Below are 144,179 nucleotides of genomic sequence, written 5' to 3'. Positions count from 1 at the left end.
CACCTAGTGCCTGTCCACAGAGGGACCCAAGTAGGAAAATCTACCCATCTCTCACTTTTGGTCAGATTATAAGTTTTACATTCGTGAACATAGTGGAATTTATTTTTTATAACACACATTGAAAACAATTATGGCAAAAACTGGAATTCCTCCAGGTCTACAGTGTAATAGTTTTAGGTAAATCAAATTTTCGTCTATATTAACTTTAATGACATCATATCACAATACCTCTAGCCAATGATTATTGCAGCAAAGTGGGGGAAGGTGAGCTGGTGAAGCCTCTGAGATCTCAGCCCTGGAAGGGAGCTTAGCAGAAACCTGGTAACAAGGACGAATGGGATGGAGGCTGTATTAGGTGCTCTGTGCTGAGAACTCTATCCATTAACTCAATCCCCATCACAGCTCCATGAGCCAGATACTGTTATTATTCACAATAATAAGTAAGGCACAGATTATTTCACCTGCCCAAGGTCACAGCAAGAAAGTACCCAATTCCAGAGTCAAAACAGGTGGGTGTGGCTCCAGAAGCTGCCCTTTTTTTTCCTTCCTGTAAGGACTTACTTTCTTTTTAAGTAAAGTGCACAAATCTTTCTGTAAAGTCTGATGAATATTACATGTCTATACACCTGTATATTCACCATCCAGATCCTGATATAGACCATTTGCATTGTGTAAAAATGTTCCTCTTCCATTTCCTAACCAATTACTATCTCTACAGGTAAACATTATTCTGGCTTCAATTAGCATAGATTAGCTTTGTTTATTCTTGATCTTTATATAGTTGGAATACAGTATTACTACTTTGTGTCTGGCTTCTTTCATTCATATGTTTTTGTGATTCATGCATGTTGGTGCTTGAGTCCATAGTTTACTCTTTTATGTCACAGAGTATCTTTTCATTCTCCTATTGGTTGACATTTGGGTTGTTCTCAGTTTGGGGCTATTATAAACAAAGTTGCCACTAGCATTCTTGTATCTGTCTCTTGGTGGATACAAACATTCATTTTTGTTGAGTGAAATCGACCAGAGAAATTGCCAGGTTATGGGACAAGAATGTGCTTAATGCTAGTGGATGCTGTCAACCAGTTTTCCAAATTTTTACCGACTTATACTCTCGCCTGCAATGTGAGACTTCCAGTGGTTCCACGTGCTTGCCCTCACTTTGTACTGCCAGTTTCTTTAAGATGTAGCCACTCTGATTGGAATGTGGTGATCACATCATGAAGGTTTTAATTTGCTGTTCTGTACTGATTAATGATGTGCTGCTTCATTTTTTTTAAGTTGTATTGTTTTGATTTTAGTATTGGTTTGTAGAATTGCTTAATATTTCTAAATAGGTGCCCTCTGTCACATAGATGGATTTTGAATATGTTTTCTCAGTCTGTAGTTTGCCATTTAGGTTTGTTTTGCTTTTTGTTTTTTGTTTTTGTTTTTTTGATACGGAGTCTCACTCTGTCACCCAGGCTGGAGTGCAGTGGCATGATCTCAGCTCACTGCAACCTCTGCCTCCCAGGTTCAAGCAATTCTACTGCCTCAGCCTCCCAAGTAGCTGGAATTACAGGTGCCCTCCACCACACCCAGCTAATTTTTGTATTTTTAGTAGAGATGAGGTTTCGCCATATTGGCCAGGCTGGTCTTGAACTCTTGACCTCGTGATCCACCTGCCTTGGCCTGCCAAAGTGTTGGGATTACAGGCGTGAGCCCCTGCGCCCGGATGACCATTTAATTTTGTAATGATGTCAGTTTTTGTCTTTGTTTTTTGATGACAGAGTTCTTAGTTTTAATGAAATCTAATCACTTTTATAGTTAGTATGTGTGTGTTTTCTTTAAGAAATATCTGAAGAAATGAAGAATATGAAAATACATTTATTTGCTTTCTTCTAGAAGCAGCGTTATTTTCATTTTCAGATTTAAGTTTATGATGCATCCTGAATTAATTTCTATGTAGGCTGAAAGGTGCATTTTTTTCCAAATGCTTTCTTAGTGTCTCCAGCACTAGGGATTGTAAATGCCCTCCTGTCTTCATTGCACTGGTTCTTTGATGTAACCAATGGCCATATATGGGAAGAAGGTAAATCTCTCAACCATCTGTTCTTCTCCACTGCTCTGTTTATCTCTCCTTGTACCAACACCACACCATCTTAATTACGGTAGTTTTTAACTAAGTCTTGAAATATGATACTGTAAGTTCTCCAATTTTCTTCAAGGTTCTGTTGGCTGTTCTGGATGTTATTTCTGTATAAATTTTAGACTCACCTTGTCAATTGTCTTCAAAAAAGGGAGTGGGAGAGAAAGAAGAAAACAAGCACACTGGGGTTTTGACTATGCCATATGCATAGATTAATTTGAGGAGAAATGATATCTTAACACATTAAATGTCCTGATCGATAAATGTAGAATAGCTCCCCATTTATTTGTCTTTTAAAATTTATCTCTGCAGTGTTTTGTTTTGTTTTGTTTTGTTTTGTTTTGTTTTGTTGAGACAGGGTCACACTCCTGTCGCCCAGGCTGGAGTACAGCAATCACGGCTCACTGCAGCCTCAACCTCCTGGGCCCAGGTGATCCTCCCACCTCAGCCTCCCAAGTAGCTGGGACTACAGATGTGCATCACACCCGGCTAATTTTTTGTACTTTCAGTAGAGACCGGGTTTTGCCATGTTGCCCAGGCTGGTCTCAAACTCCTGAGCTCAAGTGATCTGCCCACCTTGGCCTCCCAAAGTGCTGGGATTATAGGTGTGAGCCACCAGGCCCAGCTCTCTGCAGTTTTTTAAAGTTTTCAGGGTTGAGTTATTGTTCATCTTGAGTTATATTTATTCTTAAGTATTTAATATTTTTCATTTTATTGTAAATGATATATTTTAGTCTTGCCATCTAAATGTTTGGCGTTAGTCTATAAAAAATGGTATCGACCTTTGTATATTGACTTTATAACCTGCAACCTTGCTAAGATCACTGGTTTCTGCTCTAATCTTTATTTCCTTCTTTCTGCTTGCTTTGGGTTTAGCTTGCTCTCCTTTTTCTAGGTTCTCAGGAGGAAGTTTAGGTTATTTATCTGAGATTTCTTTTTAAATACAGGCATTAGGAACCATAGATTTGCCTCTCAGCGCTGCTTTTGCTACATCCCGGACCTTTTGGTATGTGGTGTTTCTATTTATTTTCATTCATTTTAAAGTATTTTCCAATTTCCTTTGTGATTTCTTCTTTGAACTATTGTTTATTTAAGAGAATACTGTTTAATTTTCACATTTTAGTGAATTTTCTAAGATTATTTATTAACAATAACAGTTGATAGATTTGTTTAGAGATAGTTCGACTATGTTGTGCCTGAGTATAATCCTTTAAAAACTTATTCATCTGGCTTGGATCTAATTTCTTGACTCTGTGGGTTTCTGTCTTTCATAAGATTTAGAAAATATGTATCTATTATTTCTTCAAATCTTGCATCTCTCTGTCTCTCTCCCTCCCTCTCCCTCCCCACTCTCCCCCTTTCTCTAGGACTCCAGTCACACCTGTGTTAGCATTGACTATATCAACATAATGTTCTGTTTTTACCATTGTTTTCTCTCCATGATTTGCTTTGGATATTTTCTATTGATCCGTCTTGAAGCATATTAATCTTGTGTTCTGCTAAATGTAGCTTGCCGTTAAAGCCATCTGCAATACCCTCATGTCAAATATTTATTTGTGCTTCTGGAATGTTCATTGGTGACTTTTGCAGATTCCAGTTCTCCACTGGGATGGTCTCTCTTTGCACCCCTCATGTCCATCTTTTCCTGTTTTTGGCATATTTACAAGCATTACTTTCCAGTCTTTGGCTGCTCACTTCCTTCTCTGGAGTATGGTCCCTGAACACACAGCCGTTTCCAGAGGGGAGGAGGTGAGGCTGGCCTCCCACAGCTGCGCTGCCTCTGACCCACAGCCTGCTGCTGGGGTCAGCTTTGTCTTCCCACGTGTGCATCATTTCTTAGAGTCCCCAGCATGCCATTTCCAGGAACCAGGCCAGGAGCTGAATGTTGCAACCCGTCTATAATAACAGCAATGCAATCACCCAAACTGTGGTGAGGTCACCAGCCTGTGACTGACAGTCAGGGGGTGTCTTTCTTTTTCCACAAACGACTTGGGAACCTGTCTCGGGCAAATCAGGTCTACACATAAAAATTGTTTTCATCATTTTCTTGAATCAGCCCATCCACATCCAGCAGGACACGCCCTTCAGCCACTGCTCTCTGGCCACCTACCTCTGGGTGCACTTGGATTTCTCAGCTCCCCCCATAAGAAGTTGTGACTCCCCCACCCCCAGCTCTCCTGAGAGGCCTGAGCCCCTCAGAGGAGAGCAGGACCCACTTCTGAGACAGCACCTTTCCTGTAGCCTGAGATCAGTGCGGCTCCCTTAGCTGTTGGCATTGTCTGCAGGCATCTCCATGAAGCCCATCATCTGTGTCGTCCGCCCATGCTCCTGCAGCGCCTGCCCTTGGCTGGCTCCTGTGGCTTCTCCAGCCAGGGCAGCTGAGGGTGCCAGCACCTCTAACGAGCGCCTCAGGTGGGAAAGGCCTGAGTGTGGGGCTGCCCGGGGGTGAGCAGTGCCTCCAGTCACGTTAACTCGCTTTAGGTGTGCTTGATTCACTCCTGAGAGGTGGAGGGTCAAACACTGAGGGTCTCTGTTCTCTGTTCAAGCCACTGTCTTTTCGTGTGCGGCAGCCGAGTGTGATGATGGGGCATTCCCAGCACCTGTGAGCCCAGCCACAGCATCACAGACATGGGGAGCGGAGGGATGTCCTTCCTTCCCTTTGCTCCATTGCCTCAGGCATTGGGATGATGGCACATGCTTCTCCAGCCCCGGGTATGCAGTGTCTTTCTTCTCAAATCCACCTCCTGTCCCCCTGCAGGGACCTGGCCCAGGGGGTCTCCAGCTCCCGGAATCCCTCCCCACAGCCCTTTCCCGATGATCTACCTCCATGTCCCACCTCCTGCCTATGGTAAGGCTCACAGCCTGGGATCCCTCAGAGATTCTGATGGGGTGAGACTGGGCATCTTCCCAGGCGATTCAAGTCTACCTCCCAGGCAGAGAACGCCTGAAACTGAATGTGTGCAAGAATTGTCCAGAGCTTGCCCAACGCACTGCCCACATTCTGACTCAATAGGTCTGAGACTGCACATTTTGTTATTTATTTATTTATTTATTTATTTATTTATTTATTGAGATGGAGCGTCGCTCTGTCGCCCAGGCTGGAGTGCAGTGGTGTGATCTCGGCTCACTGCAACCTCCGCCTCCTGGGTTCAAGCAATTCTTCTGCCTCAGCCTCCCCAGTAGCTGGGACTACAGATGCCCACCACCACGCCCGGCTAATTTTTTGTATTTTTAGTACAGACAGGATTTCACCATGTTAACCAGGATGGTCTCGATCTCCTGACCTCATGATCCACCTGCCTCAGCCTCCCAAAGTGCTGGGATTACAGGCATGAGCCACTGCCCCTGGCCGAGGCTGCACATTTTGAACTAGCTCCTTGGGTCTAAGTGCCCACAGCACTTCTGTATTCCTTCTTGAAAATGGTATCATCGTAACGTCAGCCCTGGCAGAGCGTGCCAACTCCTTCCCTGTCTGTCATGAACACCTAACCCTCCAGCCCCACCCAGACTGGCCAGGCCTCCCTGCCTCTTGCACAGTGACTGAGTGTGATGCCATCACAGTTCTGAAGCCAGGCTGCCCTGTAGAATCACCTGGGGAGTGACTGTCACCCCTGACCCATAAGGCAGGAGCTTGGGGTGTGGGGTCCAGGAACAGGGGACTCCAGTGAGTGACCAGAGTTGAGAGCCATGCCTCGGGTCAGTCCTGAGCCACTGGAGGTGGCGACGCTGATGGTCAGTGTCCTCCGTCTCTTTCACAATGCTTTGCCAGTCCCCTTGCACACATACCTCAGGGGCTTCACACCCCTGCTGCAAGTGGCCATCTGCTTTCCTAACCTGGTCTGTTGGTCTAAGCCCGTCAGGCTGCCCTCACTGCTGGCCTCACCTGCTGGTGCAGTCTGAGGTCATTGCAGGCAGGATCTGTGTATGAGCTCAGGCCACGAGGACATGAGGATGAGGGTTTTGCTTTGTTTTTTCCTGATGAACCACAGGATAAGAAATGATTCACTCTTTGAAAAATATGGCGCAGACTATTCTTGTTCTGCTGAAAGCTCAACAGGTCTGAGAAGAACCACAAAACAGCAAGGAGACTGTGGCGTGGAGACTGTGGCGTGGTGGCTGGGATGATGACAGGCAAGGGAGCGGCTTGCCTGTGGGGGCTTCACCCTGCTGGAGCACTCTGGGCCATGCTGGGAAGGGCAGGGACTGTGTCTCTGAGGGCCGCCCTGGAGCCTCCTGCAGGGACCTCCTCTGGTCACCACCCCTCTGCATCTTTGGTGTCCTTGAGCTCGGTCATCCTCTCCTTACCTTTCAGAACCTGCTCTTGGCATCTGAGACCAGCTGTTTGGCCCTCACTCCTCTCAGGGGCATTTGCATTCAAGCTGTGCTGCGTGTTGTGGAACTGTGTTCTGCCATTTAAAGCCATTCTGGCAGCAGTGGAGGAAGCTGTCTAATAGGGGGTGGGGTGGTGTCAGGTACAAGTCCTGGAGCAAACATGGTCCTTTCCATGTAAAGAACTTGATGAATAAAGAATAATGAAGACAATGAAGTTAATGACAATTAGCGTTTTTAGCATTAAAAACATGTCATTCTCCAAGGCAGTCTTTTTCAAACCACTGAGTTGTTTTTTCTAGTCCTCCTGGAGTCTATATTCTAGAATATTCTGGGTAGGAGCCAGGGAGAAAGCCCAGGAGAGAGCAGGGTAACTGCAAATGCCTTCAGTGGGCAGGGCAGGCCAAAGCTGGGAAAGGGACAGCTTGAGATGTGGGGGATTTTTCTTCTTAATAAAAATAAGGAGAGGTTTGAAGAAGGACCCTGTGGGGAGTCTAGCAAATCTGCACCGGCTTGACGCACCTGTCCTTTTCAATTCACAGAAAGAGCTGCCCTGATCGCTGACTCTGGCCCACTTCCAAAAAGAGAAACTGGAAAGGTGTTAAAAAAAAAAAAAAAAAAAAGGGAGAAGGGTTTGGGAATAGGAACACGAAGAAGGAAGCCGGGGAATTGGACCTGACTGCACGGAGGCAGAGGGGGTGGTGTGGGAACAGGGAAGGCAGGTCACAAATTGTCACACATGGTGGTTTCTGTACAATAGGTGTGGGGAGAGGGTGAGTAAGTGAGGGAAGAAGGGGACAGCCAGGTCCAAAGACAGAGAACACAGGGCCCAGTGGCTTCACTGCTTTGCCCTGAGGCCGGCTGCACTGCCCCTCCATATTCTGATCTTCGGAGAACCTGCCCAGGCAGTGTGATTTAGTGAGCGGGCGTGGCTATGAACCACAGTGACATGTGAAGGCATGCCTGGAATGTATGCCCCTCTGTTTTACTGGACAGTGCGGGCGAATTTGTCTGCAAGAACAATGACCCATTTTAGATATAGCCCCTAGTGGGAACCCCCCTCCCGGGAGCTTAGACTTGGAGAGAACTGGGCCCCTTCATGATTTCATTTGTAAGCCTGGGAGGGCTCGAGGCGAGTTCAGATCGGCCGCACCTGCTTCCTCAAAGATTTTCACTTTCTGCACTGCCGTTGGCCTTGTCATGTTAACAAATGTCTCGGGCTCCAGTGGCCGATGAGTTCTGGGATGTACGCTGCTGTTGGCAGTGGGATGTTTATTGTGTGTTTTCTACAGAGAAGCAGCTGCTAGGATGAGGCCTGTTCACAGCAGGCCAGGTAAGCATGAGCTGGGACAGAAAATGAAATAGTGCCGTCAAAACTAACATAGGAAGTCACATTGGGGCAGAGCATTTTGCTCTGCAACACGGGAAGAGGTCTCCTAAGAGGTTCCCAACTGTCAGCGGCAGAATCTTACAGCCGCAACACCTATTAAATAATTGCAGGATGTGGAAAAACCACATAAAAATATCTCATGTGGCTGGGGTTGAAAGGCATATGTGTGTAGTAGGCTGCCATTTGATATAAGTCACAGACTGTTGTTGACCAAATCTCAAATCTGCTCACCAAGACAGTCCAGGTGCTGCCCACATGGCTGGGACAGTCCCAGCGGCCGCAGGAAAACCAAAAGGCCATTTGTGCATCATGGGAGCCGAGAGGACAGAAAAGCAAACCTAGTCAGTGCCTCCCCAGGGTCCAGAGGATTCTAAAGGCAGAAAGTTGGACAGCTCGGGGTCTAGATGAATGCTCCTCCTCAGTGTGCTGTGAACCTCCCACGGTCACCGCTGGATGTGGACAGCTGTTCCCTACCTTCAGGTCTCCAGCTGATGGCAGGGGGTCTGGGGATGGAAAGCGGAGCTGAGTGGAGTGGGTTGAACAAGGTAGCATGGAACACCTGGTATATGGGGCCACAGAAAGCTCACCTGCTACCTGGAAGCCATGAGATCCTGAGCTACTCAGGGCAGTGGGCAGGGCCCTTCCAGCAGAGCAGAGCCAGAGGCGGCCAGGGACTAACAGTGCAATTCCGTTTCAGCCTTCCGGGCTCCTGGCTGCGCTCTTTAAAAGTCAGACTGGGGGCCCTGTGTACAAATGTGCCCTGATAACAAAGGTTTTGTCTTTAGAAACCATCAAAATCTTAACTTAAAAACTTTGAATATTCGGATCTCTTTATAAAACCTGATGGAGCACTGGAGACACGATCTTTAAAGTTGCTGGGGCTAAAAGCCCGCCTCCTCCTCAGCCCCAGCTCTGCAGCGGGTGCCCCAGCAGCTTGTGGCAGGCGCTACTGTCCACTTCTCTGGTCTGTGGGCAGCGCAGACCATCCTGTGTTGGCAGTCCCAGGCGAGCCAGTGTTTTCGTGGGCTTATTGTTCAGAAGTTAGAATGCATTTTCCCATCTGTGCAAGGGTGAGGTTCCCAGGCCAGTCCATAAAAGCCTGTTTTTGTTTCATTTGTAAATAGACTGCCTCACTGTAATTTCTCATGGTACCAAACTGTAGGACTCAGTATAGAGAGCTCTGCAACACTGTGGGTGTTGGAAAAATATTCCAAATTTGGCCCCTGGCCTCCAGGGCTATAGGCTTGGTCTTCCCTTCACACAAGATCTCTGGCAGCCCACACGCCACAGCCACGCAGGTGCTGAGGAGTCCACTGGGATCCAGGGGGGGTTTTGTGCAGGGGCAAGTATGGCCCAGCATCACCTACAGGGTGGTTCTTGGCCAGGGGGGCAACCCCAGGGCCGAGGAGGTGAGATGGAGATGACAGGATATTGGTTAACACAGTCATTTCTGAGGGTTGAGACTTGAGAGCTCTGGTGGCTTCTAAACTGTGCGGCAAGGGTTGATGAAGCAAACGCCAACAGAGCTCCTGTCAGCACAAAGGATCTCACCTGAGGAGGAGGCCGTTCGGATTCATCTTACATGCCCAGTCCGATCTGCCGGTAAGGCTGTCACTGCCTTAATTCCTGTGGAGCCAAGCCCATACTCAGCAGGGCCTGAGGCTCCGATTGATTAGTGATGTCTGCCATGGAATGGGGCAGGGACACTGTGGTGGGAATTTGCCAACCCTGGCCACATCTTCACTGGGAAAGTCAGTACCTACCATACTTTTAGAATTCCCCATGGAAAAATGTGCTCTTAAATGCAAGCTGAATTCACCATGGAAAAATGTGCTCTTAAATGCAAGCTGACACTTGGGTCATTTTCAGAAGTCCATACTAGAAGTGTTATTTGTCAAGGATTCTACAATTGGGCACATAAATCTAAAAATGTTCTATGCCAAATGGTATCCATGCAATGTCAGGGAAAAAGCAGGCAGTCATGTTCTGGGGAAAAGGTTTTGTTTTCTGTACACAAAATTAAGTGTAGTCTAGAGAGCTGAAATCACTAGTTTTGAAAAGTTGAATGTTTCCCACTTCCGTGTCCAGAAAAACTTAGCTACAAAGTATACTTACAGCCACTGTGTATTGCACCTGAGTTGCTTCTGTAATCTTATGTTGCCATACTTCATATCTCTTCAAAGTCATATAGACACTAATATATTTTGGGACATTAAATAATATATTGTCAACTGATTTACAACATAATTTAAAAGATGTATTATAACTGAAATGTAAAAATTCAATCATTCTTTTTTTTTTTTTTTTTTTGAGATGGAGTTTCACTCCTGTCACCCAGACTGGAGTGCAGTAGCACAATCTCAGCTCACTGCAACCTCCACCCACTGGGTTCAAGCGATTCTCCTGCCTCAGCCTCCCAAGTGGCTGGAACTGCAGGTGTGCACTGCCACGCCTGGCTGATTTTTTGTATTTTTAGTAGAGATGGGGTTCCGCCATGTTGGCTAGGCTGGTCTCGAACTTCTAACCTCAGGTGATCCGCCTGCCTTGGCCTCCCAAAGTACTGGGATTACAGGCGTGAGCCACTGCGCCCGGCCCAATCATTGTCAATTTAAAGTGTTTTTCATCCATAACTGTCCCCTAAAATGACAGGTGTCAGTGAGTCTGGGAACTTCTCCATAAGCAGTTATCGAAGGGCAAACAAATGATTAAAGGTCTCAAGGGGAGTTTCCTGGGAATTCTAGGATAGCAGAGGATCCTTGGCTGACTGCAATATTCTTGCCGCGCCATTGCAAGAGTGTGCACCATGGCACAGCTCATCTCAGAGGCTGAGACAGGGAACTGTTGACCCAGAAGCATTCACAGGGCTTGCGACCAGCTTCCCAGCAGATGCAGGTGTTGGGCCTGGGGCTCTTGTGGGAAGGACTGGCTTCTGAACCCACAAACATCAGCTTTCCACCGAAATCCACTGCAAAATGTTCGTGCCTCTTAAATTTAAAAAAAAAAAATCTTTTTAGCAACATAACTGAGCTCAACCAATATGAAGCAACTATATGTAGGACATCTTTTTGAATGAAGGAAGGAATGAATCAATGATGAACAGATAGATAGATAGATGATAGATACATAGATAGGTAGGCAGAGAGAGAGAGATGATAGATTTCTAAATGAGTAAATGCCTTGCCCAGCCCCCTTCTCCCTGGGCTATGTCTGACTTCCGCTCGTGGTTTCCATCTTAGCCCACAGCCAAAGCTCCTCCTGGTTTGCTCAGCCTTAGAGCCAACTTCTTAACTACTGGCTGTCTCGTTGTTGCAGCCTAGGCTGTGTGACCTGATCACAGGAAATACACTGCTTTCTCTTTCTGGCTGAGTTGTTGCTCACACTCCTGCAGCCCTTCTCTAACTGCAGAAGAGAAGGAGACAGTCAGTGAGGCCTCCACAAACTCTAAAAGCCTAGTGGTTCCAGACTGTGGGTGATGGACAGTTTGCCCCCCTGGAGTACTGTCACCACCTCTCACATAGCCTTCCCGAAGAACAGCTGCTATGTGTGAATTAGACTTAGAGGGCGCTTGGCCAGGGGGAAGGATTGTGCCTTTTGGCCAACACTGGCCTTGCATAGTTAAGTAAAATAAAAACACAGACTTCTGATCAGCCACTTAGATTGGTTTCTTTGTCATCACCGATCTCTTCTGTAAACCAGATTTTAATGTTTCATACTTTTTTCCAAGCAGATGTCTGTAAACTGCTTCCATTATTATGAAAGCAGTAACTACCTGTTATCAAGTGACTGCCCCGTGCTCAGCACTTTACTCTCAGGACAGCCTAGCACTGTGGGGATGATTTAGGATGGCTTTGCCAGGACTGGGAAGGAGGGGAGAGGAGTTCCTGGAAAGCGGGAATTTCAGTGCTAAAACCAGGACAAGTTGGTCACTCCAAAGTGATTCCCATTTTCCAGGTGAGGTAACTGAGGCACAGAGGAGCCCCTGGCTTGTCCAGGACACACAGCCTGTGGGGCAGCTGACTTCTGACCTCGTTTACTCTGATTCTAGGGCCTGTGCTAGGAAGCATGGACTTCCTCCTGCATGTTCTTATCCACATAGAACTGTCCAGTTGTCTTTCTCAATGGTCCAGACACAAGCTTTCGGGCCCTGGGTGAACCCTGAAAGACATAAGGAACAGACATGAGCTGCAGCGTTCAGCCCTTCTGTGGGGCACCCACCTGCCCCTGCTGGGGTACAGATACCCTGAGTCAGCTGCCCCCACCAAAGGATGCCTCCCAACCTCCCCCAGCTCTCACCTCTACACCAGGCCTCCCCTCCATGAGCACGACCCTCACCCTGCTCAAACTCCTGCACCTCCTCTGACCCACGGCACTGCCCCGCCCATGCCAGAACAGACCCCTACCCTGCTCAGCCCACCTCATGACTTTAGGACCAAATTATTCAGAAAACAAAAAGAAGCAGAAGATCTCTTTCGAAAAAATAGGATAAATTGTAACAAAATATATATGAAACAATGCTTCTAGCCTTTTTCACTCCCAATGCACATATCAGATACTTAAAAATTGGGTGTATTTCTGCTATGGACTCCCAAAATCCACGTGCTGAACCCCTGATCTCCAATGTGGTGGTATTTGGAGGTGCCGCCTTGGGGAGGAGATAAGGTCACGAGGGTGGGGCTCTCATGTTTGGATTGGTGCCCTATACAAAGAGAGAGACACCAGCACGTTCATGCTCTCTCAACCCTAACCATGGGAGGACACAGCAAGAAGTCTTCTGTTGGCCAGTCACGAAGAGGGCCCCCACCAGACCCTGACCCTGCCACCACCCTGATCTCATACTTCCCAGGCTCTGGAAGTGGGAGCCTGTTGCTTATGAGCCACCCAGTCCCCATGGAAGCCTAAACTGACTGAGACAGAAAGTGGCCCTGAGGAGTGGGATGCTGCTGTAACCAAGACTCACAAATACGGATGCAGCTTTGGAGCTTGGTGATGAGTGGAGGCTGGAAGAGTTTGGGGGTCCATGCTAGAAAAAGCTGAGATGGCTGTGAAGGAAGCACTAAAGTCAATTTGCTGAGGGCTAAGAAAGGGGAGAGGAGAGCTGGAGGGAAAGCATTCATCTTCTCAGAGGACACACAGACAACCATGAGCAGAATGGTGATAGGAATACCAAAGGCCATGTGGGTGAGGTTTCAGGGGGAAATGAGAAGCATGGCGTGGGACAGCAGAGGAAAGGTGATCTTTGTTATAAAGTAGCAAAAAACTCTGCTGACTTGTGTTCCTGTTCTAGTGCTTTGTGGAAGGCGAAACTTGCAAAAGATGAAATGGGATCTTTAGCTGGGAATATTTCCAAGCAAAGTCATGAAGGAGTGGCTTGGTTCCTCCTGACTGCTTATAGTGAAATGTGAGAAAAGATAATGGATTGAAGAAAGAATTGCTAAGCAAAACAGAACTAGAACTTAAAGATTTGGAAAAATCTCAGCCTATCCATGTTGTAAAAAATGAGAAGGCATGTTCAGAAGAGAACACTAAGGCTGTGGCTTCCAGAATGGTAAGAAATAAATTTCTGTTGTTTAAGCCACCCGCTGTATGCTGTTGTGTTATAGCATCCTGTATTAATCTGTTTTCATGCTGCTGATAAAGACATATGTGAGACTGGGCAATTTACAAAAGAAAGAGGTTTAATGAACTTACATATGGCTGGGAAGTCCTCACAATCACGGTGGAAGGTGAAAGGCACGTCTCACATGGCGGCAGACAAGAGAAGAGAGCTTGTGCAGGGAAACTCTCTTTTTTAAAACCATCAGATTTTGTGAAACTTATTCACTATCATGAGAACAACATGGGAAAGACCTACCCCCATGATTCAACTACCTCCCAGTGGATCCCTCCCACAACACATGGGAATTCAAGATGAGATTTGGGTGAGGACACAGCCAAACCATATCATACCCCAAGCAGACCAAAACAACATCCTTCCATAACTTTCTCTTTAATCATAACACATAAGTAATTGTGAGTGTGTGTGTGTCTGTGTGTGTGCATGATTTATGTGAGGTAGTTTTTCTTTTAAATCACTATGGAATTGTACCTTTTCCATGTCTTGAAAGCATTCCATGGCCATATATGGAGATCATACCCATTATTTTATTAGCTACATCATCTTTCCTTGAATTGTAAGTGCCATAATTTATTCAGCTATTCTCTGATGTAGGAACATGAAACTTGCTGCCTTTTTTTTCCTGCTAATACTGTTACTGGCATAATTTTCCTGCTAATACTAATTCTGGCAACTCTAGCTTTTTCTTTTGTGTGCGTGTTCTAGAAATGGTCAATAATATATTCTTCTCTGTTAGTCCTGGTTTTTCCTTAACTAGTAGTTTGTTTTTAAGAAATTGACAGTTTTACATTATTTTTTCCTCTTATATTTGAAACAACTTGGGCTTATTTGTTTTTGAATCACCATGTTGTTTATCCCTGGCTGTCCTGAGATACTGAGATACTTGTGTCTTTTTTTTTTTTTTAATACAGAGTCTTGCTCTGTCTCCCAGGCTGGAGCACGGTGGCGCAATCTCAGCTCACTGCAAGCGCTGCCTCCTGGGTTCACACCATTCTCCTGCCTCAGCCTCCTGAGTAGCTGGGACTACAGGCGCCCACCACCATGCCTGGCTAATTTTTTTGCATTTTTAGTAGAGACGGGATTTCACCATGTTAGCCAGGATGGTCTCGATCTCCTGACCTCGTGATCCGCCTGTCTCGGCCTCTCAAAGTGCTGGGATTACAGGCGTGAGCCACCGCACCTGGCCATACTCACATCTTAACAGATCTTAACAGGAGAGTAGCTTCCCGTATTGCTAAGGAATATGTTAACTCAGGGAGCTCCTCTTCATTTTTCTATACACACACACATCCCACACCATGCACACAAACTACACACACACCACACACATGCCCCATATATACACCACATGCACACCACACACAAGTGTGCATGCACACACACACCCCCCACACATATACACCGCACACACAAACCACACACACACACCACACATACCCAAACACACATCCACCACATGCACACCGCACACACAGGCACATATACACACCACACATATACACCACACACACCACACATACACACCACACACCACTCACACCATACACACACACCACACACATACCCAAACACACATTCACTACACGCACACCACACAGATATGTGCACACACACCACACACACATCACACATACAAACGAAACACACCACATCACACACCTCACACACATCACACAAACCACACACACCACACACCTCACACACATACCACGCCACACCACATCATATACCACACACACAGCACACACAACACAAAACACACACCTCACACACACACACCATAAACACACACACACCACACACCTCACACACACACAAACCACACACACCACACACCACACGCCATATGTACACCACACACACACCACACCACACACCACACATACACCACACCACACACAGACACACCACCCCACACCACACACACACACCCCTCACACACACATAACATATATGACACACACCACACCCTTCAGACACACACCATAAACACACACCATGCACCTCACACACACCACACCTCACACACACACCACCACACATGCCACATAACACACACACTACACACACCACACCACACATCTCAGACACATACCACATCACACTACACCACACACCTCACACACACACACCACCACACACCTCATACACACACTACACACATATCACATATGCATATACCACATACCACACAAACACACACACACAACACCATACATCTCACACACCATACCACACACACACACGCACACAATGTACCACACACCATACATCACACACCCACACACCACACCCACACACCACACCACACACCACACAGACACTACATACACACTACATGCACACCACACATCACACACCACACACCTCCCATACATACACCACACCACACACCAGACATATACCACAAAACACACCACACACACACCCCACCACATACACACACTACACACACCACACAGACACACTCACACCACACACACACACATATATTTTTCCCTCTTCTAATAAACCATTGGCTTTGAATAGCTTATCTACTAAGCAGTTTCAGAATGGTTTGTGTGTTTTTACACTTGTCTGCCTAATTTGTTCAATGTCATGAAGTCCCATGCCAGAGTGATGTGTGCCCTGAGAGTCGGGCCGGCAGGCCTGGATTCCAGCCCTCATCTGTCAGCTGACCAGTCCCTGATGCTGTGCAGGCACACCACCTCTCCAGACCTCTTCATGAATAGGCAGGATGGTATGGGGACATGGTGCTGCCCCAAACATAAAACCTAGAAGGACAAATCCATAGCCAAAGCCAGGTTTGGGACGCTCCTGGCTGAGGATGGCTGGCTGTGCTCTGGGGCTGGAGGCAGGTGCTGGAGGGTCAGGAGTGAGATGGGGATGGAGACAGCTCCCTGCTTAAAGCAGGGCAGGGGTCAGGCCAGCCCTGCTGGCGAAAGTGACTGAGAAAAAGCTGCTGCTGCTGCTGCTGGCTGGGCTGGGCTAGGGCTCCTTGGCCAAGGACACTGTGGGCAAGGGAGGGGATGGGTGTCACAGATGGCAGTGCTGAGACTCTGCTAGACAAGCCCCAGCCCCTAGAGAGAAGGAGGCTGGCCCAGGTGAGCCTCGGGATGGTAGGGAGCTGGCAAAGAGGGGGCCCAGAGTTGCTCCTTGGTTGGGGGACAAAAAAACAGAAACCCAAGTTCTCATGCAACATGAGCTTGCAAACCACAATTCTAAAACACATGGAGACGTCTAACAATCCACTGGCTTTGAATACCTTACTAAGCCATTTCATAATAGTTTGTATAAGTTTTTACCGTTGTCTGCCTAATTTGTGAGGCTTTCAAAGATCCCCCCCCTTTATTTTTTTGAGATGGGGTCTTACTCTATCACCCAGCTTGGAGTGCAGTGGAGTGATCTCAGCTCACTGCAACCTCCACTTCCCGGGTTCAAGCAATTCTCCTGCCTCAGCCTCCTGAGTAGCTGGGACTACATGTGCGTGTCACCATGCCCAGCTAATTTTTTGTATTTTTAGTAGAGACGGGATTTTGCCATGTTGGCCAGGCTGGTCTCGAACTCTTGGCCTCAAGCGATCTGCCCGCCTCGGCCTCCCAAAGTGCTGGGATTACAGGCGTGAGCCACTGCACCTGGCCTTTCAAAGCCTTTTTTAATGCCATGGAGTCACATAACTGAGTGAAGAGCTTTCTGAAAACCAGGGCCAGCAGACCTGGATTCCAGCCCAAATGACCAAACCCCAAAACCAGCATTGGAAACATTAGAAACAAGCATTCACATCAAATAGAATTAATTTTATAGGACATTCTGGCAGAAATACTGAAGAAATTATTTAAATGTAAAAGAAGCAGAAGAAATTATTAAACAAAGAAAAAAGATATAAAAAGAGAATCACATTAAAAATTTTGAAAATGAAGAGTAGAATAATTGAAGTTTAAAACAAACCTTATATCTGGCAAAAAAAGTAAAAAGAAGGAATTAATATAGATAAAAGTAGAAGTCACTGAGTTAGAAATCAGACATAGGTAGGATGAATGAATGGTCTGGTTCTTTGAAAAACATCTCCAGGAGAGAAAATTCGAAAGCCAACTTAGTTCTTTAAAAACAGGTTTAAAATACAAAAGTTGGTTTTCTGCTGATTCTTGAAGCTGCATCATTGTAGTTTGTTATACGATGCTCTCTATTTTATGTTTAGACATTTCTATATAAAAAAACTAAAAAGAGAGAAGAGAAATAGCAGGAAAACATTAACCAAAGAATATATGTAAATATCAGAAAAATAAATGTAAGGCAAAACCATGAGCAATAAATAGAGTGTCAGTACTCAATGACAAAGCTTCAGTTCACCAGGACAATAAAGCAAACATGTCTGTAGACAGGAGAGGGCCTTTCCCCAGCTCTCATCCTCACTGTCTCGTGGCTTTTCCTAGGAGTGTCAATTCCCAAGTACTTCTGGCCTACCCTGCCTTCTGTATTTCCAGAAATGCCTTCTAACACAGAGATGCAGGCACTGCTAGTTGCGAATTATACAGAACATCCCAAAATGACAGGACCCCAGAGACATAGGTGACACCAGCCATATCTGTGACATGAGAGAACACAGGCATGTTTCAGGCACAAGCAGAACATTTACAAAAATTTACCTAATTCCAGGACACAGAGCAAAACTCAAAAAAATGTTAAAAATTTGGTTTCATGAACATTTTATTATTAATCCACAATTAATAATTAAACACAAAAGATAACTGGGGAGAGGGAGCGCATGTTTAGGAATTAATAAATACACTAACTCACTCATGGGTCAAAAAAGAAACTATGTTGAAATTAGAAAATAATACAAAAATTAACTCAAGATGGATTAAAGACTTAAATGTAAAACCTAAAACCATAAAAACCCTAGAAGAAAACCTAGTCAATACCATTCAGGACATAGGCATGGACAAAGACTTCATGACTAAAACACCAAAAGCAATGGCAACAAAAGCCAAAATTGACAAATGGGATCTAATTAAACTAAAGAGCTTCTGCACAGCAAACAAAACTACCATCAGAGTGAACAGGCAACCTACAGAATGGGAGAAAATTTTTGCAATCTATCCATCTGACAAAGGTCTAATATCCAGAATCTACAAGGAACTTAAACAAATTTACAAGAAAAAAAACAACCCCATCAAAAAGTGGGCAAAGGTTATGAACAGACACTTCTCAAAAGAAGACTTTTGTGCAGCCAACAAACATATGAAAAAAGCTCATCATCACTGGTCATTGGAGAAATGCAAATCAAAACCACAATGAGATACCATCTCACGCCAGTCAGAATGGTGATTATTAAAAAGTCAGGAAACGATAGATGCTGGTGAGGCTGTGGAGAAATAGTAATGCTTTTACACTGTTGGTGGGAGTGTAAATTTGTTCAACCATTGTGGAAGACAGTGTGGCTATTCCTCAAGGATCTAGAACCAGAAATACCATTTGACCCAGCAATCCCATTACTGAGTATATACCCAAAGGATTGTAAATCATTCTAGTATAAAGACACATGCGCACATATGTTTATTGCAGCACTATTTACAATAGCAAAGACTTGGAACCAACCCAAACGCCCATCAATGATAGACTGGATAAAGAAAATGTGGCACATATACACCATGGAATACTATGCAGCCATAAAAAAAGAATGAGTTCATGTCCTTTGCAGGGATATGGATGAAGCTGGAAGCCGTCATTCTCAGCAAACTAACACATGAACAGAAAACCAAACACTGCATGTTCTCACTCATAAGTGGGAGTTGAACAATGAGAACACATGGATACAGGGAGGGGAACATCACACACTGGGGCCTGTCGGGGCATGGGGGGCAAGGGGAGGGAGAACATTAGGACAAATATCTAATGCATGCAGGGCTTAAAATCTAAATGACAGGTTGATAGATGCAGCAAACCACCATGTCACATGTACACCTATGTAACAAACCTGCATGTTCTGCACATGTATCCCAGAACTTAAAGTAAAATTTTTAAAAAAGAAAATTAGAAAATAGTAGTTTAGCCCTAATAAACTATCTTAAATCTTAAAGAGTACAGATTAAATGTTTCTTAAAGTGATATTTGAAACCCTAAAAGCTTACATTAGAAAACAGGAGAGGCTAAAAAAAAAATGAATTAAGCTTCCAGTGTAAGAAATTAGAAAAAGAACAAGCAAATAAGCACAAAAATATCAGAAGGAAGAAAATAATAAATACCAAATTGAAATTGATAAATTAGAAAGCCGACTGCACCAGGCCCCTGTGCCCAGCTCAGGTCTATGCAGTTTCTGTCTCGTTCCAGCTGTGGCCTCAGCCAACAGCTGCATGGGGGCTCCATTCTCTGTCAGCTGACGGCCCTCTCTTGTTACTTGGACAAAGAAGTCTGAGGGAATTCCATGCCCTCCTCAGTAGGTCCCAGCAGGGTCAAGAAAAAAAATATCAACAATTGCTCAGAGCAGTGGCAAACATTTTAGCATCCAAGAAACAAAATAATTCTTTCAAGCACATGGGACCAGGTTAAATAACTGTAAATGAAGTTTTAAAAAAAGTTACAGCAAGTTTTTAGAATTACCACCATTCAGAGCACTTTCTCAGACCTCAATGCAATTAAGTTAGAAATCAACAATACAAGCACTTCAAAAGTATGTTAGAAATTAAGGGCCGGGTGTGGTGGCTCATGCCTGTAATCCTAGCACTTTGGGAGGCTGAGGTGGGCGGATCACCTGAGGTCAGGAGTTTGAGACCAGCCTGACCAACATGGAGAAACCCCATCTCTACTAAAAATACAAAATTAGCCGGGCATGGTGGCACATGCCTGTAATCCCAGCTACTCGGGAGGCTGAGGCAGGAGAATCGCTTGAACCTGGGAGGCGGAGGATGTGGTGAGCCAAGATCATGCCATTGCATTCCAGCCTGACTCCGTCTCAATTAAAAAAAAAAAAAAAAAGAGAAAGAAATTAAAATGTCCTCTTAAATGACTCTGGGGTTAGGAAATGGCAATTTCTAACCCAAGAATCATTTGGGTTAAGGGATGCCGGCTCCACCTGAATGGATGGATGGCAAGAACACATCATATTGTCATAGATGAATATTGCCCCTAGAAGCGATCAAAATCAACAAACTCAAAAGTGGGTTTTCTGTAAAAACTAATAAAATAGACAAGCATCAGCCAGAATGACACAGAAAGGGAGGGAGGGGACAGAGAAGACGGAGGGAGAGGAAGAGGGAGTAAAGAGAACAAGCTATGACTAATGAGAATGAAAAGGGGATTTAATGGCAGTGAAATTTAAAGCACATCTATGAGATACTATGAATAACCTTGTCCAATGAACCTGAAAGCAGCAATGGAATGGATCGTTTTCAGAAAAGTAAACATCACCAAAACCGAATCAAGAAGAAATCAAACACCTGGAAAAACTTATAACCATTAACATACATTGATTTGGTAATCAAAACTCTCCCACCTCCCTAGAGATCCTAGACAGAATTTCAGATGAGTTTTTATCAAATCCTCAAGAAATAGGTTATCTTCATCATACACAAATTATGCTATACATACATACATTAGCATTTATAAAAATGTTAAATCTCTCAGAATCCCTGAAATCAAGTTCGAAGAGTATTGGTAGAACACTATTCTTCATAGCAACGCTTTTAAGATGCTAGCATAAGTTTAAGGGAATATACATGTACAATTCAACCAAAAAGATTTAATATCTAGACTATATAAGAAATTCAGGCCAGGCATGGTGGTTTACGCCTGTAATCCCAGCACTTTGGAAAGCCAAGGCTGGAGGATTGCTTGAGCCTAGGAGTTCAAGCCTGGGCAATAAAGTGAGACCAAGTCTCTACAAAAAATACAAAAATCACCTGGGTGAGGTGGCTTGCACCTGTAGTCCCTGCTACCCTAGAGGCCTGGGGTGGGAGGATCGCTTGAGCCCAGGAGGTTGAGGCTGTAGTGAGCCAAGTTTGCACCACTGCACTCCAGCATAGGCAACAGAGACCCTGTCTCAAAACAAAACAAAACAAAAAACTGATATTTGAAACATGCAATGGATATGAATAGAAAATTCACAGAAGAAACTCAGATATCCACCAAACACATAAAAAGATGTTCAAATTTGTCAGTAAACATGGAGCTGTAACTTAAAACAATGACAGACCATGTCACACTCGTTCACATGTTTAGACGTTTTGAGCCTGTCGACAACAAGTGTACCCAAGCATGCAGATAACAGGATTTCTAGCACATTCTCAGTGGAGAATAATATGGTACAACCACTTTGGAGGGCAGGTTCATGACATTTGGTGAATTTGAGGATGCGTATCCTCTGTAAGCTGGTCCTTTTAAGGGTAAAGGAAAGGACGCAGGTGGTCAAGATTACAAAATCAGTGCATGGCAGTGCCCAGCTCCATCCAGGGCTCTGCTCTGCTCATTAGGCACCCCTGCCTCTTAAAACAAGGAGATTAATCATGTGAGATGATCAATCTCTAATGGCATTTGGACATTTTAACAAGTCCACGTTTTGTTCACTCTCATGATCTCATGGTTTGTTTTCTCATAACTTATAAAAAATAAACTTCCAAAGTGTTTAATCCAAATGGAAAATCTAATCGTCAAATGTTAGCTCCTTGAGTGTGTCGATACAAGGGATGTCAGTATTACAAGCGAAGAAGAACAAAAAAAAATACTGGGTGTATTTTTAGCTTTAATGTTAACACAAAGTATTCAGTGCAATCATGTGAGAATGTTTCCAAGAACATTTCAACCACTTAAAAATGGCCTGTTTTCTAAAAAGAAACCAAATGTATTTTGCTGGAGGAAATCCATGCTTCTACGAAGTCAAATTGGATTGTTCCATCCTATAAGGGCTGAATCACATAAGGGGCTGCTTTGAAATGATTTCTCACCAATCCTGCCCACGTGTTTTGTGTCCCTAAGATTTTTAGCTGAAGGAATGTGGAGGCTGGGTGCAGTGGCTCACGCCTGTAATCCCAACACTTAGGGAGGCCGAGGCGGGCAGATCACTTGAGGTCAGGAGTTCGAGACCAGCCTGGCCAACATGGCGAAACCCTGTCTCTACTAAAAGTACAAAAATTATCTGGGCGTGGTGACAGGTGCCTGTAATCCCAGCTACTCAGGAGGCTGAAGCAGGAGAATTGCTTGAACCCGAGAGGTGGAGGTTGCAGTGAGCCGAGATTGCGCCATTGCACTCCAGCCCGGGTGACAAGAGAGAGACATAGTCTCAAAAAAAAAAAAAAAAAGAAGGAACATGGGAATCCTCATGCCCAGCCCCTTTCTCCAGATGAGTAAAATCCTCTGGCTTTTCCCCTATTTCACTGTGAGTTTGAGGTTAGGCTTTGGCGATCATGTCTCTCCAGTCACTTTGTGATCCTTTTCAGCTCTGGGAAGTGCACTGGCAGCCCAGCAGGAAGGCTCTGGTGAGCCTCAGCTCTTCCAGGGGATGCACTGATACCTCAGTGTTGGGTTTTGCATGTTCAGATTTTCAATCTTAAAGCATGCACCATTTTGAGGTTCCAGAAAGAAACACCAAAGCAGCTGCCCTGTCTCCCGCTGTGACTGTGTGGCCATCAAAAACCCCCAGAAGGCTCTGGCAGCTGAGTGGGTGTAAGAGCAGGCTGGTGCTGGGGGTCCTGTGAGCTTCAGAGCTGTGAGGGCAAGGTGCAGACCCGGGAGTAGAACAGAAGGAAAACACCTTTGTAAATCTTGAAGCAGGTCTTGAGTTCATTTAAAAGTGTTTATTGAGTGCTGGCTAGGAAGGCACTGTGCAGAATCCAAAGCTCTGGAAAACGTGGTCCCCATCCTCGAGTTGACAGGCTAATTAATGGAGCTAAGTTCTGTGCACTTGCACACACATGTTCAGACACATGAACACACGTCCCCACTTGAGCATCCAAAACATGACCAACATTTAAGCAGCGTTTGATCAAGTGTCCATGTTTTGCAGAAGCCCAAAGGAGACAGAACTTGCTGTGAGATGGAGCAGGATGCCTTCTAGGTGGAAGAGGGAAGTGTGTCATGTCTATATTGGGGTTACATTTGCAAGCATCACACACCCACTGTATGTAGGGAAGAAGCCACTCAGCGGATGGCCAAGTGAGCAAAGGAGCAAGGTTAGGTTCCCTGACTCTAAAGATCTAAAGTGGTTTGTTAGTGCTTCATAAAGCCAACTTCAAAACTGTGGTTTGAGGTCATTTCTTACTAAAATAATCAGATTTTAAAAATCCACATGGTAGCCAAGAGAAAGCATGTGGAGTCAAGAAGCTGAGAAGCTTCAAAGGGAAGTTGGAGTGATCGGGAGGCTTCTGTGCAGGCAAGTGGCTTGGGTGAAGGGGTGCAGACAAGTGCTTGAGGGCCACTGGGAAAATGGATTGACATTTTTAAGGCTGTTGCCAGGAAGAGTAAGGACATCCATGGAGCTCCTCTGCAGGAGGCATTCCTAGCAGGTTGAAGGTCAGTCTCTTAAGCAATTCAAATAGCCAAGGACAGTACGTGGAACAGTAGAAATTGCCAGGACGTTCCAGTGTTAAAAAACTCACTACTTAGAGGCATTGAGGGATGACTTCGCTAAATCTCTCGGAACTTTCTTTCCTTCCTTCCTTCCTTCCTTCCTTCCTTCCTTCCTTCCTTCCTTCCTTCTTCCTCCCTCCCTTCCTTCTTTTTTTTTTCTTTTCTTTTCTTTTTCTTTTTTTGACGGAGTCTCGCTCTGTCGCCCAGACTGGAGTGCAATGGCGCAGTCTGGGCTCATTGCAACCTCCGCCTCCTGGGTTCAAGCAATTCTCTTGCCTCAGACTCCCAGGTAGCTGCAATCAATTACAAGCACTTGCCACCACACCCAGCTAATTTTTGTATTTTTAGTAGAGATGAGATTTCACTATGTTGGCGAGGCTGGTCTTGAACTGCTGACCTTGGGTGATCCACCCACCTCAGCCTCCCAAAGTGCTGGGAGGTAAGCCACTGTGCCCGGCCTCTCAGAATTCTTGAAATCGAGTTTGAAGTGTATATTGCTAGAATGGCCTATATAGGAAGAAATAAAGCCAGACTAAAAGCTAAACACAATCAAGACAGTAACAACAGAGACAGCAGGCAACGAGGTTTTAAAATAAAACAGTGTATAGTTATACATTTATGTATTGAGACCCAGCCTTGTTCCAGGGAGGATTAGGAGGGTATCATCGGCGCTATTCATAGGGCTGTCAAGATTAAGGTCATTTAAGACATGAACTAAGGGCCAGAAAAACGGTCTGGTGAGTTTTGTGTGCACAGTACCCTTTCGTGTCTTTCTGATGTCAACCAACCCCTTTTCCCAAGAGGGATCGTTTCCAACCATATGGTCCAGACCTGACCAATCAGAGCACCCCACCTCCTGGCTATGGTATTGGTTTAAGCCCACTCACGTGACTCAGGCTGGACCAATCAGACTCTCTCCTGACCAGCACTGAGCCAATGGGAAAAGCTCTCTCCCTTCGTTGATGTGTTGCACCAAGGAGAATGTGAAACCCAAAGGCCCACCTACCTCCTCTCCAGCCTGGCCCAGAAAGCACCTTTGAAAGGTAAGAGGATCGGAAGGGGCTGGGGGAGACTAATGACATCATTAGAGCCCGGCCAAGGGCCACTTGGGTGTACTCTGGGCTTTCCATTTGTGTCAGCCAAGGGGCTCCCTGTTTTGCTTAGGCCGGTTTGAGGCGGCTGCTTCTCAGACTAATACAACCTTTAACCATAATGGGGTGATAAATGGCATTTTAAAGAAACTACAGCTAATAATTCCCCAAAATAGAAACAGAACTGGCTGTTAATTCAGGCCACCGAGAGAGGAATGAGCTGCATTTTAGAGGTGTAGAGAAACCTTTGCATTTATACATTATTTCTCCAAACTAGCTCTCTGTGTCTCTCTCCTTCTCTCTCCCACCCACACACATTTTAGCGAGTGTTATGAGATGAAACCAATGTTCTCAGGTGCTGGAATGTCATTAAATACTACAGAGTAGTCATTAACTAAATGGTACCTGATCATTTTGGAAGAGTTCATGGAACTTCTAAAACAATACCTGGCTTGCTTTCTTAGAGTAGTTTTTGAATTGGTTGAATCAGGCTGAACACTTCGAGAAAACTCTAAGCTCTAGGGGTGATGGCCTCTTTAAAGGCAAAGGAGATACTGACCCTATCTTCTGTGATAGAGTCATTGGGGGTCTTAAATGATAATCTGGAATGTTCTGGAACAGATGGGTTGCCTCTCCTCTTTGATGAGCCATATGGGGTGTTTTCTGCGGAAAAGGTCCTGTCCCGATTCCCCTTGGAGGATCTCCTGGGCTCACTGCCATTCCCTGGGCAACCTCTAAACGAGAGGTCCCCTCTCCCGTGCCATCACACCTGGCAGGTCTCCACACTGGCCAGGGCCCAAATGGACCGAGAACAGGCTTTCTCACGGGATCCTAGCCTTAGCCTTCAAGCTCAGAGAGGTTCTGAGTTCCAAGACACCCTGGATGCTGGGAGCCCCGGCCACTAATTCAGTGGGTCACCACTGTTCAGCTGGCCGGCGTCTCACCCACGCGCTCAGAGGTGCCGGCGCTTCTCAAGGCATGCCCTCTCCTCCACACCGCCACTGCTGCCCTCTCCGAGAATGTGGGTGCAAGGGAGACCACACCGGCCCAGGAGTCAGAAGACCCCTATCGAGGCCAGCTCTGTCTCGGCAAGGGTCGAGGGAGGGGTGCATGGGACCTTGGCAGGCCACAGAAGCTCACTGAGCCACAGTTTCCCCATGTTTAAATAAGGGCAGTAGCCGAGGTCAGTGGTTTTCCACTGCCCACCGCCCAAGTCTCGGGAGAACAATGGGGAGGTGTTAAGAGGCAGAGCCATGAGCCCTGCCCCACTGCTACCTGCGGCTCCACTTGGATCACTGCGCAGCAGGCCCCTGGGCTACAAAAGAATGCCTGAACTGCCGTGGCGCATGGCCTTCAAGGGCTTGCTGGTTCCGTGATGCAGTGGCAGGAGGCATTTCTACATGTGTCCGATCCATACATGCGTGGGAAACACAGAAGCACGTTGAGAGCAAATGCTGATCACTTGGCGGAGACCTTTCTGCCTCCCTTCAAGCAAGTCACCCCATCGGTCTTCCATCAGAGTCACGGATGACAAAACCCACCTCTCCCCATCAAAAATGCAAAAGAAATCCGTGCTCAATAAATGAAACAGGAAACAGGAAGGCTGTTGAACTTAATTTTAATTTTACATTTGAAAGAAAATTCTTTAGCTTTTTAAATAATGTTATATATACTTTAAAGATCCCTCTATGAAATAAGTCTTCTTCAATAGAAAGTTAAAACGAGCTGGGGGCTGGGCACAGTGGCTTACACCTGTAATCCCAGCACTTTGGGAGGCCGAGGCAGGCGGATCACCTGAGGTCAGGAAATTGAGGTCATCCTGGCTAACTCGGTGAAACCCCATCTCTATTAAAAATGCAAAAATTAGCCAGACCTGGTGGCGGGCGCCTGTAGTCCTAGCTATACGGGAGGCTGAGGCAGGAGAATCTCTTGAACCCGGGAGGCGGAGGTTGCAGTGAGCCGAGATCGTGCCACTGCACTCCAGCCTGGGCGACAGAGTGATACTCTGTCTCAAAAAAAAAAAAAAAAAAGCTAGCTGGGGAGGGGGAGAGTATTATTTTATTATTTTTGGTTTTTTGTTTATTTATATAGAAACCTTTATTAAAGCACATTGTGAACATTTTTCTAATCATTCCAACATTCAAGGATTAAAAAATTAGAGAAAGGTCAGTAAAGCAGAGTGAAGTATAACATAATGCTATCATTGTTCTGAACTCAAAATGCTAGAAGAGAAATACTTCCACATTCTCATTTTTAGAACTGAGAACTCTGTTGTACACTGTGAGGCAGCTTTAACTATTCCTGTGGCACACAACCGCTTTAGAAAGCATTTGGGATGTGACTTTAAAGCTCTAGGCATGAAATTTTTATATCCCAAACAATTAACACCCACATTATTAAGCATTCAATGCTCCACTTTAGTTGCAGAGAATTATTTGAAGTTGATGCTGCTGCTAAGATGTCTCAGTTTGCCCAATGAGATCAGGAGCAAGCATGGGCTCTGGGACAGTTTCCAGGCCCAGCTAGAACACAGATCCAGAGTGACCCACTCTCTGTTTCCAGACCCCACCCACAGTCACATTTGTTCACAATACAGACACACCCAAGGCCTCCAGACACAATGACGCACCGAACAGGGCCACGTTCAGCAGCTCCTGGCAGGCAGCCAAACTTAGGGTCCACCTGAGTCCTTTCTGTGACTTTTAAAAGTCCATTCTCTTTAAGGCATTCTTTGATGGTCCATGATTTCCTCTTTCCTCTTGCCAAATTTTAAATGAGAAGCTGAGCATTGAGAGGTGAGGACAGAGGGGAGGAGGTGCACATAAAAGTTATCAAGGGGGAGGATGCTTATCTGGTTGCGTGTGCTAGAGCCTGCCCCAACCTGCGTGTGGTATGTGTGTTTCCGCAGGCTCATCATTCCTTCATTCAGTCAGTCGGTCACTTGGACAGTCAGGAAATCAGTGATGGTACAACATTTGTTGACCTCCTACTGAGCGCCAAGCATTGTGCTAAAGTTACGAGGTGAATAGATATTGTTTCTACTCTCAAGGGCCTTATTGTCTAATGCAAGAGAAAGACAAATAAATAATAACAGCATAAAAATGCTGCAACTGAAGTACAAACAGTACATTCTAGAAGCAAGAGGAAGAAGCCGGGTAGTTGCTGTGTCATTTTGACATCTTATGTTAATGATATTTGTATTTAAAAATTATTTTTCCGTTAAGTTGTGATTGTAAAAGAAGTGCTTAAAAATGATGTGGAATGTATTGTAGGATTCATGTGTATCCTACATGTGTAAAAGTAAAATGTATGAAAACAATAATACAAAGGAAGGGTGGGGAAATGAAAGTACACAGTTAATAGTTGTAAGGTTCTTATACTACATGGGGAAGAGGTGTCCTGTGATTTGGAGATGGCCTGTGACAAATGAAGATGCCCTAGAGCCTGACTAAAAAGCAACAGAGCAGCCACTAAATAACAAAAAAAGTACAATCAACGAGCCAGTTGTGGAGATAAAATGAAACACTAAAAAACACTCAATTTAAATTTTAGGTTATGGGTATTTTACCATGATTTTAAAAAAATACTGAATATTCAATTGATCAAAATAGGAGAGGAAAAAAGGAAAAAGAAACAAGTAAATGATGGGACAAATGAAGCAAATTACAAGATAGTAGACTTAAACTCAACCACACCCAAATTATCTCACATATAAACGGGCTAAGCACTGCAATTAAAAGACAAAGACTGTCAAACTGGACAAGAAAGCAGGGCCCAAGTTTATGCTGTCTACAAGAAACTGACTTTAAATCCACATAATGATGCAGACAGATTAAAGATTAAAAACATGAGAAAAAATATACCATGCATATACTAGGCATGAAATTAGCTGGCAAAGTAGACTTTAGAACAAAGAATATTACCAGGGATAGAGAGGGACATTTCAGAATGATAAAGGAAGAAATGTATTATGAGGATATAACAATTCTAAATGTGAATGTACCTAATTATAGAACTTCAAAAATACATAAAGGAAAAGCTGACAGATCTCAAAGAAGAAACAGACAAATCAGCAATTAGAGTTGGCAATTAAACATTCTTCTCAGTAACTGATAGAACAAGTAGACAGGAAGTTGTAAGAATATGTTCCTTACTCAGGAACAAAGTACTAGCCACTATCAACCTGCTTGCCCAATTCACAATTACTGGCACTCCACCCAACTACTGACAAATAAATATACATTCTTTCCAAGTACATGTAGCATGCTTACCAAGATAGACCATATCCCAGGCCACTAAACAAATCATAATAAAGGTAAAGTGGTTTGAATTATGTAGTATTTGTTTTTTAACCATAAGATAATTAAACTAGGAATCAATAAGAGAAAAATATGTGGAAAATCTTTCAAGTATTTGGAAATTATAACACACATTTAAATAGCCCATAGGCTAAAGAAGAAATTACAAAGGAAATTAGAAAATATTTTGAATTGAATGAAAATAAAACCACACCATATCAAAATTTGTGAAATGCAGCTAAAGTAGCACTTAATGGGAAGTTGATAGCATTAAATGTTTATGTAAAAAAAAAGAACAAAGGCCTCAAATCAATTATCCATATTTGCAACACAAGAAGGAAGAAAAAAGCAAATTAAACTCAAATTACAAAACAAAGAAAATGATAAACCTGAGGGTGGAAATCAATGAAACAGAAGACAAAAAAGGAATAGAAAAATCAATGAAAATAAAACAAAGTTATTTGACAAGATCAACACAATTAATACATCTCTAGACAGGAAAATAAAAAAAATTTTAAAAAAGAGAAAAGACAGAAGTCACCAATATCAGAAATTATAAAGAGGACATTACTATAAATACTATAAACTTTAAAAGAATGATTAATAAAGGAATATTATGTATAACTTTATGCCAATAAATTTGACAAGTTAATTGAAAAACATTTCTTGAAAAACACAAACTACCATAGCTCACTCAAGAAAAAAATCAATAACCTGAATATTCCTGTATCTATTAAAGAAATTGAATTTGTAGTTAAAAGCTTTCCTCAAAGAAAACTGTAGCCCCAGATGGCTTCATTGGTGAATTCTACTAAACATTTTAGGCAGAAATAACATTAATTCTGCAAAACTCTTTAAAAAGCTTAGCATTCTTTTTTTGTAGAAATTGATAAGCTGACTCAAAAATTTAATATGGAAATGCAGAGGACCTAGAACAGCCAAAAGTTTTTTTGAAAATGAATAAAATTAGAAGACTTCCACTACATACTTTTAAGGCTTATATCAGGACATTGTAGTATGGATATAAGCATAGACATAAAGATTCATGGGACAGGACAGAGAGTCCAGAAATATACCCTCAAGTAATTGTTGACAAAAAATGCTAAGGTAATCAAATGGGGGAAGGAGGGATAGTCTTTCCAACAAATGGTACTGGAACAACAGGGGGTCCATATGAGAACAAGAAAAAGGAACCTCAAACCTTCCCTCAGGACATATGCATTGAACTGTGTACTTACAATGGGTGCATTGTTGAATGTGCAAATTACATCTCAATAAAGTTAATTTTTTAAAAAGAGCTGTTTATTTTTAACCAATTCACTGATTATTCCAGTGTTCTTATTTGTGTATTTGCTCACAGATGAATGTTTCAAGACTCTTATTCTTAGTCTTACTCATCTGTGAGCAAATACACAAATATTGATACACAAATGTTCACAGTGAGCAAGTACACAAATATTGATACACAAATGTTCACAAGAACATTTAGATGACAAGAATCCATCTAATCTTTTTGTGTTTTTTTTTTTTTTCTTTTGAGATGGAGTCTCGCTCTGTCACTCAGGCAGTAGCGCGATCTCAGGTCACTGCAAACTCCACCTCTCAGGTTCAAGAGATTCTCCTGCCTCAGCCTCCCGAGTAGCTGGGATCACAGGCGTGTGCCACCACGCCTGGCTAATTTTTGTATTTTTAGTAGAGACGGGGTTTCACCATGTTGGCCAGGCCGGTCTCGAACTCCTGACCTCAGGAGATCCACCCACCTCGGCCTCCTAAAGTGCAGAGATTACAGGCGCGAGCCCATCTAACTTTTACTTTACGAAGGAAGATACATGATGTCCAAAAAGCACATGAAAAATCATCAACATCAGGAAAATACCCATACGGTACAAAGACATTACAACAGAATGGCGAAAATTAGAAAGAACGGCAACACCAGTTGTTGGGAAAGATGGAGTATGACGAGAACTCTCACACACTGGAAGGCAAAATGGCACAGCCACTTTGGAAAAATGTCCAGCAGGATCTTATAAAACTAAATATGCAACAGCCCCATGAGTTAACCTCCCACTCTTAGATATTTACCCAAGACAAGTCAAAGCAAATCCTGGACTCAGCTTGTGTGTCTGTCACCAGGAGAGCGAATTGACAAGCCATGGTGCATTCATACAATGGAGCAATACTCATCCATCAAAGGCTTGGCCTACCATCGCATGCAACAGTGTGATTCTCAGAACACCATGCCATGTGAGAGAAATCTTACACAAAAGAGTACAGACTGTGCAACTCCATTTATATGAAGGTCTAGAGCCAGCAAAGCTCATCCCCAGGGAAGAAAATTCAACACTGGGGTTGCCTTAGTGGTTCCATAGTGCCTGGGGAAGGTCACAGGGGATTCTCGGCTGATGTTCTGCATTGTGAGAGAGGTTTGGATGAGACTTAAAAGTTATGCACATGGCTGTTTGTAAATTTTATTTAAAAAAAGAATTATAAACTCATAATGAACTCTAATTAATGGTCTGCATGCTGAAGCGCTTGCAAAGTGAAGTGTATTGGTGTCTACAACTTACTTGAAAATGCATCCGAAAAACCAGTGGATTTGTTGACAGAGGAACTGACAAATATGTGATAAAGCAATAATAGAAAAATGTTCATTTTAGAATCTAGGAAGAGTTTGGTACACTTTTCTATAAAGGGCCAAATGCATATTGCAGATTTTATGGACCAGACAATCTCAGTCATGATGGCTCGACTCTTCTTCCGTTGTTGTAAGAAGCCAGCCATAGTCACTATGCAAATGATGAGTGCGCCTGGGTTCTGTTGTAAAATAAATGCAGCTTCATTCATAGATGTTGAAAGTTGAATTTCATGTAATTTTTATGTGTCCCAACATATTTTTTCTTTTGACTTTTTAACCATTTAAGAACAGAAAAACCATTGTTAGCTTGCAGCCCATATAATAACTGGTAGTGGGTGAGCTTTAGCCCAGGGGCTATAATTTGCTGACCCCTGACATAGGAGGAGGGCATGTGGGTGTTTCTTGTACAATTCTTTCAACTTTTCTGTGTATTTAAAACACTGTCATAGTAAAATATTGGGGAAAATACAAAAAGAAATTAAATACATTACAACAGTTATTTTCTTTAAGGTCTCCTATTAGTATTGTGGCCCTACGTGTACCTCACTGTATCTCCCACAATTTTTACCCTATGCACTGTTGAAGCACCTTTTTGGTACATTTGTAGTTGGGACATGTCTGTTGTCAATTGCATTCTTTATTATTCTAAAGAACCTATTCTGGTCTTTCTTGGTGAGTTTCCCCCTGAACTCAGCCTTACCTGACATTAAGGATACAAATCCAGCTTCGTTTCTGTTTGAGGCTGTCCATCCCTTCTTCACCCATCGTTTCATTTTACAAGCTCTCTCAGTCACAGAGCTTTAGGACTCTCTCCTGGACAGGCACGGGATTGAGTTTTTGATTCTTCTGTTTATCTCGTTTATATTAAATGACCTGACGCGTTTGATCTTGGTTCTCTCGTACGTGTACATGGGACGCTTTTTCTTTTTATAATGAAAAGGTACAACATCAACACACAGCTTCCTCATTGTATGGTTTGCTGGGTAATTCTTCATTCAGCCACACATCCTCCACTTCTCAGAACCAACACAGGTGCAGGTGCCCCTCTGACTGCGCACGGACCTCATCTCCCTGCTACATACCAGCTTTTGCCTTTGTGATGTGATCCTTCATGGCCTTTTCTGAAATGTGTGGCTGCAAGATTCTGTCTCCATTTCTTCCTGCACCCTTGCTCCGCCCAGGCTGGAGTGCAGTGGCGTGATCTTGGCTCACTGCAACCTCTGACTCCCGGGTTCAAGCGATTCTCATGCCTCAGCCTCTCGAGTAGCAGGGATTACGGGGGCCCGCCACCACACCCGGCTAATTTTTGTATTTTTAGTAGAGACAGGGTTTCACCATGTTGAGCAGGCTGGTCTTGAACTCCTGACCTCAGGTGATCTGCCCACCTCGGCCTCCCAAAGTGCTGGGATTACAGGCATGAGCCACTGGGCCCGGCCAGCTGCTGCTTTTGACGTGTCTTCCACCTCTATGGCTTGAGGTCTCACATACACCCAGATTTTATCACAGATAGAGCTCGTGTTTCTTATTCCTCTTGTTGTGTGCGGGTCTTCCTAGATGTTAAGGGAGAAATTCTGCCCTTAAACCACTGTTTTTGTTTGTTTTTTTGAGATGGAGTCTTGCTCTGTTTCCCAGGCTGGAGTGCAGTGGCGGGATCTAGGCTCACTGCAACCTCTGCCTCCCAGGTTCAAGCGATTCTCCTACCTCAGCCTCCCGAGTAGGTGGGATTACAGGCATGTGCCACCACACCCAGCTTATTTTTTGTATTTTTAGTAGAGATGGGGTTTCTCCATGTTGGCCAGGCTGGTCTCCAACTCCTGACCTCAGGTGATCTGCCCCCATCAGCCTCACACAGTGCTGGGATTACAGGCGTGAGCCACTGTGCCTGGCCTAGAACACTGTTTTTAAACTGAAAGTCTTGCTGTGTATTTTAAATCAGCTTTAATCATCATTAATAGTCTTACTGACTTTTTTTCTATTTAAGAAGAAAAACAGATGTTTTCTTTATTTAAAGAGAATCTATGGCCATTCTTTTATATTGCTGCTGGATTATTAAAACAAGTTAGTCCATAGGTTAATGTAATATGGTTGGTAAGTAAGCCCAGTTTCCTAAAAATGAACAAAGCATGAGTAAATATAATTTCTCCACACAAGTAAGTAAAACAAACATCATAGTCTCCAGGTTAAAGTTATAAAAAATAAACCATCTGAGTTTGAATAGACTCCCATAGAGAGATTACTTGCAATAAGTGACTGTGTTTCATGATGACAAGATGCATAACTAGTTTTAAGCACAGTTTCCCAGAAAACTAAAGGTCTTTTCGTTCTCTTCCACTGATCTACACGTTTCAGCACAGTCTGCCTATCTACACAATGCCAGACACGTCCACACTGGGACTCGAACTCTCAGATGCACTTGTCTTGCACCTCTGCACCCAAACGTTCTCACTTGAGCATCCTTGCAACTTCTGGGCTCTGGTGCCAGCCATAATTTTACCTAACATCGAACCAAGATCTGGGGGTCAAATTAGTCTGTTTCTTTCTCCTTCCTCTGGCCACAGTTGCCTGACTTTGGACGGCTGCCTTTGACCCTGTGTGCAGGCTTAGAGGTTGTCAATCAAGGAGCTCCACCTCCCGGCCAAGTGTGGGGCTGGGACACAAGCCAGGCCAAGGAGACTAATTTGGAACCCTGATCAGGGTGATGGAGGGATGGAGGTGAAACTGTCAAAAGCAATTCCTCCCAGGGCAGTGACCTGCAGACTCAACTACCTGGATCCCCAGAGCTGCCTGGAAACTGCTCTTTCTTGGTTGGTTCTTTAGCTATTCCCCCGGTTCTGAGTCCCCACATACCCTGGCCTCTTGGATTCTCAGCCAGATCCATATTCTGTAGCCTGCAACCAAACACCTTGACTAGCTCCTCTGATCACTAGCCCCATTCTAAAACCCAGAGGCCCATGCCAGACACTGGGTCAGGGATAAGGGTTCTCCCAGGTGGTCTGAAGGGTGGTAGGCCAGGCTTTCTAATTAGGTCAAAGATGGCTTAGAAATCCAGGACAGGAAAGCCAGGGGCATGGCCACCATGAGGAGAGCCCAGGGACCAGAACACAGGGCAGAGAGTCCTGAGTCAGGCAGGATGCTACCACGGGCAATGGGAGGTGGGCACATGAGCTCTCTGTATTATTTCTGATAACTGCTATCTTATCTACTCTTCTTTTTTTCGTTTGTTTTTTGTTTTTCGAGACAGAGTCTCGCTCTGTCGCCCAGGCTGGAGTGCAGTGTATCTTATCTACTCTTCTTATAATAATTGTCTCAAAATAAAAAGATTTTAATGGCAGAAGTCAACAGGCTCACACCCATTAACTACTCACCACACTCCCTAGGCCGTGCACTCTGATCTGGGGCTCAGCTCTGGCTGCACTGAGGACTGGGCACCTGGCACATCCCTCATAACCAACTTCCACTCCACCAGCGGGCCCAACCCTGCACCCCACACCTCCCACTGATCCCTAACATCTGTCCACTCACGTTCCCTCCTTCACCACTGACTCTCCATCTGAAGCAGGCAGGGCCCTCTGCTCACACCGACCCATTCCCCATGTCTCCAGCAGCTGCTCCCCAAGCCCCTCCTCCTCCCTGTCATCCAGGCTGTGTCTTCGCCTCCTGCCCTCCAGCCCACAAACCTGCCCATCTTGCACAAGGCGAAAACAAACCCTTCTCTGCAACCAGGCGCCTCCTCAGCAGCTGGCTGCCTCTTACCATTAGCGACCCAGGTCCCTAAGGAGCAATCTGCTCTTTGCCTCCATTCCTCATCCCTCACCCACCCCTGCCCAGCCATGCAGTCTCACCCTCACTAGCTCCTGCCCAGCCATGTGAGTCTCCCTCTCTCACACACCCCTGCACAGCCCTGTGAGTCTCCTCTCACTCACCCTTGCCCAGCCATAGGAGTCTCCCCCCACTCACCCCTACCCAGCCGTGTGAGTCTCCCCTAACTCACCCCTGCACAGCCATGAGTCTCCCCTCACTCATCCCTGCCCAGAGATGGGAGTCTCTCCCCACTCACCTCTGCCCAGCCATAGGAGTCACCCCCTACTAACCCCTGCCCAGCCTTGTGTGTCTCCTCCTCACTCACCCCTGCCCAGCCACGTGAGTCTCCCTCTCTCACACACCCCTGCCCAGCCATGTGAGTCACCCCTCACTCACTCCTGCCCAGACATTTGAGTCTCCTCCTCACTTATCCCTGCACAGCAAAGTGAGACTCCTCCTCACTTATCCCTGCACAGCAAAGTGAGTCTCCTCCCCGACTCACCCCTGCACAGCCATGCGAGTCTCCCCCCACTCACCCCTGCACAGTCATGTGAGTCTCCCCCCACTCACCCCTCACTCATCCCTGCCCAGACATGTGAGTCTCCTCCTCACCCCTGCATGACATGCAAGTCTTCCCCCACTCACCCCTGCACATCCATGCGAGTCTCCCCCGACTCACCCCCACACAGCCATGAGTCCCCCCGCACTCGCCCCTGAACAGCCATCTGAATCTGCCCCTCACTCATCCTCACTCCAATCTGTCCTGACAAGTCCGCCTGCAGAATCCGTGGCTGTGCTGGTCCTCCACCTCACTGGCGGCTCTGAGCCTTCCACTGGGTCCCCCCTCCCCTGCTCCCCTTCTCTGGGCTGCTGGATGCTCTGCTCCCCGCCCGCGCTCTGCCACTTCCTTCGTCTTCTCCCAGGCGTCTCCTGGACTCTTTGTTTCTTTGTCTAAGAAAAAATAAAATTGGGGAAAGGCAGCCTTCTTCCAGATATTGTTGGAGTGAGGATATCGTAACTATTTTGAAAACTCAAACGGGCTGAAGAGGGGGATGTGTTTGGCAGTGTTTGCACAAACAGAGAGGCCTGTGGAAGGTGGGGGCTGCGTACAAAGTGAGGCCTGTGTGGCCTCAGGGTGGCGTGTGTGCCTGTGTGTGAGGCTCTGTGTGTCTGCATGTGGCTGTGTGTGTCTGTGTGTGTGTCTGTGTGTGTCTGTATGTCTTCTGTTTCTCTGTGCATGTCTGTATGTGTGTGTTTGTGTGTGTGTGTGTTTCTCTGTGTCTGTGTGTATCTATGTGTGTCTCTGTATGTGTCTGTCAGTGTGTGCATGTGTTTGCGTGTGTCTCTCTGTGTGTGTCTGTGTGTATTTGTGTGTGTGTGTGTGTGTGTGTATATGTTTGGGTATGTCTCTCTCTGTGTTTCTTTTTTTTTTTTTTTGAGATGGAGTCTCGCTCTGTTGCCCGGGCTGGAGTGCAGTGGTGTGATCTCGGCTCACTGCAACCTCTTTCTCCCAGGTTCAAGCAATTATCCTGCCTCAGCCTCCTAAGTAGCTGGGATTACAGGCATGCACCACTACACTCAGCTAATTTTGTATTTTTAGTGGAGATGGTGTTTTACCATGTTGGCCAGGCTGGTCTCAAACTCCTGACCTCAAGTGATCCGCCCGCCTCAGCCTCCCAAAGTGCTGAGATTACAGGCCTGAACCACCGTGCCCGGCCTGTGTGTATTTCTCTGTGTGTGTCTGTGTGTGTGTCTGTGTCTGTCTGTGTCTTTGTGTGTCTGTGTGTTATGCATGTGTAACCCGCTGAGGTCAAATACACACATACTTGGTAGCCCATGCCAGTGAGTCATTGTCACCTGAAGCCCAGGGCTCCTGAGCGGAGGTGTCTCAATCATGTTTGCAAACTCATTGAAAATCTGTGATGTTTCCAGCCGGGGCTGCCTGAGAACAGTTCTTGCCCCAGCTTACCATCCACAGCCCTAAATTTCTCTGGACTATAAGGAACTGTGGGTCCTTGTGCCACAGTGACCTTGTTGTCTCCAAAAGGAGACCTGAAAAGGGGGGTTGGCAGGGGGCAGAGGCTGGGCTGAGTTGCTGGAGGCCGAGTGGGAAGGGCCCATCTCTCCCCTTCATCTCTGCTCCCAAGCGACCCGCAGGCCAGTAAAGCTTCCTGGAGAACATCTGGGGGCTAGAGCCACGCAGGCTCCAGGACTCAGAGAGGCATCCAACATGTCCCCACACAGGTTGCCCCCCTGGCCTGGCACCAGACACGCACTCAACACCTGTGCTGCCTCAGTTACTGCCCCATGGCTCCAGGGAGGGCATTTCCTTCCGAGGTGAGGATGTGGGGAGGGCTTTCACGCTGGCTCAGCAGCCCCCCCACCCAGCCCCTGCCCACGGCGCCTGCAGAGTGAGCGAACACAGGGGTCAGTGCCACACTCTGCCCCAGCACGTGTCCACTGATTTCACACTCCAAGTAGAAGAAGAGGCAGAGGAGGCGGGGGCCTCCCAGGATGGGGTGCCACCACCTGGTGGGGGTGGCAGGGACAGGAGAGGAGCCCCCACCTCACAGCCACCAGGGCTCCGGATGGAGCGGGAGGGCAGAGGGTGCCACAGGCGCCCGGGCTCCGTGGGAACCACAGCCTCCGTCAGAGGAGCTTGCGGCTGGCACTGAGTGTTTTATGATCATGATGTGGAGTATCCTGTGGTGGTTTCAGGGCCACGATGGAATGGCTGTCCTGGTGCCGACATTCACCAGGCGTGGAGACTCATGTGTCAAATGGGCATAGCCCTGAGAGTGCCCATGTGGACGTGGACACAGGGAAAGGGCCTGCCCCTGCCTGGCTTTGGAGGCCACCAGCCAGCACCTCCATCATCACGATGACCTCACTTGGCATCTCTGGGACCTGTCGGGTCTCCCCTCCAACCCCCCACTGTCATCCCATAATGAGCTGTACCCACAACGTGAAGTGAAGGAACCCCACGTGGCCCCCAGTGCCCCACCGTGATGAAAGCCCACACAGACGGCTTCCATGCCTGGCTGACTGCACTGGGGCTCCCAGAGGACTGCCTCCCAATTAACTGCCTCATCTGTTTATCCTCTGAGCACCCCTGGCTGCAGGATCGTGGCTCCCAGGACCCCCTCTGAGTCCTGGGTTCCACATCCCTCGTGCATCTGCAGAAAGAAACTCCTCTGTCAAGGATGTCAGGTGCCTGCTGTATTGAAGCCAAAAGGGTCCAAAGGGCCCTCCAGACATAGGAGCTGAGACGTGGTATTCCCCAATGTTCCCCACCCATGTGCCCAAGAGTCTTCATGTGCCAGGACCCAGGGCCCCTTCAGAACCATGTATCCATCAGAGCTTTCCCTTCCCTTGTCTGTTTCCTTCTGTGTCCAGAAAGAGACCTAACTCTGTATTCAGTCAAGAACAATCCCAGCTCCTTAAGTGAATATTCTGTTTGTTCTATTGAGTGAATGTTTATTGAGCATCTGCTATGTAGGAAATGTGCTAGATTCTGGGGCACAAAAGGAGAGTTGCACGGCCCCACCAATGAGGCAGCCAGGGGCCAGTCCTAAACACAGAGAAGCAAGCATGATTCCTGCAGGGTGCAATGGGGGAAAGCCCGGGACCCCCAGAACACAGAAGGGCACTGACCCAACCCAGAAGCCAGGACAGCCTCCTGGAGAGAACAGCTTCCTGGAGAGAACAGCTGCTGGGCCGTGCCTGAGGGACCAGTAGGATGGGCCAGGCAAGAGGACATGGTGGTTGGGATGGGTCATCCCATGCTGGGCAGAGGGCATCGGTACAGCAGGAGAGCTCTGGAAAGAGCTCGTGGCTCAGAGGACGAGAGCACAAAGTGTGGGGCCAGGAAGGTGAGACTGGTGGGGTGGGGGTTGCGGGGTGAGGCGGTGGTGTGCTGGTAAATGTTTAACAACAAGCTCTCTGCAAAAAACATGTGCGTGTAAACATCTGTACATCAGTCCATTCTAAATTTTATTGATACAAAGGAAGCACGCAATTTACAAATAATACAGGATTTTTTATCATAAATTCCATAGAGCCAACTGGTCCACACAGATGCTTTTGTTGATTTTGGCCAAACTCTTATATTTGTAGCCAGCCTACAGCTGCAATTCAACTACAATTTGACAACTTTTTGTGCTATTTACAATGTAACAGTTACGAGCATAGCACACTTGTAGATTAATCTGCATTGATCGAATATTTTCATCATTTCCTTAAGTCTAGATAATCAATAAGACGATAAAATGAAGCCTTGATTTGTAGCACATGCTGATTTCCGTGACGTAAATGCTCTTGTGATGGTGGATTCAAGCTGTGGACACGACGAAGCTCAATGCAGAGACCAGTGTGCCCTAGCAAACCTCCTGTTACACAGGATTTCTGCCATACAGATGCAAGAGAGGTAATAACTGCCACAGCATGATGATCATAAAATTATATCATAATAATACCATAAAATGTACAATTAATAAATTGTATTAAACCAAAGGTAACAAATGCTCAAAACTCAAGTTACCTTTGTTTTAATGTAATTTATTTATTGTACATTTCAGCTGTTCCCCACTGGGCTCTCACAAGCTGGCGTGAGCTGACTCCAGCACCTGTCCCTGCCAGCAGGGACAAGACGCCAGGAGGACTGCCAGGCCAACACACAGAAAGGCCATAGAGAGCACACATCTGAATGCGTCAACCCCGGCTGAAGCCCTTTCTGCCTCCTAATCCTGGAACCTGTGACTCGGTTGCCTTACCTGGCAAAGTGAATTAAGGCCTCAGGTGGAATGAAAATTGCTAATCTACTGACCTTAACATCAAGAGTTTATTTTGGATTATCCTGGTAGGCCCAAAGTGATCACCAAGATCCTTAAATGTGAAAGAGCAGGCGGAAGAGGAGCTCAGGGGGATGAGATGTGAGACGGCCTCCACGCCAGTGCTGCCTTTGAAGATGGAGGAAGGGCCAAGGGCCAAGGCCTGAGGGCGGCTCTAGAAGCTGGGAAAGGCAAGAAGTGGACTCTCCCTAAACTGAGCCTCTGGGAGGAACCAGCCCTGCAGTACCTTGATTTTAGCTCAAGGAGACCTATATTGGACTTCAATCTCTAGACCTTTAAGAGAATAAATGTACATTGTTTTAAATTACCATTTGTGTGGTCCTCTGTGACAGCACCTAGAGGACCCTAGAGCAGGAGCCCTCTGCATTTGTATGTCCCATTCTTTCACAGCTGTGACCCCAGGCTCTGTGGGCTAAGGGCTGGGAGTCTCGGGCTGACCCTGCCCCACGCTGATCTATCCTGGGGCCCTGGGCAGTTCCTCAGCTTCCTGAAGGGGAGCAGCGATGGTGATATCGACCTTGCCCGATTGTTATGAGGATTAAATGAGATTATAACTGTGCAGGGCTCAGTACAGGATGGGGCACTATGAAGCTCCCCATGGCCATGAGCTGTGATTATCATGAGTACAGAAGGGTTGTGTCCTTATTAAGCCCGCTTCTCTGGGAAGACTGGGCTCTCTTTTTCCAGAAACCGCAGTGATTGAAAGGCAGCCTGCGTCCTCGGGACAAGGGCCACTGTGCATTGTTTCCCAACAGATGCAGCAGAAGTCTGCTCAGCCCCGCAGGCGTCATGGCCCGGAGCCAGCCAGGCTGATGGTGTTTTCGTGTTTGCCTTTGTCTGTCCATGACTTGGGAGAAAGCCATCTTTGGGTGTTATTCCCTTCAAATAGATGAGCAAAGTGGAAAATGCCCCTTTTCTCAGCCACAGCTGGACTGTGGGAATCAGGACTCCCACATCTGGAGTCCCCTGCGGCCCGCATTCTAGGAGGATCTGCAGGTGTGTGCCTCCAGCCTGACCTGCATTCTCACCTGGAAGAAGGTTGGGGAGGCACGGCTGGTGCCCTCAGGACCCAGGGGCAGAGACGAGCACCTGGAGAGCAGACCTATCTTCACAAAAGCATCTGCAGAGACAATGAGGGATAAAGACCCAAAATCCAGTCTTCTGTGTCCAGGGCACCCCACACCCGGCCTTGACAGACTCCACCGTTTACCCTCTAGTCCCTGCCAAGTTGGCGATCCCAGGTCCTTCCAGATCAAAGATTTGGGCCTCAAAGTCTGAAAAAACTATGGACTGGACTTGCTGCCAGCAGTGTAGACCGAGGGCAGCCAGAGCTGGGGGTCTCAGGTTCCCCTTTTAGTTTGTTTGTGTTTTGAGATGGAGTCTCGCTCTGTCCCCCAGCCGGGAGTGCAATGGCACAATCTCAGCTCACTGCAACCTCCATCTCCCGGGTTCAAGCAATTCTCCTGCCTCAGCCTCCCGAGTAGCTGGGATTATAGGAGACTGCCACCATGCCCGGCTAATTTTTGTATTTTTAGTAGAGACGGGGTTTTGCCATGTTGGCCGGGCTGGTCTCGAACTCCTGACCTCAAGTGATCTGCCCACCTCGGCATCCCAAAGTGCTGGGATTACAGGCGTGAACCACCGCGCCTGGCAGGCTCCCCTTTTTGCATCTGCCTCCAGTCCCACCTCTGCCCACCCTGGTCTGGTGTCTCTGATCCGTTCCTCCCTCCAGTCTAATCAGTGTCCAGGCAGATCCGAAGTGAAGGTGGTTTGGGAGGGAGGACAAGCTCCGTGACCCTGAGTGTGAGGGAGAGGACGCCACCTCTCCCTCTTCAGCAGGTGAGGGAATGGCCTTTTCTCCAGCGGGAGGCTGGGCCTTAGGAAGAAGGTGAAAGCTTTGCCTGGGGAGGCCATGTGGATGGCCCCTATGTGAAATCAGTGCTAGAGAGCTGTGGCCTGGGTAGTGAGTGCCTGTGTTGCTCATCTGAAGTTTTGGGACAAGGTTTGAGTGTCCCACAGATCCCACACACGGTGTCCGCTACCCAGAATTGCAGGGAGACCTGCAGCCTCTCATTGCCGTGGTATTTGCAGGGGATACAGAAACTCACTGCAGACAAGGGAGAAATGCCTCCTTGCTCTGCTGCCCACGGAGAAGGCAGCCACAGCATGCTGTGGGATTCCAGTGACCAGGCAGCCACGGGAGGAACCCTCCAGTCGCCGTTTCTCTAAATGCCCCAAGTGTATGCAGAGGTCTCTAGATGCAAGTTCAGGCACTGGAAAGATCTCGGGTATGAATTCAGTAGGGAAGTTCTGGCCAAGAAGAGGGGCCATTTGCAGGGCTGGACGAGTCCCCCAGGACATGCCCAGCCCCTGCTTGCTGCCCCATGACAAGCTCCAGGGCCAGAGCGTGGGCCTCCCCTAGCTGCCCCAGGCCTCCTGCAGACCGTGCTCCTAATGCCCCTCAGCAGCTGTCTGTTCTGACCCACGTTCTGGCTCCATGCCTCTCCATCCCCGCTGCTCCTCAGGAAGTTCTTTGGGGACAGGGCTGTGTGTCTTGTTCCTCTTTATCTCCCCAGAATGTCGCTTTGCTTTGGGCATGGTAGGTGCTCAGTAAGTATTTACTTCCCACAGCAGCTCCACGACTGACCGCACAGTGCCCCACAGAGGCAGGCCCCGGGGATGGGGTAGCTCAACGTGTAACCCTGATTCTCACTGTTGGCAGCTCCCACACTCCACACCCAAATCCAGTCACCAGGAGCAATGGAGTCCCTCTCGGATTCTGAAATCTGCAAAGAAGATTCCAGTCTTGCTTGGAGCACTGCGGGGAGAGGGCCGCCTGCCTTCTAATGCCCCCAAAACACTTGTAAGAAACGTGATAAACCAACAACAGATGAATGGATAAAGAAAGCGTGGTAAATACACACATGGAATGTGTATATTACACAAAGGGAAATATACACAATGGAATCTTATTTCGCCATCAAAAAGGACGGAATCCTGTCATTTGAGGTGGCATGGATGGAATTAAAGGACATAATGTCAAGTGAAATAAGCCAGGAGCAGAACTCATGTGTAGTTCACATGTATGAACTCATGTGTAGAAGCTAAAAAAAAAAGATCTCATGGAAGTAAAATGTAGGACAGAGGATGACAGAGGCTGGGAAGGAAGGGTAGCAGGAGGGAGGGATAGCGAGAGATTTGTTGAAGGATACAAAATTGCAGCTGGCTGGGAGGGGTAAGTTCTGGTGGGCTATAGCTATAGCACTGTAGGATGGCTACAGCTCATAGTAATGCAAAGTTTCAAATAGCTGGAGGGAGGAGACTGATATTCCCAACATGAAGAAATGTTGTTTGAGATGACGGATCTGATCACAACACATCATCTGTATCAAAACATCACCATGTACCCCATAAATGTGTACAATTATTGTGCCAAAAGATACTCTTAAAAAAAAAGAGAGAGCACCCTCCAGTTTACTGAATCGGAAAGACTGTGTGTGGGGCCCAGGATCTACCCAACAAGGCCCAGGTGGTCCTAAGATTTGGGAAAGTTTGGGAAGACCCTTTTGGGATCAAGTGTGCGATGTGGCCCAGAGTCCCGCTAAGAGTGTCCCTGGGGTATCACACATTTTAATTATTCTGACTCCACAGATGGGCAAGCCTGGGCTGGCCACCTGCCCTTGGAGGAAGGGCCAAGTCCAGCACAGTCTGCATGTCCCCGCTGCAGAACAGGGAACGGCTTCCTCCAGCCATTGCCTCCAGTCAAGCTGAGCTTCTCGAGGTTAAGTTCATGGCCTCATTCTCCATGGCGATGTAAGCATGTCACGTGGACGGTAGAAGGGACACTGGTCCCCTCAGACTCTCCCCAGGTTGTCTCCTCCGGGCCTTCCCCAGGCCCAGCCTCTTTCTAAGCCCCCAGCAACCCCCAGGGGTCTATGAAGGTGGTGCCTGGGCTGTGCACCCCTGGGAGCTCCAGCAGGCTGGCCCCTCTTGCCTCAGCCCCATGGGCGCAGGCCTCCCAAAACCCAGCCTCGTGCCTCTTCCTCCATCCGTTCACTGGGGCCAGAGAACTTTCTGGACTCCATTTAATGGGAACTGCAAACCCTCAGGAAGGGAACCTCGAGTGCTCGTGGCTTGTCTTGTCTAAGAATTCTAAAATAACTTCCACAAAACATTTGTTCTCTTACTACCAGCCACAACCCCAGCTAAGACCCTGGAGACTACATGAACACGCACAGACTCCAGCTCACACTTTCTTGCCAGCCACAGGCCATGCCTGGGGGCCCCTCTGCTGGAAGACTCAGAGTCTCTGGCCGCCCGCCTGGCAGGAAGTCCCCTTCCCTGTCACCTCTGTGGAAGGCCCTGCCCTGTGGCTTCTCTGCCTCACTGCTGCTTAACACACCACCCCAGTCGTCTCCTATGACACGGTAGAGAAGGTTCAAGCCTCAACATCTTCATCCTAAGGGACAGGGGGGACTCCCACGCCCTCACACCCCGCTCTTCACTGACACTCGCAAGGCTACAACCTGGTAGCATCTATCAATGTTCCATAGAAAATTCTGCATGTTATTTTCTCATACCTTTAGTTCCTTAGAGTTTTGTTGCTGTTGTTTCTCTCTCGCTCTTGCTCTCCCAAAATCCACAGAGAGAAGACTGGAGTGCACTGGTGAACGTTGGAATATTTGGGCTTCCTGGCATCATCGCTGTGCAACAGAAACCCAGGCAGATCGTGAGTCTGGGCCCAAGGAAGGAAGCCTGGCTGAGCGGTGCCCAGGTCTCCGGCCCTGGGTCCTAGTTGGGTAAAGCCCCTCCCCAGGAAGCTAGTGGTGGCCTCAGGAGACCAGCCTGGGCACCAGCAGCTACAGCCTCTGTCACTGTTGAGGCTTTCCAGGGGAAGGGCAGACACCTGCAGGGAGCGTGGAATTCCAACCACCAGCGGCTGTGAAGAGTTTCAATCAGATCTAGTTCACCTTCAATAGAAGCGGCTGTGAAGAGTTTCAATCAGATCTAGTCCACCTTCAATAGAAGCCAGCGTTTAGAACCACGCCTGCGCCCCTCTGTGTCCGCCTGAGGTCATTTCTGCCCCGGGCTGGAAGGCTGAAGTCACCATGGTTACTGATATGTTTATTTTTGCTGGGTTGATGGCGGTTTCTGCTACTTGAAAAAAAAAATTATAAACACCTTCAGAGATGTGTAAAATATGATGCAGCCAACAAACAACGAGGGGCGTCTCCTCTCAGCTGCGCGCCATCAGCTGCACACACCAGTTGTCCCTCCAGCAGGCGCTCATCATTTCTGCACAGCTGAAGTCAAGGAGCTCTGAGCTTGAGCTAATGCCCCCTTGACCTTTAGTCCAGCTGCACCTGAGTGCCTGGGGTGGGGCAATTTCCCCACCCTGCAGGGAAATCAGAGCCAGACACAGGAGGGGCTGACCCCCAACAGCTGGGACACGTCTTTATGAGACGTCAGTGCTCAGAGGGCGGCTCCATGGACACAGGCACCCTCAGACACTCACGCCCCTCCCTTCCAGACCTCCTGTCCTCTGTGCGGGGAAGGGCTCACTCAGTGGAGCTGGGCGTCCAGACCCTGCACATTCCACAGGACTGGCTCCTGCTGGGCCTGGTGATGACCTCTAGGCCCTTGGAATATCCTGCCCGACAAGCATGTCTTTGTAGACCTGGGACCTGGGGCCCTGTTGGATGGTTTACCCTAACCAGGGGATTTAGGGTAAAGGTTTGGCTTGGTCTTCTGGGGTCCTGGGCCACACTGTATCAGTTGTGACCTCTTGGGGGCTGGGGGCTGAGAAGCCGTGGGCAATCATGTGGGTGCTCCATGCCTTCATGGCTGACACCCAATAAAAACGTGGACACCAAGGCTCAGGGCTCCCAGGGTGGCGGCAAGGCACCGTGAGTGTTGTCACACATCGACGCTGCGGGAATGGGTGCTGACTGTCGACCCCACTGCGAGAGGAGCTGAAAGCTTGCGCCCAGTCCCTCCCCACCCTGTGTGACTTTCTCATTTGCTGATTTTAATCTGCCTGCTTTTGCTGTAAGAAACTGTGACTTCTGTGGTCTGTGAGTCTTTCCAGAGAAGCATCAAGCCTAAGCGTGGTCCTGGGGGCCCCCAGCACATCCTTCTTCCCCCATAAACTGCCCCTGACTAGAGCCTCTGTTAGAACAAACAGGATGGAGATGATCCTGCCCCTTTACGAGAGAAGGATTTGCTGTCTGAGATTTGACACATTGTATCCTAACGGGGGTTGGGAGGAGGTAGCTATGGGGTGATGAATAAAAGGACGCACTGGTCCCCAGTCCCCACGACCTCCTTCCCCTGCCACTGAGACCTGAGAGAGGGCCACGCACACTCGGCCCAGCTCGGGTCCCAGGGCTCAGGCTCCAGAGAATCAGGGCATCAGCTCTCCTGTCCCGTGTTCCAGGGCTCAGTCCCACACAGCCTGGTGCTGCTTCTGCTGCTGGGCCAGGGCTCCCCAGACCGGTTCCTGAAGCACAGAGCCTTGGTGATCTGCCCAGGTGTGGCGTGCTAGGTCAGGCCCGACACTGCTCACGGACGACCTTGACCAAGCTCCCTTCGCTCTGCGCTCAGTTTCTCTGGCTGAAGAATAAGGAAAACGCTTCCTGCTGCCAAGAGCACATTCAAGGGCATCATCTCTGTGAAGTGCATGGCTCACCACCCAGCACATAATAAAAGTTCAACAAACATTCATGTTAGAAACCTTGCCTTTGCCCAAGCCAGGGAATGGAGTCTCACTCCTGCATCCCAATCAGCCAGCCTGGCAGTGGACAGTGCTGCCCCTGGACAGGTGTCCCCAGCTGCCTGCCTGCCTGGAAAGCTGTGCTGCTGCCCCCTCCAGGTGCAGCCTGGGTGCTGAGTGTTGGACACACTCCTTCCTTGCAGCGCCACCCTGCGCCCTCTGACTTGGCGTGGCCTTCTGTACAGTGGCCACTCCGCTGAGGACCGAGTCCTGCCTGCAGCTGGGACCACCCCCAGGATTTGTCCTGATATAGCTCACCCACTCTGCCTCCTCCAGATGCAGTTAAGCAGGGCACCTATAACTGTGTCCAAAGTCACTGCAGGTGGCGATGCCGGGGCTGACATCAGGGGAAATGCAGCGCTGCAGATGCTAAGCTCAAGCTCTGGGGTCAGGGTGCCTCAGCTGGAATCTCAGCCTCACCGAGTTGCTCATCCTCTGTGAGCTCCTGAGTGCTCATCTGTGAGACGGGGGTGGTAACAGTTCCCAAACTGTGCTATTCTTGGGAGGCATCATTGAGATCATGTATGTAAACTTCTTAGCACAGCATCCAGCTCTAAGAACATAACCAATCAATATCCGCTCTTGCTATCGAGGTTCTAAGGGTACTGGTTATGCAGCCTGATGAGGCCCCTTAACGTGCCTTGACATCAATTCCTCACTTATGAGCCTGGGAGGATGCCTGCTAACTACACAGCCTTTGTGAGGATCAATGATCAAATGTGCATGAAGGTCTCTAAAGCCCATAGTCCTATACAGCCAACCAATTGTGCTACACTCTCTAAGCGCATGTGGACAGACTGGGTGGTAGGGTTTAGTTTTGAATAGGCCAAACGCTCCTTGCAAGAGCACAGGTAGGGCCAGGGCCACAGTGGAGGAGCTGGAGCCAGATGCTAAATCAGAAGCAGATCAAGGGGCAGCCCAGAGCACCAGGCAGCATCACAGCACAGGAACCACCTAGCTGGGCAGAGCACAAAAGACATGGAGACTCTACCTGTGAGAGTCGTACCCCTGCAGTTCAGAAGAGCTTAAAAATAGCTTGAAAGAGAAGCCGAGAAGTTGAATCTAATCAGTTGTACTTCTCCAGTTCAGAAGAGCTTGAAAATAACTCGAGAAGAAGCAGAAACATTGAATCTAATCAGTGGTGAAGTCACCGGACAATGGGCACAGACTAATCTGATGGAAGGATCGGGGAATGATTTATCTGAACCAGGTCATGCCTGGGAGACTGGCCCCTCTGGAGGATGTGGAGGTCTGTGTCAAGGCAGCTTCCAAAGTTCTCATCAGTGGCGTCACAGAATCATCCGGAAGGCCTATGATCCCAGGTCTCAAGCCCAGACCGAAATCACACACACTTAGAGAAAGTAACCCTATTCTTGCTACAGGAAATTGCTTCCATAGTGGAGAAAGCTCTTCAGCTCCAGGAAGGTTTACCATTGTTTGCAGATGATGAAGTAAATCAAACCTATCATATTAATACTTTCCTGTGTTCTGAAACAGTCTGTGTATGTGTTTGAAAGTGTTTACAGTGTGTAAGAGAATGAGGCATACTAGAGGCTCCCACAGCACACACTTTCCTAGTTTATTCCCCAGAATAGCTGATTCTAGTTTAAAATGTGCCATTCTTTACAGACTAGTGATTCTAAATTGAAAGGTGTGAGCAAAACAAACTAGATATATAAGTAGAATTGGAATGTTTCCTGGAATCTGGGAACCGCCTGTTTACAAAGGTGTCAGTGGTTTTCTCAGAGTCCTCTGAAGTACTTGGGTCAGGCAGCTGAGGTGTCTTAAAAAGAAAATCAAATAAATTTGTAAGTTCAGTGTAAATGTCTGAGGGAATTTAATTAACAGAATGGACTGTTTATGAGGGTTTTTTCAACTGAGTTGGTCAAACATTAATCAAAAGTCCCTCTGAAAGAGATTGCCAAAAGCTCCCAGATGAATATAAAACAAATAAGATTCATGAATTGAGTTTACTTAAGGAAAACTAATCGTTTTTTAAAATTAACCTCAATAAATCATATATTAAATGTTCAAGCAGCCATGAAGGTGTTTTCTGTGTACAACAGCCTCCTGGAACAACCAAGCCCCTGGTGGCCCTGGGTAGCCCCAGGCAGGAGGCCGGAGCCAGGAAGCCATGGAACTGAGGGCCAAGGAGAAGCCCAGGAGCCAGTGCAGGGCAGTGGGGAGGCCGGGACCGTGACAGGGATCCTGGGGCCACTTCCTCCCCCAGCAGATCTCTCCTGCTCAACTGCAGAGGGGCAGGTATGGGAGGCATCCGGCAGAGGGACTCAGTGGCCTTGGAGGGTGTAGCCATCACTTTCATGCCCCATGGATGGCCCAGCGCCTGCCTCTCCCCAGCAAGGAAGAGAGGTCAATGAGGGATCTGTGGCTGGGAAGCCAAGGCATCTGGGCTGTGGTGCTGTCCAGAGGGGGAACCAGAAGAATCCCTGCAGAACAGGCTGCTAAGGAGGGCTCGCCTGGGTGTGTGGGGTCCTGTCTGCCTGCACAGGGATGCAGCCAGCCCTTGTGAAACCTCAGAGTTTAATGTACCTTCCAGGAAGGAAGAGGATTGCCCAGGAGGGGCTTGATGGGTCAGATATTAGAAATTAGACTCAGTCCCAGGAAATGCTGTGCGTGATCAATAGGAGGAAGTCAGATCATTGTGACTCCGATAAAGTGAAAGGGGGCCGCATGAGAGGGGCCTGCCCGTGGGGAAGAGCGGACCTGCTCTGAATGAGGCCAGTGCCTGCATGGGCATGGGGGAGCTGCAGGAGCCACAACCTTCCCAAGGCAGCTCCAGGGCACAGTGTGCAGACAGTGGAGGCCAGAAGCCACCCCAGCCACCTGGTGATGCTGGCTTCCTGGAGGGTTGAACAGAGAGTACCTGCTCCATCCTCAGCCAGAGCTCCAGCGCTGGCTTCCCCCTAGGTTGCCAGCCTCCCTGACCAGGGCTCCCGCTGTGTTCGGGGGACTGGTGGTCCTGGGAAGGGGAAGTCCCAGCAAGGACGGCCCCTGGAACTGTTGCCAGGCTCCATTCCTCTACCCAGCCCCTGGCAGATCATGGCTGTTGCCAGACAGGCTCCATCCCTCTTCCCAGCTCCTGGCAGATCACGGCTGTTGCCAGGCAGGCTCCATCCCTCTGCCCAGCCCCTGGCAGATCACGGCTGTTGCCAGGCAGGCTCCATCCCTCTGCCCAGCTCCTGGCAGATCACGGCTGTTGCCAGGCAGGCTCCATCCCTCTGCCCAGCCCCTGGCGGATCATGCTAGGTAGTGACCCCCTCCCCACCTGTTCTGGCTCTACCCTGGGGAGGAGGGTCCCGGAGCCAGAGCAGGCATGGAGCCAACCTGTACCAAGCCCACTGGGGCCCCGCATCGTGCACGCCCCTGTGTTATGTCTTTAATATTCTCAGCCACTGCCCCAAGTACTCAAAACATGTCTTTACAGAGACTGAGAGTGAAGGTGGAGGCGCAGCCTAGCCAGGTGGGAGGGAGGCCCTGGCCTACCATGTGGTACAGGGGCAGAAAATTCCGTCATCAAAACCAATGTGGTCTTGTTTAGCCCAGACTCCCACCCAACGATGCCCATGGGAAATGGTGCCTAGGACATGACCGCGGGCAGCCTGGGCTCTGGTCTGGCCCCAGCTGTGTGATCTGAGGCAGGTTACTAATGTCTCAGGGCCTCTTTGTTCTACCATGTGGGGGTGCCAGCACTTGTCCCCCAAGATGGTCTCATGGAGAAACGTACATGTGTGCAGCTCAGCAGCTCTGGGCCCTGGACAGTGTGACCTAAGCGTCATTGACCCCTTTGAGGATGAGCACAGGTGCTTGACGCTGAGGGGAAGTGACTTCCTCGGCATCACTCAGCTGCCAAATGCAGAGTTCAAAGAGGACTCAAGTAGATGACACCAGCTACCCCCAGACCCTAGACATACCCGCCTCTGCCACCGTCAGGGGCTCCCACCTTCATTCAGGGCTTCTAAGTAGGAATCAGAATGCTTCTCACAGGAACAACCCAATAAGAAGGCACCACTCGCCCACCAAGCGCATTCTCAAAGAACTACGTGAACAGGCTCTGCTATCCTGCTTTCCCTAGCTCCCATAAAACGTCCTAGGAGATGGAGCCTTCGGAGGTCCGAGAAGCAAATATCAATGTAGACCCATTCAAAAGACACTCAAGTCCCCTCCTCCATGTTTGGGTGCAGGCTTGGGTGCTGTGAACCCAAAACACAGAGGCTAGTCTCTTTCCCTGGCATGTCACCTTCCTGTAGCTTCTCACTAATGAACCAACAGCATGAGGCCTTTCCCTTTGACACTGCAAATGGCCCAGGCCTCAGCCCATCAGGAGCACCCAACATCCTCCTGGCCAGAACGATAGGCTCAGAGTTGAGGATATCACGTAGGACATTTCAATCAAGAGATAACTCTAACCTTTTTAAATTTTATTTATTTATTTATTTATTTTATTTTTTTGAGACAGAGTCTCGTCTCACTCTGTGGCCCAGGCTGGAGTGCAATGGCATGATCTCAGCTCACTGCAACCTCCGCCTCCCAGGTTCAAGCGATTCTCCTGCCTCAGCCTCCAGAGTGGCTGGGATTATACACACGTGCCACCATGCCCGGATAATTTTTGTATTATTAGTAGAGCCGGGGTTTCACCAATTGGCCAGACTGGTCTGGAACTCCTGACCTCGTGATCCGCCTGCCTTGGCCTCCCAAAGTGCTGGGATTACAGGCGTGAGCCACCGCACCTGGCCTAACCCAGCCTTTTAATCAGTAGTTGGGGGAAGACCTGTTCTGTCTTCAGCTGGACATGCACAAATGAGCAATTAGTCCTGATTACTGCTCGCAGCTATTTGGGAGCTAAAAGGGAGCTTTGGGTTAAACTAATACCATGGAATGCAGAGCAAAAGGCAGATAAAATCTGGGCCATTGAGAGCTGCAGGAGCAAGCCACACCTGAGGTCCACCCTGGCCTGGACTTCTCACTTGCAAGGGGTCATAAATTGACTTTATCCTTAAAGCCTGTTGGAGTTGACATTTCCATTGTTTGTTGCCCAAAGTTCCCTAACCAATGCTAGCAACACCTTCACTTCACAGATGGGGTAAATATGAGGAAATGGGCTCAGAGAGATTGGGTGACATGCCCCACATAGGAGGGCTGAGATTCAACCTCCAAACTCTCACAACCACAAAGCCCATGCCCTTAGCCTCCCACAGTCTCACACTAGCTTGTGGGATGCAAACTAGCTATTCCCTGGGTTAGGAACTCCAGGTCGTCTGTCACTTTCTTTCCATCAGAACTGAGACAGCAGAATAGGGAATAGGGTGACCAAGGGTTAAGGTAGAAGCAAAAGAACAGCAGGTGCAGCCAGTTCTAGGCAAGATTAGGCAGCACACGGGCCACATCCTCACTCCTGTGATAACAAGACAGAAGTTTCCACTTCAGCTTCTGATTGGTCACAGGCCAATCCTTCATAGGGTCTGACTAATTGGAGGCTTCTAAAGGCTGCCTAGGGGTGTTACCAGATTATTTGAGTTTCATAAAAACCCTAAAGAACATTGTAATGAGGGCTCTTGAGCCACCTGCTGCAGCCTGCTCCCACTCTGTGGAGTGTACTTTAGCTTCAATATACCTGCACTTTATTTACTGTTATTTTGTTGCTTTGTCTTTTGTTGCTTCCTTCTTTTTTGCTTTGTTTATGCATTTTGTTCAATTTTTTGTTCAACACAAAGAACCTGGATGACACACAGTCAAGACCTTTTATCCGGTAATAGAAGTGCTTTGGTGTCCTGGGTGTCGCAAGTGAGGATCTACAGTCCTTGATGAGGGGAACGATTTCTGCCCACCCAAGGCTCAACAGTCCAGTCCCAGGCCACCCCCAGGACCCATGGCTCCCCTTGGTGTCCACACCGTGGTGCTTGCCCCTCTGGTGTCCACTCCCGGCACGTCTCCCCTGCCTGACCTTGATGCCAGGGCACATGGATCTCTGTTGACTCAGAGGGGCATCCAGGTCAGAAGCATGTCCATGTTGTGTCCCTTGTGACAGCCTGTGGAGTCATGCTGCCCCTTCCCTCTAGTCCTCATTGCTGCTTCCCAGGAGTCCCACTTCGCACAGGCCATCTCCTGCTATAGGGACAAGCCTTGCAGAATCAGCCTGCCTGGGCGATTGTCCCTACCCCCTGAAGCTCTTGGGGATCCCCAGGGCTCTCCTTGGCTCCTTCTCCCCTGACAGGCATCTGCTGTGTGTCCACAGCCGGGCATTCACCAGCAACAGTGCACAGACCCTCCAGCATCTGCCAGCCAAGGGCCTTTGCTCTGCCCGGGTGAGGTGGGGTGAGCTCCAGGCCAGCACAGACACCAGCAGTAGCAGGGGATGGAGAAAAGATCAAGCCTCATTAGCTGAATGATGACTTCCCACTTCAGCCAGTTGCCCACTTCAGCTATGTTTCTGACCACACTTTGAAATCTGCCAGGAGATGAGGGGCCAGACTCCCCCCCCTTGCCCACCCCCGTGCTGGAGCCCATGGGCTCCTGGGGGCATGCAGGGCCGCAGATGCATGGTGTCCTTCTCCCGGAAGGCTGCCGGGCCCAGCCTGCCATGAGCTTCCTGCGCAACCTGGGCAACTTTGGCAGTGCTGGACGCGAAGCCCAGAGCCCACAAGAGGCACCCAGCACCCGACACTGTGCGGAGGAGAGGCCCACGGGCCTGTCGGAAGGCGCCGCTGCTGCTGTGACTTTGGCAACAGAATGTGTGCTTCGTCACCTTAGAAGCCTGTGTGCTGGGCCCTCGGTGGGCAACACTGATCCTTACAAGGGCCTGCAACACGGCCCCATTCCACAGAACGCAGAGCCTCAGCACAGGTTAGCAGAGAACTGGGAGGAGCCTGCATCGTGGGACTCCCACCGCAGCCCTCCTCCCCAGGAGGGACAGAGATAGGGTGCAGGGGGTGACTCCCACCATAGCCCTCCTCCCCAAGAGGGACAGAGACGGGGTGGGGGGTTGAACAGCAGACATTTAATACTCCCTCTCTGGGACAAAGCAGGTGCTCAAACTAAAGAGGGTTGCTAACCATCCGGTCACAGCTGAGGACAGGCTTGGGGAACCCCTGTCCAGCCCCTCTTATCTGATGACTTACGGCATGCAGGGCCGTTCTGGATACTCACTTCTGGTTTAGGTGCTTATGTGGCTACCTCAGCAGACTCCGTCACCCTCCACAATAGACAGAGGTGTCACTGGGCATTGCGGGCGTCCCTTCCACATGCACAGGTCCTCTCCTGAGCCACAGGGATCTCACCTGGGCCTCTCCAGCACCAGCTCCTGGGGCTGCTGGCTCCCTGCCACCTGTCTTAGTCACCTGTCCATCTGCCCCTTTCCTCCCAGAAACGGGAAGGGAGGGAAAAGATGTCTCCCACTCTTGGGAAATCCAGATGGGAGGGTGGACATCCGTGCTGTGGCCCCCATGTAGACTCATTTGTCCTGTACTTCACAATCACTCAGTCTCTGAAGAAGACCAGCCTCACTATTTACAGGACCAGTTATTTACAGGGCCTCCAGGGCACCACCTTTGCACACATGTGCCCCGGAGCCTTCAGGTCTGCAGAACAATTTCAGACACACAAGAGGCTCAAATCCAGTGAAAGAGAACAAACAAGAGAACCCAGGGATGTGGTTGCTGTGGAAACTCAGGGGACACTCGGTTTCCAGCGTGGACTCCAGCTAATGTCGCCATCTAGTGGCCAGCATGGAGAGATGCAACCTGGGCCAGAGGGCCCACGGAAAGCCCCAGTGATTCTCCACTTCCATCAGACCCTCCTCCAACAGATTCTCTTCCATCAGTCCCTCCACCTCCATCAGATCTTCCACTTTCCAGTGATTCACAGCTTGGGATCCTGGGCCAGGAAGATTGAGATCCCAATAGTGTCTGAACATGAGAACCTCCAGGGACCCAGAACCCCAGGAGCCCAAGGCCCACTGGCCTTGGGGAACCCCTAAGCCCTCTTCCCACATCTCAGAGGTACTCTGAGTTCTAAAGTCTGCAAAGACCCTCCTTCCCATCCCCCACAGAAAGCAGAGGGTGGCATGAACTTTACACCCAATGGGCTAGGTTTAAATTGCAGCTCCTTCACTGGCTAGCTGTTTGGCTTCAGAAAAGTTGCTAACTGTCTCCATTTCCTCAACTGCGAAGTGAGAACAATCATTTGTGGAGGGCTTATAACGAGGCTTGTATAGAATACGTCCATGTCAGTCTCCCCCCTTCCACAGACAGGAGGATTTGAGTTACCCACTGTCTGTTAAGAGATCTCGGCCAGGCGCGGTGGCTCACGCTTGTAATCCCAGCACTTTGGGAGGCCGAGGCGGGCGGATCACGAGGTCAGGAGCTCGAGACCACGGTGAAACCCCATCTCTACTAAAAACACAAAAAATTAGCCAGGTGTGGTGGCGGGCGCCTGTAGTCCCAGCTACTCGGAGAGGCTGAGGCAGGAGAATGGCATGAACCCGGGAGGCGGAGCTTGCAGTGAGCCGAGATTGTGCCACTGCACTCCAGCCTGGGCAACAGAGTGAGACTCCGTCTCAAAAAACAACAAAAAAAAAAGATCTTCTGGGGAGTCTCCAAGGCCCTGAAGTCTGGCCTCACAGGTTGTGCATTACACAACCCTGGGGTGACATCTGCACTGGAGAGCAGTGAACAACTTCTACAGATATCCAAGGGCCACCCAGGGGCCCTCCCTTCCTCCTTCTGTTTCCACACACTTTGGATTTAATCCCTTAAGCCATGCAGTGGAAACAGTCTAGGATTGGAGGGTTTAAGCTACAAGCAATATGCATGCTGATAATAATCTTAAACAGCAGTCATGACACGGCAGCATCCCAAAGCCCTTCAAATGAAGTAATGGGAACAGGTGCACAAGTCCATATGCATAGATGTGCATTTTTCTGTTTCTCTCTCTTCCTTCCACCAGAGGCCTCCCTGGATTTACTGCACGTATTATAGTGTCCCCAGGGGTTTTTCTTCAGATGGATTGTGAATACTTGAGGGCAAAAACTCTGCCTCATTCTTCTTGTCTTCCTCATGTCAGTATATAAACTGGGACTCAATACACATTCCTTGGTTGGATGGATGGATGGATGGTTGAGTGGATGGTTGGTCAGATGGTTGGGTGGATGGGTGGGTGGGTGGATGGAGGTGGATGGATGGATGGAGGGGTGGATGAGTGGGTGGATGTGTGGGTGAGTGGTTGGATGAATGGATTGATGAATGGTTGAGTGGATGAATGGATGGATGGTTGAATAGATGAATGGATGGTTGGACGGATGAACAGACGGATGGATGGGTGAATGGGTGGATGGGTGGGTGGGTGGATGGATGGACAGACGAGTGGATGTGTGAACAGGTGGACAAATGGGTGGATGGGTGGGTGGATGGGTGGGTGAATGGATGGGTAGATGGTCAGATGGCTAGATGGGTGGATGAAGGGACCAGGTCAGGGGCATCTCACAGCACACATGCAATCATCACTTTCAGTACTTACCACGGCTCTCATCATCTGACTTCAGCGTCTCCCTCCCCGACAAGACCGTGTGCTCTGTGAGGGCAGGGCTTTGTCTGTCCCTCCCATCACTTCGCCCAGAGCACTAAGCTCAGGGCCTGGAGCACTGTGAGTGCTCAGGAAGTGTTTGTCGAAGAATAGACTTGGATGGGGGAGGTAGGATGACAGGAAACCAAGTTTTCATTATTACAGAAAACACAAATGAAAAGACGTGGCATATGTATTAAGATTATGTGAGGCCAGGCGCAGCGGCTCATGCCTGTAATCCCAGCACTTTGAGAGGCTGAGGCGGGTGAATAACCTGAGGTCAGGAGTTCGAGCCCAGCGTGGCCAACATGGTGAAACCCCATCTCTACTAAAAATACAAAAATTAGCCAGGCATGGTGGCCTGTAATCCCAACTACTCAGGAGGCTGAGGCAGGAGAATCGCTTGAACTCGGGAGGCGGAGGTTGCAGTGAGCTGAGGTCACACCATTGCACTCCAGCCTGGGCAACAAGAGTGAGACTTTGTCTCAAAAAAAAAAAAAAATTACTTCAAAACTGTAGATGAAGTTTGAAAGACAGAGTTTTTAAATATATGTCAATGACTTTATCTGAAATCCAAAGAGCCACACAGTCATGGGGCTCAACAGCTGTTTTTACTGAATATGTGTCATGCTCTTCCAAGAAAGGCAAGTGAAAACTCCTCAGCTGACATCAGAACAGCTGGACATGACTTGGGAAGAACCAGAGATGCGTTCCTGGCCTCCCCAGAGAGCTCAACACAACACCGGCCCTCATTGGATGCTCAGTGAGCCTGTGATGGACCATCCCAAATGGAGCATCCAGCACAACCAGCCCCATTTCAGTGTCTTATGCGATTGATTCTACTTGATCAGAATCTGTGATCCACACATATTACCCACTGTCATTCTTTACTGACTGAGAATATCTAGTAAATCAAAATACTCCTTTCCCCAAATGTTCCGTATGAATGACAATTAATTATATTCAACAAAATTAGTATCATGGGTTGAAAACTAAGGCCATGTTATAATTCTAAGTTCATTGAGGAAAAACACTCTACTTTCAGGTGTGAGCTATCTAATATAATTCCAATTTATTTCAAATAAAGTACAGAGCATTATCTCTTGGGATGATATAATGGAGAAAATTCTAGACTAAAATACTTAGATTTTAGAACCATTTTCTTGCTAATTCATTCTGTGACCTCAATTAAGTAACTCATCAGCTCCTCTGGTTTCTCATTGTGTAACTGGTAAATCACACCTCCCACTGTGGTCGGATTATATGAAAAAACGGCTGTGAAAATGCTCAGAAAAATGTAAAGAGTGATGTGTACCTATGTTATTTCTACTTATTAAAAAGGTTGTCACATTACTAGAGTGCCTTTTGAGTCGCTGTTGTGTAAATAAAAGCAATACCTTGGTACACAGGAGAAAAGTCAAAGAGCATAAACATCCACTAAAAATAACATTAGCAGTATATTTCTAAGACTGACCTATTTTCAAAAGAGCGTCAAGAGCACGATCGGGTCTCTCTGAGAATGTGAAATATTCTATATTTGCCAAAGGGTGATGGACGCCAAGGGAGGGCAAGCCCAGGAGGGTTCTGTGGGCTGGTGTGGAGGGTCACAGGTCTGGGAGGTCTGGGCTGTGGGGGCCGCACAGGTGGTGGTGTAGCCGGAGCACCCCCAGCACTGCCCCCATCTTCTGCAGCCCCTTCATCTGCCTGTGGGCTGTGGCTCCTCTAGGACCTACAGGACGGCCTGCCTCTTCAGGGCAGACGGTGGCTGCTGTCTTCCTTTCTGGGCTCACCCAGGCTCTGGCAGAGCCCACCCATCAGAGCAGACCCCCGTTAAGGCTTGAAGAGTTAAGAACCAAGGGATGGGTGGAGGCACAGAGAGACACTGGGGATCCCGGGGGAGCCCACCAGGGAAGCTCTGAGGTTCTGGAGGCAGGTTGACTCACGGCGACCTGTGTGGAGAAAGAGGTCACCTGGGTCAGCTTGCATGCAGGAAAGGTAAAGTTAATACAGAAAACCCCAGGAGGATGCATAGTGGAGGAACCACCAACCCGAGGACATGGCGTCTATGTTTACTGGAGAGGGGCAGATCAAGCCCCAAATGAAAAGGCAGCCACTCCCAGAGTGCCCAGTGGAACGGGGACTGTGGGGCTGTGCCTGACCTCAGGTGAGCGATGCTCCTGCCACGCCAACTGGTGGGGGTGGCTGGTGAAGATACCTGAGCCGGACAAGCACACGTGGGGCCCCTGCACCTTTGCACCATCAGTGGAGAACCCACCAGGACTCTGGGAACATCTCTGAGTGGGGCTGCCCAAGGGTCAACCTGGTGGGGGTGGGTGGGTTGGCTGATGGTTTTCAAAGAGCAGATGTCTGCAGGAACTTTAGAACTGGTGAGACAGTTCTCACTTCGAAAGACAGGAGCCCCAGGAGAACAAAGAGAGATGAGAGGCCAATTTTCCCTCGGATGTTTTAATTTCGAGGAGGGGGACATTCAGCATGACCTAGGCACCAACCCACAGATTTCCTTAGAAAGCTAGCGGGATAGTGTTGGCCTCATCCCTGGGATTCACATCTTAAATATTAAGTAAAAGGCACTGACATTTCCTCGTAACTCTATCTAGGGAGATGCCTGGCTTCTAGCACTGGCCCCGTCTATGCTGTAAGGGTCCTGAGACGCCAGAATCATGTGCATGTTAGTTACCAGGAGTCCTGGCAGGAGAGAGGGAAAGACAAAGCTAACACAAGCGTCCCCCTCGCATGAGCAGCATCACATCCACAAGCGGGTGGCGTTTTCTCTGAAGTTGCCTAGCAAGGGCAGCATGGAGGTTGCCTTTTGGAAATGTGTGCTGTAGTCTGGGCTTTGCTGGTGACCTGGGAGGACTGGCTTGAGTTCTCTGGGCCCCATTTCCTCATTTTAAGATTGGAGCCAGTGTCTACTACACTTTGCTGAGTTGTTTCAAAAATCTGTTATCTCAAGAAAATAAGGACCTGAGCACAGGGAAGATAGGCTTGGCTGGAGAAGCTGCCTGCCCAATGAAGAGGGGGTGGGCTGGTGTTGACAATGTCTCCTGCCCAGGATGGGAGGCAATGGGGTTGGGGAGGAGGGGTCTTCATGGCCCAAACCCCATGGGCCCCAAACCAGAGGCCAAAAGCTACCAAACTGAGGAAGCTTCCTTATTTTTCACTATTAGAGTGTAAAGTTGAACTGAAACATCACTGTTGTTCCCTGCAGCTTTGGGATTCCCAGAGGTGGCTGAGGACCCAGACCACAACTGAGCAGCAGTGCCTAGCTCCCGGGGAGGCTCAGGGGTCCTGGGAAGGCTCCCTCCCTGTAACCACAACAGTTGCTGCCTCTAAACTGGGACACCTGGCATCCCCACTGCAAGAATTAAGAATTGTGGATCCCCTTGCACAGCTGCTAAAATACAAATTCTCCGGGTCTCTGATGAAGGGGAAAGGCAAGGGGCATTGTTCTAAGGATCCATCAGTCATGTGAACACTAGTGTAAGAAAAGCTCTAAGCTTGGTAGCTAAGAGAGCTGACCCCAGAGCCCAACGGAAATCCCATGCAGCCCCAGCTCGGCCACCTCCTGGCCACGTGACCTGGGACACCTATCCCTTCCTGCCCTGGAACTCCCAGCCACGTGACCTGGGACACCTATCCCTTCCTGCCCTGGAACTCCCAGCCACGTGACCTGGGACACCTATCCCTTCCTGCCCTGGAACTCCCAGCCACGTGACCTGGGACACCTATCCCTTCCTGCCCTGGAACTCCTAGCCACGTGACCTAGGACACCTATCCCTTCCTGCCCTGGAACTCCCAGCCACGTGACCTGGGACACCTATCCCTTCTTGCCCTGGAACTCCCAGCCACGTGATCTGGGACACCTATCCCTTTCTGCCCTGGATTTCCATCTATAACACAGGATGCTAATAACAGCACAACCTCACGGGGATGTTGGGAAACAACAGACATTGTCAACACCAGCCCACCCCCTCTTCATCGGGCAGGCAGCTTCTCCAGCCAAGCCCATCTTCCCTGTGCTCAGGTCCTTATTTTCTTGAGATAACAGATTTTTGAAACAACTCAGCAAAGTGTAGTAGACACTGGCTCCAATCTTAAAATGAGGAAATGGGGCCCAGAGAACTCAAGCCAGTCCTCCCAGGTCACCAGCAAAGCCCGGACTACAACACACGTTTCCAAAAGGCAACCTCCATGCTGCCTTTGCTAGGCAACTTCAGAGAAAACACCACCTGCTTGTGGATGTGATGCTGCCCATGCGAGGGGGACACGTGTTAGCTTTGTCTTTCGCCTCTCTCCTGCCAGGACTCCTGGTAACTAACGTGCGCATGATTCTGGGGTCTTAGGACCCTTACAGCATAGACGGAGCCAGTGCTAGAGGCCAGTCACCTCCCTAGATAGAGTTACGAGGAAATGTCAGTGCCTTTTACTTAATATTTAAGATGTGAATCCCAGGGATGAGGCCAACACTATCCCGCTAGCTTTCTAAGAAAATCTGGTGGGTTGGTGCCTAGGTCATGCTGAATGTCCCCCTCCTCGAAATCAAAACATCCGAGGGAAAATTGGTCTTTCCTTGTTCTCCTGTTGGCTTACAGGGTGGGCAGTTGATACGGTGTGGATCTGTGTCCCCACCCAAATTTCATGTTGAATGTGATCTCCATGTTAAAGGTGGGGCCTAGTGGGAGGTGGTTGAATCATGGGGTGGATCCTTCATAAATGGTTTAGCACCATCCCCTTGGTGCTGTCTCATGATAGAGTTCTCATAAGATCTGGTTGATTAAACATCTGTAGCACCTGCCCCAACCCCTTCCTCCTGCTCCAGCCATGGAAGATGTGCCTGCTTCCCCCTGGCCTTCCACCATGATTGTAAGTTTCCTAAGGCCTCCCCAAAAGCTGATGCCGCCATGCTTCCCTTACAGCATTTGGAGTCAGCAGTCTCACACGCTGCCAGATAAGCCTCGTGATTGCTTCTCTTCTTCTTTATTATTATTTATTTATTTTTGAGGCAGGGTTTCCCTCTGGAGTGCAGTGGGGCGGTCTCAGTTCACTGCAACCTCCACCTCTAAAGCTCAAGGGATCCTCCCACTTCAGTCTCCTGGGTAGCTGGGACCACAGGTGTGTACCACCACACCCAGCTTATTTTTGTATTTTTTTAGCGATGGAGTCTTTCTATCTTGCCCAGGCTGGTCTCAAACTCCTAGGCTTAAGCGATCCTCCTGCCTTGGCCTCCAAAAGTGCTAGGATTACAGGCATGTTCTTTTTTTAGAAAAATCTCAAAATTTGGCCAGGCACAGTGGCTCACGCCTATAATCCCAGCACTTTGAGAGGCTGAGACAGGTGGATCACCTGAGGTCAGGAGTTCGAGACCAGCCTGACCAACATGGAGAAACCCTGTAGCTACTAAAAATACAAAACTAGCCAGGCATGGTGGCGCATGCCTGTAGTCCCAGCTACTCGGGAGAATCTGAGGCAGGAGAATCGCTTGAACCTGGGAGGTGGAGGTTGTGGTGAGCCGAGATTGTACCATTGCACTCCAACCTGGGCAACAAGAGCAAAACTCCGTCTCAAAAAAAAAAAAAAAATCTGAAAATCTTTACAAAAGTCCCAGTCTTGGCATTTCCAACTGAAGGTTTACACTAACCATACTGCCCTCCATAACGCTTGCCATTCATTTGTAGTGAACTATGTGCAGGCCCAGGAGACACAAAAGTCCACGGGGCAGATCAAAGAAGCATCTTCAGCCTCAAAAGGTCATACGTAAGTCGGGGCTGCAGGCCTGAGCAGCAAGGTGTGGGGGGTCCACTGTGGCATCCACACCACATGTGACAATCCCTACGAGCGCCAGGTTTCAGGGACACTCGGCTGAGGACCATCGTTAGGATCCACCAGCGATTGAGGGCGTCAGACCCCATAGCGGGGCTTCTTGGGCATCTTCCCATTTGAATCTCACACCCTCCACGCGGCCGGCACTGTTACCATGGTTTCTTTTACAAATGATGAAACCGAGGCACCAAGAGGCTCAGGACCTTGCCCGGGGGGCCAAGAGAGTGGGTGGCAGAGACGGGACTTGTGTTGGGCCCCTGGGTCCTGCGGTCACCCGTGTAGCACTGCCGCTGGTATCGTGGAGCCAGTCCAGCGGGTGTGTGAAGCGATCGAACCTTCACTAACCTACCTGTAGTTTCCCCTCTCTGCCTGCTCATGGTTGCTTTCTCAGAAGGGAGGCTGCATGCTCCGTAAAGGGCCACAAAACACAGACACATGCAAATCTACCCTTGGCCGAATCCTGCTCGGCCATCCCCATCACCATGGATGGCAAGGCAGGACACGCGCATCAGATGCCCCCACTCCGCACCCACCTTCCTGTCAGCCTGCACCTCCTATTCGTAGAACACCTGGTAGCGGAAGTTGTTGGACTGGATTTTAAAGTTGTATCTCCCATTCATTCTCTGGTAGCGCACGATCAGAAGGGTGGCTGTTCCCGCCACCAGCACGAAGATGGCCACCACAATGAGGACCACGTAACCGGCGCCCAGGCCTGCTTCTGCACGTGGAGGCTCACCTCGGGGAGGAAACAGGCACAGGTGAGAGATCTACCCAAACGGGAGGAAGGCGATAGAGCAAGCCCTCCACCTGGATCTGGGGCTGATGGATCTGAAGCACGGGGAATGCAAGGCCCACGTGTGCACCTATGTGCCTGTGGGTTACCAAAGCCGAGGGAGGTGTCCAAGCCCAGGACAGTGTTGCAGTCAGGACAGCACAGCCTGGGGAGGCCTGGGCCATGAGGGTGGGGCTGCGTGGGACCAGCAGTTCCTCCTGGTGGGAGGGGGAGAGCCCAGCCAGATTCCCTGCATGGAGACACAGGTTGGGCCTACACAGGCTCCACAACACAGAGGAATAAGCCATCCCCAGACCCAGAGGAGCAATTAAAAAATAGAGAGTGTGGGCTGGGCGCAGTGGCTGACGCCTATAATCTCAGCACTTTGGGGGGCCGAGGCCGGCGGGTCACAAGGTCAAGAGATTGAGACCATCCTGGCCAACATAGTGAAACCCCGTCTCTACTTAAAATACAAAAACTAGCCCTAGGGCATGGTGGCGCATGTCTGTAATCCCAGCTACTCGGGAGGCTGAGGCAGGAGAATCACTTGAACACAGGAGGCGGAGGTTATAGTGAGCTGAGATCGTGCCACCGTACTCCAGACTGGTTACAGAGCAAGACTCGGTCTCAAAAAAGAAAGAAAAAACAAAACAAAAAAAAAACAAAAAAACAGAGCGTGGACCCTAAAAGATGTGAAAACTGATTCAAACAGCTATTTGCACACCCACGTTCACAGCACCAGCCAAAGGGTGGCAACAACTTAAGTGTCCGCCAGTAGGTGAATGAATCCATACACTGTGGCCCCACCGTGCAATGGAACGTGACCCAGCCACGAAAGGAGTAGAGCGCTGACCCACTGCAACGTAAATGAACCCTGAAGATGTCACGCTGAGTGAAAGCACTGAGTGAAGGAAGCCAGGCCCCAGAGGCACTGATAACATGATCCTGTTCATAGGAACTACCCAGAACTGGACAGAAAGCAAACGAGTGACTTTCAGGGACGGGGGAAGGTGGATGGGGAGGGACTCATGCGTATGAAGTTGCATTTAGGGTGAGGAAAATGTTTTGAAACTACATGGAGTTGGTGGCTATACAACACTGTCGTACTAGACACCACTGAGTCGTTTACTCTAACACAGTTAGCTTGAGGTTACGTGAATTTCATCTCAGTTTAAGTTTTTAAAAACTGTGCTGCCTGAGAAAGATGCCAGCTGCCTGCTAGCTCTCTGGCCGGCCCCCATGAGCCCAGGCGGAGACGTGACCCTCTGCCCACCGTGTGTGGGTATAATTCTTTGTCAAGGGCATCTATAGCCACATCCTGCACCACCCAGTCCCCTCCATCTCGGGGTGTTCATCCCCACATATCAGGAAGGTCTGCATTGGAAACAGCCTTCCTGTGCAACCAGGAGCATCTGAGATCCCATTTTCATTCCCTGTATTGATTTCTGGGCAGTCTGCCCAGAGTGGACGCTGCTGTGTGTCCCCCAGGGAACAGCATGGAGTGTCACCATCAGCAAAGCCGTCCAACAATGGCACTGTGGGATCCCTGGGGTGCTGAACATAAGCCAGCTAGAACCAAACCATCCCTCCTCCAGAGAGAGGGACAGGGAACACCTCCCCACCTCCAGCCAAAGTGACTCCACCCTCCCCAAGCAACCGAGGCCCCCAGATCCCGGCCAGCCACTCCCCCAGACAACTCCTAAATCACAATGGCCACTAAATCCAGCCCCCAGGGGCTCTGTAGTGGACCTTCCTGCTGGGCCTCGAGTGACGGGCCACCTTGCCAGCACAAGGGGCGGTGCCGCCCTGAGGATTCGGAGCAGAAAGACCAAGGAGACCTGCTCCTGCTGGCCCCTTGCATCCCGAAATGGCCCCAGACTCTCAGCCCTGGGAAAGACCCATCCCTGTTCAGTTGCCACCTCTCCAGCTAGGTTTCTGTGACCTGCAGCTGTGTGCTCCGAAACGAACCACTAGCTCAGGGCTGGCCACAGGGGGTCCGCAGGCCAGTGCTGCCCACTAACTGACACCAAAGTCCAGGAATGCTTACTCCCCATGGCCAGATGAGCTAGAAGTGGAGAGCAAGCCCTGAGAACTGTGGATGGTAATTTCCCGCAGCCACTGGCGAGGCATCCTGCCGAACAGGGCATCTGTCTCCCTGTTCAAGGAGGCTCCACACATGTGACGTGAGCTGCATACGCATCACGACCGTCGGACCACATGTCAGTCCATGATAAGGGGGAAATTTAAATGATGGCCAAGACTCAGCAATGGCTGCTTTTGTAAAGGGGGATATAACCCAGTGAGGGAAAGGGAAGAATGCACGTGGGGCTTAAAACCTAGATGCTGGGTTGACGGGTGCAGCAAACCACCATGGCGCGTGAACACCTATGTAACAACCTGCACGTTCTGCACATGTATCCCAGAACTTAAAGTAAAATAAAAAATTGCCAGGCAAGGTGGCTCACGCCTATAATCCCAGAACTCTGGGAGACCGAGGCGGGTAGATCCACAAGGTCAGGAGATCAAGACCATCCTGGCCAACATGGTAAAACCCCTATCTCTACTAAAAAAATACAAAAAAAATAAAAAATAGCCAGACTTGGTGGCGCGCATCTGTAGTCCCAGCTACTCAGGAGGCTGAGGCAGGAGAATCGCTTGAACCTGGGAGGCAGAGGCTGCAGTGAGCCGAGATCGCACCACTGCACTCCAGCCTGGGTAACAGAACAAGACTTTGTCTCAAAAATAAGTAAGTTAATTAATTTTAAAAATTAAAAAATTAAAAAAGAACCCGGGTTCAGAGGAAACAGGGCCCTTCCAGGGGGTTTGAGTTCCAGCTCAGCCACCGCCTGGGGCTCCTCAGTCTCCCCACCACTGAGCAGCCACAGTAATTGCTCCAGGCCCTTCCTGCTGGGACACTGAGCACTCCCTGGACGCTATCCTCGAAATTTCTCAGCCTTTTAGCACACGGACACGCTCATGATTGTGAAATGAGTGGGCCGGCTAGGAAAGGAAGGGGCCATGGAAGATTTCCAAAAACTGAATATGCAAAAATTATGATGCTGATGTACTATTTGTCGGTAGCAGACATTCGGGGAAGATGCCCAAATGGATTCTTTCTTAAACTGTCAATATACAGGGTTATCTATGTGTTGAATTGGGAACCCCTCACCCCCTGCAAAAACAGATATGTTGACACTTTGGGAGGCCGAGGCGGGCAGATCATGAGGTCAGGAGATCGAGACCATCCTGGCCAACATGGTGAAACTTCATCTCTACTGAAAATACAAAAATTAGCTTGGCGTGGTGGCCCACACCTGTAGCCCCAGCTACTCTGGAGGCTGAGACAGGAGAATTGCTTGAACCTGGGAGGCAGATGTTGCAGTGAGCCAAGATCACGCCACTGCACTCCAGCCTGGCAATAGAGTGAGACTCTGTCTCAAAAACAAAACAAAACAAACAAGACAAAACAAAAAACAGATATATTGAAATCCTAACCTTTAGTACTGTGGGGCATGGCCTTATTTGGAAATGGAATTGTTGCAGGCGCAAGTAGCTAAGATGAAGTCACACTGAGGTAGATAGGCCCCTAGTCCAACATGACTGGTGTCCTTATAAAAAGAAGGCCATGTGCAGACGGGGGCAGAGACTGGAGGGAGGCAGCTGCAAGCCAAGGTCCACCAAAGATTGGGCACATCCAGCAGAAATGAGGAAGGGGTAACGGAGGACTCAGCCCTACAATGTTGCGAGGGACTGTGGCTTTGCCAGCACCTTGATTTTGGACTTCTGGCCTCCAGAACTGAGAGAGAACAGGTTTCTGTTGTTCAAGCCACCCAGGCTGTGGGACTTTGTTATGGTGGTGCCAGGACATCGTGAGTGTGATGTGAGAGCTGGGGTGGAGGGAAGCCTCAAAATGAAGCCAGCTCAGTCCCCAGGAGACAGAGAGGAGGCAGGTTATGAGTAGCCTGGATCTGCACTCACAGGCCCTGCTCACACAGGTACCAGCTGTGTGAGCTTAGGCACATTCCCTAAAATCTCTGAGTTGTTCTCATTTCTTCCCTGAAGTGGAGGTGATGGTGATGGCAGGGACAGAGCGTGGGAGCTCAGAGGCCGTGGATAGTGGTGAGGTCCTGAGGAACCTGTCTGCCAGCCTCCTTTCATCTCTGCGGTCTCCAACAGTGTTTCTGTTAATATACACTATTAAAATGTAGCCAAGTCCCCACCAACTGGGAGATTCCATGTGTCTAAATGATTTTGCTGTGTATTTGTATTATAGTCATAGATGAAACAAAAGCTACTAACACAATGAGAAAGAATGTTGAACAACATGAATATTTGCAGTCCTTGTTCTTCAGCCTGAGCAATTACACTCTTATTACATTCGGTGCTTCCTGCTTTGGTTATGCCAGTGTAGTGCTCTACTGGTTACAGTGAAAAGTAGCACTTATTCAATAACTTCTATGGGCCAGGCTCTTTATGAAGTAGGAATTATTATTATTCCCTTTTCCCAGATGAGGAAAATAAGGCACAATTAATATGCAGCATGCACAAAGCTACAAAATTATTAAGTGTCAGAGCCAAGTTGTGAATCCAGGGAGCCTAGTTTCAACCTCACAAATCTTAGCCTCACAAAGAATTCTTAGTTACCATTAGACACTCACAACAACCTTATGAGGTAGGCAGGGCATGTTGCAAAGAAAAATCAGAGTATCTGAAACATAGTAGATGAATGAATTAATGAATAAGTGGGTGGATGGATAGATGGATGGATGGGTGGGTGGATGGATTAATGAACAGATGGATGGATGATGGAGGATGGATGGATGGATGAATAGATTGATGGATGGATGAATGAAGGGATGAATGATAGATGGATGAATGGATGATAGATGGATGAATGATGATAGATGGATGAATGGATGATGATAGACGGATGATGGATGGATAGATGGATGGTGGTTGAATGTGTGTATGTATGGATGGATGATAGATGAATGGATGATTGGATGGATGGATGGATGGATGATGGATGGTTGATAGACGGATGGATTAATTAATGGGTGGATGGATGGGTGAACAATGGATACATGGATGGATGGATGGATGGATGGATGATAGATGAGTGCATGGATGGATGGATGGATGATAGATGAATAGATGAATGAATGGGTGGATAGATGGATGACCGATGGATAGATGGATGGATGGATGATAGATGAGTGGAGGGATGAATGGATGGATGGATGATAGATGAATGAATGATAGATGGATAGATGAATGAATGGGTAGATGGATGGATGGATGGATAAATGATAGATGGAAAGATGACAGATAGATATATGGGAGGATGATGGATAAACCACACAGCTCATAAGTATCGAGCCTATAATCAAATTCAGGTGTCCCAAGTCCAAGTCTAGTGCTTTTCACCCCCTAGTCATGACATTCCCTATGATATCAATGAATGAAGGAGGAAGTTTAATTTCTATTCATGAAAGAACACATTATCTGTTAATGAGAACATATTTCACACATATGCTATTTCTTATAGGGTGAAAGAAATAGGCTGACCCGTTCTTCCCAGGAAATTCAGAAAATGAAGAGTGAGGAGAAGCAGGTTGTTCCAGCATCTTGGCCAACAGTCACGTGATGACCAACTCAAGGGCCTGGGACCCAACTCTAGAGATTCTGAGTGTGTGAGTGTGTAGGCCTGGGGTGTGGCCTGGGACCTGTATCTACTTTTTTAGTTTCCCAAATTCTTTAAATGAGAACCAGCAGTTGAGTCACTGGCCAAGACCTCCCTCCTCCTGTTCCCCAGCTTCATGGCCAAGACCTGAGCAGCATTCAGATTCTGGCTTACACCCTGCATCCAAACCCCAGAAGTTCTCACACAGGGAAAGAGAGAGAAGGGAGAGGGTCATCAAGATTAGGGAAAAAAACAACAAAAAAGGAAAACCAGCTAGGATTAGGCTCAGCAGCAAGCAAGAGAAAAAAATCAAAATAGCAGTGGCTTAAAGGACATGGAAGTTTCTTTCCTTCTGTCATAAAAGTGGGAGTCAGGCTGGGCACAGTGGCTCACGCCTGTAATCCCAGCACTTTGGGAGGCCGAGGCAGGCAGATCGTGAGGCCAGGAGATCGAGACCATCCTGGCTAACACAGTGAAACTCCATCTCTACTAAAGATACAAAAAATTAGCCAGGCATGGTGGTGGGCACCCATAATCCCTGTTACTCGGGAGGCTGAGGCAGGAGAATGGCGTGAACCCGGGAGGCAGAGCTTGCAGTGAGCCGAGATCACGCCACTGCACTCCAGCCTGGGCAACAGAGCAAAACTCCGTCTCAAAAAAAAAAAAAAGTGGAGGTCAGAACCCAGGCCTGCCTTGGCCGCTTGCCCACAGTGTCCTGGGGAAGCCAAATCCCTCCAAGGACTGGGCCCCACAGCCCTAAAGAAGAAAGAGGCAGAGGGTAGGCACAGATGTCTTTTAAGAATGGTGCGCCTCTAAAAATTGTCACATGACTTTCCCACTTACATCTCATTGGTCAGAACTTACTCACATGGCCACACTTAGCAGCCAGGAGGTTGGAATTACAGTTTTTATTCCTGGCAGCCATGTACCAGCAAAAGCTATTCCTATGAAAGGGGAGGAGAACAGATACTATGGGACAACTAGTGGTTTCTCTCTTAATACCCAAAGCACACAATTTCCCTCAAATCAATGTATTTTTTTTTTTCAAAATAAGATGATGGACCATATAGAAAATAAAATGTTTTTCTGGAAAGTTGATGTGGGGTTTTGAAAATACATGCAATGTAATTGGCTGATGGAAGTTTTAAACTGAGGGGGAACAGACATGCCATTTTTTGCATCTTTTGAATAAAATAGCTTTTTCTTGTGCATGCACATTTGTGTGCACACACACACACACACACACACACACACAAGTTGACATGGCCTGATTATAGCTTGAGTTCTTATTTCTTAACAGCCCACTGGATGTATTTACCCAGTGTCAGAAAACTTCACCAGCTTGATATTATGCAGCTCAAAACATTTCATTATGTAACTTTGTGCCTGGCCTCTTGAAGCCTCAGTCTTTTCATCTGTAGCATGGGTATGGTAATAGCTTATGCTCCATAGGGTTGCTGAGAGTAGCACATTACACTCTGCATGTAAAGAACTTAGTGCCAGGCTGACACGTAGCAGCTCTCAGTGAATATTAACTATTAGTATTTCTATTATCATAAGCCTCTTAGAAGTCTCTCAAGAGTTCTGCATTTCAAAACAGTTGCTTTTTTGTTTACATGCTGGTGAGAGGAATTGGCTGCATCTTTTCTTTCGTTGTCTAAACCAAGTCATCAACTCACCTTCAGACCGGATGAGGGGTCCCCAGGACATCTGGTGTGTGGCAGAGGTTTCACTATTTTGCATCAACCGAAAGTTATTGCAATTCTGGTTTTTTTCCAAGGAGAGAAACATCAAATTAATTGAACAACATTTATGAGAAAGGAGCTACTATCAAGGATGCTATGTGATGCATGTGATCTTATCCTGCTAGAAGTTGCAAGGCAAGGGGTCTGAGTGTGATCTTATCCTGCTAGAAGTTGCAAGGCAAGGGGTCTGAGTGTGATCTTATCCTGCTAGAAGTTGCAAGGCAAGGGGTCTGAGTGTGATCTTATCCTGCTAGAAGTTGCAAGGCAAGGGGTCTGAGTGTGATCTTATCCTGCTAGAAGTTGCAAGGCAAGGGGTCTGAGTGTGATCTTATCCTGCTAGAAGTTGCAAGGCAAGGGGTCTGAGTGTGATCTTATCCTGCTAGAAGTTGCAAGGCAAGGGGTCTGAGTGTGATCTTATCCTGCTAGAAGTTGCAAGGCAAGGGGTCTGAGTGTGATCTTATCCTGCTAGAAGTTGCAAGGCAAGGGGTCTGAGTGTGATCTTATCCTGCTAGAAGGGGTCTGAGTTTAGACAGAGGGGTGGGAGACCTGGTGAGACCAGGGTGGTGGGTCCTGGTGCCAACAAGAGGCAGGCCCAGGCGTCAGTGGGGAAGGAGGTGAGGTCTGCAAGAGCAGCAGGCTGGAGAAGACCCCTTGAGCTGCTTTTGGTTCCTAGAGCTGCTTCCTTGGGTCCCTTGAGGACTGTGTCTTGGTCACAGCCCTCAGAGTCCCTCTGTGTTCTCCAAAGGCTGCTGCAGCCATTTGTTCCCCTTTACACCTTTGCCTTACAAAAAAGACTGCCTGGCTCAGTGACATGGTGGGATCTGCTCACTAGATGCCTGAGATGGGCTGCAACATGTCCTCCAAAAAGGGACTGAAGTCCTAAATCCCAGCACCTGTGCATGTGACCTTATTTGGAAACAGATAATCAAGCTGAGGTCATCAGGGTGGGCCCAATCCACTATGGCTGGTGTCGCTCTGTATAGGCGAAATTTGGACACAAACATAGATGTGTACTGAGGGAAGGCAACACAGAGACACAGGGCAAATGCCTTCTACCAGCCAAGGATCGCCCGAGGCCACCAGAAGCTGGGAGAGAGGCCTGGGACAGATCCTTCCTTTAGAACTCTCAGAGGGAACCAGCCAGCTGACACCTCCATCTTGGACTTCCTGCCTCCAGAACTGAGACAATACATTTCCACTGTTTAAGCTGCTCAGTTTGTGGTACGTTCCTACAGCAGCCTGGAAAGCTCATACACTATCCATCCTAAAGGAGCTTGAAAAAAACACTGTGTGCTGCTCCTCTTGTAAAGAATCTTCTTGTAAAGAACTTGAGAGCCAGCCGCTCCCTGCAGAGAGGAAGCCTGGCGGTGGCCGTCCGTGCTCCTGTCATCTCTGAGGCTCCGATGGAACCAGGGGCAGGCTCCTCGTGTGTGGCCCTCAGCCTGCTGTCATTAGGACCTGAGATTCCTTCTGTCCCATTGCTCAGGAAGATCTAGTGTTTGAGCAAAACGGACACAAACAGAATCAGCCTTCCTTGTGTTGCTTCTCTATCCATGTCCTGCAGACGCTTAGAGCTTGGTCACCCAGGAAAACAGCCGCGTTCTGCGACGCGTGCTCAGATAAGAGCAGGAACAAGCACTCCCTCCGAGGAGAGAGAAGCATTCGGTCACTGAGCAAAAAGCAGTGGGGCACCCTAAGCTGTCCCCTGCCTCAAACAGCAGGCGACCAACACATGGGAACCTCATGTACTTGTCTGTGATATAAAGCACAGTTTTCAAACCTCAGGATTACAAAGCATATTTCAAATTCAAAAGTCTAAGGAAACAGGAATGTAAAATTATCCCTGCATGAATGTTGAACAAAGGAAAGGGCAAAAAGCTTTATTAAATAACAGAGTGGCTGATATTTAGTATGTTCCATCAATGTTGTTAAAAATAATATTTAAAAAACATTTTTACACCTATAAATCACCTTAGAAGCACTAGGTATCATGGCAAGGCAGTGCCGATGTGACAGCTGGTTGAATATTATGGCCTCAAGAAGGAACTTAGCTCAGCCGTTGAGAAATGGGAAATGCCCACCAGTCCACGAGTCCTCTGTCCAAGGGCTGCCTGCCGTGGAAATACCATTTCAGACGCGGAGTCTGCCGGACAGGCACAGCGACTCCTCCCAGAGGTTGGCCCCGAGCCACTCGAGCCCTAGGCTTTTATTAACCGAGCCTTGCATCTTAACAATAAGGAACGTGAATCCAACCAAACGTTTAGAAAACCAAAAAACACTTACGATTTTGCACGTGGCCCCGGGGGATTCTATGCAGATGCGGAGTTTGCAGTGCAGGTAGACGATGGAGTTATTGATAAAGGAAAAGATCCTCAGCTTGAACTGGGCCTTACTGGAGTTGCCGTTCTCAATCACGTTGGTGTATGTGTTGGGCACGGGGCAGCTGAGAAGAGAGGAAATGGGACTCCTTCCTTGTCAGCGAGCCCCGCTGTCCTTGTTCTCAGATGAGTTTACTCATGACTACCTCTGACAACACTCGCAGATCCCACAGGCTCCATGGAAGTTGAGGACCGGGCACCTCATTTATTCCCCAAAACCCAGGTCCATGACAGCACTTGCCTAGAAATCCTGCAGAGCTCAGAGCCAGCCACACAGCAAGGCCAGGCAAGAGCAGTGCCCGCTTGAGCCCTACCTGTTCTTAATGAAGCCCAGGGCATTGCTGGATGGGGGTGCCTGCACTCCTGAGCCCTATCTATTGTTAATGAAGCCCCGGGCATTGCTGGATGGGGATGCCTGCATTCCTGAGCCCTACCTATTGTTAATAAAGCCCCAGGCATTGCTGGATGGGGGTGCCTGCACTCCTGAGCCCTACCTGTTGTTAATGAAGCTGAAGGTGACCAGGTCCCAGGCGTTGCTAGACGGGGTTGCCCAGCACTCCGTCAGGACCACCTTGAGGTTGCCTTTCTGCCTGTAGAGCCCCACTTCGATCTTGACGTCGTCACTGGCAGACACGCTATAATTCTGAGGTATGGGAGAGTCTCCGATAAACAATTGCATTTCGGTAACAAAATTCCCAGCGCCGTGGAGGTCCTCGATGATGGTGTAAACCCTGCAAGAGGAAGCAGCTTGCAGGAGGTGTGTTTCAGGAGGTGCATTATCGTGGCCCCCCCGTTCCCACTTCTCCCCTAAAATTCCCACTTCTCCCCTAAAACACAGCTCCAGAGGAGAGTGCAAATGAACGAGAAGACCCCCCCACCCCAAATGAGAGCACTTGGAGGCCATTTATTCAGGGCTGGCTGGTCCAAGGGTTGCCTCCCTCACTTGTATTGGTGGAGACTCAGTGGCAGGTGGGGGGGCCACCTATTATAGAAAAAGTAGTGCCTGATGGAGGTTTGGGTGGCAGCCTGCCGGTGGCTCACTGGAAGTGGGGCCATCCCATGGGATTGGCCACGGGACATATTTGGCCTTCTCTGGCTGGCCCTGAGTGGGAAGAGGGAACAAAGTTTGGGGAGCAGCCCGGCCACACCCATTTGTATATTCCATCTCAAGGAAGGGTCCTTAAGTGGTTGAAACCCTAAAGAACCCTCAAAGCGCAGGTGCTCTGGAAGCACGGGGCTGTGGGGCAGCCGGGGCATTTCTCCCTTACCCCCACTCCAGGGTGAAGCCGGAGGATGTCAGCAGGTCATTCTGGAAGGCGCAGTAGATGGGGCTCAGGATCTTCAGGTGGTGGATGATGCCCTCCTGGGACAGGTCATTCCTCAGCGTGGTCCTCACCACGGTGTTCGTCACGTTCTGAGCACAAAGTGGAGCGTGAGGAGCTCCCAGGCCCCAGCCGGCCCTCCAAGCCCTGCTGTGGGCCACGGCTGTAGGTGCTGGGGGGACGGGGGCCGGGGGTTCTTCTCTAAAGCCTCTCCCCAGGAGCATCGAGACCCTGGCGATTCTCCCAACCACAAACTGCCTAAGAGCCTAAGGGCTCAGCCTCTGCTCATTCCCTATTGACCAGAGGTGGCAGAACCTGAACCTGTGTGGATTCCGTGGCAGCTGCACAAATAAATCTTTCTGGGAAACTTAGTTTTTGACAAGTGTCAAAAACCGTCAAGAGCTCTTGTGGATTTCAGGGACTGGGTGACTCATCAGAGACAAATTCCCTTTTCTTTCAACATGCCCCAAACCCTGCTGCATTTAATAATCAAGCCAAGCATTGGTCTGGCTCAGAAAAACACAGAGGGAGCTGCCGGCTGCAGGCTCCGCCCAGGGCCCCAGTTCTGGGAGGTGCTGCCTCTCCACTGGAGCTGCCGGTGTGTGGATGGTGCTCTGAGCACCAGGCAGGCTATCCTGCACCCTCAGCCCCTCCACTTGGCCCTACAGCCATGCAAGAGCCCTGCATAGGCATGAGGATGCTGCCGTGGCCCGGCCCATGTGCACCTCTCACCCCAGACCTCCCTCACCAGGGAAGCTGCCAAGAAGCCACAGGAGCCACTGATCACCACCCATCCCCCTTGCAGACACCCCCCTGCTGCCAACGCTCGGCCTCCAGGTGGCTGTCTAAGAATCTTTGAGGGAGAAAACTAATTCTGGGCAGTTCTTCTTAAGTTGTGCCGTTTGAGGGGCTGAAGGGTGAGGAAGGTTTTGTAGCTGTTGAAACAGTGCAGGTCACTCCTTCAGCCCAGGGAGGATCCGAAGAGCCCCCGAGGGGGCGGAATGAGCTCGGCAGAGTGAGCTGTGCCTCCCAGGCAAGCTTGTGCTCTGCGATGGCCTTGGACGAGTCCACGTGAATCCCTCAGCTTCCCGGCCACCCTCAGTCCCAGCTCCAGGCTCCAAGCAGGCTCCACACTGTGGAATCACCTTATGCCCCACCTCCCCACCTCATCCCTCAGCCCCTGGGGCTTTCTGGCCTCTGCTCCCCAGGGCTAGCTCCTTACTCAGCCCCAAAGTCCACGTCCCAGCCTTCCGCTCAGGACGCCCACCCGGTTCCCACCTTGTCAGCTCCCAGACATTGACACCCCATGCCGGGACTCTGGGTTTCATCTGCCAGCTTTGCCCCATCCAGTGCCAGAGGCCACCTTGTCCCCACTAGGGAGTGTGTCCAGAGCCCCAACCAGAAGCAGCACCCCCTCAAGGCTCCTCGAGAGGCAGAGCCACAGGGACGGGGCTGCTTCTTGGCGTCAGGGTGACTTTGACCCTGAACTCCCATGGACCCTGCCAAGCACCCAGGGCTCAGCCGCAGAGCGTGGATGATGATGCCTGACCCATCGGGTCGCTAAGGCACTAAACGTCATCACACATGTAGAACTCCCAGCCAAGCAGGTCCACAGCAGTTTCAGGGCACCACCCCTCCCAGTCCCTTTTTTTTAGAATGTAATGCCTTGGACTGCTCAAAGGTCCGAGGGACAGAAGCCCAGGGCCCAGAGTTCCTGCCAACTACCAGGAACCACCATTCCTGCCTAGCTCCTGATGAGGACAGTGTCCCCATTAGGAGAGCCTTCTGGCCGTAGCTCCTAGACCAGGCACCGCTCCCTGCTCAGCCCCACCCACAGCCCCATCTTTCCCACCAGGCCTCACACCCCACCCTGACCGTGAGTCCACTTCCATCCCTGCCCACCTGGCCAGAACCACTCGGGCAGACTCTTAACTCCGCCATGGTTTCCAGCCTCCCTCATCTAGCCACCCCCGGCATGGCCCTTGGATACGCTCACAGCTCTCTCACTCACCCTTGGAACGATGCTGGCCTTCTTTCTAGGTCAAGCCCCTTTTCCGAAGGCCACTTCCCCAACCCAGAGCCGGCACGGGCTCCTGCTGAAGCCGCCGGCCCCTCCATGCAGCTTCCCTGATCCACCCTGTACGCCCAGCCCCATGCAGCCCAGGCCCCTGTGCCCAGTACTGGGCTGAACTGGTGGAAGGTGCTGGCAATCCCCTCCTCTTGTCCCCCCAGCAGGGCCCTGAACATGAAGCCTTTGTGCTCCAAGTGGCCAAGTGGGGTTGGAGAAGAACAAGGGCCTGCATAGGAGCATTCACCGTGACACAGAGGCACCCTAGGAAGAAGCAGGACCTGGAGCCAGGTCGGCCGCCTCGTGGGTGCCACACACTAGAGGCTCAGAGTAGACCCAGGACCCACTGGCCCAGAGTCACCGGCAAGTGTGCACACGGAGGTGCGAAGGCCTCAGGCCAGGAAAACCCACTTTCCCTACCTGGGCTCCCTCTGTCCCAGGAGCCCTGCGGCCCATCCAGGACCCTGAAATACAGAATGTTCGCTAGGAACACAGTCCCTCCGACAGGGCAGTTCTGACTAATGTCACCCAATGCCCCCCAAACACACACCCATACATACACGCTCACACACGGACAAACGCATCCACACACGCTCACACACGGACAAACGCATCCACACACGCTCAACTCACGGACAAACGCATCCACACACGCTCACACACGGACAAACGCATCCACACACGCTCACACACGGACAAACGCATCCACACACGCTCAACTCACGGACAAACGCATCCACACACGCTCACACACGGACAAACGCATCCACACACGCTCACACACGGACAAACGCATCCACACACGCTCACCTCACGGACAAACGCATCCACACAGGCTCACACACGGACAAACGCATCCACACAGGCTCACACACGGACAAACGCATCCACACAGGCTCACACACGGGCAAACGCATCCACACAGGCTCAACTCACGGGCAAACGCATCCACACAGGCTCAACTCACGGGCAAACGCATCCACACAGGCTCAACTCACGGGCAAACGCATCCACACAGGCTCAACTCACGGGCAAACGCATCCACACAGGCTCAACTCACGGGCAAACGCATCCACACAGGCTCAACTCACGGGCAAACGCATCCACACAGGCTCAACTCACGGGCAAACGCATCCACACAGGCTCAACTCACGGGCAAACGCATCCACACAGGCTCAACTCACGGGCAAACGCATCCACACAGGCTCAACTCACGGGCAAACGCATCCACACAGGCTCAACTCACGGGCAAACGCATCCACACAGGCTCAACTCACGGGCAAACGCATCCACACAGGCTCAACTCACGGGCAAACGCATCCACACAGGCTCAACTCACGGGCAAACGCATCCACACAGGCTCAACTCACGGGCAAACGCATCCACACAGGCTCAACTCACGGGCAAACGCATCCACACAGGCTCAACTCACGGGCAAACGCATCCACACAGGCTCAACTCACGGGCAAACGCATCCACACAGGCTCAACTCACGGGCAAACGCATCCACACAGGCTCAACTCACGGGCAAACGCATCCACACAGGCTCAACTCACGGGCAAACGCATCCACACAGGCTCAACTCACGGGCAAACGCATCCACACAGGCTCAACTCACGGGCAAACGCATCCACACAGGCTCAACTCACGGGCAAACGCATCCACACAGGCTCAACTCACGGGCAAACGCATCCACACAGGCTCAACTCACGGGCAAACGCATCCACACAGGCTCAACTCACGGGCAAACGCATCCACACAGGCTCACACACGGGCAAACGCATCCACACAGGCTCACACACGGGCAAACGCATCCACACAGGCTCACACACGGGCAAACGCATCCACACAGGCTCACACACGGGCAAACGCATCCAGACACGCTCACACACGGGCAAACGCATCCAGACACGCTCAACTCACGGGCAAACGCATCCACACACGCTCAACTCACGGGCAAACGCATCCACACACGCTCAACTCACGGGCAAACGCATCCACACACGCTCAACTCACGGGCAAACGCATCCACACACGCTCAACTCACGGGCAAACGCATCCACACAGGCTCAACTCACGGGCAAACGCATCCACACACGCTCAACTCACGGGCAAACGCATCCACACAGGCTCACACACGGGCAAACGCATCCACACAGGCTCAACTCACGGGCAAACGCATCCACACAGGCTCAACTCACGGGCAAACGCATCCACACAGGCTCAACTCACGGGCAAACGCATCCACACAGGCTCAACTCACGGGCAAACGCATCCACACAGGCTCAACTCACGGGCAAACGCATCCACACAGGCTCACACACGGGCAAACGCATCCACACAGGCTCACACACGGGCAAACGCATCCAGACACGCTCAACTCACGGGCAAACGCATCCAGACACGCTCAACTCACGGGCAAACGCATCCAGACACGCTCAACTCACGGGCAAACGCATCCAGACACGCTCAACTCACGGGCAAACGCATCCAGACACGCTCACACACAGGCAAACGCATCCAGACACGCTCACACACGGGCAAACGCATCCAGACACGCTCAACTCACGGGCAAACGCATCCAGACACGCTCAACTCACGGGCAAACGCATCCAGACACGCTCAACTCACGGGCAAACGCATCCAGACACGCTCAACTCACGGGCAAACGCATCCACACACGCTCAACTCACGGGCAAACGCATCCAGACACGCTCAACTCACGGGCAAACGCATCCAGACACGCTCACACACGGGCAAACGCATCCAGACACGCTCACACACGGGCAAACGCATCCAACACGCTCAACTCACGGGCAAACGCATCCACACACGCTCAACTCACGGGCAAACGCATCCACACACGCTCAACTCACGGGCAAACGCATCCACACAGGCTCAACTCACGGGCAAACGCATCCACACAGGCTCAACTCACGGGCAAACGCATCCACACAGGCTCAACTCACGGGCAAACGCATCCACACAGGCTCAACTCACGGGCAAACGCATCCACACAGGCTCAACTCACGGGCAAACGCATCCACACAGGCTCACACACGGGCAAACGCATCCACACAGGCTCAACTCACGGGCAAACGCATCCACACAGGCTCAACTCACGGGCAAACGCATCCACACAGGCTCAACTCACGGGCAAACGCATCCACACAGGCTCAACTCACGGGCAAACGCATCCACACAGGCTCAACTCACGGGCAAACGCATCCACACAGGCTCACACACGGGCAAACGCATCCACACAGGCTCACACACGGGCAAACGCATCCACACAGGCTCAACTCACGGACGAACGCATCCACACAGGCTCAACTCACGGACGAACGCATCCACACAGGCTCAACTCACGGACGAACGCATCCACACACGCTCACTCACGGACGAACGCATCCACACACGCTCACACACGGACGAACGCATCCACACGTGCTCACCTCACGGACGAACGCATCCACACGTGCTCACCTCACGGACGAACGCATCCACACGTGCTCACCTCACGGACGAACGCATCCACACGTGCTCACCTCACGGACGAACGCATCCACACGTGCTCACCTCACGGACGAACGCATCCACACGTGCTCACCTCACCGGCGAACGCATCCACACGTGCTCACCTCACCGGCGAACGCATCCACACGTGCTCACACACGGACAAACGCATCCACACGTGCTCACACACGGACAAACGCATCCACACGTGCTCAACTCACGGACAAACGCATCCACACGTGCTCACACACGGACAAACGCATCCACACGTGCTCAACTCACGGACAAACGCATCCACACGTGCTCAACTCACGGACAAACGCATCCACACGTGCTCAACTCACGGACAAACGCATCCACACGTGCTCACACACGGACAAACGCATCCACACGTGCTCACACACGGACAAACGCATCCACACGTGCTCAACTCAGGGACAAACGCATCCACACGTGCTCACACACGGACAAACGCATCCACACGTGCTCAACTCACGGACAAACGCATCCACACGTGCTCACACACGGACAAACGCATCCACACGTGCTCACACACGGACAAACGCATCCACACGTGCTCACACACGGACAAACGCATCCACACGTGCTCAACTCACGGACAAATGTATCCACACATGCTCAACTCACGCACACATGCACATAGACACATTCTCACACTCATACACTCATTCATACATGCATGCACACCCACACAAGCACACGGTACACATGCACACACACACGCACACAAGCACACGGTACACATGCACACAGACACACACAAGCACACGGTACACATGCACACTCACGCACACAAGCACACGGTACACATGCACACACACGCATGCAAGCACACGGTACACATGCACACACACGTGCACGTACATACAAGCACAGCCATGCGTATACACATACATGTTCGCACACACAGATTCACACATTTACGCACATTCACACACATGCACACCCCCACATACACAGACATATTCAGACACATGCACACACGTACACTCACGTGCACACACTTTCACACACACTCTCATATCCACACACGACTCCTTGGCTTTCCTGCCTCTCCATCCTGTCTGTGCAGGGAGGAGTTTTAAGCCATGACTCTGAAGCCTGCCCCAGCACTCTGCACCAGAGTCCCTCCTGGGTGGACTCACAGCTCCCTTCCGATTCTGGGGTGCAGGCTGGTCCCTGGTTGAGAACTCAACCCTGTCCTGACCCCCCTTGCTGGGTTCCCCTCGGAGTGCAGAGTCTTGCTTGGCCCTCCCACATCGAGGCCCATGCGACCTAGAGCCCCCTGCGCCCTAGTGTGCATCCTGAGCCTGGCTCTCCTGGTCTTACGCTCTGCATGAGGGTCCCGCACTCGCTCCAGCCGGCCTCCAGGAGCACGTGCGTGCCATTGCTGTGGCTCACGTTGCAGGAGGGGTGGCTGAGGTACAGCGAGGACTCGGGGATGGATTCCTGCTGCAGGAAGCGCTTCTGGATGGCGACAACCACCTTCTCAATCTCACAGAGCACCCTGACTGCTCCGGTCAGGTTCAGCCGCTGGGGCAGGCCTTGGCGAGTGAGGCTGGTGCCTTGCACAAAGGCAGCCTTGGTCCCTGCTGTGGTGAGAGGCCTCTCTGGGCTGGTGGCCCAGGTTTCATTGCCAGGAGAGTCACCTGCAAGGCACAAGGAGGAAAAGGCAAAGAGTGGCTCTGTGTTTGGGGCTGGCATGGAGGGGCAGGGGTAAGGAGCAGACTGGAGCTGCCCTGCACTCTGCAGCAGCCACACCTGGGAACCGCATGTTCCAGCCACAACTACACATGTGCACACACACGCACACATATGCACACACACACACACATGCACACATGCACATACGTGCACACAAGCACACACATGCACAGATATACACATGTGCGCACACATATATGCACACACATGCACACACGCACACACACGCATGCACACAGATGCACACACACACATGCACATACACATGCACATGTTGCACATTTCCACCAGCTCAGGGATCCAGGCTCACCATGAGCCCCCGAGGGCCAAGGACCGAGGGACCTGATGCCGGGGATGTGCCAAGCCAGTGGAAACAGGGTGAGTCTTCTGCCCTCAGAGCCCTGAGTCTATTCTCTAAGATGGGGTAATGATGCCTCCTCTTGAGGTCCTTGTGCCCAAACTTCCCACTCCAGCTCCCTTCTTGCCCCCAGAGCAGGTTCAGTTTCAATGCCTAGGAGAACAAGGGGCCTGGAAAGGTTTCCGATCCACCCACCTGTTCTCAGGGTGGTCTGTATGGAAGCAGACCCCAGACACAGCTCCGCACGTGCCCTCCACCCTCCTTCAGCAGGGGCTCCATCACCTGTGGGCCTGGTTTGTGCCTTCTTTTCTCAGAGTGGGGCTTGCCCAGCCTCAGCACCCTGCAGCTCCACCCAGCTCACTCCTGTCTCTGAGCCATAGTCCAAACCATTGCTGAGGACTTCACAGTTGGCTGCTGCCTCACCCGCCTCCCTGGGCAGCCTGCTTCTCGCTCTCTGCCACCCATCTCCTGCAGGTCGCTGCATGTGAGATCACGCCCATTACCAGCTCTGTTCTCACCACGGCACCCACCCACCATGCTCTGCCCTCCCTGCTGGGTGCCATGTTAGCTATCTGTTAAGACCAGCTTCAAGACACCACTTCCAGGAAGCCCTCCCTGGCCACACTCACTGAACTGAAGCAACTTAGCCTCCTCTGTGCTTCCTGATTCTCCCTCAAGCAGGACACGTTCTATAGTCCCCCGGATACAACGCTCACTGGTATAAATGTCCGTCTCCCTTCACTTGACACAGATTCCTAGATAGCAGTGGCCATCTTGGGGTCAGTGCTAAATCCACTAAGACCCCATTTAACAGGAAAAGAGCTGGGTGGAAAGACTGGCCAAGAGGAAACATTCCCCTGTGTCGCGTGTCCCACGGCTGCATGTTTCACAAGACGGTCACTCAACATCTGCACGTTCACACCTCATGTATGTGTGTATTTTCTCTCCATGGATATCAGAGCTAGCACTCGGAGAGATAAGGCACTGCCCAGAAGCCTGGACACATATGAAAGACTGGGAAGGAACATGCACACACATGTACACACATGTACACATACATCACACACACACACGTGCACCCACATCACACACACAGGAAACTTCCCCAGGACATAAAAATATGACTTCAGAAGGACAAGAAGCCCTTTGCAAGTGAATGTCCTTAAAAAAAACCGATTATGAGACAGTATTCCAGAAAAAGAAACTCTGACAACATTACCTTCACAGGGTCTCTCAGAATATTCCACAGGGAAGTCGGGGGCTCCTCCCTCGCAGCTACAAGTGAAAGACCCGAGGGTGTTTCGACAGTATGTCCCCGGCACACAGTCGTCCTCCTTCCTTTCACACTCATCGTAATCTGTACAACATTTAGAAGACAAAACAGAAGAACATCCCTGGGGGCTTGCGGGCTCACAGCAGCCTGGTTGGGGGAGAGTGCATCTCACAGACAAAGCTGGAAACTCCAGCCACAGCAGACTGCAGTCAAGCTCGCCAGTTCTGGAGAGTACAGGAGGCTTCCTGCAGCTGGGGCTGGGAAAGGCTAGGTATGTCTGCAGGGGCTGTTCTGGAAGGAGGATTCTGGCCCAGGGCTGGGAGGGGGATCTGGGCAGAGCAGGGCCATCCCTTCAGTTCCCGGGAGTAACCAGGAGGTGCACAGGCCTCCAGACCCACCTCGGTCCAGCCCAAGGGACCCAGGCCGCAAGCCCAACCCTGGGCAGAAGGCCCTCAGGCCATTTGCCTTTCACCATGACACTGGGTTGATTATTGACAGCAAAACAGGTTTACTGCAGAACATGAATAAGAACCAGAAAAGCATGGCCAGGAGCAAGTTAGCATGTGGACGTACTTCCTTCTGGCCTTTTAAAATGCAGGCATGCTCTGAGAGCACGGCTTGCCTCTGCCACCAACTAGCTCCATGCAAATCCACAAACCGCTATTCTCATCATTGCACAACAGCCCGGGGCAGGGACACCTGGTAATTTAGCACCTTCTTTGTTACTGGATGATTGGTGACTTCCAACTCTTTGGCTTTTAAAGTAACACTGAAGATGAACATCTTTGTATTTAAACTACGGTCCAAACTGAGATCAAATTCATTAGGACAAAGTCGTAGAGGTGATATTTCAGAATCCAAGTGGATGGCCATTTTGAAAGCGCTTGATTTACATCACCAAACTGGTTTCCAGGAAGCGTGAGCAAATCCTTCTGCCACCAGCAATCTGTGCAAACACCTGCCTCACTACACTTTCACCAGTATTCATGTCAGCAGTAAAGAGACCTTTTTTTGCAATTTGATGGGCAAAAAGTGCAATGCATTCTAATGGGGATGTCTTGGGTTACCACATCTTTGCTAGTCATTCATATTTCTTCTTTTATAGCTTGTCTGTGTAGAGTTTTCGTACATTTATCCATCAGGTTCTTAATATTTCTCATCTATTTGTATGATCTCTCTATGTATTTGGGATACTAACAACTTCATCAAATTATTGAAAAATTTTTTGTTTACTTTGCTTTAAAATGGTGCCTTTATTTTGATTTATCTCTGCATGTAGTCAGCATCTCATCCTTTTCCTCTAAAAATCGTATTTTCTTTAGGAAGTCCTTCTTATTCTAAAAATCAAAAAATTAATATGAACCTTCAATTTTTAAAAGGTCTTTCATTTCTGATACATGTAACTATAAGCCATTCATCATTTATGTTCAAGTATGATAGGAGAAAGGAATCTGAATTGTCTTTTCCTCCCTGCTTTTCTCGTTAATTATCTTTACTGGGATCTCCTTGGGAACTATGCTTGGGGGAGAGTCTGGCGGCAGAGAGGGATGCATCTGCCCTCAGCTCATGGAAACAAGCAGCGGAGGGGGGGGTCAACCCAGAAAGAAAGCAGCACCCCTGGGGATCTGCAGTTCACCCGAAGATGTTTTCAACACTTCAACCTTTACAAAATTATAATCGCAATAAGAGGGACAGACAGGGTCCTATCTATTTCACGTCTTCATCTAATTCTGGGGGAAGAAGGACCACATGGGCACAACACAACATCTTTCAAAAGCGAAGGGTGGTGGCTGCGCTCTGGCTGCTTCTGGTTCCGGAACATGGAAGAGGCTCCGTCCTAGCCTCTCGTACCCCGTATGAAGGTGTCGCCTCTGATCACCTCCAGCAGAGGCGCGGTCTGGAAGGCGGTGAGAAATGCAGCTGACACCTCCTGGACATCCACATCTGCGATTATCAGCAAGTGAAACTCCACCACGACGCTGCCGTTGGTGACGCCGATGACTTCCATCCTGATCTCGCCAGCATCCATGTGCTGACGCAGGGTGGCTGGCAGGGAGCCCCGCACCTGCGGGGAAAGAGGCCATGTGAGGAGGTCCCCGCGCTGAGAGGAAACAGATGCCCGTCTCAAGGCGGTTCCTCCTGCCAGTCTGCCCAGCAGCAGGGCTGGCCCGTGGCACAAAGGTAAAAGCCACAGGTTGGTTCTGGGCCCCTTTCCGGTCTGCCGTGTTTTCAAGCCCAGCACAAATGCCTGGGAGTGTCTGTGATATGAGAAGAGCCCTTGCTTCCCCCCCAAAACCAGTAAACAGCTTCAGAAAGATGCTTGTGGGGCGAGGGTGGGACTTGGGGCACAGGCAGAGACCCTACCTCATGGGGCTTAAAATTTGCTGGGGGCTCACAAGGGCTTCTAGAACTTAATACTCCTGGTTTGCAGCCACCGAGGGCAGGGGGCTGAGTGAGGGGTCATGGGGCGGGAGACCACTCCCCACTGCCTTCTCTGGAACAGCCCTTTTGCTCCTGACACTGCAGAACATGTCCTCTTTCATTCTCCCTCCCTACCTGTCCCCAGACTGCTTCCTGTGAGCATTTCCAACATCCCTATTAGGACAGGGGATTCCTGCCCCCGAACGCCCTGCTTTCTACTCTGTCTCTTTGGACAGAGTCACACACCACACGCTATATGATTCCACACTAACCCATCATGGTCAAAGCACCCAGAAAGGCAAACAAGCTTAAAACGAGCTTTAATCATCCTCAATGCAAACCTCCTATGGGTACTTCCAGGGTTTGTCCTCACAGGTTCGATGGCTCAAGGCCCGGGTCATGGACTCACTTCCCGGCTTCTGGGCCGCCAAGGTGAACAGATCCATTGTCCCTCTCAGAGCCTGTGGACCCAAGGGAGACCACAGCTGCCCTTGGTTGGCTCAGTAGATGACTGTTGTCGTGACCATCCTCACAATCAATTCTTCCCTCTTTCTTTCTCTCAGAGGAATCTGGCATAGTCTTGGATTAATGTGACTTTTAGCTGCATTTCAAACCAACCTCTAAGCAAACTTCCAGGCCTCTTGCTAGGAAGTGGTGAAGAGCCAGGGACCGAGGCATGCAGCCAACACCTCCTGGACATCCACGTCTGTGGTTATCAGCAAGTGAAATCCCTGAAATTTCTCTCAACATCCTACTTCTGTGATTAAGTTGTATGATTATTTGCTGTCCTGAAATTCTAGGCAAACAGAAAAACAACACCCCAAAAATGGGCAAAGGAAGAAATGGTGCAAAGAGGAAAGATTAATCAAGAAACTTGGGAAGGAAACGGAGCCACCTCTTTTGACCACTAGAGCCAGATGGAAGGATTCAGTGTTTGTTGTTTAATATTCTAACTACTATTTAACCTTATCAATGAGAGCACATTATTAATCAAACCATATTATTAATCAAACCATCAACAACTCCTGAATGCACACATCAGGAGCAGGGAATGAGCTAAGCCTTCCCAAAGGCTGCCGAATCTTCTCATCTGCGGGTGAAGCGCTGGGGTTTGCAGCCCTGCTACGGTATTACCACAACAGGCCACTAGGTGGCAATGTCAAACCCTCTCTGTGCTGAGCCCAGACTCAGGAAATCTACAATGTGAGATTCCGTGCAAACAAAATCACTAGATTATGACGAGGGCACTCCCTTTACCTCAAAAAGTCCACAAGAAGGCACGTCACTAAATGGTAACAGATAGCGTCCTGGAGAATACTGAGGGGATGGCAGGGAGGAATGCAGGAAAGGGCAGGAAAAGAACTTTCTTTGAGGCAGGGGCATCGCAGCACTATTTTATAACAGACAGAAGAGGGGAGCCGCCCAGTGCCCTCGGTGAATGAATGGATGAGCCTGCATGGGTTATGCCCCAGCCATAACAAGGAATCCAGTGCTGACACATGCTGCCACGTGGATGAAACCCGAAAACCTCATTGTAACTGAAAGAAGCCAGACACAAAAAGTCACATATTGTACGATTCTATTTCTGTGAAATGTCCACAATGGGCAAATCTATAGAGATAAAAAGCAGATTAGTGATTACCAGGAGTTGGAGGAAGTGGCGAGAGGGGTGACTTTTTTTTTTTTTTTTTTTTTTTTTTTTTTTTTTTTTGAGATGGGGTCTTGCTCTGTCGCAAGGCTGGAGTGCAGTGGCATGATCTCAGCTCACTGCAACCTCTGCCTCCTGGTTTCAAGCGATTCTCCTGCCTCTGCCTCCTGAGTACCTCGGATTACAGGCACCCGCCACCATGCCCAGCTAATTTTTGTATTTTTAGTAGAGATGGGGTTTCGCCATGTTGGCCAGGCTAGTCTAGAACTCCTGACCTCAGGCGATCCACCCACCTCAGCCTCTCAAAGTGCTGGGATTATAGACATGAGCCACCACGCCCAGCTGGGAGTGACTTCTAACGGGTATGAGGTTTCTTTTTTGGGTGATGAAAATGTTCTGGAATTAGTAGTGATGGTTGCACAATTTTGCAAAATGGTCCAAACCACTGAATTGTACAGTTTAAAAGTAGATTTTATGGTCTATGAAATAAATCTCACTTTTTACGGGTTTTTAAAAAAAAAATCGTGGAGGGACTTTCTGCTTCATAGGTTCCACAACTGAAAAACAAGTTTCACTGGACAGAAAGTGAAGTATGAAGGATGCAGCAGAGGAAGAGTTGTGCCTCCTGTCTGCTAACTGTGTCTTTGGGCAGATCCAGGGACACTCAGGGAGTGTCCTTTAAGGCCAGAGCTTAAAGTCCTGGCTTCCTTCAGAAATGAGGAGCTCATAGCACCTACAAGTCAAATTCCTAGTTGGATGAAACTAGAATTCTTTTTTTTTTCCACAGGGTCTCACTCTGTTGTCCAGGCTGGAGTGCAGTGGCACGATCTCGGCTTACTGCAACCTCTGCCTCCTGGGTTCAAGAGATTCTCCTGCCTTAGCCTGCTGAGTGGCTGAGGTCACAAACATGCGCCACCATGACAGGCTAATTTTTTGTATTTTTTTTTTTTTTTTTTTGGGTGGAGATGGGGTTTTGCCATGTTGCCCAGGGTGGTCTCGAACTCCTGAGCTCAGGCAATCTGCCCGCCTCTGCCTCCCAAAGTGCTAGGATTACAGAGGTGAGCCACCGTGCCTAACCTAGATTTCTATCAGCCTCCACCCTTTCCCTCCTGAAAGGAATTAAGGGCTGATATCACCAACTCACCGTCCTGAAGAATAGTTCTAGGAAATCTCGATACTCCTGGCTGCTTGCATTGCGAAAGGATTCTGAGTACCTGACATTTGTGATTCTGACCTTTCCAATGAGCTTCCGGGCTGCTGCAGGATGGAGGATAAGCACATTTGGAATTGGTGATGTATTAGATAACAGACTAACATTTCAATATTAATAAACGTATTTTCATGTCCAGGAAGAGCATCACACCAAAGCCGACCTGTGTTCTAGAAAGAAGGAATAGTGCCAGGGCTCAGAGACACAGCCCATCAGATTCCAGAGGACACAGGACAAAGCCTGAACACAGTGGGAGAACCTTCCAGAGGCCACGGAGCCAGCTCGGCCCCTGCAACTGTCTCCCCACCACACACAGCCTTCCTTCCTTGCTGCCGTTCCCCATGCTGGGGTTCAGACAATTTCCCAGCAAGCTGGCATGACTTGAAGCATGTGGAGGCACCATTAAATAACTTTTCCAGGGCCACGGGTGCAAACTGGGCTGTCCCAGGTATACCAGGACTTAGGGCCCTGGCCAGGCCTCTGCTCAGAGTCCACATGGCGACAGGGTGCCCAGGGGTCTTGTTTAGAGCCAGCCCTTCTTCCTCCCCCAGCAGCCCCACCTCCCCTGGTCTATGGGCAGTCCCTGTTTTGGCATCATCTGTTCCATCTGAATCTTTTCCCTCTGCAGAAGGCTCCTAGGAGTATGTGGCACATAAATGTGGTCCAGGAATGTAGCCGCCCATCCTGGCCCTGGCATGGCAGCAACCCCAGTGTTCAGTCAATCCCTCACCAGATATTTGCGAAGCACCTGCCATGTGCCAGAGGCATTCTAGACAGTGAAGGAGAAAGACACAGCTCTCCCCTCAGGGGGCTTAGAGTCCATCTCCCCAGAGCTTCTCACTAAGTTTAAGACAAACCACAGAGCCATTCTGCTATGCATTCCTGGGGGAACCCCAAACTCTACACCCTTGAGATCATTGTTGTTGCTGCCCCTGAGGGCCTCTGGTTCAGTCTCCATGGCTGGCATGGGCAACCCAGTCTGAAAGCCATCAGTAGCAGGACAGGTGCACACGTGAGAGCGGGTATAAGTGTACCCACAGGTTTGGGGTCCCCCAAGCAGCCAGTCCCGTCCAGAGCAGCTGAGACCTTCAGAGGCCCAACTCTGGCTCTCAGACCCCAGAGCCACCCTGCCTGACCGTCCAGCCAGCACTGATCTCCCTCCTCTCCAGCTGCTCGTGAACGTGCACAATTCACGTCATGCACTCCATCTGTTCTCTGATTTCTCAGGCCATGGCTGATTGGTACTTTAAAGCACATACATACAAGTTCTCAACTTCTATTACTGCATCCCAATAGGCCATCTTATGCCTCTCTCAAGGGGTGTGCGCCCCACCGTGCAGACCACTGCTGTCAATGCTGCCCACAGTGTGAAACCATCTTACACCTCCCACAAGGGGTGTGCGCCCCTCCGTGCAGACCACTGCAATCAATGCTTGGGAAGCTGCCCATGGCGTGAAAACCAGCCTGCAACATCAGACACGCCCTTGACTACCCAGGTGAGGTATACATAAGAAAATACCCAGGTAGTGATGCTAATGAAAAGAAAAGAGGAATTTCATCCAAATATGTGTAATATTGTCACTGTCCAGCTGGAAGGCAGTGGAGTCTATGTTTGATTCATTATTGCTCAATTCTTTACTTTGTGGCCCCAGGCTCTGGCGGGCTGCTCACAGATCATCCGTGTGACTGCCAATTGTCTGTTGATGTCCTTCCTGAAAGCCAAGTCCTCTGTAGGACTGTTGAGATCAGAGGGAGTGGATGCAGCTCAACAGATGAGCACCGCATGCATTTTCCATGCTGCCTCCCCCGGAGGACATGGACGAGCCGCACCCGCAGCCTCCCAGGCGCAGTCTGCAGCACTCTGCTGCCGCCTCCATGCCCGCAGGCAGCCTAATGTCTTCCTGAATAAGCTGCCTCCTGCCTGGCCATGGTTGCATGCCTGCTGAAGCCAGCTGGATATCCCTAAGCTGAGAGGAACAATGACACCTAGTAGCCCACAAACAAATCCAGCTCTCTTAAGCCTTCACCCACGGAAAGTCTTTTTCATACTTTTTGTTCCTCTCTTTAAAAACAAATGGAAGCCCATTACCTGTCCTCACTTTCAGATGAACTCTGGCACCTTCTTTCCCACATGCTTTGGCCATGATCTCAACCAGGTGCAAGACCCCAGGCTCCAGCCCCGACAGTGTCACACTCGTGTTCCAGGTCTCTAGGACCACAGTAGGGCTCCACGTGGAAGTCAGAGTGAGCTGGAAGGTAGAGTCCAAAGCAAGACCCGCTTCCCATGCCAGGTGGAAGCCGGTGCTGGTCACATTGGAGACCATGATCCTCCCAATGGAGATGGGAACTGGGAAGTGGAATATAAACACCAAAATTACAATCAAGCCATTTCTAGGAGAAAAGAAGTCTCGCCCAATGCCAAAAATCAAATTCATCACCATGGGGACATGAGCGATTTGCAGGTGATGGCTGCCAAGGTGATGGGTGAGTAGGATCCTGTACAAACCTCCCAAGCCCGGGCTTCCTGGGCCTGCATCCTTGTCCCTTCTTGGGATGATAGCAAATGGCTTCTGATTTTGTTTTGTTTCAGCAGGTGGTTCATATACATCCCTGAGGCCCCTGGACTCCCCAAAATGAAGGCCTCTTGAGCAGGTTCTTGGTGGTGCCTCAGATGGACTGTCTACTCTTGACCCCTGGGTGGATTTACCCAGGGTCCAACTAGGAGTTGACATTGGTGACAATGCTGGCTAGAGAGCCATTCTTACAGGAAGACACCAGGTCCCTTGGTAATACTGACTTACATGGGCTTAAGAGTTTAGTCTTAGAGCCTGTGCTGCTTAGCAGAGGAAATGCATTGAGGAAGATCACATTTAACAGCTCATTTGGATGAAATCCAGAGGCAGGCTAGCTCTGCAAGCTCACAGGGCTGTCACGGCCGAGACCCAATTCCTGCACAGATTCCTGCTGTGAATCTCCTGAGATGTCACCTGGGGGCTTGGTGATGGCTAAATCTTCTACAAGTAACATGGAACTGCTGGGGGTTACAGTATGTCTAGAGGTGCAGAACAGCTGGGGGGTGCAGGAACTCTGGATGTGTAGAGCAGATGGGGGTACAGAACACTTAGGGGGTAAAAAAACAACTGGGGGTGCAGAACAGCTGACAATCCAGAGCATCCGCGGAGGTTCAATATCTGGGGTGAAGAACAGCTGGGGAACTGCAGAACTGTGGGTGCAGAACAGCTGAGGGGGCGCAAAACAGCTGGGGAGGTGCAGAACACCTATGGAGGTGCAGAACAGCTGGGGAGATACAGAAGAGCTGGGAGGTACAAAACAGCTGGGGGTGCAGAACAGCTGGGGTGCAGAACAGCTGGGGAGATACAGAACAGCTGGGACGATGCAGAATCTCTGGGGCATATAGAACAGCTGGGCAGATACAGAGCAGCTGGGGAGATACAGAGCAGCTGGGCAGATACAGAGCAGCTGGGCAGATACAGAACAGCTGGGGATGCAGAACAGCTGGGGGTGCAGAACAGCTGGGGAAATGCAGAATCTCTGGGGCATATAGAACAGCTGGGCAGATACAGAGCAGCTGGGGAGATACAGAACAGCTGGGGAGGTGCAGAGCAGCTGGGAGTACCGAAGAGCCGGGGCTGCAGAAAAGCTGGGGTGCAGCACACCTTGGTGTGCAGAGCAGCTGCAGGGCTGCAGAACGCTTGGCAGGGTGACGGAACAGCTGAGGGGTGCAGAACAGCTATGGGAGTGCAGCATTACTGGGGGGTGCAGAGTTGTTGTGGGGGTGTCATCACACTGATTGGGGCTGGGGCACAGCTCTGCTAGGAGGCAGGACAGCGGGGGTGGTCAACACCTCAGGGGATGGCTCCAGCACCTAATGCGACAAGTAAGCCCCAAAGCCTGCTCCTGAAGGCAGACCTCTGCCCCAGCTGCTGCAGACAGGGCACCCTAAGAGATGGGGAAGAGAGGTCTGGGACAGGCAAGGGGACCAAGCTGTCTTCCAAACTCAACTAGAAACCAGCTGCTGGGTGCCTCCGTTTCCTCACGCACAAGATGAGGATGCCGCCTGAGCACTGCTAGCAGCCTGCGACTCCACAGCTGCGGGAGCTTTGCCCCCAGAGGCTCACACAGGCTATGGGTCCTATTAGTCCTGGTCCCCATGCACCATTCGAGGAACTCACCACAGGCGGGGGTCTTCAGAGCTGTGAGGGTGGGGATCAATGGCAGGTCTACAGAACCAGAGGGTCCACTGTCCTCATTTCGCAGCCACGTGGGATTCAGAAGTGTTTCCCGGGTGGAACGGGTGGCATGCCACATGACGTGGCTGGTGGGGTCCTCAGTAGGGGAAGGCCAGGAGGGTGGCTCCATGGTGGAGTTTCCCTGTAGCTGTTCAGGGAGGGCCAGTGGGCCATGTGTGGCCCCAGGAGGGAAGCTGTGGGTTGACCCAGGAGCCTTGGGGGAGGAGGTGGTGCCTATCACCCCGATAGTGTTCCTATGGCTGGGGCTTACCTGGCTGGGGCTCCCCTGGCTGGTGCTCGCCTGGCTGGTGCTCCCCTGGCTGGGGCTCTCCTGGCTGGAGTTCGCGTAGTTGGTGTTCCCCTGGTTGGGGCTCCCCTGGCTGGGGCTCCCCTGGCTGGGGCTCCCCTGGTTGGGGCTCTCCTGGCTGGGGCTCGCCTGGCTGGGGCTCCCCTGGCTGGTGCTCCCCTGGCTGGTGCTCCCCTGTCTGAGGCTCCCCTGGCTGGGGTTCACCAGGCTGGGGCTCCCCTGGTCCATCCCCAGACCCGGGGCAGTGCTGGGCACCTCCTGCTCCACGCTTTTTCCTGTGTTGTTCCTGTCATACTCGACCACACTGCTGCCCCCTCTTCTGAGTGAGGGCTCTGGGGTCCAGGCCTGGCCTGCTGCCGGGGTGCCCTGAGGGTGCCCAGGGCTGGGTGACAAGGTGAAGTTCTCTAGGCCGAGGGCTGCTGTTCCCGTGCCAAGAGCTGGGACCGTTACCCCTGTTGCCGCAGACAGCCCACCGCCTGTGGGGCTCACCAGTTCACCTGCCAAGACACATCCACTGTCAGAGCCTGCTGGATCCCACCCATGAGTAAGAGCCCTCCCAGGAAGGCAGCATGGCCGTCCAGCAGGACTGCTCTGCATCCCCGAGTGGGCCTGACCAGGGACGCAGGCGGGCTCAGCTGGCATTCAGGAGTGTTTCATGGGCCCATGTTTGCAGGCTCCCCGGGGCTCTCCGAAGGCAAATCACGCCTCTCCACTGGATAAATGAGGAAACTGAAGTTGAGGGTGAGAGATCCACCGGGGGGGCTACAAAACCCGGACTTGAATGCAGGGCTTGGTTCTCACAGGCCTCAGATTAATCCATCAGAACTCTGGGAAAATGGGACAATTTCCCCCAGATTTGTGCTCAATGTGGGACTTGGTGCTGGATGCTGTCATCGACTTGCAGGACATTAGGCAAATAAGAAAAACAGAAGACAAGGTGTGGGATGTTAGGAAACAGGACAGAACACACAGTGTCTAAAGAATATTCTCCCCAGGGAACTGGTCTCGGCTCCTCCTTCCAGCTAGAAAGCCTTCAGTGGGGGCTGGCAAGCCAGTGGCTGGGCACCTCTGCCACGCCTGTGTCAGGGCCGACATTGCTAATCAGTCACTGCATTTTAGGTCCCTACGTGGCCTCCTCCTGCTGCTCAACTTAGCATCCCAGGTATCCCCAACCCACTCATCAGAACTGGCCCACAGAAAAGACTGGGGGCCGATACAGCAGGACTAGAGCTCAGCGGCCCCCATCCAGCCTCTCTGCAGCTTCTCTGGGCTTCCACACCCTCTCGGGCTCCAGGCCACCTGGGGAGGAATCCCCTGACCCCGGGCTGCATCCTGACTTCTGTGGGCCCAAGGAACTTGGCCTTCATGGACCCCTGTACCCCTCCACTTAAAAATCTATCAAAAATTACATTTTATAATGGCATTTGGATAGAGATGAGTGTAATCCAAGCTAGATTCATTGTTTTATGTATATTTACTATCCTTCTATTAATTTCTTTATTCTGATTTTAAAATAAATTGAAATGAAAACATTTCTGTAGGCCCCTAACATTACCATAGGTCCTCAGCACTGTGCCTATGGAGAATTGGACCTTGCCCCACCCCCAGATTCTCGGGCAGGGGGTCTTCCCAGAGTTGGCAGGGGGGTCAACACGTACCCTCACAGGCCCGGCCTGCGCGGGAGGGGGTGGCGTCCCTGGCGGTGCGGCACTGGCAGGTGTAGGAGCCCTCCAGGTTGATGCACCAGGCAGCTGGTGAGCAGTCGTGTTCCGCGCTGTCCACACACTCGTCCCAGTCTGCCAGGGGGAGACACAAGTCAAAACCCATGAGAAAACAGCCAAAGAGTGATCAGAAGACAGACCCATGCTGGAAGGAGTCCTTCCTAGCCGTCTTTGCAGTGAACGGCCGGGAGGAGGGGCACTTTGGGGCACCCGTCCAACACTCTCATAACAAGCTTATGGCCACCTTCATATTGGTTGGCTTATTTGGGGGCAAAGATTAGGAAATGTTCATTCCTTCAATATTAGCACCCATAGATGTGCATCTAACCCTCTCTTCTTTATTCCGTTTCCACACCCAAAAGTTGAAATGCTTTCTCCTCTCTGATGTGCCAACATTCTCCAATACTTAGTGTCTCAACCAAGAATCAGGAAAGTAACAGCTGGGGTGGGGATACAGCTGAGTATAACGTGAACTTTCTGCATGGGGGGTGGGGGTCCGGCTGAGTATAACATGAGCTTTCCACGCCGGGGGTGGGGGTCCAACTGAGTATGACACCAGCTTTACACGCCGGGAGTGGGGATCAGCCTGACTATAACATGAACTTCCCGCGCAGGGGGTGGGGTCCAGCCGAGTATAACCTGAACTTCCCACACCATTCTAGAGCACCCGGCTGTCTCCACAGGTATGATCCTCCTCCTGTGCCCCAAAAGACTTGTGAAGTCATGTCACTGGGGGGCCCGCCTGAGGGGAATGAAGGTGAGGACAAGGACAATGTAGTTCCCATGGGGTGGCTGAGCTGAGGGGTCATCAGGGGCCAGGCACTGCTGGATGGTGACAGTGCCTTCTGTGCGTGCTTCTGCAGAGCTGCAGGTGGAGGTGCTTGGGAACGAACCCACACCCAGCATACCAGAGAAGTTCCAATTCAGTTGGAATTTAAGCCACGATGCAGGACCAGTTCAGTTCTGTGCAAAGAAAACCCTGCTGCCAAGTGCTCTGAGGCCTGTTTTGTGGGTTTTTTTCAGTTGTGCTTCCTGCGGTCTCCACAGAAGCAGCTTCCCTGGAGAACAGCAAGCTTGTCAGCTGCCACAACAGCTATGCCACCACCCTGGCATGGCCTGGGGACTGCCTTGCCATCAGAACACTGCTGGTGCCAACCCACACCTCTTCCTGGGGTGCTACTCAACCTCCAGCCTACAGGTAACTCTCCTGGGGGTGCTCCGGTTTCGGGTTGGAGCCTAGGCTGGCTGGGCTGCAGTCCATGGAGGACAGCAGAGGCACCAGGCAAGACACTGGCTCAAACCACCAAGCACCTGATGTCTATTCTGGTGTGTGGTGATTCACCTAGTCTTCACTCCTCCATCCCCCCAGACAGCTCCCAAGCGAGCTCAGAGGAAGGCGCTGACAGCTGTATTTAGTCTTGCATTAAGCCTTGAGGCTTCCTGGCCCTCTAGCTCAGAGGAAGAGGCAGGTGTGGGAGTAGGAAGAGCTGCCAGTGAGCCTCTGCACCCTCCCAGGCTGGCCAGGCAAGGGCGCAGAGCCAGCGAGAGCCCAGGGCAGGATGCTGCACACTGCTCCCACTGGCCCCGCAGCTGGGACAAGGGCTAAGCCCTCTCCTGGAGCAATGGGGGCAGCTGCTTCAGAGAATCCCAGCTCAGGTGCCCCTCCTGAGCTGGCCCCACCCAGAACAAACTGGAGAGGGTCCAGGAGCAGGTACAGACCCCAGATCTCCTGGGCCACCCTGTCCCAGCAAGGTGCAGGCTCCTCAGTTGGACCATGAGCTGTCTTTCAGGGCCCAGGGTGTCCTCCAGAAATGATGCCCCTTGGACTCTCCTGGGGGCGTGTGTCAGATGCACACTGGGAGAAAGAGGGCACAGAGCACCTCGTCCTGATGCCACCACAAATGGACGCTGGACAAATAGCGGTGCCCGCGAACCTAAGGAAAGGAAGCAGCCTGCAGTACGTTAGCCTGGCCAGCAGGTGAGGGGGATGGTGACAGCCCCAGGCCAGGGTCCTCACTCACGGCCCTTCTCTCATTCTGCAGAAGGGATGGAAAGGGCTCGCACAGTGGTGAGGCGGGTGGGAGCAGGCAGCCAACTGGAAGCTCTGGGGAGCTCAGCTCCACCTACTCTGGCCCCAGGAAAAGCAGCATTGATTCCAGGGCCTCAGAAGACCCACACGGCCTCTCACGCAGAAGGATGCCGGTGGGAGTCCTGCTCCTCTGGCTGAGGTCGGTGCAGAGGGTTCACAGCGGTGCCTCGTAGAAGCACAGTGATGACCCTCACTCTAGAACAAATGGGCACTGTATGAGAATCTCTCCTGAGAGCAGATGTTGGGGAAGAGAAGGAATAGGGGCCATGCTGTTAGGAGCAAGAGATTGAATGGAAGTGATGTGAGGGGTAGATAGAGGAGCCCCGTGAGGAGGAAGGACCAGTGGGAACCCAGGGGTTGCTAGGAGACCTTCCTAGATGAGCTCTCATCCAAGATATGAAAGTTAATCCTGGAAGAGTTAGCCCTGAACGCTGGAGGGGCCATCAGAAACGCACTGTCGCCATGCACAGGCACTGGGCTAAACCCACACAGGCATTGTGCCTTAATTTACTCCATCACCATAGGAGGTGGGATGTTGCTGTAATCTCATTCCACAGATGAGTATACTGAGGCCCAGGGAGAGGAAGTCATTTGTGCAGCATCCCACAGTGAGTGAGAGTCAGAGCTGGGATTCCAACCTGTTCCACTTCACTCTAACCTCTTCCTATGGGGCAAAGTGAGCAGGAGGTTTGGCCGCTGCTATGAGGGTGCAACTCGTAGGCACAGGGGGCGGCTCAGCCTCCAGGCCTCCCAGCACACAGGATGTACCTCGTGGGGAAAGACTGAACACAAGGCCACCTACACGGTCCACTGTGATTGGTGCAGGAAACCCCAGGCCCCAGGATGGACGGCCTAAGGGTAAAGATAAGGTCACGACAACCTGACCCCTCCACGGGCTGCTGTTCGCCTCATCTTTTGGGGTTGGGACGTGTTGACGCACGGTCAGTGAGTGCTCCTGAATGACTCAAGAATGTTCTAGTTGTGCCAACAACATTATTTCTACATGGACCACAGCACAAATACCTTTTCTTCTTCAGAGGAGCTCTTTTTGTGTTTTCGTTTCTTGTTTTTTTTTTGCCGAGTAGTATCAAATGTCTTCTTCTGCAGATCCTCGCCGTGAAGGTGGGGCTCTCAGGGAGGGGTGGATGTCCCCCTGTAAGCTGGGCTCAGGCCTCGTGCTTCCTCCCCAGGTAGGGGCGGTGCCCCATGGTTGCTCCCCCGGCTCTGGCGTCTGAAGACACCAGTAGTCATGGAGTCAAAAGAGTGCAGAGGCAGGGCCGCCTCCCCAGCCATGCACAGCCTGAGGCGTCACCATCGCTGGCCACACAGCTGACCTCCCAGCTCAGGAGACCTGCCCACACCAGCACCTCAGCTCTGAAATGTGGAGGAACCAGCCCACAGCCTGCCCGGGACCCTGCCAGGCAAGAGCCTACAGAAGGAGCTTAACAACTTCTGCAGGGCCACTGGAACTGCGTGGGGAGTGGGGTGCTGCAAATGCTTACAATGGATTCATCCAGTCCTAGAGATGCAAGACATGAGTCGCCTGTGGCTGCCATCACAAACACACCAGCTGGGGGGCCTGAAACAGCACAGATGTATTCCTGCCATTCCGGAGGCGAAGTCCAAACTCCAGGTGTCAGCAGGGCCGCCCTCCCTCTGGGGCTCCAGGAAAGGGGCTTTCCCAGGCCTCTTCCAGTGTCTTATCTTGTGGCTCCAGGGGTCCCTTGGCTTGTGGCTGCATCACTCCAATCTTGGCCTCTGTGTCTGTGTCTCCTCCTCTTGTCTCGTATAAGAACACTTGTCACTGAACTTCAGGCCCACCCAAATCCAATGGCAGGAGGACCTCATCTTGACATCCTTACCTTAATCATGTCTGCAAACACCCTTATTCAAAATAAGGTCACATTCTGAAGTCCCAGGTGAACATATCTTTTTGGAGGGGGCCGCCGTTCTACCCACGACATCCCTGCTGCCAAGGTTCTCATTTGGCAGGGATCTGGAATCGCCTGAGCCCTAGTCCCAGAGGATGGGAGCAGGGAGGCAGGGAGGTGTGGAGGGCAGTCTGGGAGGCATCCACCTGAAGGCTGGATCCACCTGAAGGTTGGATCACGGGGTCACACACTGAGGACCCTGCTGGGGGCATACCCTGTGGACCCCACCCTCAGGCCCTACCCTGCAGCCCAGCTAGGTGGGCTCTTACTAGGTACAGGGGCCACTGCAGTATCTCCATCTTTAGGGAGTTCCAAGTGAACAGAGTGACCCCAGGCTGAGGTTTCCAGGCATGACTTCAAAGAGCAGATCCCCCACACCCAACCCAGTTCTTCCCAGCACCTCCTGGTTGGGGAAGGTTGGGACAGGAAGCCAGCACATGGCTGAGCTCCAAGACCCAGCACTCCAGGAGACAACCAGAGAGGCACCCACTCCACAGATTGAGCCCAAAACTGGAGCTTGTGGATCTAGAGACTGTGTGTGCCCTCACAGCCAGGAGAGAACTTCGTGCCTACTGTAGGATGGCAAAAACCTGGTCTCTGTGCCTTTCTGTCTCTCTCTTTATCTCTCTGTCTCTGTCTTTTTGTCTGTCCTGTATCCATGACCTCCTGCTTCAAGGCAACACCAAGTAAAATGAAATAACACACAGGGTAATGAAATAGACCCACAGAGGCCAGACACGGTGGCTCACGCCTGTAATCCCAGCACTTTGGGAGGCTGAGGCAGGTGGATCACCTGAGGTCAGGAGTTCGAGACCAGCCTGACCAACACGGTGAAACCCTGTCTCTACTTAAAATACAAAAATTAGCCAGGCATGGTGGCGAGCACCTATAATCCCAGCTACTGGAGAGGCTGAGGCAGGAGAATCACGTTAACCTAGGAGGTAGAGGTTGCAATGAGCCGAGATCGTGCCATTGCACTCCAGCCTGTGCAACAAGAGCGAAACTCTGTCTTAAAAAAACAGAAAAGAGAAGAGAAAAAAAGAAAAGAAAAGAAATAGACCCACAGGTGGGCAGTTGTCCAGCTGCCCAGAAGTGCTGGGGGGCCCTGACCACAGACACAGTGAACTCCTGTCCCTTTCCCCCAAGGGGACCTTCCAGCCCCGTTTCACTCAGTGTCCTGGGCTGACCAATGAGACACAGGTGAGCTGGTTATTCAGGGCTACTGCCCTGGCCCCTGGTTCTGGTGGAGGAAGATAGAATAAGGATTCGCACTTCTTTACCCTTTGAAATAAAGGAAAGACTGACTCAAATAAAGTCACCAAGAGGATTTCTGAGCTGGAGGGCACCAGGCAGCAGGGCGGGTGGCTGGGCCATACCTTGCACGCGTGTCCCCTGCCGGTCAATCTGGAACACTGTGCTTGCCAACAGGGGCTGGAGCATGGGGGACAGCGTGGAGATGGCCACGGGAAACCCGGGGTCCTGCACGGTGAGCTTGAGCCTCACGACCACGCTTCCCGCCTGGAGAGACACGATCTGCATTCTCAGTTTCCCATTTTGGTACAAGTCAGACACCGCCGGTGGGAAGGAGCTTTCGACCTAGCCAAGAAGAGGCAACAGCTACTCAGACAGAGCAGATGTCCATCAACGTCTTCATGATCATTAAGCAGGGTTCCAGGTGTGACCAATGGATGGTGCTTGGAGCCATTTCTCTCCTCTACAATCAAGAGGAGGCACCTGACGACCGACCTCTCAGAGCACGCAGAGAAGTCCATTCACAGCACCTTAGCTGGGCTTTCCCTGGGATGGCCGGGCCTGGCCTGGTGTGTGCTGGGGACTCACAGCGACCACTGCAATCAAGCTCCCAGTTGTGGAGCATCAGATGGACAATCCCCTCTGAGTGTCCTGAAAACTGGTGCAAAGGTCATTTGTGTGAGTGTGTGAGAAAGACTATTGGATTGATTGATAGATGGATTGATAGATGGAGAGGCCCCACCAAGGAACAACGCCTATGGCTATTTGGAGCTGTCCCCGCTCTTACTAAGGCTGTATCCCACAGAAAACACGCACACAGAGCCAGGTGCTTAGGGCTACCCATGCCCAAGCAAGGGAGATACCAGCCTGGTTCCCCGCCTTTGTGCCAACCCATACTTGCACACACAAGTGAGTTAACATTTAAAAAGGGAGGGAATTCTCTGAAAACATTGAAAACCAGATTCCCCCTGCAGGCGAATGCTGGGAAGCAACACTCTGTGGGTCTCTGGCATTTCTACACATCTTGCAAGTAGACACACTAACTGCCCTTTTGTTCCAGAATATCTTTCCAAGGATGTTTGCACAGTGAACAGCCTTGGGAGGGAGAGATAGTGGCTCCCTCCAGAGCAAAGGGCAGGTTGTTACTGTCCGATTTAACAGATAATGTCTCCTTCTGGAGCAAGTGCTTGCGCCCATTATAAAAGATTCAGGTTCCCTAGAATTGGGGTTCCTCAGCTCAGGTGCAGACCCACTTTGTGTGCTTCATGCCCCTGGGCCCCTCTGCATCACCTCTGCAGGACTCGGATGTAGGAAGAGGAACTGGCACAACAACACACGCATGCTGCCTGCTGTGCTGTGAGTAATACAGTCTTCTGTCTCTGGCCCAGGAGTCTCATATCTTCTGCCAGCATCCATGAAACTGTGGCAGACTCACTTGTTAGTTTGCAGGGAGGGTAAAACCTCAGACCTTATGTGATTCTTGGCAGCTTAGGAAGTCACTTTTCCCTCCAATGTACCATCTGTGGATAGATGGTGCTTCCCACTGGCTGTCTGCTGATGTCTCCCTTTAGTCACGAGGGAGGAATGGATGTCGTGATTGTTGGTAAATGCTTCGCTAATGAAGCTACCCCGGAGCTGGAAGACAGAGCCCTCAGACAGAAGGTTCCACAGAAAATCCAACAGTAGGATTAAGTGGTGTACACCATTTGAATAAAGGCACATATTTTAAGGATGGGTTGGCCCAGTATCTGGATTAAGTACCCCATAAAAGCAGGGGGGAAGCTTTTGACTAATCACTGTGCGATTTGGGTTTGGCCTCCCCTGAAGCTGCAGTAACATGTATTTTTGCCACAATCCCAGAGGAAGAGCTGGGCAGGAATTAACGGCTTGTGTTTGATGTCCTCACTCAGAACACCCAAGAAAAGATTTCTATGTCTGCATTGCGGCTTTACCTCATGAAGCAGTTGTCTAGAAAAGTCCTGGTACTCCACGCTGCTGCGGTTGAGTAACTTCTCTGTCAGGTTGTGGTTTACAATCTTTATTGTGACTTCAAATACCTGGGCATCTGAGACAGACAGTGAAACAAATTAGCCTGTGGTCAAAAGTCACACGCTTGTCTGTTAATGTTTTCCATGAAGCCTACTCTTTGGCGGATAATTTTTTTTAATAGATTGAGGCATGAATCTTAGATTGAGGTATCCTAATTGGGGGAAATAAATGTAAGAAACGAGAGAATAAACAAACACTTTTATGTCCAGTGCAGAGACATCCCAGGAAGGAGGTACAAACTTTGCACACAGCCCGTACCCACAGGAACTGGGATTCAACCAGCGCATAGAGGGTCCTTTCCAATGGGGTGGCTGCTGCTTTCCTTTGCCATATTCACAACCACAGGGCCCAGCGGGTACTCACACAAGGCCCTTACTCAGGCCTCCAACATCAGGGTGACCAATGGGTTCCAACCTGCCTGGGAGGTTCCAGAATTTAGCTCTGAAAGTCCCGCTTCTCAAGAACGTACTCTGCCAGTCAAAAGGGTAGGGTTTCTCACTTACAAGGGAGGTTGCGTTATTTTTGGGCATAAGCAAAGATGGAAAAAAGGTTCAAGATGGGACACGGGAATATTCGTCTTTCATTACTGAGAGGAAGCCCAACATGCACAACCCAAGCGTCGGTGGGCACAGGAGCAAGTCGGCTGCAATTCTGCATGTTTCTCTAGTTATCTAACAGCCACCCGCAGCTGTGCCCCACCCTGGCTCTCTCCCAGCTGGCAAGCTACAGGCCATCAGAGTGTGTCATCTATGCACGCCACACTTAAGGCCGCAGAAATGCCACCAATGTTGTATGTTGTATATTTCCCAGTTGGGGCCTCTGTGACTCTCCCATCTTAGCAAGAGGGAGGAGCACTCCTTGTGGCCTCCGATTCTCAGGCCCCGACGTATCGCGGAGCCCCGTGGACTGGCGGCCTCCTCCAGGGCCCTGGGAATTGGACTCCCTGGAGGCTCTGGGCATCAGCTGCCACCGTAACACCTGCCCTGCTGCCTCCCGGCGTCACAGGCTCATGACAAGGTGGAATTAGACGAGGCCTTTAAAGCAAATTGGGCTCCTTAAAAAAGGGGTCTACAAAAAAAGGGCATTTTTATAATCTGGAAAAGGACAGAAAATCAAGGCTGGGAAGTGGAATAGGTTGGTAATTCAAAAGTCTTCTAGAGTCTTCCAAATTATCTGTGCCTGACATTGGAATGCAGGTATTTTTTTTCCTGAGGGCACGGGGTTGGTGGGTGGGGAGGGTGAGGAGGGCACGGAGTTGGTGGGGTGGGGAGGGTGAGGAGGGCGGGGGGTTGGTGGGGTGGGGAGGGTGAGGAGGGTGGGGGTTGGTGGGGTGGGGAGGGTGAGGAGGGCGGGGGGTTGGTGGGGTGGGGAGGGTGAGGAGGGCGGGGGGTTGGTGGGGTGGGGAGGGTGAGGAGGGCGGGGGGTTGGTGGGGTGGGGAGGGTGAGGAGGGCACGGGGTTGGTGGGTGGGGAGGGTGAGGAGGGCACGGGGTTGGTGGGTGGGGAGGGTGAGGAGGGCATGGAGTTGGTGGGGTGAGGAGGGCGGGGGGTTGGTGGGGTGGGGAGGGTGAGGAGGGCGGGGGGTTGGTGGGGTGGGGAGGGTGAGGAGGGCACTGGGTTGGTGGGGTGGGGAGGGTGAGGAGGGCGGGGGGTTGGTGGGGTGGGGAGGGTGAGGAGGGTGGGGGTTGGTGGGGTGGGGAGGGTGAGGAGGGCAGGGAGTTGGTGGGGTGGGGAGGGTGAGGAGGGCGGGGGGTTGGTGGGGTGGGGAGGGTGAGGGCACGGAGTTGGTGGGTGGGGAGGGTGAGGAGGGCACTGGGTTGGTGGGGTGGGGAGGGTGATGAGGGCACTGGGTTGCTGGGGTGGGGAGGGTAAGGGCACGGGGTTGGTGGGGTGGGGAGGGTGAGGAGGGCACGGGGTTGGTGGGGTGGGGAGGGTGAGGAGGGCACGGGGTTGGTGGGTGGGGAGGGTGACGGCACGGGGTTGGTGGGTGAGGAGGGTGAGGAGGGCACGGGGTTGGTGGGTGGGGAGGGTGAGGAGGGCACGGGGTTGGTGGGTGGGGAGGGTGAGGAGGGCACGGGGTTGGTGGGGTGGGGAGGGTGAGGAGGGCACGGGGTTGGTGGGTGGGGAGGGTGAGGAGGGCACTGGGTTGGTGGGTGGGGAGGGTGAGGACACTGGGTTGGTGGGTGGGGAGGGTGAGGAGGGCATGGGGTTGGTGGGGTGGGGAGCGTGAGGAGGGCACTGGGTTGGTGGGTGGGGAGGGTGAGGAGGGCACTGGGTTGGTGGGTGGGGAGGGTGAGGACACTGGGTTGGTGGGTGGGGAGGGTGAGTAGGGCATGGGGTTGGTGGGGTGGGGAGCGTGAGGAGGGCACTGGGTTGGTGGGTGGGGAGGGTGAGGAGGGCACTGGGTTGGTGGGTGGGGAGGGTGAGGAGGGCATGGGGTTGGTGGGTGGGGAGGGTGAGGAGGGCAGGGGGTTGGTGGGTGGGGAGGGTGAGGAGGGCATGGGGTTGGTGGGGTGGGGAGGGTGAGGAGGGCAGGGGGTTGGTGGGTGGGGAGGGTGAGGAGGGCACGGGGTTGCTGGGGCGGGGAGGGAGCTGCAAGTTCCTATTGCATTTCCCAATAGAGATCAATTTTGCACCCTGGAGGATGGCTCTGTAATGGAACTGCTTCTCAGGCCTCAGTTTCCAAAAAGGGAAAAGAGTGTCCCTCCCCTTAGTCCTGGCGTACTTTGGAAATGAAATGAGAAGATGAGGTGGAGTCAGCTTGGAATGGGAAGCCGCGTGCACAGTGGAGGGCTTGTGTCGAGGGTGGCCGGGGTGCTTGAGGGCTTCCTGGATACCCGTGCTGGCTGCTATGAGGACTTAGCTTGAGGTCCTCCCCAAATCAGTTTGAAAAGGGTGTAGGGCCGGGCCACAGAAGGTCTGCTCATTCCGCCATTCATTCTCCGCCACCACTCACTGTCACTAGCATTAACCTCTGTGAGTGAGAAAGGCCCCAGTATGGTCTTTATGCAGCAACGTCTATGCTCTGTACACTCTGCTGAGACATAAAGCCCAAAGCCCACAGCCCAGGGCTCCCACTGGCTCTACGTCAGGGACATACATCGGAACCTAGGACCAGAATGGAGCCCCAGCAACCCCACATTCACACCCCACAGCCACGGATGCCAGCCTGGGGGAGAACTTCCACCAGCCAGCCTCACCTGACCAAGTCTAGGCACCACCGGGCACCAGGCAAGTGGGGAGCAAGACACGGGCAGAGCCAAGTAGGCTGCCCGGGACAGACCCAGATGGGCCACACCGGCTGCCTTCCCGACACAAGTCCCAAGTTCATGTGTGCGTCGTGTGTGTTCTGGAGACAAAAGTTGCCTCCTGAGATCACTTGAGCCCAGGAGTTTGACACCAGCCTGAGCAACATGGCAAGACTCCATCCTTATGAAAAATAAAAAATTTAGCCTGGTGTGGTGGTGTGTGCCTGTGGTCCCAGCTACTAGGGAGGCTGAGGTGGCAGGATCACTTGAGTCCAGGGGGTCGAGCCTGCAGCGAGCTGTGATCATACCACTGCACTCCAGCCTGGGTGACAGAGCGAGATCCTGTCTCAAACAGAAAAAACGTTTTGTCCCAGCACAAATGTGGTGGGCATGGCATTCGCTTCACATGCATCATGAGGGAAGCAAGGCATGAAAACATCAGCGATGCTCCCCTCTCGGGGAGGGAACTTAGACGGCCTCAGTGCTGCAGGGTAAGCAGGCAGGGTCCAGATCTGCCTGCCAGGAGCTGCCGCCTTCTGCTTTATTATTATGATTTTATTCCTTTGCTTCACTCTAGCTGACGCCTTATTGGTGCTTCTGAGTCCACATGTTGTCCCCTCACGCGGCAGAGTGAACCCATAACAGTACGAGATGTAGGGAAGCGAGGGAGCCAGTGAAGGCACCAGCGGGCCAGTGCAATGCCGGGCAGGCAGTGGGATGACTGGGAGGGGAGGGAGGAAGTGCAGGGTGGTCAGTGACTTCTGGTGCCCTGGTTATAGGAAGAAGAACGCGACATGCTAGGGCCACGGACCTGGATAGAAAGACAAGCTCACAAGCTAACGTGGGTCTCTGACTGGGGGCCTTACCGGTTTTGATGGTCAGCGTGGTGGAGACGTCGGTCCCGCACCCCTGGTAGCTGGTCTTCACCCTGTGCAGCACTCCAGCCTCCAGCCCAGCCATCGCCAGTGCCTGGCTCTGTGTCCTGGTGCTCCTGAGCAACTCCATACCCCGGTAAACCCGGACATGGAAAGTGTGGTTCTGTGTAGAATTTAAACGCCAGGATACTTGAAAACTGTCACTGGTGACGTTGAGGACCACGTAGTCACTGAGTGGAGGACAATCTATGAAAGCACAGAAAGAGAAGATGAGCAAAGGGTCAGTGAGGGCGGCTTTATCTTCTGAAGCAGGTAACACAGCCTCGTCTCAACTTGGTTCTCACAGATTTATTGATCAAGTTGACCCACCCAGGACAGCACTGGCTATTTTTTGTTTTTTGTTTTGAGACAGAGTCTCACTGTCACCCAGGCTGGAGTGCAGTGGTGCGATCTCGGCTCACTGCAACCTCCGCCTCCCGGGTTCAAGCAATTCTCTGCCTCAGCCTCCCGAGTAGCTAGGATTACAGGCACTTGCCACCACACCCAGCTAATTTTTTGTATTTTTAGTAGAGACGGGGTTTCACCATGTTGCCCAGGATGGTCTTGAACTCCTGACCTCGTGATCCACCCGCCTCAGCCTCCCAAAGTGCTGGGATTACAGGTGTGAGCCACCACGCCTGACCCACTCGCTGTTTTTTTTTCCAATAATAAATGAAACCCATTCATTCAAAACAGAGGTATCAATCGTCTCTCTCTCCAGGCTTCTGAGTAATTTTGGAAGGTAGCTCAGGATTGCATTAGGTGATGGGGATATTTGAGATGAAAGGGAGAAGCAAGAGGTCTGAAGTTGAAATCCCAGCCTTTCTATCACTGAGCCAAGTTAGACGGTGGGAGCCATCCAAGTGTGCCTCTGTCTACACAGTGAACAGCATTGAGTCGTGGGGCTCTCTGGGATCCAGAATCAGTGGTTATTAGAAAGTCAGAACAGTCTCTCTGGGGACCCGTATACAGTCATTGTACAGAAAACATTTGTAGCAATGGCCATGACAGTGTAAGGTTTCTGTGCCACATCTACAAATACTGCCTTGCCAGCCTCTCCCAAGGCCCTAGGCTGCTCTGATTCATGACAAGCACTTGATCATTTGCACGAGAACTTCTGCACTGGGCTGACTCATCATGCCGTAAACGATGGCCTCATCAGGAAGCCAGACTCAGAAATCAGGCTGAGCTTCCTTTATTGCCCTTTTTATGCTTTCCTATTGAAATCCATGCCTCAGAGAGCAAAGCTCTGATGTACCAACCTATATATATTCTAGTGCTCAAATAGCATTGAAGCTCTTTTTTGGTTAAAAACATTCTGGCTGTACAGCAAGTGTCTGGGCAGTAAGAATTATATAAAAAGTAGACGGCCCCCAGTCTACGCACCAAAATTTTCACATCAGAATTTAAGTTCTATAAAAATAAGCAACGAAGAACTTTTAAAAATATATTTTGCAAAACCATGGTAAAGAAAATAATAATTTTATAATGTGTGGCTTCCCAAAGCCTTTTATGTAAGGACTGGCAGGATATATACTTTCTAGTATCATGAAAAGAATTCTGTTTTTAGACACATGTGCCTGCTTTCTCTCAATAACAAAAAAAAAAAAAAAAAAAAAAAAAAAAAAACCAACACTATCCAACTCATTTCCCTTTTTGCCTTGGCTGCCGAGAGGCTCAGAATCCAATTTAGTGCCCAGTCACCACCACGCGACATAGCCCTGCTGTCTCCTCCTTCCAATCTGAGACTGAGCTGCCTCTTTTGAATCTTGGTCCCTGTGTAGGTGAGCTCCCTCACTGAGAACCCTGCCGCTCCACCTCCCAGCAGATGAGCATCTGTTACTGGAATCTGGACAGGCTTCACTCGGACAGGATCAGTGACATCCATCCAAATTCTGATGTGTCCTAATAACACTTCTAGGATGTGGGGTAGAATGTAGTTTTTTAAAAGACACATCTATACTTTTTACAGGATTGTCCAGTGATTTTCAGCATACTGGTCAGAGAAACAGACATGGATTCATTCTTTATGACATTTTCTTTAGTGGCAAGAAAAGCAGAAATGCTTCAACTGAGGGTGGCCCAAAGCTTGGGACCTGAGATTGTGGGTGGCACCCCCGTCTCCAGGGTCACCAGAACCTTGGAATCAAAAAGACCCCCCACTCACTGCCTGGCCTTCTAACAACCACCCAGCTTTTTAAAGTCTGTTCCTTGGGAACATATGTCTCACTGAAAAAGGAAGGAAGGGCTACAATTTCTTTTCCAAAGAGTCTGCTAAAAGCACTGACTGTTCTATTTTTGTACAGTCAGGACACAGCCCCAAGCATTTTTTTTATCCACGTTGGTGGAGGATGGTGTGACAGCAAAACGCCCTGCAAATAGGAAAGTGGGGCAGCCACGAGCAGGTGCAGCAGCTTTAACAGCAGCCCCCAGCCCACATCCAGGGCTCCAACCTTGCCTCCTTGTTGCCATTCAGATATCAAACTTGACGCGGAGCGAGAGAGCACATGGGTGGGACAACAGATGGCCCACCCAGATTACAGGCCATTTAAAAACACATTCTATAAGGAGTGCTTATGAGCCGAGATGAGTTAAAATTTGAAGGGCACCAGTACTTATTTGAAGAGAACACAGAGGAATGGTGTTTGGAAAGAAGTCTCAAAGGGTACGGGGCTGGCAATGCATGCTTTACCTCTTTTAATAAGTACATTTACTCTTTAAATTAAGATGCCAGGGGGTTTTTGGATCACTGGATGGGGGACCTGCAAACCTGGCATTTCAAATGCTGCGAAACCCTCCGAGGCACCTGCAGAAGCTACCATCAGTGACTCCTGCAACTAAGAGAGATTGTGAGCATTTGGGGAAAGAGAATCTCATCTAATCCAAAGAAATACATTATCCCTGAGGACAATGTTCCCACCCAATATCTGTGTGGCCCTTTCTCCAGTATGTTACCTTGAAGCATTTGGAATTGTCCATATTTGACCATGTTTGACCAATAAGGGCACCAATTTCTTACGGCTCAATTTTTTTTTAATTGAGCATCTACTATGCACCCAGCATCACCATAAACACTGAGGGAACAATGATGAGTTAATGTCCACAGTGTCCAAGCTAGCGCAGCATGCGTTACAGCAGTGGTAGGAACTTGCAGGGAGCTATAAATTAACTCCCTGGTGTGAGCCCCCTGCAGTACTCCCTCCCATGACATCCACGTCACAAACCAGCCAAGCTATCAGCGACATGGTTACAGGTAATGTTTCCTGGGTGCTGTGTGCACCAGGCATATTATCCTATTTAGTCCTTACAGCAATCCCAGGTCATAGGTTCTTCTAGGATCCCTGTTTTACAGAGGACAAAACTGAGGCCTAGAAAGGTCAAGTAGGTACTAAATGGCAAAGCTGAACAACAGGAAATAGCAAAGTTCACTTACCTTACTACTAAGCTTTCCTATCACCAGTAGTAGGCTGAATAATGAGCTTCAAAGATATCAAGTCCTAATCCCTGCAACCTACGACTGTGACCTTATTTGGAAAAGGAATCTTTGCAGATGTGATTCAGTGAAGTATCTTCAGTTGGAAAGATAATCCTGGATTTGTCAGGTCCACCCTAAATGCAATCACAAGTGTCCTTATAAAAGAGAATCAGGAGAGATTTGCACACAGACACACACACACACACACACACACACACACAAAGGAGAAGGCAGTATGAAGCTGGAATAGAGAAAAAACAAAGATGTTCACCTTGAAGATGGAGTAGGGCTGGGCGTGGTGGCTCACATCTGTAATCCCAGAACTTTGGGAAGCCAAAGTGGGCGGATGGCTTGAGCCCAGGAGTTTGAAACCAGCCTGGGCAATATAGCAAGACCCCATCTTTACAAAAAATACAAACATTAGCCAGACATGGTGATGTGTGCCTATAGTCCCAGCTACTTGGGGGGCTGAGCTAGGAGGATCAATTGAACCTGGAAGGTGGAGGCTGCAGTGAGCTGAGACTGTGCCACTGTACTTCAGCCTGAGTGACAGAGCAAGACCCTGTCTCAAAAAAAAAACAAAAACAGCAGAAGATGAAGGAGTGATGTGGCCACAAGCCAAGGAATGCCGGCAGCCACCGGAGGGCAGAGAGGCAAGGAATGGATTCTCCCAGAGCCTCCTGGGAGCACAGCCCTGCTGGCAACCTGATTTAGGCCCAGTGGTAACTACTTCAAATTTCTGGTCCTCAGAACTGTGAGAGGATACATTTCTCTTGTTTGAAGCCACCCAGTTCATGGGCCTTTGTTAGGGAAACCCGGGAAACTTACATATCTCCCAACCCTTCTTTAACGAAATTTCACGGCAGCTGTTCCCGTGGCTGGACAGCACAGCTTGGAGAGTTTTCTTTGTGTTGTAAAACCAACCAACCAACTTCTAACGTGCTAAGGCCAATCTCTCTTTTGTTGGACAGATCTTGGGGTATTTTAAAACTAGAAATCTTCCTTCTACCCCTGACTCTTCTCTTCCAGGGTAGGCCCCTATAACTTGGTTTTTGGTTTTACATTAGCCAGGACACCCTCCTTTGGTTACCCTTAAATGGGGACCCTTTTCAGTGTCCCCCTTAAATATGGCCCTAGAAAATGATGCTCTTGACTCTGTGTTTGCATGACCCAAGGCCACAGCAATGCGGATAATCTAAACTTCAGGCCCCAGAGCCCTTGCTCCATGGCCCTCCCCATCCACAGCTAGGAACACAAGTTCAGAACTCTGCCTCTATCTGGGTAAAGCACCCTGGGTTCTCCACGTCTGACAGTCTGACCCTTGTTTCTTCCAGGCAGCCCATGACTCATCTCTGGTTCAGCAGGGAAGGTGCCGGGGATGCTGTTTCCCTTAGCAATATGCAGTTGGAATTCACTCTAAACTGCTGATCTGGAAACACTGGATTAGTGTGTCCTGCCCTATTAGAAGTGAAGCTGGGGCCGCGCAGCCTCCCGTTTGTGTTTGGCGGTCGCTCGAGCGGCCCTGTATCCTGACGCAATCTGGCAGCTCACTGTGCCAAGCAACACGGCAGAGTGTGACTGCCAACAAACCTAACCGTAAATAGAATCTAATATTTTTCCAGATGACTGACCAGGGTAAAAATAACTATTTGGAAAATACCTGTTTTCCAACCTTCTGTGCTCACGAAAGGGACAGGATTCTCACCCTGGAAGCCACAGAGCAGGAATCTATAGACGGTTCTCTGCAGAGCTTAGTGGGGTACCATGGGGTGTGCACGCGGTGCGCACGCGGTGCGAAGTTCTAAGTGGATCTCAAGGCGTCGTGCTGCGGGGTACAGGAGTGTTCTCAGTGTTTTGCTGCCAGAGCTGGGCTGGAAATTTGTAATACCTGGAGACCCCGGGGATGACCACTGTGAAAACCTCTCTTTCCGTGATTGATCCAGGAAACGTTTGTGGAGTGCCTGCTCTTTGCGGGGCACCAGGGATTCATCTGCCAGCGGGTGGAAGGCAAGTCCCCTCTCCCCACACAGCCTCATTCTGATAGGAGGGGAACATTCCTGGTGACGGGGGGATGATCTGACCCTGGAACCCGCCACATCCACAGTTGGCTCTGGGAACTGGTCCACTCCCTCCACCCCTCGCCCACAGGACAACGAGAAGAGCCAGTCAGAACCTTAGGCTGAACACGGGGTCTCCTGCCTGCGATCCCAGCGCTTCGTGAGGCCAAGGAGGAAGGATCTCTTGAGGCTGGGAGCTTGAGACCAGCCTGGGCTACTCAGTGAGACCTCGTCTCTACAAAAAAATTTAAAAATGAGCCAGCTGTGGTGGTGCATGCCTGTGGTGGTGCATGTCTGTGGTCCCAGCTACTCCAGAGGCTGAGATTGGAGCCTGGGAGCTGGAGGCTGCAGTGACTGGTGATCACGCCACTGCACTCCAGCCTGGGTGACAGAGTAAGACCCTGTCTCTATAAAAAACAAAAAATAAAATTAAATAAATAAATAAATCAGAACCTTAGACTCCTTTTCCTAGTTGGGTTCCAGAACGCCAAATAAAATAATTCAGCTCTTCTGGAGCTCTACCCAAGTCTTGGTCCTAAGCACTCATGAAGGCAGGAAAAGGCATGGCGGTTTTCCTGAGTGCACCGGGACAAAAGGCAGCTCCCGAGGACGGAGGAGAGGCCATCGCACTCTCAGGCAGGTCCCCGCCAGAGAGCTCCTAGGGAAGACGGCCTCGGGACACGGGGCGGCAGGGAGTCGTGAACAGCTGGTTCATGTGCGTCTTCAGAGGACCAGCCTTGGGATCTTATGCAAGAAAATCACCTTCCTCTCCCTCAATTTCCTCTTCTGAAAAAAATGAGCTTAAGAAGAGTAGTTGCCTCTTGGGGTTATTCTAAGAATTTAAACGAAGCAATACCCACAGAGCGCTCAGAGCAGAGCCCAGTGCGCGTGAAGTGCGGGCAACTGCCAGCTGTGGTGTTATTGTGAACAAAGGGACGGTCCTCACGGTTGAGTCCCTTTTAAGGAAAAAAAAAATGCAAATTAAATGATTAACGAATTCAAATTGGATATAAAGAGATTCTCTGTAACCCCTGTCACAAGGTTACAGTTCCAGACTCTTGAAAGCAACAGAAGTGCTCCCGTGGGGGGAAAGAATATTATATGATTGCTTTAGAAAGCCACTAGTTTTCAACCACCAATAATTATCATGGTGAAAACCAGGCTTCTTCCTGGAAACTTTATACACACTATAAGAACTGAAGAAAGCAGCTTATAAAATTACACATGTAGCAGGATTTAAATAAGGTTAAAAACAAAACAAAACAAAAAACCTCAACCCTGCATTCAATAAGGTCAAAACCTGGAAAGGAACAGGGAATAGAAAGAGCCAGGATCAGCTTCGCCTGTCTTTTGAGAGACCCCCTGGGAGTCCAGAGCCTCCTCCTCATCAGGCTTTCTTTCCCTCAGCCTCTTCATAGTCAAGCTTCCCCCTGGGATTCTCAGTTGTTCTCTCTCCTTTCTCTCCTCCAGCTGTCTTCCTAACCCGGCCTGCTGGGTGCTTCCCTTCTGCTCTCCTGAAGTCTGCACCGGATCCCCGCAGTTCCCACGGGCACTTTCCTGCCCCGCTGTTACCCATGCGTGTGCCCTCCCTGCTTGCCATCCAGCTTACCACTTGCTCGCTTGGGGCTTGCTGAGCCTTCCCTGCTGACCTTGCTGTGCACGCCCTTACAGCTGTTTTCCTGCCTTACCCAGGTCCTCTGCAGCCTCTCCTCCTGCACTGACCTGGCACTGTTGGGGTTCTCTGGCCACAGGCCCCAGGCCCCTTCCCTTCTCTCAGCCGTACCATGGTTTAAGTGTCACCTGGAGATGACCCTGGACTCCCGTATGCAGCCCAGCCCCGCCTCTGCGCTCCAGCACCACGCCTCCAACTCAATCAGCATCCTGGCACCGCCACGCACTCCATCTCAGCTGTAACTATTATTGACAATAACAACAGCTCGCGTCTTCCCCTTCCCTTCCAGTGGAAACACCCTCTACTCCATTGTTCAATCAAGATATCTGGATTCTGTCTTCTTTCCTTTTTCCTCTTCTTCACTGAATTAATCAATAAGTTCCAGAGGTTCTATCTCTAAAATGTTGCCGGAATCCCTTTCTCCACCACTTTCCACACCCTAGACTCCTGCACTCAGAGTATCGTCTTTATAGCACCTTCCTACATTTCAGATTACACAGTTACTTCTTATTCCAAGCTGCTTAATGGCAGAGCCAATCCCGTGTGCCAGTCCTGGCTGGTACATCCCTCCCCATTCCCAACAGGGACAGACCTGGGCACATTTATCTACGTGCTTCCCCCCACGCCCAGTCTGCTCTTCTGCTCTCCAGGCTGATCCCGCGATGCTAGGGATGGTCCCAGCTTATCCTCGTGGTTCCTGTGCAGACATCAGTCATGCCCTTTCATGCGCCAAAATGTCTCCATTTCCACAATCCACTAGACAGGCAGACATTAGGACCTGCTTCTGCATGTTTCCATTACCAGCACCTAGCACAGTGAATAGCACCTAAATCAACATTTCCTAAGCCAAAGAATGGATGCAAGGGTGGCCCACTAGGAGATCAATAAGGGCTGAAAGAACTAAGTGTATTCTATGCCTGTGAGCCAGCTGTTCCCTCTTGGCAAGAAGAGTCCCTGTGGTCTGAAGACCATCCAGCCTTTAAAAAATGCCTTCACCCTCTTCCCGTTTCGAAGAAAAAAAACGGCAGCTCACTGCCAGCACTCATTTAATTTTGCATAAACACGCTCTTTGGGGCTGAAGCAAATCTAACTGATTTTCAATATGAGAACAAAATATAAAAACTGTTCTTAGAATTATTTCTAAACAGAACTAACATCAGAATTGTCTGAATCATCAGAATCATCTATTTCAGAAAAACAGGTTCAGCAAATGAATCGTCGGCCAACAACTTGTTCGAGAACAATGTTAACAACACACGTGGGACGGCCGTTTTCTAGGATTTGACATTTTCAATGATTGAGAATCACTATATTTTGTACATGGAAATACCACTACTAAAAGCAGAATGCTATAAGTAGAATTGTGTCCTTTGTTTCCAAAGTCAATATACCAGAGTGATGCGAAAATAATAATAAAAGCAAGATATTTCATGGCAGAGTTATCTCGGGGTGAATGCTGCAGCTGTAAGCACTGCTGGTGAGTATTCCGGGGGCAAACAGGAATTAAGCCATTCCCACACCATCCGAGAGAGCCTAGCCGTTACCTTCCCACTCCAGGTTCAGCTTCCGTGGAGACGTGGCTGGAGCTTCCTGGTGACAGACGCACCGGTACGAGCCCTCCAGGTTTGTGCACAGTTGCCTTCCAGAACAGGCGTTGAGCTCCTCGTAGAAACACTCATTGACATCTACAGGGAAGGAGAGCAGGACCCACACTCAGCAGTCGCAGCTACCTCGTCATCTTCATCTACCTGCACACACACGGCCTCTGTGGACTCGTGTCATGGATTTGTGCCACGTCGGTTGAGGGGTGCCTTGGGCAGTGATCCCAAGGGGGACTATGGAAGCCTCGTCTTAGAGGGCCCTGTGTGGCTGCTGGCCATCTTCATCCAAGCAGCAGCCCATGCTCAGGCAGGGCTTGCGGCTGGCTCACCGGGCAGCCTCATGTGAGCAAATCACTCTGGGCTGGACTGAGTCTGAGTAGTCATGAAAAGACGGGGCCAAAACATCCCACCCCAAGCGTAAAGCAAATCAGTGGGTGTTTTCTGCGCCAACAAGGAAACCCAGAGCCACCCCTGACGTTCTGAGGCTGGCCCAGGCCTCCCAGACAGAACCATCTCGCAGCAACCAGCCTCAGACAGGGCCTCTTCGTAATGCTGTCTAAGTACAGACAGCGATAAGCTCATGTGTCACCCACAAAATACTAATGCCCCTCTCTTGGCCCAAATGAGTGATTATTAGTTCTTTACAAACTATGGCTTATCTTTATGCAATTGTTCCCATCTCTTTTGCTTAGATGTATTGAGATTCCCAATCGTGGAGTTGCCTCCATTTTCTGGCAGCATTCAATTCAGAACAAAATCACACTTCCCTAGACCCTCCCCAAACTACCCAATCAAAACCCACATCCTATAACAGGTTCTTTCTAACAATCTCTTACTGAGAGATCTCATGGTTCTCCATGGTGTGGGTTCTCCCTCGCTGCCTCGAATAATAAACTTAACTGGTCCACCCACAGGGGTGCTCCTGCAACCTCTGGCCAAAGGTCATTGACAGAGCAGATGACAGAATGAGCACTTTGCTTAATGGCACTAGAGCAATGCGGCTTGGTTTTGAAGAACATGTGCGGATCTGAAGGGAGATCAATGCAATCGCTAGAGCTTTCACACGGCTCTGAGCCCTGGCATTGTCATGTGCCTCCTCAGTGTCATAGAAGAGGCTTCACCAAGGCAGCCACCCTCCCGCAAAGCCCTGGGAGCAGCAGACTAGCCTGGCTGCCTCCTGCTTGGGTACAGGAAGCCATACGGGAGCCCAGCGGTTTGCTTGCAGACTATCTGTGACTACTACAGCAGTAGGGCTGAGTCGTTGAGACAGAGACCACGTGGGCCCACAAAGCCAAAAAATATTTACTATCTGATCCCTTTTAGAAGAGGTTTGCCAATTCCTCACATAGAACAACAACAACAAAGAATAGGTTATTTCTTCCAGAAACAAGGCCACGTCTATGTGCTTTGCCAGATACGAATTCAACTTTAGACAAATTGTGCTGAAGGAGCCTTTGGAGTACAAGGATGTCCTTGGCAAGGGTGGGAAAGAGGCGAGAGGGAGATTTAGGAAACGAAAGAACTGAAGAAACAAGTTCTTTGTGTGTGGCTCTGGGATTTGCACTCCAGTGTCCACCAGGATGGAAGGAGAAGCCTGCTAAGGGGGCAGGAGGCCAGAGGGATCTGAGGAGAGATGGAGGGAAGGGGAGAGGGGTGGGAAATGGGGGGCAAAATAAGTTCTCGAGGTCTGCACTTGGGGACTTGGAATTTACAGGGTGAGCTGAAGATGGGTCCCACACCTGTGGGATGAACACACTTGAACCAGTTATTCTTTTGCTCCTGAACTTAAACCTCCTTTAAAAGAAAAGGACTGGCCTGGCTTTAGCGTCCACCTTGCATTTTGGCTGTTCAGGCACCGCCCTGCAGCCTCCCCAGAGGGAGGATCAAGGGAAGCCCAACCTTGCACCTGGACGCTGATCACTTCGTAGACACGCTTCGCAATGTCGCCCAGCAGGGCGGAGACGTCGGCCACAGGCAGTGGCCGCAGCAGGCCCAGTAGCAGCCGCGACACTGTGGTGGAGGCGTCCCCAGGGGCTGAGTGCAGGTGGTGGACGGTGCAGGCCATTGGTTGCAGGGCGCTGGTGACCTGTGAAGCCAGAATCAGAGCGTCACACAGCAGAAGGACACCCCGTCAGACAGACCAGGAGATTGAGGCCCGCAGAGCTGAAATGAACTGTCCACACACACACCATTCTGCTCTTCAGCAAAGAACCTCTACAGTACTTATATATCCATCACTATTCCAATAAAAGTCCTACAAACCAGAACTATCAGTACCTTTCAGCACCAGTTGTGATAAGCTGAATTCTGTCCCCTAAAATCCATATGTTGAAGTCTTAACCTCCAGTACCTCAGAATGTGACCTTATTTGGAAATAGGGTCACTGCAAATATAATTAGTGAAGGTGGGTTCTAATCCAATATGGCTGGTGCCCTCACAAAAAGGGGAAATTTAGACACAGAAACAGACATGAATGGGGGGAAGACAATGTGAAGAGACAGAGAAGACTGCAGGCCAAGGAGAGAGGCCTGGAGGCCTCAGGAGGAACCAGCCCTGCTGACACCTTGATTTCAGACTCTTCAGCCCCCAGAACTGTGACAGAATAAGTTTCTGTTGTTTGAAGCCCCCAGTCTGTGGTCCTTGGTTACAGTGGCCCCAGGACACTAATACAGCAGCCAGTCCCAGGACCCTCGGTCTTCCACCCTTGCCAAGACTGCAGGTCTCTTGCAGCTGACAACAGAGAATTCTAGAATTAGACAATTCGAGATCAAAAGCCACGGTCTCCTGTTGTACACATCCAATTACTTTTTTGAGGTTTAATGATCACTTTCCTCATCTCATATGCATTATTTTTATTTCAGCTTAATATCTTGAAATCTCAACCCTTGGGAAGCCAGGCAAACCGGCAGCTGCACAGCCAGACCAGTGGTCACCAGAACAAACTTTGCCAGCAAACCCCTAAGTCTCCACTGGGAACTCCAAAGGAGGTTTGGGGAGAGCAGGAGTCCTCCGATACACACTTGAAGCCCCTTCCTGGGAGGAGATGCAGCTCATAATTTAGCATACAGAACTGGGAACCAGCCCCGGCCTCATTGGAACCCCTTATTCAGCAGCAGAAGCAGGCCTCAGAGCCCAGCCCCTGCTGGTGCCTGACCCCTGTGCAAGGCAGGCGCTTCTGCAGGGGGTAATGGGCTGGTTGGAGACACAAAACCTACATGCACGAGGAGACAGCAGGTGGCACGCAGCAATATTGAAAACACAACAACCACAACATCTCAGGCCCCACACACATCAGGAAGCTCAGCAACCATCTCAAGCTCTTTACATGTATGATTTAAACTCATGGCCCTGTCTCAGGCAGGGTTATGATTATTTCTATTTATTTACTTATTTATTTATTTAGAGACAGAGTCTCACTCTGTAGCCCAGGCTGGAGTACAGTGGCACGATCTCAGCTCACTGCAACCTCCGCCTCCCGGGTTCAAGCAATTCTCCTGCCTCAGCCTCCCCAGTAGCTGGGATTACAGGTACATGCCACCACGCCTAGCTAATTACTGGATTTCTAGTAGAGACAGGGTTTTGCCATGTTGGCCAGGCTGGTCTTGAACTCCTGACCTCAAGTGATCCACCTGCCTCGGCCTCCCAAAGTGCTGGGATTACAAGCTTGAGCCACCACTCCTGGCCGATTATTTATATTTAATGGAGGAGGTATCTCAGGCACAGAGAGGTTAAGTGACTTGCCCAAGGTCACACAGCTGATGAGTGGCAACACTAGGGCAAGGCAGTGTGGCTTCAGAGCTAGTTTCTTACTGGCCAATTGGGCAGTCCCCTTAACAAGCTAAGAGGAAACAGGAATCACTCCTAGCCCGGGCTGTTAAGGCCGAGGCTGCAGACTACCTGTCTAGCAGCTCACTGGCCAGCAGCCCAGAACAACGTGAGGTGTGCACCATCTGATCTGGGCTCCCAGCCAGCTTAGTCTAACGGCCAAGGAGAGCCCCAACCCTGGGTTTGACACCAGGACACCCAGGCACACGTGGGACACACAGAAGATCTGAAGCACAGAACAGCTACACAGATGCCGAAGGAAAATGCGGGGCCCCTTGTCTGAAAAGTGTTCAGCATTTCCAGAGGCAACAGCAGCACATTAGACCAAGCTGAGGCCCCTCTGAGCACAGGCCCCTGTCAGCAGCCGGCCCTGAAGCCAGACCATCCCCCAGGGAGGGCCGCCTTGGGGACACGCAGCGCCCTGTCCACACTGGGATTCTCGAGACTGACGGTGGCCTGAGCTGGAGAAGACATCTGGGTTGACATAAGTCACAGCTGATGGGCCAGAAAGCATGAGCTGTGTCATCAGCAAGGGTCAGCCAGGGTGTTTGTTTTTATCCCCGGGGACAGTGGGCGACGTCTGGAGACGGTTTTGGATGTCACCCTGGGGTGTGCTTCTGACTTGTGTGGAGAGGCCAGGGGCGCTGCTAACCATCGGACCCCAGGGTGCTCTCCAGCCCTGGGCTATGGTTCCCATCTCGGCACTCCCAGGATGGTGCCGGCTTCCGCGAAGCAGGAGCCAGAACTTGAAGAAATTGGGAGTGCGGGTGGTGAGGGAAGAGCTCGGGGCTTAGGCTGTCTTTGCTGGGACTGCAGACCCCTGCAAGCTTAGGGATCCGCGTTCTCCACCACAACAGGCGGGCCTACGAGGGTACACACATCACAACTCAGCCAACTACACGCTTCAGTTGTGTGCATTTTGTTGTATGTAAATCATACCTCTTTGAAGCTGATTTTTTAAGAACCAGAATTTGGTTCAGAGTCAGTCATTTGGGGCCATTTGTGAAACATCACCCTCCCCAACCCCCAGGTCCCTTCCACAGCCCCATAGCTGGGTCTGCCTGAGCAGCTGCCGCAAGGAGCGTGCAGGCAGCCCCTGTCTGTCTCACCTACCAAGGAATGCAGAAGGCGCATGTGGTTCAGGAGCCTGGGGTCCACTTGCTGGAGTTCCTTGAAGTCCATTTTCACCAGTATGGTGACGTTGTACCAGGAGCCTACGGGGTCCCTCTCTGGAGCTGCACGAGGGAAAACACTGATGATTATGGACCCAGGAGAGATTGAAGTCACAAAAGCTGCTGGGGTGGGAGAGGCGGCAGGAGAGGGAACAAGAGGCCATGAGAGGCCCTGCTCTGCATTTACCTCCCTGCAAAAAGACATCTACCACAGGAGATGGGGGATGTCCTCACTGCCCGCCCCTCACTCCTCTCCATCCTAATGTCCCTGAAGACCACCAATCCCTGCTCAGAGGTGAGCTGGGCCTGGGACCCACAGCAATGAGCCTTCCCTTGAAGAGATCTGCTTAGGGGGTAAATAGAGCCTATCAGCCTCATTATACTGGCATAGTATGTTGATATAGAAAATTACTTTATACTGTGTCATTATTTTATTGATACTACAAATATTGGATAGTATAATCATAGGTAATATGACATATGCTATATAATAGCATGTAGTATAATGATATAGTATTATGATATAATATTTGATATTAAGTATACTATTGCTTTATTACTGCATACCATACTAATGCTATAACATATAATATTTTAAATAACAAATAATACATAACATTATACATATATATATGTGTAGGCCATCCCATTCTCCTGGATGCAGACCCCAATCAAAAGAGAACTTTCCAGACCAGCAGGTGCACATTTGAGGCGGCAGGGCCTGCCTACGGGTCCTGTGGTGCTCGTCAGGCTCCTGTGGCATTGCAGGCACAGCCAGCTTCACACCTGCAACAAATCTACCTGGAGCTCCTGGCCTCTCCAGGCAAACTGGGAAATCCGGGTCTCTGCTCCACCAGAAGCGTCTTCCCATTTCAGGGCCCCTAAGAGCGCCATGAGATTTCTCCCCCGAGAGTTCAGTGGCCAGATTTTGACTAAGAAATTATCTAAGAGCAGGCGCTGCCTGTGCACATGGTGGGGGCTCCTGGTGAAATCGGTCACTGCTCCTAGAAACACACTCCTCCCCACACCTTCACACAGATCAGGCCTCACCGAGACCCTCCTTTGCTGCCTGTCCATGAGCACGGCCCACAGCAGCCTACCTTGGGGTGCAGGGGCCATGCAGCAGCGCCCCCCTGACCAGGGGCAGCACTTCTCCAGTCCAGGACAGTCGGTGTCCAAGCTGCAGGGGGAGGTGGGTGGTTCAGGCCCCTCTGCGGGGCAGACCCCGGGTCTTGATGTGAACTCCCCGGACTGATTCAGGGCTGGGAGAAAATGATACAATTAATGATGCTGGCGATAAAAGACAAACCTGATTTGCTACACGGGGACCTCATGTCAGTGCTTCCTGGTGTTGAAGTCTGCCTGTAGGTCTATGGCCTGTTCGGGGCCCATCCCCATGCCTGGGCAGACACTCACCCCATTGGAGGGCCGTTGGCTTTGGCTTTCATATCCTCTGTCCATCTGTCCTGCCAGGGCAGCTTCAGCTGGGGTCCTAGGTGTCTCTGTTCCCTCTAGGCCTCAGAAGTCCAGGTCCAGGGGGCTCCACCACCCCGAGAGGGCCCCTTGCTGCTTCAAGTCCTGATAGCTCATTCATTCATTCATTCATTCATTCATTCAATATTTGTTGAGCACCTGCTATGTGCCGGGCACAATGCCGGGTGCCCAGGGCCCAGCCTTCAGGGAACTTATATTCCAGTGGGGGAACAACAGTGCAAGGAGATCTACAGATATTCAGATGGGGTGAGCGCCTCAGGGAATGAAGCAGCGTGGGGGATTGGAAGGACACTCTGGAGAGGGGCTCATGCCTAGGCTGGGCAGAGGGGAGCTCAGAGCAGCTCTGCAGACATCAGCCCTGGCGCCCACGAGGCAAGGTACAGGCCTGGTGTGGGGTGTGGTGGGGGCCGGCCTAGGTGACAGTGCAGATGAGTGCAGCATGGGACCCTGGGGAGATCAGGCGGGGGCGTCCACAGGATGTGCTGACAGACGGGACGGGGTGTAAGAGAAGAAGAAGCTTCAGGAAGGCTCCCAGGCTTCAGGTCTGGCATCCCTGGGGCTTCATTCCTGAGCTGGGGAAAGCTGCGGGAAGAACGGCCTGGTGTAGACCAGGAGTGTGGCAGTGCAAATGTCAAGTCGGACATGTCCACTGCTCGCCCATGTGGAGACGCATGGGAGAGTGGCACTGGAGGCGGCCACTGAGGCCAGCCCGCTGGCTGTTGGCTGCACAGCTCCCCAGCCCTTCACAGTGTGAGCGCAGCTCAGATGCAGCTCTAGACACAGAAAGGCGGTGAGCCTCTGCAGGAGGCAAAGATGAGGAAGGCAAGAGGCCAACCCGGTGGGGTCCCCATGGGATGTGTGCTGGTCCTGGGGACCAGACCTCAGCCAAGGCTGCAGGGGGAGGCCATGGTGGGCTTTCCAGAAAAGGGGCTTATAGAGCTCTCAGAAAGCACTGCAGGAGTCTGAGAATCCACCCAAAGGGAAGCTGTCAGGAGTCCGGGGGCTGATGCTCAGGGCTCCAAGAAGCACAAGAGGAGGGCAAGGAGAAGAAACCGAACCCCAGGGGACAGGAGACAGCGGAGTGTGTGCCCGATGCCGCAGGGCCTGCAGTGTGCCTTTGCTAAGATGGCAGAGGTGGGCCCAGGGCAGGAGATGACCCCATCTCCCAGGACAGAAGGAAGCTGAGAAGATGGGAGCTTCAGGAAGAGGTTGAGGGCAGCCATGAGGAGGACACAGAGGGAGGAGGAACCCCAGTGCTGGGCCCCAGAGAAGGCTTGCCCAGCTCTGTGGCCTCCATAGCCAGCCACCCTGATGGTGGGTGCCATGCTCCCCTGGAGCTTTACTCAGAGCTGTCCAGTTCATGCCCAGATGCATGGCAAGCTTTGTGTGTCTATGGCCCGGGGATGTTTAGAAGCACAGCTCAAGACCTCTCAGAGCCCAAAAGACTAGAGGAGGCCAGCTGGTAACTGGGTCCTGGACTCACCCCCATGAGGGTGGGGAAAACTCGTGGGATTGGCCAAGTGGAAGGGCAGCCTCAGCAGGCTGCAGTCCCAGGGACCGGCCTCTCAGGTCCCCCAAGTTCTCTGCAGAGTCCTCTGCAACCAAGAAAGAGGTGGCAGCCCTGGCTTCTGTTGGGACTGCATCACCAAGAACACTGCACAGCTGTCCAGAGCTGGGGGAGCCAGAGTCACGGAGTATGCAGATAGCCTGCATCCCCGCTCTTCTCACACAGCCCTGTCTGCCCGGCGCCTGGCCTTGCTATGGGCATTCCTCTCAGCTGCACTCTCTTTCCTGCGTTGTCCCTGACTCATTCTTCATCTCCTCATCATCCAGGCAGCTCTACCAGGCAGCTCAGCCGTGCATGAAAAATGAACGTTGGGTGCAGCTCGAGGAGAGCAGCTCCAGGAGCCTGGTGGAGGCTTGCTGAGAATCTGAAGGTCTCTGCTTTGTCTCCCAGTGCAAAAAGCAAAGGCCTCAGGGTTAAGCAGAAGTGTGGACTAAACGGAAGGTGGGCTCCTGGGACAGAAAAAGACATTCAGGGGAAAACAGGGGAATCCAAATAAACTACGGAGTTTCTGACAATGCCCAGTGTTGGTTCCTTAGGACAAGTAGTCCTGAGAGCTGTAAGATGCTAACGTTAGGGGAAGCTGGGTTGAGGGGTACAGGACCTTTCTGCATTATCTTTGCAACTTCCCTGCAAATCTAAAACTATTCTAAACTAAAAGCCTATTTAAATAGAAACAATACTCCCAAAACTGGCTTCTAAAAATAGTTGCCTAATCACCAGAGGCATGTTTTTAAGTGAAAGGTTTGCATCTTAACTGGGTACTGCCGGGAAGCCCCTCCATCCCTTGGAGCTGGCCACCTGACTGAGTGCCCTGAGAACGCTGAACAAGTCCAACTTGTTAGAAAGTCAAAAATCTCCTTCTTCCCTAACTCAGTGCAAACAATAAAACAGAACTGCTCAGCTCCTGACAACACTGTTAGTCACGGTCCAGTGAGGCCACAGGGGAGCTTTCTGTTTGAGCAACAAAACCCAAGGCTCCCAGGGCTGAGGACTGGATGGGCTGGGGAGGAGTCGCTCCTGTCTCCCTCCTCCTTCCTCGGTGCCTCTTCGCCCGGTCGGGACAGGAGGTTCTCACCAAAGGGCCCCTGGTCATCAGCATACAGGGACAGGAAGTTTTGGGGAGTCTCCTGGTCCTCTGGGGGTCCTGGACTTGCCTAACGAGGCTGAGTTTGCCAGGAGGTTGATCCTGTGCAGAACTGGGGTGTCACTGGAGTTACGGAGCACAGCTAAGATGCTGGGTTCCACTTCTCAGAATTCATCCTCAGCACATAATCCCGCTTGTGCACAGTCGCGTTCGTACCGTATGATGTTCATCACAGCATTAGGTATGATAATGAGTAATTAGAAACAACTGACTGTTAAGTGGCAAGCGCTTGCTCAATGAATGCTGATGTGCGTATGAGGTAATGCCATGTGGCCGTAAAAGCATGCAGTGGAGTCACGTTTATGGGATGAAAGCTGCTGTGGATACATTGCTGAGTGGTAAAATCATGCTACAAATGTCTTGGACACAGTGGCCATCCTCTTGTGAAATGTCTGCCCTGGATAAACGGCATGTGAAAGGTGGTTATTCCTGAGCAGCAGGCTTGGGATCGTTTCCTCCTCCTGTTCTTTTCTGTGTTTCCAAATTTTCTGCATGGCTCGTGTGTTCATTTCTGTAATTATATTTTTAAAAACTTAAAATAATGCACCAGTTGTCATCGCATTCCAAATGCTGGACTGAAAAAGTTGAAAAAGTCACTGAAAGTCATATCACGTGTGTGTCCATGCTTCCCTTCCCTTTTTTGCATAAGTCATTATTGAGTGGGAGGAGAAAGGAGGAAACATGTCTGGCATTTTACCACTGTCTGGGGGATAGAACTCCGAGGCGCAGACCCCCGGGCGGCTGAGGTGTGAGTCACCCACACTCGGGTGACCTGGAGGCCCCGCCGCAGAGGAAGGAGCATCTCCTGCCTTTCACGCCTCCCAGTATTTCCAGGGGCCTCCAACATCTGCCAGGTCCAGCTTTGGGCCCTGCTTCATTCTGTACAAATCAGAGTCACGGTGCTCAACAGGTCACTTACTGAAACCATCTCACATCCAGCTCCAAAGAGCCAACCTGCTGTGTGGCATCCCGGAAAAATCGGCTTTGATCAAAAGAGCTGTGCAAACATGGAGAAGGTCGCGCTGCCAAAATCCGGGGTGTAAATCTGCCCACCACAGGCACCTTCACACCGCCAGCATGATGTCTCTGACCTTGGGGCTGGGAAGAAATGGGATACAGGCCCTCCAGCGGCTGTGCCCTTCACCAGGCCCCGGCACACGCAGGGACCTTTCTGAGAAAGAACTCCGTGTCCTCAGTGCCCTGAAATGTTCCTCCTCCCACAGTCACCACAGCCACACACTCAAATGCCACAAACTCCCTTACACTAAAGTGCAGATTGGTAAACCCCCAGAAATCTGCCTGGGGGTCAGACAGCCCCGGGTCCACGTCCCCAGCCTGCCTTCCCAGAGCTGTGCCACGGTGGTGGAGGTGCGCGCCTCCCCTAGCCTGGATCCTCACCGGCAGAGCCAGGGATACTCATTCGTTTGGTGCCCGAGGGATTGGAGGGTCTCCTGCCCTGGCCTCTTAGAAAGAATGCACTCAGGCAGTGCCTGTTCCCCTCCCTCCTCTCTTCCTTCCTCCTTCTAGGTCTGCCCCCTCTTCACTGTGCCAGAGTGAGCCTTCTAGAACCTGAGGGGCCATTACTGAGGGGCTCGGGGCCCGCAGGGTGAGTCCACCTCCCCTCACCCTCCACTCCCTGCAGCTCCCCAGGGCAGCCCACTCTCACCCATGGGACTCCCCGACTGCAAGGGCATCGCCCTGGTGAGCCCCTAATTAAAGGTGTTAACACTCTAAAAGTGGGGCTGATTCCAACAAGAGGCACTTCTTGGAGGCTGGTCTGTGAAGGAGGATGCAGGGCAGGTGGTGGGGAGGGGCCTCCCTGTCTTCTGGGAGGAAATTAACTTGTTTGTTGCAGCAGGCCAGGGTCTCTTGCAGAAGGTGATGGTGGGCATGGGTGGGGCTGGTGTGGCCCTGCAGAGCGGGGGCAAGAAGGGGCTGCTGATCAGCCTCCCCCAGGGCCTCCTCCCCTCACTAGTCCTGACAATGCCAACAGGTAGGAAGAGGTGTGGCCTTCACAGGTAAGGCCGGACAGGACAGGGCATGTCCTGACTGCAAAGCCCACATGCTCTAAACCGAGTTGCTGTGGCACCAGCACCTGTGTCCTAATGGCTCCCCGCTATCCCCTAGGAGTGGAGTTGTTGCACAGCAGCAACTGTAGCTCAGCAGGCCCCTCTGTGTGTGTGGCCCTCGAAGAAAGGGAAAGTGGAAATGGGGCCAGGTATCAGGACAGGAACGGTCTCCTTAGACCAGCACCTGAGCAGCATGGCCAAGGCACAGCCTTGTCCTGCCAGTGGCTCTCTAGGGAACCAATGAGAGTACAGAAGGGCCATTGCTCTGGGGTCAGCTGGCCCTGCCTGGTTTCTATTGGTGATGGAGGCGTTGCTCTGGGGTCAGCTGGCCCTGCCTGGTTTCTATTGGTGATGGAGGCACTGCTCTGGGGTCAGCTGGCCCCGCCTGGTTTCTAAGGGTGATGGAGGCGTTGCTGTGGGGTCAGCTGGCCCCGCCTGGTTTCTATTGGTGATGGAAGCGTTGCTGTGGGGTCAGCTGGCCCCGCCTGGTTTCTGTTGGTGATGGAGGCATTGCTGTGGGGTCAGCTGGCCCCGCCTGGTTTCTATTGGTGATGGAGGCGTTGCTCTGGGGTCAGCTGGACCTGCCTGGTTTCTATTGGTGATGGAGGCGTTGCTGTGGGGTCAGCTGGCCCCGCCTGGTTTCTATTGGTGATGGAAGCGTTGCTGTGGGGTCAGCTGGCCCCGCCTGGTTTCTGTTGGTGATAGAGGCGTTGCTGTGGGGTCAGCTGGCCCCGCCTGGTTTCTGTTGGTGATGGAGGCGTTGCTGTGGGGTCAGCTGGCCCCGCCTGGTTTCTAATGGTGATGGAGGCGTTGCTGTGAGGTCAGCTGGCCCTGCCTGGTTTTTATTGGTGATGGAGGCGTTGCTGTGAGGTCAGCTGGCCCCACCTGGTTTCTATTGGTGATGGAGGCGTTGCTCTGGAGTCAGCTGGCCCTGCCTGGTTTCTATTGGTGATGGAGGCGTTGCTCTGGGGTCAGCTGGCCCCGCCTGGTTTCTAAGGGTGATGGAGGCGTTGCTGTGGGGGTCAGCTGGCCCCGCCTGGTTTCTATTGGTGATGGAGGCGTTGCTGTGGGGTCAGCTGGACCTGCCTGGTTTCTATTGGTGATGGAGGCGTTGCTCTGGGGTCAGCTGGCCCTGCCTGGTTTCTATTGGTGATGGAGGCGTTGCTCTGGGGTCAGCTGGCCCCGCCTGGTTTCTAATGGTGATGGAGGCGTTGCTCTGGGGGTCAGCTGGCCCCGCCTGGTTTCTATTGGTGATGGAGGTGTTGGTTATGGTGGTATTGTTTTAACACTCCTGAAAGAGGAACATGCCTGTTAACAGCACACCCAAAACCATCAGGCCCTCTCTCTGCCTGGCCCTCTGAACGGGGCAACAGAAACGCGTCAACTCTCCCTGTCATCGGTGAAATCGCACGGGGGGCTGAGGGAGGGCCCACTCAGGATGGCCCAGCATGTAGGTCTATGCAGACCCCAGACTCTACAATCTGGGGCCCTTGGTTTCTGGAGGAGACAGACACCCTGGTTTGCAGAGTCCACGCTCCATTCTGCTGTTGTCCTTGTCTTGTAATGCCCAACCTTGTTTTTACTAACCCTGTTTTTAGGCTTGTTTCCACCTGAATTGACTCTCCCTTACCTAAAAGAACCAGACAGACTCCATCTTGGCTCTTTCACTGGCAGCCCCTTCCTCAAGGACTTAACTTGTGCAAGCTGACTCCCAGCACATTCAAAAATGCAGTTAACTGATAAGATGCTGTGGTGAGCTATATCCGCAGTTCCCAGGAATTCGTCTGATTGATAACCCCCAAAGCCCCGAGTCTATCACCTTGTAATAGTCTTAAAGCCCCTGCACCTGGAACTGTTTACTTTCCTACAACCATTTATCCTTTTAACTTTTTGACTACTTTATTTCTGTAAAATTGTTTTAACTAGACCCCCCTCCCCTTTCTAAACCAAAGTATAAAAGAAAATCTAGCCCCTTCTTCGGGGCCGAGAGAATTTTGAGCGTTAGCCATCTCTCGGTCACCAGCTAATAAAAGACTCTTAATTCGTCTCAAAGTGTGGCGTTTTCTCTAACTCGTCTGGGTACAACAGTCTCAGGCCACAAAGATGGGTCCTGTAGGATCCCCTTCGGGGCACCCAGGAGCTGGTGGCTTCTGCACTCTGGAGGTCGCAGCCCTTATGTCTCAGTGACCCTGGCCAACACCAAGCTGGAGTCATACATCCCCACATCCCTCCACAGTGGGGCTGCGAGGCAGGACCTTCTGACTGTACAGAAACTCATTGCAGATCTGGTATTGACTCAAAATTAGTGGCCACCACACACACACACACACACACACACCCACCCCTCGCCTGGAAGAGATCACCTGCGTGTCAGCAGGCTGAGCCCTGGGTCCCCGCCTTATCCCAACGGCTCAGACCCTGGCCTGGCATAACCACACAGGTCACCCTGGTAACTGGCCCCAAGCATCCTACAGGAAGGACAGCAGCTTCCAAACTGCCCTGAGGAACTGGGAGGACGTGGGGGCCTCTGAGCACCTAGGGTGGTAGGCTCGGGGCTCCTTCCAGCTCTTTCACGTATTGGAGTTCAGAATAGGATTTTGGCTACAAAAGCATTTCACTGCAGCTTTTAGAAAGAAAAGCCTGCTGTAGAAGAGAGTTCAGTGCTGGCTCTCACACTCAGCGGTATATGAGAATCACTCTGGGAGCTTTGAAAACTCCCGACACCCATGCCACGCCCCGGACCAATTCCCTGACACTCTCTCAATGCCCCAGGCCTATTCCTTCACACTCTCTCAGGAAGAGACCCAGGCATCTGCATTTTTAAAGCCGTCCAGGAGCCCTCTGAGAACAACAGAGGTTCTCAAAGTGGGGTCCCCGGGCCAGCAGCGTCAGTGTCACCCAGGAACTTGTCAGGAGGGCAAATTATTGTACTTCACCCCCACCCACGGACTCAGAAACCTGGGAGTGGGGCCAGGGACAAGCCCTGCTGATGACCTGCTGCCTGGTCAAGGCTGGGAGCCGTGCTCCTGGAAGATCTAGCAAGTTCGGGGCCAATGGATGCCACCAGTGACTGTCCCATCGGGAGTCTGGACGGCAAGGGTGGCCCCGCCCCAGCCCAGCAGCCCTGGACTCACGCAAGACACAGTAGAGGCCGAGCTGTTCATAGCCCTCACAGCAGTCGGTCACGTTCCTGGACTCAGGGACCTCCACTACCAGGTACTGGGTCCGGTAAACCGTCTTAGGGCACCGCCTCCAGGGGATCCAGCCACCGCAGAACACATAGGTCGTGTAGGACGTCTGCACGGCCTCCACCTTCTGTACAGTGTGGGTCACACGGTGGCTGCACAGCTGGTAGCCCAACAGGGAGAGGCCTTTTTCTAAAAGAGGCAAGCAAGGAGGCGACTGAGAACACCAGGATCAGATCCATGCGAGCGGTTATCCGCAAGGCGTCCCTCTGCAACGGCAAGTGAGACCACACCTCCCGCACTCGGGCAGGCCTCTCAGAAGCTGCCCACCAGCCGTCTCCACCGGCCTTTGCCTGCTAGCGCACCAGGAAGGCTGTTGCACGAGTGAGCACAGAAGAATAAAGCATAAACGTAGCCTGGCCTGCTAAGAAAGCCGCTGTGACCGAGGAGGAGGTGCCACCTGGGCCCCACGCGTGCTTCCTGAAGCACGGGGGTCTCACGGTCAATATACGAAGGAGAGAGCACAGTGCTGGAATCAACGCTTAGAGATCACGTCCCTTTGTTCTGCTCCATGTGAGCTCATTCCACAGGCCGTAGAATCTCGTGCACATCTATCTCTTAGTCCCCCTGAGCCTCAAGGTTGCCACATGGGAAGTGAACGTGCAGCAGTTCCCTCCACAGTGCAAACTGAAGGCCTACTGTGGCCAGGACATGACAATCATGGCTTTCTTTTCAATGAGGTGGAAGATAAGTAAGCAGGTACTTAAAGCACCTGTGGAGTGGGGTCGCTCTGTGGCAAGTGTGTGAGAAGTTTGTTGATGATAAAAGACCAGCTGAGGCTGAGCATGCTGGCTCACACCTGTAATCCCAGCACTTTGGGAGGCCGAAGCAGGCGGATCACTCGAGCTCAGGAGTTCGAGACCAGCCTGGCCAACGTGGTGAAACCCTATCTCCACCAAAAATATTTTTTAAAAATTAGCCGGGTGTGGGCTGGGCGAGGTGGCTCATGCCTGTAATCACGGCATTTTGGGAGGCCGAGGCGGGCAGGTCAGGAGATCGAGACCATCCTGGCTAACATGGTGAAAGCCCCTCTCTACTAAATATACAAAAAATTAGCCGGGCGTGGTGGTGGGCACCTGTAGTCCCAGCTACTCGGGAGGCTGAGGCAGGAGAATGGCATGAACCCAGGAGGCGGATGTTGCAGTGAGCCAAGATTGCTGGACCACACACTTGCCACAGAGCGACCCCACTCCATAAGCAACAGGGACTGGAGCTGCAACCTCCTCAGGGGGCTGAATCCCAAACACCCTGCAGGCTGAGCCGGGAGGGGATGGGGACCTCCTGCTGCTTGCTGTCACCAGTGGGGTAGTCACTGTGAGCTCCGCAAAGGAACGGGAGGTCCTTGTCGTAGGGGGTGGAACAGGACAAATCAGCTTCTGGGACCAGGGCAGCTTGGCTGACAGCCTAGAGGTGAATTGCTTGAGGAATGGTGGAATATGGCCAGAAGGAATGTGCTCACCTACTCAGTGACCACGCCAAGCAAGGCAGAGGCCGAGGACTTCCTGCACCGAGAATTTAACAGAGTGGATCTAGCTTGTGTTTTTCATTGTAACCTGAGCAGAGATGCCAACCACATTAAGGACACTTACAGCTCCTGGTCTCTAGAGAGCTGCCAGGGCCCCACCTGATCGTTACATGGCCCCAGCTGGTCCGCAGCAGAGCCCTCCTGCACACACACGCACGCGCGCACACACACACACACACACACACTCGTCTCCTGTGGAACCCGGGAGATGTTTGCCCTGTTTTGTTTTTAACATTTTATCTGAGGTCACGTGCCATCCCAAGCCTGGCTTCTTGGCCAAGCCCAGAGAAGAAAGCATTTAGCAGATCCTGCCATTCTGCAAAGACCCATGAGGGCCATCGGAGCAGGAGCTGGGGGTCTTGGATTCTGGTCTTAGAGATGGGAAAGCCTAATGCTCTGGGGCCAACAAGAGTCCTGGAGTCAGATGGACCTGCACTCACAGCCAGGCTCACAAACCCCTGTTGCATGATTGCACCCGTGTCATGCCCTCCCAGTGCCCCTCTCTTGTCATCTGTGAAATAACAGCCATGCCCTGTGGCTGCAAAAGGCTGAAGTGGGGCCATGCCCGTGAAGGCAGTGCTGGCACACACAGAAAATTCGGGGCAAGCGCATGTGGGGTTGCTGAGGTTCTGCCCCGTGTCCTCATATGCAATGAAGTGTTCTGGAAACACCTCCTAAGACCTTCTTCAGCTTCCCAGGATTCCCACCCATTATGCATCTGAACTGTGGGGTCTACACATTACCTGTTCCAATGGGAAAATCCATTTCATAAATCACAAAGCAAAATCCTGCTTCTGGGTGAAAAATTTTAAAGTAGTACAAAAACATAGTTGATTTTAGAAACAGAATGGATTCCTTTAAATTTGTAACTGAATAAGACAGATTTTAAGAGGAAAATGATTTTAAAATTCTGCAGCCCCATTTCCCTGGATTCTGGGGTTTCAGAACTCCCATGTGTTTTTTAGAAGCTGCTCTGCTCTCCGCATGCCTGGGAAAACTCCAGACAGAGCCCTGGTGCAGCCTCTGGCTCCTGTGGTGACTCTGCCCTGTGAGCTGTGTGGCCTGGGCGAGTCCCTGATCCATTCTGGGTCTCCCTTCCTTTTTTGTTTTTGTATTGTGGGTTTTTTTTGTTTGTTTGGGGGCTTTTGCTCTGCCACCCAGGCTGCAGTGCAGTGGAGCAATCTTAGCTCACTGCAGCCTCCACCTCGCAAGCTCAAGTGATCCTCCCATCCCAGCCTCCTGTGTAGCTGGGACCACAAGTGTGCACCACCACGCCTGGCTAATTTTTTTTTTTTTTTTTTTTTTTTTTTTTTGGTACACGTGGGGTCTCACGATGTTGCCCAGGCTAGACCTCCTTTTTTTTTTTTTTAATCTATAAGCGAGGACTTGAATGCACCAAGGTTCAGGAGACCTTTCTTCTGCATCTGTAGGAGTTCACTGTTCTCAGTGGGGTCTGAGGACCCACAGCATCTGCATCACCCACAGACATGCAGAGTTCCAGGCCCTGCACCCCAGACCTCCTGGCTAAGAATCTGCATTTTACCCCCACGAACGCCCAGGTGATTCAGCAACAGGTTCCCACTGGGGAAGTCCTCTTCCCAAAACCCTACCCGGCACTCCTGCCCCACCTCCACAGCTGCTACCATGTGCGCTTACAGAAAAGCTTGTCCACCAAGGAACAGATGTCGCCTCTCCAAGCAGAGGCGTCCTTGCCTGCCCAGGTCTCCGCAGGGGGCTGTCCTCATGAGACCCATGCCAGGGAGCCCCTGTCCTTAAGAACTGCCCATGCTAAGCCCAGACCCCTCACCTGTGAAGCCGCTGGCCTGGCTTGGGCCCACAGCACTGACCAGAGCCAGCAGGGCCAGCCCCAAGGTCCTGAGCATCGTCCGGCAGTGGTGGCAGCTCAGGGCTCTGGGCCTCTACCAAGAAGCCTGGATCTCTGTTACGCCAGGGCTCATAGGGGCCTGAGCTGCCTGGACCTGGAGAAATGGCCTTTCTGTCCCCTGTGCTGCTGCAGGTGGCAATGACTTCAGAGGAAGCACCGCTGGGAGCAGTCCCTTATGCCTGCTCGTTAACACCCACCACTGCCATGGCCGTTTCCCTGGGGGCTCCTGCGTGTCACAGCCTATTCTGCTCCAAGCAGATGGCATCTTTTAGGAAAGGTGAGTACCCAACAGCCCAGACCGCATCACTGGATCCCATCTCGTTGTTACGCAGAAAACACATTTGAGACCCAAATCTGAGTCTCTCCATCAACACGGAGTATTCTCTTACCCTATCATTCCGAACTGGCAGAAGAAAACAGCGTCAAATCAAAGTGGTACATCACGTTCAGAAAAGCGTCCTTCACACGGTTCCACAATGCAGTTCAAAAGTCACAAAAATGTCCAGGTGCTTTGACCCAGTCCTCTCCTCCTGGAGCTTGGGCTGAGAGCACGAAGCTGTGGTCACAGGGATGTGCATTACTTATTATGACTTAAATGGGAAATTACATAATTGAACAGCCACAGGAGAACGGGAGAGTAATTATTACAGAGCATCTGGATGCAGTATTACACGGGCGTTGAAATGCTCACCATGAAGTTTTAGTAGCTTAAAAAAATACTTAACAATCTGAAGTCAAAACAGCAACGCATGCAATTTCATCTCCATGAAAGTGACAACTCTGTACAGTTATATAAGCGTGGAGAAAACTCCAGAAAGGGCCATGGGACAGGAAGAAAACATTTTGAGGAGTGATAAGAATACAGGTGATTTATGTTTTATTTCAGTAACCATCATGGTATATGTGAAGTAGATTTCTAAATCTCATGTTCAGTTCTTTCTAGCTCATGATGTTTTCATACCGCACCGTTGATTGCCTCTTACTGCTTGGTGTTGACTGCTGAAGCCCAATTTTTAACATTGGATGAAGAAGATCTTGCTGATTTTACTAAGGAAACATTCAGATGAGTTAACAAAAATTCACGTTGGCTGCATGGTTCAGGAACATAATTCCCTGGCGTTCTAGATACAAAACAATTCCTCCAGAAGGGACCTTCTCGCCTAACTCCTGCACCAACGTTGCTACCTCTTTTATTCTCTGTAGATTAATCTCTGAGATGATGAACTGCTATATTTGCTTGGCTAATGACTAAACGTCAGATGCCATGACAAGAATACAAAAAGGAGGCTGGAAATGATCTCACAGCAAAGGGGCTGCGTATAACGGGTGTCCTTGGAACACAGCAGCTTTTATAGAAAACCAAAAGCTTCACACAGAATTGGCTCATTAAAAAATGTTTTCATAGGAAAAGAATAAATGTTAAAGCTATTATATAATACTCAAGAAAGTGAAATTTTATTAACACTAAAAGAATAAAAAGTATTATGATTTAAGTAAATATGAACATTTTAAAATGCAAGATGAATTTGTATTATCTTGTATATATCATCTCAAAATGTTTGCTACTATAATGTATGAATGTCTATAAAATATCAAGGTAAATCAGGGATAATATTACAGGTTAAAACTCAAGATTTGTCTGGTGCACCGTTGTCTCTCATCTTCACGAGTATCCTATGAAATAGGTCCTTTGTCCCTATTATATAGGTGAGAAAACAGGTTCAGAAAGGCCACACAGCCAGTAAACAAGAGATTAAACCCAGGCTTGTCCAAGCCTCAAGCCGCAGTTCTTCACACTCCACTCCACTGCTGGTCTGTCATGATTTAACCATAGACCCCAAGACAGGGGAACAAAGTCAAGACATTTTACCAATTGAGGACTTCATAATAATTTACAATTGTCCATCAAATGTCATTGTAACATGCTGTCTCTTTATATTAAATGATTAAAGAAAAAAATCTCAAAATTAACAGTCTGTTTCTAGCTTGGTCTCTCCTTCAACCTCCGTTTCATTGAGGCACAATGAAAGATACCCCTGCCGTGTGTGTGTGTGTGTGTGTGTGTGTGTTTCTGTCTGTGTTTTGTCCACAGAAGGCATTTTTCTCCAGTTATCCTTTATACATATTTTTCTGCATGATGGCCGGAGGGATTTTCCATGTTTGCACTGTCCATGTAAACACTCTGAGGAGAAAAACAACGCCATACTGTAACCCAACAGGGAGAGAATTCTCCAGCACTTGGTGTCCAACACTGCTGGGGTGTGTCTTCCACAGTCCATCCAGCAGAGAGCCCCAAATTCGCTCAGGGCCTCTGTGCAGAAAGGCCAGCATCCCCCACACAGCATCCAAGGGCTGGAGAGACAATGGAGGCTACTGGTGTGCCACGCTGGCTTTCAGGGCACACATGCCCAGGCATTCACACCCACTCACACTCACATACATGCGCTCACACTGGGTGTAAACACAGACACATCCATACTCACATGTGCACCGACACATACAGACACATTCACACAAGTCCACACACATACTGACACACGTTCACACTTACACACACTTACAAACTCATATGCCACATCACTCACTCATGCACACTCACTCACACATGCCCACACTAACACGTGTACATATATTCACACTCATACACATATGCGCATGCACACACACAGACACACATTCACACCCTCACACTCGTGCACACTCACATTCACTCTTGAATCTGCACACCCACACACATGCTCATTCACACTAACAATCACACACATTCACACTCATGTACTTGCACACACACAGCTGCCCACTCTCACATGCACAACGCAGGAGCCAAGGCAGTGCTTCCCATCCCTGGACGCAGCCTCTCCCTGGGCGTGTGCTGCACCTCCTGTCTTGAGTGCTGGTGCCTGGGCCAGCAGCTGCCCTGTTTTCTCCATCTCTAGAGGGAGTGATTTGAACTCAATGGCCTCCAGGGGGCCTTTCTCCTCTCAGGTCAGACTTCTAGGCCCCTATGTGTGCAAGCTCACAGAGGCTCAACAAGTTGTACTGCAAAATCACACGTCTGTCATTACCCTACAGCCAAAATGTTCACAACCTCCTCTTCGTATCCCCAGGCATTCACACCCACTCACACTCACATATATGCGTTCACACGGGGTGTAAACACAGACACAGCCACACTCACATGTGCACTGACACATACAGACACACGTTCACACACACACTTACAAACACAAACTCATATGCCACATCACTCATGCATACTCACTCACACATGCCCACACTAACACATGTACATATATTCACACTCATACGCATATGGGCATGCATAGTAACGGCTGCCAGGCAGGTGCAGGCAGAAAGAGGCAGGGTGGGAGAAGCGCTCATCTCCAAGGGGTAGCCAGCTGGGTTTATCTTCAGGGAAAGCTGGTTGTGATGGAGAACGTGAGGACGAGCTAGGGAGGAGTCATGCAACCGAAAAATGGTTTGGACTTGGAAGCGACCTTGAGTCATCCGGCCCAGCACCCAGCCCATCCAAGTGGCTCTCCGACAGCGGCGGTGACTTAACACCCTGTTTCTCGGGGTGTGGGTGGGGACCACCCGCATGGGGAGGGAACATATAGAAAATGCAGGCTCCCAGCCTCGCTCCTCTCTCACTCAGGCACTGGAGGATAGGCCCCCCGGCATCCGGGTGACTCGGGTGCTCACACGACCTTGAGGACCGGACCCCGTCCTCCTGAACACCAGGCCACGAATTCAGTGGGATGGCCCCTTCTGTGGACAGATGGCTCTGACTGAAAATTTCTCCCGATGTGGAATCACGATTGCCTTCCTGCTGGAGCGACCACACCCGAGAAGCCTGGTCCACCCTCACACTGGACAGTGAGTGCCACTCCTCCATGTGGCAGCCTTCGGACCCTTCTGGAGAGTTCTCCCGGCCGCCTCTGTTTTGCTCCCCTCCCCCATCTCTCTCTCCCTCACTCACACAGACACGTGCCCTCGTCTTTGTCTCTGTTTCCGTTTGCCTTTGCAGAAGCTCGCCTTTCTTATCACAGCCCGAATGACTTTTCCTTTTTCACATTCCACTTCGGAGACTGTGGCCCTCCACAGGCAGCAGTTGCCGGGTTGGATGGAAAGTGAAGGTGCGGCCTGGGATTGGGACATTTTCTCCAGGCCCCAAAGAGCAGCGTGGGCATGTCGCTTTCTCGTGGTGAGGCTAGAGCAGATCGGAAGGTGAAGAGACACAAGAAACTCCCAGAAGAGGTGCCCAGGCCTTCGGAGGTGCTTCTGTAACACAGCAAAGGCGTATCTAAGGCCAGGGGGGCGGTGGACATGCACGTGCCGGTGTGTTTTCAGACCCTGCATGCCTCACAGTGGAACCCGGGGAAAGCCCTGGATTAGGAGCCAAATACCCTCAGTCCAGTCCTCGTTCTGCCAACAGCTGGACAGGGTCCCCTGGGTGGCATTTATCCTCTCAGTGCCTCAGTTTCCTAAATGGGAAATTACCAAAAGAGAATAGTGACGCCTTCTAATTTAGTGATGTTTTAATGCCTCCTGATTTTATGAAAACCAAATTAATTAATGTATGGGAATGCCTTCCAGAACTAGAGTGTATTTTAAGTATCCATCACTTATTGTCATTAAATGTAGGTAAGGCCATTACTGGGGAAATATAATTAAAAATAAAATGTGCTGGCCAGGCACAATGGCTCACGCCTGTAATCCCAGCACTTTGGGAGGCCGAGGGGGGTGGATCACGAAGTCAGGCATTCAAGACCAGCCTGGCCAAGATGGTGAAAGCCCATCTCTACTAAAAATACAAAAATTAGCCAGGTGTGGTGGCACATGCCTGTAATCTCAGCTACTTGGGAGGCTGAGGCAGAGAATTGCTTGAACCCAGGAAGCGGAGGTTGCAGTGAGCCAAGATCTCGCCACTGCACTCCAGCCTGGAGGACAGAGCGAGACTCCGTCTCAAAAAAAAAAAAAAAAAGAAAGAAAAAAGAAGTGTGCTCCCAACCCAGAAAACCTCTCCACAAAGGTGGAAGAGAAAGAAAATTTCATTATTGGATAACCATTAAGCCAGAAGACGATATGCATCACAAGCAATGGCTAAGAGATTGCAAAGAAAGGATCGTATCCTTTTAAAGACTCAAACAGGTACAACTCACTTCATGTGTGTTTTTGACATAAACAATAACTAGTCCTTAAGGAAGAGGCCCTGACAGTGCTATTTGTCACACACTGTTGACCCCAGAACCACCTGGTCATTGGGGTTACCATCTGTGTTTGTTAATTGTCTGTATCTAGAAGAAGAATGAACTATCTTCATGACAGGAGGTAGTTTTGCAGCTTGGAGCAAGATGGACTAAGTCAGGCTTTTGGCCTCCCTAGGAAACCAGAGAGGCCAGGAGACAGTTTGGGAGGATGAGCTGGGCAGATCGCCTGAGGTCAGGAGTTCAAGACCAGCCTGGCCAACATGGTGAAACCCTGCCTCTACTAAAAATACAAAAAAAAATTAGCCAAGCACAGTGGCACACACCTGTAATCCCAGCTACTTGGAAGGCTGAAGCAGGAGAATTGCTTGAACCCAGGAGGTGGAGGTCGCAGTGAGTCGAGATTGCGCCACTGCACTCCAGCCTGGGCGATAGAGCGAGACTCCGTCTCAAAAAAAAAGAGTAATGCTCGGAGAAAAAGGAGAGAAATATCTCTTCCCTTCTTTTCAATCAGGAGAATTAGGCCTCTATTTTTAATTTGTCTCTGTCCTTGAAATTCTGAGGTGGTTTTAAGAGCATAGGGCACTTACCAGAGAAGGCTGGCGTGGGTGCTTGCCAGGGCTTCTTCCAACTCTGAGATCATGAGCATCAAGGATAAGCTTTGGAGCCTATTGATAACAGCATTAGCACCACGATCAGGAATGCTGTCAGTCCTAACAAGTAACGTTAGGACAAAAAATTCACGGTTCATGTGAAAGAACGAATGCAAGTCAGAAACAAAAATCCACCTATGTCTGCGTCCTGGGACCTGGCCGCGGGGGGCAGCGTGGTCTGGAGAACAGGGTGCCAGCCAGGCCTGGTGTCCTGACTTCTAGACAGGACTCCAGCCTGTCTGTAAGGGTTGGTGCAGGCTGAGCGCAGTGGCTCACTCCTGAAATCCCAACACTTTGGGAGGCCGAGGCGGCCGGATCACAAGGTCAGCAGATCGAGGCCCTCCTGGCCAACATGGTGAAACCCCCTCTCTACTAAAAATACAAAATCTTGGCATGGGGGTGCATGCCTGTAATCCCAGCTACTCGGGAGGCTGAGGCAGGAGAATCGCTTGAACCAGGGAGTCGGAGGTTGCAGTGAGCCAAGATCATGTCACTGCACTCCAGTCAGGGTGACAGAGCAAGACTCCGTCTCAAAAAAAAAAAAAGAGTTGCTGCAGTCCTTGGCCACCTGGACTTCAGGGTCTTGTTTCCAGATGGTGAAGATGACTGGCTCAATCCACACCTGCACCAGCATTTCATGACTGGATCATCTCTTAGGACGGGTCAGACCATGGTGCTTCTAGACCCATCAGGGCCATTCTGCACCCAGTAATGGATATCATCATGTGGCTTTGAAATAATGAAGCAAGAGCAATAGAATCTGAACTGAAACACAATAACTACATGAGTGAGTTTATAGTGTGGCATCTTAGAAAGCTTTCTGCTGGAGGTTTCCAAATAAGTGACGCCAAACTCAGAGGGGATCGTTCCCCGCCAGCCCTCATCGCAACAGGCAGCTGCCCCAGCACAGTCACTCCTGGAAAACACCAATGTCCCAAGGCACGGAGTCTTTCTGCCGGGGCTGAGGTTGGGATAAAAGGACATCACAACAGTGAGTTGCCTCTACCTTGAATCAGGCTTTAATGTTTAAGAGGAAAAGAGAGGTGTACATTCCCCCAGCCGCAAGGATTTTCAAAAGTAAAAACAGAATACAACAGATTCAATAGCTTCAATAAATGATTTTAAAATTCTCAGATATGCACTCTTTGTCAGGATTCTCCAGAGAAACAGAAAACTGATTTTAAAAAAAAGAAAAAAAGAAAAGAAAAGAAACAAATTTTTGGGCCAGGCGTGTTGGCGCACGCCTGTAATCCCAGCACTTTGGGAGGCTGAGGCGTGCAGATCACCTGAGGTCAGGAGTTAGAGACCAGTCTGGCCGACATGGCAAAAACCCGTCTCTACTAAAAATACAAAACTTAGCCAGGTGTGGTGGTGGGCGCCTGTAGTCCCAGCTACTCAGGAGGCTTAGGCAGGGGAATCGCTTGAACCTGGAGGCAGAGGTTGCAGTGAGCCAAGATCGCGCCTTTGCACTCCAGCCTGGGCAACTAAAGCAAAACTCTGTCTCAAAAGAAAAAAAGAAAAGAAAGAAAGACATTTGTGATTATAAGAAATTGGCTCACACAGTTATGGAGCTGACAAGTCCAACATCACCTGCAGGGTGAGTCAGCAAGCTGGGGCCCAAGAGAGCTGACGTGTAGTTCCTGTGCCGACGTAGGCAGACCCAAGACCCAGGGAGAGGTAATGTTTCAGTTCAAGTCCAAAGGCAGCAAAATCTGATGTTCCAGTTCGGAGGCCATCCGGCAGGAGGGATTCTCTCCTCCTCAGAGGCAGGGGCAGCCCTTTTGCTCTTTTCAGGCCTTCAGCTGATTGCACGAGGCCCACCCACATTCTGCTTGACTCAGTCTATTGATTCAAATATTAATCCAATCAGATCAGAGGAGGGACCTGCAGAGGCACGACCAGCAGAGAAACCGTTGGGCTGGACTGCCAACTGAGAACGCCAGGGATCTGATTCACCAGCAGCCTTGGGGACATTCACCTTGGGCTCCACAAACTGCCAGAAACCCCCCAAGCCCAAAGGCATCCATACAACGGCCAGGTTATTTCAGATTGACACATGTCCTAATGTATGAGTCAGCCCACACATCCCACAGGCACTGAGCGTCTCTTGTTGTTCACCCCAAATAAACTCTGCTGAAACTGGGGGGCCTCAGGATGTGGGGAAGAGGGAAGAAGGGCAGAGGGCAGAAGTGGATGGTTTGCTCTGCTCCACCCATGGGAGGCTGGTGCACACGGCTGCTTCCGAAAGGGCTTCCTGCTTTAATTGCAGTGCTGAGACACAGGTGGCTCTCATGCCCTCTAATTCAGGCAAAGCCGCCACTGGGGCCAAGGGGAGCCGGGGGAGAAGCAAGCGGCCAGTTGGGAGCAATGTTCACGATGGCTCCTTGTGTGCACCAGCCCCAGAGTCTTAGAGGGAGGGATTCCTCCAGGGGGACTGAGGCCAGAGGTTTCCACTGTTCCTGTCCTAATGATCAGGTGAGCAGCCTCCCTGGGTTCCTGGGTCTAAGGCATCGCTCAGGAGAAAGGACCTTCACCACCTTTGCCAGGAAAGACTCCTGATACCCAGGATGGGCTGCTCACCTGCTGGGAAGCTCTTTTTAAAATCCCAATGCCTGGCCTCCAGCCCCAGGAAAGCAGCTTAGAATCTCTTTGGGCGACACCTGGGGGGACTCCAAGGGGCAGCAAGGTTGACAGCAGCCTCGACCCAGTCCAAACACAGGGCAGCTTGCCAATAAGGAAGTGAAAGCAAAGGGCCCTTGGCCAAGGTCACCCTATGCAGCGGGCTGAATGGCACAAGGTCACCCTGTGCAGTGGACTGAATGGCAGCCCCCCACACCCCTGCAAAAGATATGTCCAATCCTAACCCCAGGTAGCTGTGAATGTCAACTTATTTGGAAAAAGGGTCTTTTTGCAGATGCAATTTAGATGAGATCATCCTGGATTTAAGGTGAACCTAAATCCAGTGACTGGCATCCTTACAAGAGGAAGGAGAGGGAGATTTGAGGTGCATGGAGGGAAGCCCTGAGAAGCCGTGGAGATTGGAGTGATCCATCTACAATGAGCCCGGGATGCCAGGAAAGGCTCATCCCAGAGCTGGGGAGAGGCAGGGGACGGTTTCTCCCTCGAAACCTCCAGAGGAAACCAGCACTGTCAGCCCCTTGATTTCAGACCTGCAGCCTCCAAGCTGTGAGACAGTGCAGGTCTGTTGTTCAGCCTCCCAGCTTGTGTTTCTTTCTTTGTATAGTAGCCCCAGGACGTTGGTTAGGGGTGCAGCTTCGCTCACTGTCGTGGGACCCCCCCGTTGGCTCTTCTCACCACCCACTTTTGCCCTCTGCCCATCTCCCCTCTTCTCCACCCCTGCGAGTCCCACCCCAGTTCCAGCAGAGTTTATTTGGGGTGAACAACAAAAGACGCTCAGTGCACGTGGGGTGTGTGGGCTGACTTGTACATTAGGATGTGTGTCAATCTGAAATAACCTGGCCATTCTCTTGACGCCTTCCGGCTTGGGGGCATTTCTGACAGGTTGTGGAGCCCAAGGTGAATGTCCCCAAGGCTGTTGGTGAACTGATTCAGATCCCTGGTGGTCGCGACTGACAGTTCAGCCCCTCCCCAGTTTCTCTGCCAGCTGTGCCTCTGCAGGCCCCCCTTAGATCTAACGCATCTGTAATGCTTTCATCTCACTGAGAATCCTCCGCCTCTGGCAGGTTAGAGTAGCGCTCAGGGTTGGATGTATTATCTCACCACATCTGCTTCGGTTTCCCCTGCAGAGGCGGCTTGGCGTTGGCGCTGGCGCTGGCTGGGCACAGCCCTAACTAACTTGCTTCTTTGCAATCCTTCCCCCACTTTCATCTGGAAACGTTCTCACATTCTCTACTTCTTGTAACCTCAACAGTGGGTGATGTTGAGAAAGTGTCATTTTTGTCCCAAGGCCTTTCTCCCTGTTGGACGGTCCCAGGGTTCGGCACAGCAGCCTTAGCAGGGCAGAGAGGGAAAAGGCCAGGAGCCCAGCACCGGGTGCAGTCCAGGATCCCAACCTAGATTCTCTGCCTGCCACGCGTTCACGTGGGGAAGGCCAATTTGTCCCAAGGAAACAACAGCTCAAGTGCTCACCATGATGTTGATGACAGTGGCCACCAGTCCCCACTGTCCCGCTGCAGATCTTGCTGATTTTCTGATACAGAGATGACCTCAGAGCCTCTTGGGTGGAGAGGAAAGCGCCCAAGATCAAAGTCACGGCCGGCCACTGGGGGCCACTGGGTGCCACTGTGTAGGAGTTTACCCTGGAGACAAGTGGAGGGAAATGAGGGCGCGAGAAGACGCTGCCTCGCCTGCCCCTGAGAGAGCCCCACGGGGCAGTGTTCAAGACCCCGCTTCCCACAGGGCAGGGGCTGGGGCTTGCTGGGAACGTGTGTGGGATCTGAGCACAGGGACAGCCTCCAGCCTGTAACCCGTTGCCGCTGCCTCCTTCCAGAAAAAAACACGCCTTGCAGGGGCAGGCCCAGCCCTGTGGGGTTTCAACTTCTGAAGCAGTTCAGGCGAAAGGCCGAAAACAGGAAGTGAGACTTGGGTGGTGCGAGGAGGGTGTAGGCAGGCAGGAGGGATGCTGATACAGAAAATTCACATTTGAGAAGAACCCAACGTACAAGAAAGGAGAAGAAAAGAGAGAGAGAAGACACCAGCACGAACTCCCCATGGATGCACCTGGCTTTTCTTCAGCTGCCTGTCTGAGAGCCAGCCTCTGCGCTGCCCCACTCCTTCCACACACATTCGCTGCCCTGCCTGCTGCAGGCCAGCCCAGGTCCTCAGTGGGACCCGCTCATGGTCT

The 144,179-nt window shown here is 50.6% G+C and overlaps 1 protein-coding gene and 1 long non-coding RNA gene across 3 annotated transcripts in view; both read right to left on the bottom strand.

The window, feature by feature from the left end:
• Positions 1 to 58,092: 58,092 nt before the first annotated feature.
• On the bottom strand, positions 58,093 to 133,492 carry UMODL1 (uromodulin like 1). 2 transcript variants are annotated; one of them, XM_063720913.1, is made up of 23 exons: positions 133,417 to 133,492; positions 129,974 to 130,216; positions 121,666 to 121,827; positions 120,507 to 120,628; positions 117,468 to 117,654; positions 115,512 to 115,652; positions 106,716 to 106,970; positions 102,506 to 102,618; positions 100,679 to 100,898; positions 95,220 to 95,357; positions 93,817 to 94,058; positions 93,198 to 93,402; positions 91,094 to 91,351; positions 88,939 to 89,051; positions 85,577 to 85,790; positions 83,672 to 83,809; positions 81,720 to 82,039; positions 74,732 to 74,877; positions 73,958 to 74,194; positions 73,369 to 73,528; positions 71,020 to 71,104; positions 63,419 to 63,621; positions 58,093 to 58,993 (listed from the first exon to the last, which is right to left on the bottom strand). In XM_063720913.1, exons 1-22 carry the CDS (start codon positions 133,490 to 133,492, stop codon positions 63,440 to 63,442), a joined length of 3,957 nt encoding a protein of 1,318 aa, XP_063576983.1. In that variant the 3' UTR covers positions 58,093 to 58,993; positions 63,419 to 63,439. The 2 variants fall into 2 exon arrangements, with proteins under 2 accessions (XP_063576983.1, XP_063576982.1); XM_063720912.1 differs by having other exon boundaries at positions 93,198 to 94,058.
• A 6,858-nt stretch (positions 133,493 to 140,350) lies between these two features.
• Positions 140,351 to 144,179, bottom strand: part of LOC134760859 (uncharacterized) — a 5,743-nt gene continuing 1,914 nt past the window's right edge. The window contains exon 2 of the long non-coding RNA XR_010138893.1: positions 140,351 to 143,634. This is a non-coding gene — a long non-coding RNA (uncharacterized LOC134760859). The remainder of the gene's footprint in view (positions 143,635 to 144,179) is intronic.

The sequence above is a fragment of the Pongo abelii genome, chromosome 22 (assembly GCF_028885655.2).
Source record: "Pongo abelii isolate AG06213 chromosome 22, NHGRI_mPonAbe1-v2.0_pri, whole genome shotgun sequence".
NCBI classification, from domain to species: domain Eukaryota; kingdom Metazoa; phylum Chordata; class Mammalia; order Primates; family Hominidae; genus Pongo; species Pongo abelii.
The sequence above is the reverse complement of the archived record's forward strand: the minus strand, read 5'-3'. Positions and strand labels throughout refer to the sequence as shown.

What these genes read in the sequence shown, in the direction of transcription:
- UMODL1 (XM_063720912.1), bottom strand. Translation starts at nt 133,492, where the DNA reads ATGCTCAGGACCTTGGGGCTGGCCCTGCTGGCTCTGGTCAGTGCTGTG. An exon ending in TCATCTGAAAGTGAGGACAG is followed by an intron (nt 89,052 to 91,093) that starts GTAATGGGCTTC and finishes TCCATCCTGCAG; the next exon opens with CAGCCCGGAAGCTCATTGGA. An exon ending in AGGCGACACCTTCATACGGG is followed by an intron (nt 83,810 to 85,576) that starts GTACGAGAGGCT and finishes AATGTTGTACAG; the next exon opens with ATTACGATGAGTGTGAAAGG.